At 44.7% G+C, this 108,858-nt stretch overlaps 4 protein-coding genes across 12 annotated transcripts; 3 read left to right on the top strand and 1 right to left on the bottom strand.

Moving 5' to 3' along the window:
* The first annotated feature begins 47,655 nt into the window (after positions 1-47,655).
* MSANTD2 (Myb/SANT DNA binding domain containing 2) lies at positions 47,656-81,058 on the top strand. 9 transcript variants are annotated; one of them, XR_007513599.1, is made up of 5 exons: positions 47,656-48,437; positions 70,148-70,403; positions 72,104-72,164; positions 75,602-76,682; positions 80,970-81,058. XR_007513599.1 is itself a non-coding variant. In XM_049856641.1 (4 exons), exons 1-4 carry the CDS (start codon positions 47,661-47,663, stop codon positions 76,452-76,454), a joined length of 1,791 nt encoding a protein of 596 aa, XP_049712598.1. In that variant the 5' UTR covers positions 47,656-47,660; the 3' UTR covers positions 76,455-77,314. The 9 variants fall into 9 exon arrangements, 7 of the variants coding, with proteins under 7 accessions (XP_049712598.1, XP_049712597.1, XP_049712603.1 ...); XM_049856641.1 differs by lacking the exon at positions 80,970-81,058 and having other exon boundaries at positions 70,304-70,403; positions 75,602-77,314; XM_049856640.1 differs by lacking the exon at positions 80,970-81,058 and having other exon boundaries at positions 75,602-77,312.
* A 130-nt stretch (positions 81,059-81,188) lies between these two features.
* On the top strand, positions 81,189-89,413 carry ESAM (endothelial cell adhesion molecule). The gene is made up of 7 exons (XM_049856647.1): positions 81,189-81,388; positions 84,938-85,125; positions 86,059-86,260; positions 86,463-86,618; positions 88,334-88,456; positions 88,732-88,858; positions 89,098-89,413. Exons 1-7 carry the CDS (start codon positions 81,319-81,321, stop codon positions 89,411-89,413), a joined length of 1,182 nt encoding a protein of 393 aa, XP_049712604.1. The 5' UTR covers positions 81,189-81,318.
* A 1,263-nt stretch (positions 89,414-90,676) lies between these two features.
* Positions 90,677-95,596, top strand: VSIG2 (V-set and immunoglobulin domain containing 2). Its single transcript, XM_049856648.1, has 7 exons — positions 90,677-90,761; positions 91,245-91,408; positions 91,897-92,104; positions 93,121-93,279; positions 94,238-94,357; positions 94,474-94,618; positions 95,383-95,596. Exons 1-7 carry the CDS (start codon positions 90,701-90,703, stop codon positions 95,513-95,515), a joined length of 990 nt encoding a protein of 329 aa, XP_049712605.1. The 5' UTR covers positions 90,677-90,700; the 3' UTR covers positions 95,516-95,596.
* A 246-nt stretch (positions 95,597-95,842) lies between these two features.
* NRGN (neurogranin) lies at positions 95,843-104,848 on the bottom strand. The gene is made up of 4 exons (XM_049856649.1): positions 104,649-104,848; positions 97,417-97,643; positions 97,128-97,145; positions 95,843-96,712 (listed from the first exon to the last, which is right to left on the bottom strand). Exons 1-2 carry the CDS (start codon positions 104,661-104,663, stop codon positions 97,422-97,424), a joined length of 237 nt encoding a protein of 78 aa, XP_049712606.1. The 5' UTR covers positions 104,664-104,848; the 3' UTR covers positions 95,843-96,712; positions 97,128-97,145; positions 97,417-97,421.
* Between the last annotated feature and the right edge of the window lie 4,010 nt (positions 104,849-108,858).

Raw genomic sequence — 108,858 nt, 5'->3', positions numbered from 1 at the left:
TTCATATCAGCACATGTAGCTTCATTGCACAGATTTACAATACATTTTTAGCCAGCCCCCCATTTCCTGAGATGTAGCTTGTTTCTAGATTTGTTTGTTTGCTGTTTACAAATAATGCTACAAATAAACATCTTGTACATATATCTCTGCACACACTTTTATCTGTAGGATAAATTCTTAGGAGTGAAATTTGGGGGCCAAATAACAGCTAATGTTTATTGAGTGGTTCTGTTCATTCATCCATTCAAGAGATGTTTACTGGGCACCTACTCTGTGACAGGCATGGCTGTGGTGTGAGGGCACCAGTAATGAAAGAGATAGACAAGGAGCCTGACGTAGCACTCTGCTGGCATCATCGCATATGTAATTCTCTTAGGAAATCTGTGAGGTAGGTACTATTAGCTCCATTTTGCAGGTAAGGAAGTTGGGACTAAGAAAGGTTAAGTAAACTACCCACAGTCAGATAACAAGAAGAATGAGATATAAATTTTTCACAGATATTGCCAAATTGCCCTCCAAAGTGTTGCCATGATTCACAGTTCCATAGCACTGTATAAGAGCTCCTTTTTTTCCATCATTCTGATTATTATAAAACATATTTCTACCATTCAATGAAACCTGAAGGCAATGCAAGTTCAATGGGTAATATCAGGAACCAATTTTGGGTGTTCTAGGAAACGTGAGCCTGTTAGAAATCCCAGTGGTGTTGTCACATATGCAGTTGGATGTACTAGTTTGAATTTCAGGGCAGTGGTCTCACCTAGAGATATAAATTTAGCAATTGTCATTATATAGATGGCATAGAAAGCCGCAGAACTATCTATCTGTCAGGGGAGATAGCAAAAAAAAAAAAAAAAAAGGACAAATTCAAGGACTGGCCCTTGAGTACTCTAGTTTTTAGAATTTAGGAAGTTGAAGAGGAACCACAAAGAAGACTAAGAGGGGGCCAGAGAGATAAGAGGAAATCTGGATAAGTGTGGTATCCTGGAAACCAAGTGAAGAAAGTGTTTTAAGAAGGAGTGAGTGATCGATGGGGACATGAAGTAAGATCAACTAGGATGAGGACTGAGATTGACCGTTGAATATAGTATTATGGATGTTCCTGTTGCCTTTGACTCGGTAAGAGCAGTTTTGGTGGATTGGTGGAGGCAAAATCTGACTGAAGTGAACTCAAGAGTAAATAGAAGGAGAGGAATGAGAGTTTTGCTGTAAAGGAAAGGAGATTGGTAGGAAGATAGCTGAATAAGAAGTGGGGTCAGGATTTTTTTTTAATGGACGGGAAGAAACAACAGCATGTTTATGTGTTGACTGAAACTATGTCATAGAGAGGGAAGTAGTAGGTAATACGGGGAGAAAGGAGAGAGTTGCCAGAGCAATGCCCTTGGGTAGGAAAGATCAATGGAGTACACAGTGCATAAGTGAAGGAGTTCAATTAGCTGTAGCGCAGATACCTTGTCTTAGTCATCTAGTGCTGCTGTAACAGAAATACAACTTGGTGGCTTTAACAAAGAAGTTTATTCTCTCACAGTCCAGTAAGCTAAAAGTTCTAATTCAGGGCGCTGGCTCCAGAGGAAGGCTTCCTCTCTCTGTCAGCTCTGGAAGAAGGTCGTCATCAATCTTCCCTTGGACTGCGAGCATCTCAGCGCAGGAACCTCAGGTCCAAAGGACACACTCTGCTCCTGGCACTGCTTCTTGGTGGTATGAAGTCCTCCATGTCTCTCTGCTCACTTCTCTCTTTTATATCTCAGAAGAGATTGGCTTAAGACACTACCTAATCTTGTCGACCTCATCAATATAACTGCTGCTAATCCATCTTATTACATCTTAGTGATAGAATTTACAACATATAGGAAAACCACATAAAATAGTGGACAGTCATGTAAAATGGTGGACAATCACACAATACTGAGAATCATGGCCCAGCTAAGTCAACAGATATTTTGGGGGGACACAATTAAATCCATGACATAGCTCACCTGCAGTACCAGAACAGAGGGTAGGATGTATGGACACAGATACAAGTAGGTAGTAAGATGTATGGTGAGAGCCCGTGAAAGCACTCTTTTGATTGCATCTCTATTCTCTGTGAAATAAGAAGCAAAGTTATCATCTAAGAGTGAAGATCAAGGAGTTGGCAGTTTGAGGAGAAAGGGGACCATATGACGTATCATGTAGGAAAGCAAAAGAGTAAATGACTATGGAAATATGGTATCACTTCTAGAGAGTATTAGAGGTCTAATACTCTAGTTAGTGATCATGAATTGAAAGTGAGACCACTGTGCCTGGTTTTGTATTTTTCTCCAGATACATTCAGCTGCTTGGGTGCATGTGCAGAATAAGTGGAGGGTTGGATTTGACTAAGTTTGTGGGTTTAACCAAACAAGCCCAAAGAAGTGAGTCTGGTAAGGAAGTTGAGGATGTATGCAAGGAACTGATTCTGAGGATTGACCAAGGGATTTTAAGGTGAGTAGGGAGGGAAGTGAGGCCACGTATTGGTAAGTTGAAGGAGGGAGAGTGAAAAGACATTGAGATCAATGGATTGTCCTGGTGGGGTCTAAGGTTTGCTGGAATTGTACTGGCAGTGCAAGTGCACTGGAGAAATAGGAAATGGTGATTGGGAATGAGGGTGCTTGAAACTCAGATTATGGAGAATTTCAGTTATTAGTGATGACAAGGTCTGCCAAGGAGTTAATGGCTAAGGTCGAGTACAGAACAAGACTGTGGGAGGAGAGGAGGTCAAGAAACTGAGCAGGAAAGGTATTGGATGGGTCATTTAAATGCGTGTTAAAACCACCAAGAATTAGAGCAGGGGGAGAGTTAAAGAGAGTAACAGTGAGCTGAGGGCTAAATTCAGCAAAAATCACCCCAAGAGTATCTAGTGAGTGGTACTGAAATGATGGATAATAGTGTCTTCTGACATTAGGCTCAAAGCTGGGGAATGTTTTAGGAAGAAGGCTAGGAAAAAGGTCCAGATTGAGCAATGAGGAGCTGGGGGTATGCCTACCCCACCTCTGGGCCAAGGAGTACCAGATGTGGAAGATGAAAGAGCTACGTCATTTTTACGGCCTTTAGTAATTTTAAAGTGTTCACTACGTAAAGTCTGAACATTTCTTGTTATCCTTATTCTGATTCGTATCACTGTGGTGCTGCAACTGTAACCAGGATCTTTCCTTTTAGACTCTGACTTCTCCATAACCCAAACCCGTTGCGGTTGAGTCGATTGTTTCTCAAAGGGTACCTTCTGCCCATCTCTATCGCCACTGCCTTAGTTTAGGTTCTCACCATCCACTGAGAATCTGTCCTGTACACTGCTGCTAGGAGGATCAACCCACATTTGTTCAACATCTATGAAGTGCCCGGTGCTGAGCTATGTCTTTGTCTGTAATATTCAGATCTGATCATGTCAACCGCCTACTTAAAAACCTTAAATGACTTCCTATTTCCTTTCCTATAGGATAGAGCCCAGATCCATTTAGTATGGCACACAGATATCCCATAGCCTGGGCACTGGGTACCTTTTCAAGATCGTCTCCAATTTACCTCTCCTTCCACCTCCCCATTCCCTCTGGCCATCTATATCCCACCACCAAACTTTTTATTCTTTTTTAAATTTCTACTTCTATACCTTTGCTATTGTGGTTCCTGCTTCCTGGAATGCCCTCTTTCTTCCATTCTCCACCTGCTGAATTCCTTTCATCTTGGCAATTCAGCTTCAACTACCTTACCAGTGAAGCCATCCCTGGTTCTCCCAGACTGTAAGATCCTCCCAGATCACTTGGTTTATTCCCCTACTGTAAACCTAACATACAAAGTTTTAATTATTTGCTTAACATGTCTATCTTCCCCATAAACTCCAAGTTCCCTTCAGAAACCAGGGACTATATCATATTCATCTTGGTGTCCCTGGTGTGTGGCATATATTAGGTGCTCCTTTAATGTTAATGAAGACGTGAATTATAATAAGGAGGCTTGGTGGTATGGTGGTTAAAGCAGTCAACTGCTAACAGAAAGGCCAGCAGTTCGAAACCACCAGCGGCTGCTCGGGAGAAAGATGTGGCAGTCTGCTTCCGTAGATAACATTTATTGTGTGCTTATTGTCATCAAAGATGTTCTAAGTATTTTCCAAGTATTCACTGATTCAATTTTCCTACCTATGATTAGGTACCACTATGGGTTGAACTGTGCCCCCTCAAAAGAAGTACTGACTTCCTAAACTCCAGTACCTGTGATGTGACCTTATTTGGAAATAGGGTCTTTGCAGATGTAATTAGTTAACATGAGGTCATATTGGAGTAGGGTAGGACCTAATCCAATACACTGGTGTCTTCATAAGAAGACGAGAAGAGATGGAGACTCAGAGGGAAGACAGCCATGTACAGAGGCAGGGCTTGTAATTACACTGCTAGAAGCCGAGAACTGACTGGGGTACCAGAAGCTGGAGGAGAAAAAGGAAGGATTTTCTCCTAGACGCTTCAGGGAGAGCATGGCCCTGCAACGTCTTGATTTCCAACTTCTGGCCTCCAGAACTGTAAGAGAATACAGTTTTTTTGTCTTAAGCTGCCCATCTTGTAATAATTTGTTAGGCAGTCCTAGAAAACTAATAGAAGTACTATTATTAACCTCCTTTTACAGATGGGGAGACAGGCACAGAGTAACTTGTTCCAAAGCTACTTTCCAGTAAATAAAGGATCCCAGCTTTAGACTGAAGTTGTCTGACCACACCAGTATGCTTAACCAATATACTACATCTAAGAATAAAAGAAGGAAGACTCTTTGCCCTGCCCCTCCCCGTAGTCTATTCTTACGTATAGTAGCAAGGACTTCTGCTATCACGTTGCTGTGAGCCACTAAGGCATCCAGATCTTCTTCCGTCATTCTGTTTTTGGTTCCTAATCCCCTTAGTCCCTTGTACTTACCTTATTAAACCTGCTGCTCTTTGTATTTGCTTATTTCTGTAATTTCTGGCACTTTTCCAGTTTTAGGGAAGTCAGAAATGGACTCTGTTCTTTCTTTCTGTCCAAATTTCTCTCCCTCTCCTGCTCTCTACAGGTGATGATGAAATTAACAAAGGAAGAGACCAATTAAGATCCTCAAATCCTCTGGATCCAACAGAGGATGTCCCATTTTTTCGATTAAAAAGGAACATTCCCTTGCCTCTGAAGATTTACACTCAAAGGGAAATGTTTTTGTGTTAAATACATGTGAGAAGGATTTCCACTGAAATCACTCAGTCTTTATTCTCTGTTTCTTTGGTTGTTTTTGTGTGTGTAGGTATGTGTGTGTTCATAAATTTGTTTGTATTTGTCTTAAATACTGGACCTATCTCCCCTCCCGAGTCTGCAGAGATCCCTCTGTCCTGGAGTTCCTCCCTCCAGCACCCCACATTGATTTTTAGTTTCTTGTGCCCTAATGAGGTTTCACAGAGCCCTGGTAGAGCAGTGGTTAACTGCTCAGCTGTTAAATGAAAGGTCGGTGGTTTGAACCCACCAGCCGCTCCTTGGGAGGAAGATGTGGCAGCCTGTTTCTGCAAAGATTTACAGCCTTGGAAACCCTATGGGGAAGTTCTGCTCTGTCCTACAGGGTCACTATGAGTTGGAATGGACTCCTCGGCTTTAAAGTGAAGTTGTTTTGGGGTTTGGAATGAGGTTCCTTTTCACTGACTTCTCCTGGCCCTCAATTCCTTGGGGTAAAGATGACACCAAGATCTCTCTATGTTCCCACAGAGAAATACAGTCTGACCTGGGAAAGTCTTGCCTCACCGTGATCTCATTCCCCATCTACACAAACAAGTAGCAAGGCAACTAGCTTTTAGGGGCATGCAGCGAAGGAGCCCTGGTGGTGCAATTGCTAAGTGCTTGGCTGGTAACTGAAAGGTTGGCGGTTTAAACCTACCTAGCTGCTCTGTGGGAGAAAGACCTGGAGGTCTGCTTTCAGAAAGACTATAGCCAAGAAAACACTATGGGGTCATTCTACTCTGTCATATGGGGTCACTTTCAGTCAGAATTGACTTGAAAGCACCCAGCAACCACAACCGAGAAGTCATGATTCTGTAGGTCAAGGGAGCCTAGTCTTCCTTTTCTCCCTCCTTTCCTGTATCCCTCTCTTTTCCCCATGGCTTCTTGTCCAGGTCTCTCTCCCTTTCCATCTTCTCTAACCCCATTCTATTGCCTTTTTTTTTTTTAAGCCTTACCTCCTAAGTCCGGATTACATTAAAAAAAAAATTCAGTATCTCCTAGAAGCAACATCTGAATGATAGTTCACCACCCACTGTTGTTCCCCCTTTAATCAGAAATGGGACTAGATTTTTCTAGGACCCATTTGCCTGTAGGTTCTGAGCCCTGCACTTACCAGCATGAAAGCCTTGCTTTTCTCTCCATGGTCTTAACCTGAAAGGACTCCTAGTGTGCTTTGGAAACCCTGGTGGTATAGTGGTTAAGTATGAGGCTGCTAAACAAAAGGTTGGCAGTTCAAATCCTCCAGGTGCTCCTTGGAAACTCTATAGGGCAGCACTACTCTGTCCTATAGGGTCACTATGAGTCGGAATCAACTCGACGGCAGTGGATTTGGTTTGGTTTTGGTTTTACTGTGCTTTTAGGGGAGAGGCCCCTCACAGATTCCAACCATGATAGGCCCAAAGACCTCTATCTCTAAATATGAGAATTCCTAAATATTCCATGATAGGAAGTTTTATTTCATCCATGGGAGCACGAAGGAAACATAGGCATGAACTAAGAGTATGATCCAGGTAGAAAAATGATAAGCCCTGTGCTTATAATGCTGAATGGTTTCCTAAATGCATATGAAAAATAAACAAAAATTAAAGCAATGGTTGAATTAGCTGTGAGGGAATATATACAAATTTTCCAAATATTTATGTTTATATTCATTAATAATCGCCAAATATAAAATTATCATTTATGGAGGCTTACACAGAGGAAGGCAGGCAGGCAGATTATGAGTCTGGGGCTCTCCTCAGAACATAGAGCTCCTGCCTTGATGGATACCCAGGACCAGCTCAAGTCCAAGCTGCAGAAAGTCTCTCCTTTCCTGCATCAGTTTAGTACAAGGGTCACCAAAGCCACATTTCTCTTTATTAGGGGAAGAAAAGGAACAGAGAGGTGGGAACATGGAGTTAGTTCAGGGAATCAGAGAACGATAGGTCCCTATGCCAAATATCCTCTCAAAAACTCTCTTCTATGACATTTCAGAGAGATGGCATCCAGGTTTGGCTTGAATCCTAGAGACAAGGAGCTCAGAACCTGATGGGGAAGGCGAGGCAGCCTCAACAAAGAGAAAGGTTGCCTGCCTCATCTGCAACATCAACCTATTGGGTTTGGTTCTAGCTCAGGTTCTAACTATGCAAAGAGTTGGAGATCTCATACCACCAAGAAAGCAGCACCAGGAGCAGAATCCGTCCTTTGGACCTGGGGTCCCTGGGCCTGAGAAGCTCCTTGATCAGGGGAAGATTGAGGACAAGGACCTTTCTCTAGAGCTGACAGAGAGAGAAAGCCTTCCCCTGGAGCTGCCACCCTGAATTTGGACTTTTAACCTACTAGACTGTAAGGGAATAAACTTCTCTTTGTTAAAGCCATTCACTTGTGGTATTTCTGTTATAGCAGCACCAGATGACTAAGACAGTCACTGTGAGCCCGAATCAACTCCACTGCAATGGGTTTTTAGTTTGTGCCATTTCTGCACAAAACCCACAACAGGACTTAGATTGATAGAGGTTGGGGATGGGGTGGGCAGCAATGACTTGGTCCAGTATACAAGGGACATCTTTAAAGCCCCCATTCAGATCCTGTTTCAGCATATTTTAGGCTTGGGATGGGAGTGGGGATATTCCATGGGGCTGTTTCAAAAGCCCAGGGCTGCTGTCAGAGGAAGAAGCCGTAAAAGTGCTTCTGTGTGTGCGCGGGAGGGGGAGGGTCTGTGTCTGTGCAGGGACAGGGCCCATGTGTTTTGGGCTCTATTAACTAACTCCCTCCCATCCATCACAGTCTCCCCCCGGGGCCGCCGCAGCCCTGGCAGCTGGGTCACCCCGGGGAGGCTGGGCTGGGAGTCCCTAAAGGGAGCCAGGCTTCAGGCAGAGCAGCAGAGACACATGTGTGCCTGGCTGGGTTGGGGCCGGCGCCTCATTGAGAAGGCGGCTCTCCAAGCTGGGCTTCATTAGGACAGAGGCACTAATAGGGGAGGGGGCACAGGGGGCTGGGCTGACAGCCAATTACTTGCTCGTCTGCATTATGGATTAACCCATCTGCGGCTGGGAGACTGGCTCTGAAAGGGGCACAAAAGGGGGGGGGCGTGACCACAATCACACACTGAATTATCCCGTCTGAGAGCAATTGTCCACCAACAAACAGGGACCTCAAGATGGGTGACCCCCTTGGGTTCTCTCCATCCCCTACCCCTTGCCCCACAGGAGGAGCCAGAGGCAGGGTCTGGGGATAAGGGGGACAGAGATGCCATTCCAGGCAGGCACGGAATTTAGGGGAGGGGGCTGAATTTGAGGTTAAGTCAGAGGAGACAGGAACCAAGCAAAGGGTCTCGCAATGTAACTTTTTTTTACTTCAGTCTTCTACCTCAGAGGCAAAGCATGATATAAGTTGGCCCAGGGTACCAGGCCAACTCATACAGCAGAGGGCTTGGCTGAGTCTAGGGGAGAGGAAAGGGAAGGACCCTTGCAGTCCCGTGTCTCACATCTCACCCATCACCCCTTCTGAGGCTAATTGATTCCAGACATGAATAAGGGGTCCTCAGATGGGGTCTTAGAGGACCTCTGCCCTGCTCTGGCATCTCAGATGCACTCCCAGTGGGAGTGCTCTGTACCCCTCTCCCCCATCGCATCTTCTGGAATAAGCCCAGGGTGCAGGGTGATGGAGGGAAGAAAGGGAGGGGGTGGCAGGCAGGGGGCTCTCTCCTCTGGCTAATCCCTTCATTACCATCTCATAATCAGAACCACGCTTTCAATGTAAATGGGGATGTTAAATATTGGTTTCTCTGGACGCAGGCTCCTTTGGAGAAAATTATTGATGCTCCCTTTTGCTGGTGCTTTGCCAGTGAGAGGGTGTGCGGAGCATCAGTGAGGGCTGGGGCTTAAGGGTCAGGGTGATGGGAACTGTGGAGATGTCTGACAAGAACGGGCAGACTGATTTGTTTTTAGGTTGGCCTCAGCAGCTTGGATTTTCCTGATTCAGCAGAACACACCCAGAGGAAATTGGCTCATTTCAAACTTAACAAGACTTTGGTGGAGCTGATTGGCTTCTGATTTCAAATCACTCTTGACCAGAGATCAATATGGAGCTGTAGATCCCAAAGTCAGATTGCTCGGGGGAAGGAAGGTGCCATACATTGTTGAGTTCAGGCTTCTTGTCCTGTTGTCTACTCCTAGTAACTCCTGGCAGGCTCTAGGGAAGTGACCTAGACCTCCCTTCCAATCATTTCCAAGTACAAAGCTAAAGTTACAATGTCCTTTCACATCCAAAACCTCATGTTTATCCTCTTACGGCAGCCCTGTGAACTAGGTTTGGTGGTTATTGTCCCAAACTGGCAGATGATTCTAGAAGTCAAGCAATTCACCTAAGGTTCACATGCATAGTCAATGGTAGATTCACATAGGAACGCAGGTCTTCAGGGTCCAAACTCAGCACCATGACTTTGCACCATACCCCCTCCTGTAAAACCTGAGGCTAGGGCTCCTGTGCCACATGCGGAGAGACCATTTGGAAAGCCTGATCTTAGAGGTGTGTGCACTGGGCCAGGGCCAGAGGAAGGTCAGGTAGAGGTAATTTTCTACTGGGCTCTACCACTACAGTTAAGACACAGCACACAGGCTGTTGGAAAGGCCATCACATTGCCTGTTCTCGCTCTCTCCCTGGGCTCAAAACTGTAAATAAATAACAATAGTGGCTTCTTCTCACATTTGCTTAGCATTTTCCAATTTGCAAACCCTTTACCTATATTGTTTGATCCTCACAGCCACCATGTGGCTAATAGCATAATGCTTAAGGACACAAGGTCTGAAGTCAGATTGTGTGGGTTCACTTTCTAGTTTCATGGCTTATTAGTTGGGTGACCCCAGGCCAGTTACTTTACCTCTCCCTGCCTTAGTGTCTTATCTATGGAATAAAGGTGATAATAACAATAGAGCCTACCTCCTAGAGTTGTTGGAGACAATAAATGAGATTATACACACCAAGCACTTAGACTAGTGCCTGGCACATACTAAATTCTCAATAAATGTCAGTAATTTTTAGGTAGGATAAGGAGTTATCCCATTTTATAACTGCAGAAGCTGAAGTCAAAGGGCTAAGGAACTTGCCTAAGTCTACTAGGCTGGTAACTTGGCAGCTGGTTCTTAATTCAGGTCTGGAATGAGGTCTGCAGGTGGTCTGGGACTCATGCCCAAAGTTCCCTCAAGGAGAAAAAGATGGGGGTGGTCTCCTGAGGGACAGCTGGTTGCCTTGGTTGTGTTCTAGATGGTAAGGGCATGTTCTTTTCCGTTTAGCGGGTGTAGGCACAGGCGGAAGAAGAACTGACTTCTCCCTGCTGCTCCTGTGACGGTGGAGGCGACCCTTCCGCTCCTAGGCCAGAGGCGGTGAGTGGAGGAGTGCCAGGGGCACCATGTGGTTTGCGCTAAGCCTCTCAGAAAAAAGAGAGGGCGGGAGATGCCTTCGGAGGGCCCCCTCCCGGGCCTCTGAGACTGCTTCCTCTGCTCAAGCTCTCTCGGTTTAGCTTTCCCCTCATTAACTCCCCGGCCTCATTAATCAGCCCCGATGAAATGCGCCCCCGGGAACGCTGCCCGCTCGCTCCACCGTTTGGCGCTTTAATTATCCTCCCAGCGGGAGGAGCGGGGTTGGGGATGCGCTCATATCGCCTACACACCCATACACGCACACACACACACACACCCACTCACGCACGCACACACACGCGCAGACACAGCCCCCTCCACGGGCTCTGGTCGTGACCCAGCCAGGGTAGCAGGCATGGCCCGGCTCCCACGTTGCTGCGTCAGCCCCAGGCAGCCCTAGCGTCTGCTTGGCATCTGCCGAGGGCGCCCGCCTACGTGAAGTTGTCCTTTCCATTAAGTCCCCTCTCTGCCCGGGGAAGGGGGAATCCTCCCGACCTCTCCCCAAAAGTCCATGAGCCTTCATGTCTTTGGTCTGATTCCATTTACCAACCACATCTTACCGACCTGCCATCACGGTTCTAGGTGTTGGAGGTACAGACATAGTCCCTGTCAGGCCTGGGGAGCTCCCGCAAGAGAGAGATAAGTGAAAAACAAAACCAAACTTAAAACACCACCACGGTGGTGAGGTGCTATTGTTAAAGAAAGCACAGGATGCCAGAAGTGGACATGGAATCCAAGGAGACACGCGGAGGAAGGTTTTCATAAGAAAAGTAAAGCTTGAAGTGGGCTTAAACTAGAAGTGGGAGTTAGCCAGTGAAGGAGTGGGTGCTTGAAGAAGCAAACACAGGAGACACAGTAGAGACAGACCGTGTGCCCAGAGCCCTAAGGTAGTGCAGCCTGGCTGGAGGACAGGGTCCTGAGGAGGAGGCAGCCTGAGGTAAAGAAGCAGATGCAGAAAGCCCCAGGCCACAGGGGCCTTGAATGCCTGCTGAGATGGTTGACTTCTGACCTAAAGGCAGTAAGGAGTTACTGAGAGATTTCAAAGCCAGATTAGAAGATGTTTTGGAAACCCTCTTTGCTGGTGAGGAGAATAAATTGGAGCGGGACAGGAGTGGAGGCAGGGAGGCTAATAATTAGCGAGCTAGGTGACTGACTGGATGTGGGAGGCGAAATAGAGAAATAGAGGAACTTGGAATATTCTCGTTTCCTCTGAAAAGCTGGTTTTGGAAATTGGGAGGAAGGTTATTTTGAGATGTCCCAAGATCTCTGACTCCGCTCAAATGGAAGCGGTGTCCAGCTGGTTCCTCCTGGTACTTCACTCTCCATTTGGAAGGCAGCCACGAGACTTGTCTAGGTGATTTACTTCACCAGCTCTCTTATGAGTAAGATGAGACTGTTAGACTGGATCCTGTTTACAAAAGCATGCCTGCAGGGACCAGGGAGCTATCAGAAAAGAGCTAAGTGTACCAGGGCAAGAATAAATGCTCACTATTAAGAGATTCTGACTCATAGTGACCCTAAAGGACAGAGTAGAACTGGTTTCCAAGGAGCACCTGGTAGATTTGAACTGCTGACCTTTTGATTAGCAGCCGTAGCCCTTAACCACTACACCACCAGGGTCACTATGAGTGGGAATTGACTCAACAGCAACATGTTTCTTTTTGTAGTTGTGTTTATTTGTTTTTTAATTAAGAGATTGGCTGCTAACCAAAAGGTCAGCATTTCAAATCCACGTGCTGCTCCTTGGAAACCCTATGGGGCAGTTCTACACTGCCCTAAAGGGTCGCTATGAGTTGGAATCAACTTGATGGCAACAGGGTTCGTTTTTTTGGTTTTATAGGTGGTAGTGCCCTCAACCACAGCCTGCTGTAGCCACGCTGGAAGAGGGCTCAAGGTTACATGATATTCTTGTCCAGGAGAAGCCAGATCTCAGTATTTTTAATATAAAAAACAAATTGCTGCCGAGTCCACTCGAACTCCAGCACAGGGTGACCCCACGTGTGTCAGAGGAGATGTTCCACAGGATTTTCAAAAGTTTAGGAAGTGGCTCATCAGGTCTTTCGTCCAAGACACCTCTGAGTGAACTCGAAACTCAACATTTCATTAGCAGTACAGTGTGCTAACCATTTGCACCATCCAGGCCCTCCATTTTTATAAAACGTTCTAACCCTGGTGGTACAGTGGTTAAGAGCTATGGCTGCAACCAAAAGTCGGTAGTACAGATCCACAAGCTGCTCCTTGGAAATCCTGTGGGGCAGCTTTACTCTGTCATAGGGTTGCTCTGAGTCAGAATCAACTCGATGGCAATGGTTTTTTGTTGTTGTTTATTTAATTTTTAAATACTCATGCAATAAAAAAAATTGGTAAAATATGCTTAAATCCATAAGTTTATAATAATATATTAAAAAAAAACCATTGGTCACCTTCACATCTAGTCAGTTGGCATAGCAAAAAATGTATTAAGAAAATGTTCTGCATCCCACTTTGGTGAGAGGCATCTGGGGTCTTAAAAGCTAGCAAGCGGCCATCTGAGATACATCAGTTGGTCTCAACCCACCTGGAGCAAAGGAGAATGAAGAACACTAAAGACACAAGGTAATTATGAGCCCAAGAGACAGAAAGGGCCACATAAACCAGAGACTCCATCAGCCTGAGACCTGAAGAAGTAGACCGTGCCTGGCTACCACCTATGACTGCCCCGACAGAGAAAACAACAGAGAATCCCTGAGGGAATCAGGAGAACAGTGGGATTCAGATCTCAAATTCTCGTAAAAAGACCAGTCTTAATGGTCTGATTGAGACTAGAAGGACCTCAGAGGTCATGATCCCTGGACTCTTTGTTAGCCCAAGACTGGAACATTCCTGAAGCCAACTCTTTAGACAGGGATTGGACTGGACTCTAAGACAGAAAATGATACTGGTGAGGAGTGAGTTTCTTGACTCAAGTAGACACATGAGTTTATGCAGGTAACTCCTGTCCGGAGGCGAAATGAGAAGGCAGAGGGGGACAAAGTCTGGCTGAATGGACACAGTGATTACAGGGTGGAGAGAGGAGTGCTGTCTCATTAGAGGGAGAACAGCCAGGAGTACATAGCAAGGTGTGTATAAGCTTTTGTATAAGAGGCTGACCTGACTTGTAAACTTCCACTTAAGGCACAATTAAAAAAAAAAAATCATTGGTCACCTTCAGAGGATGCTAAGGAATAAACTCATTATTTTGAAAAATAAGGAAAAGAATCAAACATTTATCCTACCTTTCCTATTTGGAATGTACCTCAGGGTAACCAAACTGTTGATGATATGTTCTCTTCAGAGAAGTAATCCAGCTAATAAATGAAGATGGAATCAGAGAATGGTTCCTGCCTCATTTATTAGCTCCACTGCTTCTCTGAGAACGCGCTTGGCTACTAACTGAAATTGTGGGGGCTTGAGTCCACCCAGATATGCCTCGGAAGAAAGGCCTGGCAATCGGCTTCTGAAAAATCAGTCATTGAAAACCCTATGTGTATCAGAATACAACTGGACCACAGTTGTATTCTGATACACATGGGGTCTCCATGAGTCAGAATCACTTGACACCAGCTGTAGTCTTGTTTCTGTTTTTAAACATAACGAGAGAGAGATTATTCCTGACAGAGCTAAACAATATTGCCTATGAAGTATTTTTGCAGAAAAAAAAAATCAAGCATTAATTTATTAAGCCTCTATATCTAACAACCAATTTACGGGAAATATAAGGGTGGAAGAACATATTAAATGATACCATGGGGATGCATTCAGCAAAATCAAGACTGTGGAAAATTCCACAGGACAAATTACCGGGCTTCAACAAATAAATTACAAGGGGAAAAAAAAGAGAGAGCAATTAAGAGGGCACCTCAGAAATAAGAGACATTGCATGGTATAGATTCATTTGGATCCTAATTTAAACAGTGACAAGAATTGACATAGTTGGAGAAGTCTGAACACTGACTAGATATTTGATGTTAAGAAATTATTAATATTTTAGGTGTGATAATGGTATCATGTTATTTAAAAGTCCTTATCTTTTAGGAATACATTTAAATATTTACAGAAGATATGATTTCTGAGATTTGCTTCAAAATCACAGTGAGGGGATGGGAGGAGAGGGTGCAGATGAAAAAAGATTGCCCTTGAGTGGACAAGTGCTGAAGCTGGGTGATGAGTACATGAGGGTTCTTACTATTTCTCTCATTTTAGTTATGTTTATTATTGGAAATACGGTATTGTCACTATACACCATAAACTACTTTGTTGGCCAAAATGTGTCTGTGGCCTGGATTTGGTCCACAGGCTGCTAGATTGTGGCTTCTGGGTCCTATGGTAGTTCAGCTTTCATTGAACTCTAAGTAGTCCATGAATCCTATCCATCAGTGGTGGGACCCAATATTACTAGACCTCACTTGCCCAAACCTTTTTCTGGTTCCTTTTCAGGTCCTTTACCACAGGTGCCCATCTCCCAGGGAACACGATATCGTGGTCGGAGAGAAGCATTCAACAAAGCCATAGAGACCAATGGGAGTTCCTGGGACAGAAGACACCACGGGATTAGGGTGCACGGAGCTGGGAGTTCAGGAGTTGTCACAACCTAGCACCCTGCCTGTGCCCCTTCCCTATTGTTTTTTTTTTTTTTTCACCTCAACGTTAAAGGTACACAATACACCTGGCCAGACCTCCCATCTTTTATCCCAGCATTCCAGAGCCTAGACAAAGGCACTCACTCCCCCGAAAACAATAAAAGACGGAAGCTCCCCTGGAGCAGCTCGGGTTACAGAAGAGGATCCTCAATTTTGGGAGACAGAGCAATTGGGACAGAGGAAAGAAGCAAGTGAAAAAATCCCCTTATCCAAAGGCATCTGTGAGGGGCAGTGTTGGAGACAGAAACAGCTCTTCCTGTGCAGTCTCTTCTCTTAGTTGCAACCTTGTTCCCTGCACGCCCACCTTCTGCCTCCGGAGCCGGCGACCTGGCACGTGCCGGCCCTGCGAGCTGCTCTTTTAGAGCCCAAAGGCGGCTGGGAGCATGAGACACCAGGGCGGCCCGAGCCGCAGAGGCGCCGGCTGGGGGCGCCGCCAGGAGACACACAATGGCACAGGCCGCGGGAGCCGGAGGGTGAGGCGAAGCCGCCCGCAGGGAGCGCGCTCCGAGGACGCGCCCAGTCCCTCCCCAGCCCCGCGCGCCTCCTCGTATTATTCCCTGGATTCTCCTCCGCCCGCTGGCCTTGGGGACCCAGGTAGACGTAGGCGTCGGGGTTCGCCGAGGGTCGGGCCTTTGCCGCAGACCAGATCGGCGCCCTGGGCGCTAGCCTTTACGCCCAGGTCCGTGCGCGGCGCTTAGGCGGCGGCTCCGCCCCGCGCCCACCTCCCCAGTCACCCGCCCCGCGCCCACCTCCCCAGTCACCCGCCCGACGCCAGCTCAGGGTAACGAGCCGCCCTCGCCCCAGCCCCCGCGCCATTGTGTGTGTGTTGGGGTGAACCCGGGTCTCCGCGGTGCGGTGAAGGGTGACCGCGCGCGCGGCTGAGACCCCCGCTTCACACCTGCTCCCCGCCCCCAGCCTAGGCCGGGCGCGGGGTGTGTCCGCTCCCTCCCCGCGGGAGGGGTCTCAGCTGGGGCTGCACTTGGTAAAGAGGCCGTGGAGAGGCCGGCGGCGGCCGAAGGAGGAGCTATAAATTTGGAGCAGATGCGGCCTGACAGTCCCCCAGCCCGTGGAGGTGGGGGAGGGCTCGGCTCCCTGCCCAGCCCCATCCTCCTGTCTGCAGTGAGTTAGACCACTGTAGTCCGCGATAACGGGGACTTTGGACCACGGAGTCCCCCCTCCCACCTACCCCCCCCCACACTTCTGCTCTTTGTGTGCCCAGGTGTGGGGAGGAGGAATGTAGGGCCAGGAAATGGCCTGAATTCGCTTATTACTTTCCTTAAAAGTGATTTCTTCAGAAGAGACCGTGAGCAAGGATGCTGTGATTCAGCCCTGAGCTGGCATTTCTTGGCAGCAGGTAGAGGAAAATGTGAAAGACAGCGAGAGCAGGCTCCAGTTGTCCATTCCACAGTGTTTATTATGTGCCCGGCTTCTGCTAGAAATCCAGGCGAGGGAAGCTCAGGCAGATGGAGTTGGGGAGGAGAGAGGGCTGGAAAGGGTGGCAGGAAAAAAAAAAACACCGACAATGCTGTCCTGTAATACTATACATTTTAAATAGCATTTTCCTTTTGTAAGTAGCACTGACTCCACCCAGCAGCGGAGGGAGCTGGGCGCAGAGTTTCTCCAGGTGGTTGGTGGAGTTAGTACTCAATCCAGGTATCCCAGTCACAAGTATATGAGTGTAGGGTAGGGAGGGTAGGGGAAGGGAGGGGTTCTTCCATTACACCACACTGTTAGGGAGGTAGGCTGGGTGGGCCATGGTCTTCAAAGAGTGGAGAGAATTGAAGCTGAGTTGGGAAAGGAACTAAGCCGGGATGGGTAGGGGTGGGAATACCCTCTGGAGAGTAGCGCGAATTGAACACTGAGCCATGTCTGTCATCTCAAGATTTTGGTTATCATAACCAGTCTGATCAAGGATGATTTAGGGGGTAGTGCCCACCACACTGGTGCCAAGCTGAGTTGGCAAAGTTTCTGCCTTCACAGTTACTCCTCTGCTTCCTCTAACACTGGGGAGGGGAGAAGAGGTAACTAGATTGACTTGTAGGATTCATTGCTCCTTCCTGTGTATTCCCCCCTCTCAGGCCCCCAGTCCATACTTTCCTAAACCAGTGAGTTTCAAAATTTGGTGTGCATCAAAATCACCTGGAGGGCTCGTTAAAACGCTGAAGGCTGGCCCCCACCCCCAGAGTTTCTAATTGGGTAAGTCTGGCCAGATAATGCGCATTTCTAACAAATTTCCCAGGTGATGACCATGCTGATGCTGGGGGCACTTTGAGAGCTCTGGTCTAGATGGAGAGGAAAAGCAAAGGCTGGTGAAAGAGGAAGAAATCGAAGGACTTAGTGCTGGAGAAAGTTACTAGAAGCTTAAGCTCTCCAGAGTACTGGGGTATCTTCACTCTCTGACAGATAGGCTAAATCCTCAAGGAACTGGGGACATATTTCAGAATTAGCCCAACGTGTGTTTTCCTGGAGACTTAGCACTCCCTCTCGTGGACACAGATGATTCTGTGGTCTCCTCAGCCTTTCATGGGGAAGCAAGAATCACCTTAATTAATTTTCCCACCCTGACTTAGCCACCAACTCATCTCTTTGTCACTAAAGGAGCAGGGGCCTTGTCTTACACATTTCTGTTTGCAAATACTAGCATATATCTTGGCACACAAAAGTGACTCAATAAATGTTAGTGCATGAATGAATTTGTGCTTTATTCCCTCGTTAAGAGAACCCTAACACCTATCAGTCTCTTTCCACCTTTGCTTCTCCCAGCCATTCTAAAACACTTCCAAGGGGATTTAAAATGGTTGAGTTCAGATGTTTCCGGAAAAAATTCTCCCCAAGGTCTCAATATTATTATCAACCAGTTAAGAGCCTTTGGCTAGTGACAAGCAAAACCCATTGCCCTGGAGTCCATTCCGACTCAGTGACCCTGTAGGACAGAATAGAACTGCCCCATAGGGTTTCCGAGGAGCAGCTGGTGGATTCGAACTGCCGACCTTTTGGTTAGCAGCTGGGTTCTTAACCACTGGCAGCTACCAGTGCTCCAAACCCATTGCCAATGAGTCGAGTCTGACTCATCGCAATCCTATAAGGTCCAAATCAGAGGATGAGGACGGGTTTGCAAAAATGGGACAGAGAGATTGATTGGATGAGATACATAACGTGGCATCTTATTTCTCACCACCAGGTGGCAGGCCTTCCCTTATTAATGCAAATTATCCCCGGACTTGAAAAAAAAAATTTTTTTTAAACCAAACCCACGGCTGTGGAGTCAATTCGGACTCATAGGGACCTATAGGACAGAGTAGAACTGTCCCCTAGGGTTTCCAAGGCTGCAGTCTTTATGTGAGCAGACTGCCACGTATTTCTCCCAAGGAGTGGCTGGTGGCTTAGAACTGCCGACCTTTTGGCTGGCAGCTGAGTGATTTAAAAAAAAAAAAAAAAACACTGCCTAAACTCTACTTTTTTTTTTTTCCAAATCCCAGCCAGGACAAAGAGCTGTTTCTCTACTTGGAATTGGTTACTTAGATGAGCCAGGAAACGAGACAGGGAGAGCAGGTTCTTGAAAATACCTTTGTAACTGCTGCCAGTGTACTTGAGTTTCCTCATCAGTGAGAAAGCCCACTTAAGTGTTCCAGTTTTTCCTTCTGGAAGAGAGGTACACCCTGTTGTATATATCAGAAAATGGGTTATTTAATGGAGAAAAATGCAAAGAATCTAACTTCAAACCAGAGCTTTGAACATCACAGCCTTAAAAAAACTTTACAAGCACATTGCGTGGCTTCACTTGCTCCCAGCCCCTGGTCTTGCAGGCATCCTCTTCTTTCCTACCATCCAAGAGTTGTTCTGTTTTGTTTCAAAATGCTTCATTCTAACTCTAGAATCCACTCAGTGACCTTCTTACTAAATTCCAGTTTGTAGACTGATGGACGTGTGCGTGGTCTTTACTATCCGCCCAAATAACCTTGCTCCTCGGATGATACTCAATATGTATCAGAATCATACAATATATACATACCTAAATCATACATTAACTATTGCAAGAGTTACATGCATACAGCAAGAATATACCTACCTCTCATTCCAAAACCATTCCCAGCCAGTTGATTTCTATTCATAGGGTTCAATGAATGGTTTGGGAGAAGAACAGTGAAGATTTCTATTTTACACATTTTTCTTACCTCAGGTGTGTATACAACATGTTGAGAATATGATAGCATCCACCACAATGCCATGGTCAGAATGGATCTGTAACTTATATGTTGTTAGGTGCTGTCGAGTCACTTCTGACTCATAGCGACTCTGTGTACAGCAGAACAAAACACTGCCTGGTCCTGAGCCATACTCACAATCGCCATTTTGCTTAAGCCCATTGTTGCAGCCACTGTCAATCCATCTCGTTAAGGGTCTTCCTCTTCTTCGCGGACCCTCTGGTCTACCAAGAATAATGCCCTTCTCTAGGGACTGATTCCTCCTGATAACATGTCCAAAGTGTGTGAGACATAGTCTCGTCATCCTTGCTTCTAAGGAGCATTCTGGCAGTACTTCTTCCAAGACAGATTTGTTCCTTCTTTTGGCAGTCCTTGGTGTATTCAATATTCTTCTTCAATACCACAATTCAAAGGCATCAATTCTTCTTAGGTCTTCCTTACTCATCGTCCAGCTTTCACATGCATATGAGGCAACTGAAAACACTGTGACTTGGGTCAGATATGCCTTAGTCTTCATGGTGACATCGTTGCTTTTCAACACTTAAGGAGGTCTTTTGCAGCAGATTTGCCCAATGCAACGCATCTTTTGATTTCTTGACTGCTGCTTCCATGGGTATTGATACTGGATCCAAGTAAAATGAATCCTTGACAACTTCAATCTTTTCTCTGTTTATCATGATGTTGCTTATTGGTCCAGTTGTGAAGATTTTTGTTTTCTTTATGTTGAGGTGTAATCCATACTGAAGGCTGTGGTCTTTGATCTTCACCAGTAAGTGCCTCAAGTCCTCCTCACTTTCAGCAAGCAAAGTTGTATCATCTGTATAACACAGGTTGTTGGTGAGTCTTCCTCTTATCCTGATGCCCCGTTCTTCTTCATATAGTCCAGCTTCTCTGATTGTTTGTTCAGCATACAGATTGAATAGGTACAGTGAAAGGATACAACCATTACGCACACCTTTCCTAACTTTAAACCATGCAGTATCCACTTGCTCTGTTTGAATGACTGCCTCTTGATCTATGTACAGGTTCCTCATGAGCACAATTAAGTGTTCTGGAATTCCCATTCTTTGCAATGTTATCCATAATTTGTGATGATCCACATAATCAAATGCCTTTGCATAGTCAATAACACACAGGTAAATATCTTTCTGGTATTCTCTGATTTCAGCCAGAATCCATCTGACATCAGCAATGATACCCCTAGTTCCCTGGCCTTTTCTGAATCTGGCTGGAATTTCTGGAATTTCCCTGTCAATATACTGCTGCAGCTGCTTTTGAATGATCTTCAGCAAAATTTTATTTGCATGTGATATTAATGATATTGTTTAATAATTTCCACGTTCAGTTGGATCACCTTTCTTGGAAATGGGCATAAATATGGATCTCTTCCAGTCAGTTGTCCGGGTAGCTGTCTTCCAAATTCTTTGGCATAGACAAGTGAACACTTCCTGCGCTGCATCTGTTTGTTGAAACATCTCAATTGGTATTCCGTCAATTCCTGGAGTCTTGTTTTTCACCAATGCCTTCAGTGCAGCTTGGACTTCTTCCTTTAGGACCATCGGTTCCTGATCTTATGCTACCTCCTGAAATGGTCTTCCCCTACAAGGAAGACCAGATAACAGGATTATTATTCAAGTTTATGCACCAATCACTAAGGCTAAAGATGAAGAAATAGAAGTTGTTTTTTTTTTTTTTTTTTTACCAACTTCTGCAGTCTGAAATTGATCGAACATGCAGTCAGGATGCATTGATAATTATTGGTGATTGAAATTCAAAAGTTGGAAACAAAGAAGAAGGATTGGTAGTTGAAAAATATGGGCTTGGTGGTAGAAACAATGCCGGAGATTGCATGATAGAGTTTTGCAAGACCAACGGCTTCTTCCTTGCAAATACCTTTTTCAACAACATAAATGGTGGCTATACACACGGACCTCACCAGATGGAATACACAGGAATCAAATTGACTACATCTGTGGAAAAGGGTGATGGAAACGCTCAACTTCATCAGTCAGAACAAGGCCAGGGGCCAACTGTGGAACAGACCATCAATTGTTAATATGCAAGTTCAAGTCGAGAAGCTAAAGAAAATTAGAACAAGCCCACGAGAGCCAAAGTATGACCTTGAGTATATCCCACCTGAATTCAAAGACCATCTCAAGAATAGATTTGATGTGTTGAACACTAATGACCGAACACCAGATGAGTTGTGGAATGACATCAAGGACATCATACATGAAGAAAGCAAGAGGTCATTAAAAAGACAGAAAAGAAAGAAAAGACCAAAATGGATGTCAGAAGAGACTCTGAAACTTGCTCTTCAACACTAACTAGCTAAAGCAAAAGGAAGAAATGATTAAGTCAAAGAACTAAACAGAAGATTTCAAAGGGCAGCTCCAGAAGACAAAGTATTAAAATGACATGTGCAAAGACTTGGAGGTAGAAAACCAAAAGGGAAGAACATGCTCGGCATTTCTCAAGCTGAAAGAACTGAAGAAAAAATTCAAGCCTTAGGTTGCAATATTGCAGGATTCTACAATGAAAATATTAAATGATGCAGGAAGCATCAAAAGAAGATGGAAGGAATACACAGAGTCACTATACCACATCTCATATAGAAATCAGGAAATAATTTCTCTATACCAACACAGGGTCTTCCAGCATAGGTTGTGGGACATTACCCTTTTAGCCGGCAGAGGTCTTCATTTCTGTCAGCTGATCAGCTGTAGGTTTCTTGCCCCGTTTTGGGGTGGGCAGATACCAGGTACACACTGAAAATCTTAGACTAAGGAAGCCTCTCTAGTCTAGAGTGCTTTTCTGCCTTGGGCAATTCTCTGCCACTGCAACAGCTCCCTTGTACACCTTAGATGTTTATAGATGCTGTGAAAAAACATGACAGGAATAATACTGTCTTAGTTACCTAGTGCTGCCTTAACACAAATATCACAGTGAGTGGCTTTAAAGAATAAGAATTTATTGTCCCACAGTTTTGGAGGCCAAAATTCCAAATCAGGGCATCAGCTCTAGGGGAGAATTGTCCCTTGTCAGTAGCCCTGGGCATTCCTTGGTATTCCTTGGTGTTCCTTGGCTTGCAGAGGGATTTTCACATGGCATTTGTCTTGTCTTCCTCCTGTGTGTGTCTGTGTCCTACTCTTTTTCCAAGACAGCACTCAGAAGGCATTAAGTTTAAGATCCACCCTACTCTGCTATGTTCCATCAACATAACGAAAGAAAACTCATTTCCAAACAGGGTCACATTCACAACTACAGGGGTTAGGACTTCAACATGTATTTTGGGGGAACACAATTCAATCTATAACAAGTACCTATTTGTTTTTTTCTATGTGGGTTGTTAACAGAGTCAGTCAAAGCATATTTATGGGATGCCTACAGGGCACATAACTTAGTCCTTCACCCTTCATTGAAATCCATTAAAAAATCACCAGGTCATGCTTGGAAACTTTTCTCACAAAGGAATTTGCTTTAGTTGTTGGGTTATCAGGAACTAATTTGAGATGCAAAGCTAAGAGCCCCGTTTGTACTAGGAAGCCCTTATGTAAACCAACAAACACTGAAAATAATATATGGGCATTTATTTTTACCTGTGTCTGAGTATATGGACTTAAAAGCTAAAGACCTAGTGGGACAAATGTTCACATAAGGGAAGAAAAATTTTGAAAGCTAATGAATCATCTTCTACTTGCGCTCCAAAGTTAAATGTTTACCTAGAAGGCTGTACCATTAATGATCAACAACAAAGAAAACTGTTTACATCTATAACAATTACGGAATGTCATACTCTCTGGCCTCTACCAGAAAACTAAAGGCAAAAAGCCTTCACTTTTTCTTGAGATACAATTGAACCAGACTTATTCAAACCAGGGCTTTGAACTGGTTTGTTCCGGTTTGAACCCCTGCTGAGAATTTACATTTCCACCCCGATGTATTGAATCAGAATCTACATTATAACAAGATCCCCCAGGTGATTCTTACATATAATAAATTTTGAAAACCATTGCTCTACTAGTGGTTCTTAGAATTGGTCCCTAACCAGCAGCATTACTATCAGCTGGGAACTTGTTAGAAATGCAAATTCTCAACAGGGGTTCAAACCAAAAGGAACGGGTTCAAAGCCCTAATTCAAACCCACATTTGATCTTTGCAATTAATGTATAAACATAAGGAGATTTCCTAAGTTTGTTTATTATTTTTTCCCCACAGCTAACTTTAACCACTTTTATTGGTATATGCATATATACACAATTGATTATGTCTTCTTCCAATCATTCAAAGATATCTTCATTACCTATTTAAGGCATTGGGATAGAGCTTTTCCCCCATGCCTTGAAAAGCCCATGTTAAAAAATGTGTTTATCTAGTGGAAATATATAGTTTGAGGGAGTTTGAGAGTCTTGTTAATGGTTCCCAGTTGTAGTGGGATCCCCACCTCTCTATCCCTGCCTCATGCTTCTGGGAATTGCTGGGTAGTGAAGATGGCTAAACTATTCACTGTTAAACAAAAGGTTGGAGGTTCAAGTCCACCCAGAGACACACAGGAAGAAAAGCCTGGTGATCTAATTCTGAAAAGTCAGCCAGTGAAAACCCTGTGGAGCACAGTTCTACTCTGACACACATGGGGTCGCCATGAATTAGAATCAACTCAACAGCAACTGGCGGTCGTGGGCCATGCTTCTAGTGTGAGATCTCTATAAAATCCTCTACTGTATTCCCTACCTCCTTGGGGCAGAAGGAGAGAGAAAGAGTAGAGTCAGGCAGAGGGCCTTACATTGCCTTAAAAATAAAAGAATATGTACCATATTTTCACACAAATAACATGCGTGTTCTATGTTTATTTTGCCAACCGTGCCCCTGGTATTTTTGTAAGCATGCCATGCCAATTTCTTTTACATGTTGCTGTAAAAAATACTAGCATAGTGCTTACGAAAATCCCTTGTGGGGGAGGGCACAGTGGGCAAACAAATGTAGAACATGCACATTATCTGTGTAAAAATATGGTACTTCCTACCAAAAAAAGCAAGTAGTAAAGGCAGTCTTAGCGCATGAGCTGAGGTCTGACAGTCCTGGGGTCAAAGCTCAGATTCATCACTTACCAGTGATGTGATTTGGGGCAAGTAACTTAACTGCTCTGAGCTAAGGCTAACCTCACTTTTAAAGTAAGGCTTAAGATTGCTGTTGTTTGACAGAAACATTGACAAATGGAACAGAACTGACAGCCCAGATATAAATCACCTGATCTTCGACAAGAGCCCAAAGTCCATCGAATGCGGAAAAGACAGTCTTTTTGATGAGTGGTGCTGGCAAAACTGGAAGTCCATTTGCAAAAAAATGAAACGATACTCATAGCTCATGCTATGTATGAAAACTAATTCAAAATGGATCAAAGACCTAAACATAAAAACAAAAACTATAAAGATCATAGAGGAAGAAATAGGATCAATGCTAGAGGTCCTAATACACAACATTAACAGGATACAACTATAACTAACAACACACAAACTCCATTAGATAAACTAGATAACTCGGATCTTCCAAAAATTAAACACTTATGCTCATCAAAAGACTTCACCAAAAGAGTAAAAAGAGAACCTACAGACTGGGAAAAAGTTTTTGGCTACAACAAATCTGACAAAGGTCTAATTTCTAAAATCTACAGGGAAACCCAACCTCTACAACAAAAAGACAAATAATCCAATTAAAAAATGGGCAAAAGTAATGAACAGACATTTCACAAAAGAAGGCATTCAAGCAGCCAACGGACACATGAGGAAAGGCTCATGATCACTAGCTATTAGAGAAATGCAAATCAAAACCTCAATGAGGTACCCATCTCACCCGAGCATTAATGGCACGAATCAAAAAACAAACAAACAAACAAAAAAAACAGACAATAACAAATGTTGGAGAGGCTGCAGGGAAACTGGAACACTGCTGCACTGCTAGTGGGAATGCAAAATGATACAATCATTTTGGAAAATGATATGGTGCTTCCTTAGAGAGCTAGAAATAGAAATACTATATGATCCAGCAATTTCACTCCCAGGATTATATCCTAGAGAAATAAGAGCTGTCACACAAATAGACATATGCACAAACACCATGTTCATTGCAGCATTGTTCACAGTAACAAAAAGATGGAAACAACCTAGATACCCAGGAACAGATGAATGCATAAACAAACTACGGTATGTATACAAAATGGAGCACTCTGCATTGATAAAGAACAATGATGAAGCTGCCAAGCATCTCACAACATGGATGAATCTGGATGGCATTATGCTGAGTGAAATAAGCCAATCACAAAAGGACAAATACTGTATGAAACCATTACTGTAAAAACTCATGAAAAGGTTTACACACAAAAAGAAGCAATCTTTGATGATTACAAGGGAGGGGAAGGGTGGGGATGGAAAAACACTAACTAGGAAGTAGATGGGAAACTCTGATGACCTAATGGTTAAGAGTTTGGCTGCTAACCAAAAGGTCGGCAGTTCAAATCCACCAGGTGCTCCTTGGAAACTGTGTGGAGCAGTTCTACCTTGTCCTATAGGGTCGGTATGAGTCAGAATCAACTCGATGGCAACGGTTTTTTTTTTTTTGGGTTTTCAGACAATAGGTGTGAAGCGTAAGACAGTACGCAATATTGGAGAAGCCAACACAGCTTGTACAAGGAAGCTCCATAGACACATCCAAACTCCCTGAGAGACTGAATTATTGGCCTGGGGCCTGTGTGCACCATGGTCCCGGGGAACATCTAGCTCAATTGGCATAACAGTTTATAAAGAAAACACTCTACGTTCTACTTTGACGAGTAGCGTCTGGGGTCTTAAAAGCTTGTGAGCAGCCATCTCAGATACTCCACTGGTCTCACCCCTTCGGGAGCAAGGGAGAATGAAGAAAACTAAAGACACAAGGGAAAGATTAGTCCAAAGGACTAATGGACCACAACTACCACAGCCTCCACCAGACTGAGTCCAGCACAACTAGATTGTGCCTGGCTACCACCACTGACTGCTCTGACAGGGATCACAATAGAAGGTCCCGGACAGAGCTGGAGAAAAATGTAGAAAAAACTTCTAACTCACAAAAAAAACACCAGACTTGCAGGCCTGATAGAAACTGGAGAAACCCTGAGAGTGTGGCCCCCGGACACCCTTTTAGCTCAGTAATGAAGTTCTGAGGCTCACCCTTCAGCCAAAGATTAGACAGGCCCATAAAACAAAATAAGACTAAAGGGGCAAGGACTAGAAGGCAGAAAGGGACAGGAAAGCTGGTAACAGGGAACACAAGGTTGAGAAGGAGAGACTGTTGACATGTTGTGGGGCTGGTAACCAATGTCACAAAACAATATGTGTACTAACTGTTTAATGAGAAGCTAGTTAACCTTCATCTAAAGTGCAATTAAAAAAAAAAAAGATTGCTGTCATTGGTAGCTGTCATCAAGCTGGCTCCTGACTCATGGTGACCCCGTGCACAAAGGAATGAAATACTGCTCAGTCCTGCCCCATCCCCACGAGCTGTTGAGCATTAAACCATTGTGACCCATAGGGTTTTTATTGGCTGATATTTGGAAATAGATCACCGGGCCTTTCTTCCCAATCTGTCTTATAGTCTGGAAACTCCACTGAAACCGGTTCAGCATCACGGCAACACACAAGCCTCCGCTGACAGATAGGTGGTGGCTGTGCATGAGAACTTAGGTCTCATGCATGGAAGGTGAGAATTCTGCCACTGAACTACCAATGCACCCCTTTAAATAAGATTGTTGTTTTTGTTAGGTGCTGTTGATTAGCAACTCATAGCAACCTCATATAACAGAGTAGAACTGCCCCATAGGGTTTTCTAGGCTGTAATCTTTATGGGAATAGAGCGCTAGGTCTTTCTTCTGCAGAGCTGCTGGGTAGATTCTAGCTAACGCATGTAAAATGCTTAGCATAGTGCCTCGTACAAAGGATCAGTGAATGAAAGTTCTCAGTATCCTTCAGGCCCAAAGCTCTGTGAGAATAGAAACTGACTTCACCTCTGCTGCTTCTGGCCGCTTTGGCAGACCTTTGCCTGTGATTGACAGAGTGAGTATGCATGCATGTGCAAACACAACAGAAAGCTCATTGAACTGTAGCAGTAAACCAGGATTCTGCATCATAGGAACTTTGTTCTGCACCAAAGCTCTGTTTTGAGGAGTCAGAGATGAACAAGACCCTTTCCTTTTCTTCTAAATATTGGTGGGTTGGGTTAGGTTCCTCCAGAGGAAGACACTGAGACAAGGATTTGAGTGCTAGGAGTTTTTTTAGACTAGAAAAACAGGGAAGTGAGAGAGAAGAAAAGGAAGTTGTGGGCAACTGTGACTTAATCCCACTGGGGAACTATGGAAGACAGTGTAGGACACACCTAAGGTATAAGGAACTTGGAATATTTGTGTACCAACTCCGCATATGCCATTGGCTAAGATCTACTTCTGGGAGCATTAACTGTTGAAGGCATGACCTTGCAATAGAGCCCTAGAGGTCTTTACTGTGACTTTCCTAATAGCTCTTGTAATAGACTCTCTGTGGCAGACATATGTACATATCATACATCTAGTGTCACGAGATCTACTGGACATATGGCCCAAACAGCACAGCTACTTAAACTGCAGCCAGAACCTGCTGCAGTATCTATTCTTGCCCTCCCCCACAAATTTAGTAGCCTTCAGAGTCACCCAATATATGGACTGGAGCAGCACTCCCAAATGTAGTATATGATAACTCCAAAATCCAAAGAGACCTACCAGTACTATCCCTTTAGCTGAGTGGTAGGAGATGCAAGATACAACAATTTGTCCTAAAACTTGGAGTGGATGTCTTGGCATTCCCCAGACAACTAACCTTCAAAAACTTAACTGATATGGCAGGCCTCTGACTCTTTTTAGGGTATATTTCCTACTCTTTGATATTCGTGTTTCTTATCAGTGCATACAGGACACTTTCCACTTCCTGCTCCCTAAATTCAATTAACATAACGCCATTAAAATGAGGGAACTTCATGGTGTTTTGTGCTGTATACATCAAGACAAATCAAAGTCTCTTTGGGCGATATTGTGACAGAAAAGTTAACATAGCTCTGGGGCAATAGCATGAATGTGTACTGCTGATCATCACAAGTGAATGCAGTTCTTTTAACCCTCCTTCTTGAGGGGTATTGAAAAGAATGCATTCTGCCAAATCAATAGGTGCATTCAAGCACCAAAGGCTATGTTAATCTGCCCCATTAAAGCACCACAACTATGATTGGGGTTAACACTTGATTAAGTTTAAGACCATTATCCACCATAATCTATCTGGTTTTTGCAGGAGCCATATCCATGAATTAAATTGGGATAAAATGAGAACTACCATCCATGGCTCCCTCTAAGTTTGTTTTGTTCTTGTTGTGAATATACACAACAAAACATACACTGATTCAACAGTTTCTACATGTGCAGTGCAGTGACGTTGATTACATTCTTCAAGTTGTGCAACCATTCTCACTCTCCTTTTCTGATTTGTTCCTCTTCCACTAATGTAAACTCACTTCCTCCTAAGGTTCCTATCTAAACTTTTGAGTTGCTGTTGTCAATTTGATCCCATATAGATAGTTCTTAAAAGAGCATTGTCATGGATTGGACTGTGTACCCCCAAAACATGTGTATCAATTTGGCTAGGCCAGGTTCACAGTATTATGTGATTGTCCACCATTTTGTCACCTGATGTGACTTTCCTTGTGTGTTGTAAATCCTGCCTCTATGACGTTGATGAGATGAGATTAGTGGCAGTTATGTAGACTCAATCTATAAGATTAATTTACAATTTAAGTCAATCTCTTTTGAGGTATAAAAGGGAGAATCAAGCAGAGACAGGGAACCTCATACTACCAAGAAAGCAGCACTGGGAGCACAGCAGGTCCTTTGGACCCAGGGTCCCTGTGACTGAGAAGCTCCTCAACCAGGGGAAAACTGATGACAAAGACCTTCCTCCAGAGCTGACAGAGAAAGAAAGCCTTCCCCTGGAGCTGACTTTGGTCTTGTAGCCTACTAGACTAGTCGCTGAGCTCAGACTTGTAGTCTACTAGACTGTGAGAGAAAAAATCTCCCTTTGTTAAAGCCATCCATTTGTGGTATCTCTGTTACAGCAGTACTAGATAACTAAGGCAAGCATAATGCTCAAGGCAGACATTCTTTACTAGTTAAGCTAAACTATTGGGGAATATTTTTGGTTTAAGTTTTAAAGATTATCACGGGCAATATTTTTGGGGGTCATCCAGCTTCGATGGCTCCAGACAACCCGAATTCCTTGAGAATTTGAAATTCTGTTCAGCATTTCCCCTCTTTTGGTCAGGATTCTGCTGTAGAACCTTTGATCAAATGTTCAGTAATGGTGGCAGGGCATCATTCAGTTCTTCTGGTCTCATGGCAAAGGAGGCAGTTGTCCATGGAGACAATTAACCACACATTCCATTTCCTTCTCCTACTCCTGTCTCTCCTTCCTCTGTTGCTCCAGGTGAATAGGGACCCACTGTTGTGCCTTGGATGGCCACTGGCAAGCTTTTAAGACCCCAAGCACTACACGACAAACTAGGTGGTAGAACAGAAGCATTAAACCTGTTATTGGGCCACCTAACTGCGATGTTCCTTGAAACAATGACCCTAAACCGCCCAATCTAGAAACCAAATTCCGTGAGGTATTTGGTTGTGCATAAGAGCTTCAACAGCTACTCTTTTTTTTTTTTATTTTTGTTGTTGTTGTAGATATGTCTATCACACAACTTTTGCCAATTCAATTTTTACTGGTATATAATTTATTCACAACACTTAATAATTGGCTGTGCAACCCTATCCTTAATGTGATTTTCCATCACTGTAAACTGAAACTTAGTACTCCGTAAGCAATAACCCTCTTTTCCCCTCCCTCCCTCTCCTCTCAACCACTAATGAACTTTGGTTGGTATAAATTTGCCTTTTCTTTTTATGTAAGTGAGGTCATACAAGATTTGTCCTTTTGTGATTGACTTATTTTACTCGGCATAATTTCTTCAAGTTCCACCCATATTGTAGATGTATCAAGACGTCATTTCCCCTACTAGATGAATAGTATTCCACTTTATGTACGTACCACATTTTGTCTATTCATTGAGCTACTGGTAAACATTTAGGTTGTTTACATCTTTTGTCTACTCCGAATAGTGCTGCAATGAACATTGGTGTACAAGTCTTTGTTTGAGTCTCTGCGTTCCAGGCTTTTGGGTCTATACCTAGGGGTGGAATTGCTGGCCATTTGGTAGTTCTATTTTTAGTTTTTTGAGGAACCGCCACATTGTTTTCCACAACAGCTGTGCCGTTTTGCATTCCCATCAGCAATCAATAAGGTTTCCAGTTTCCTCATATCCTCACTGACATTTGTTATTTTCTTTTTTTTTTCAATCCTAGCCAGCCTAGTGGGAGTGAAATAATATCTCATTGTGGTTTTGATTGGCATCTCTTTCATGGCTAATGGGAGCCTTGGTGGTACAGTGGTTAAGAGCTATGGCTGCTAATCAAAAGGTTGACAGTTGGAATATACCAGCTCCTCCTTGGAAACCCTTTGGGCAATTCTACTCTGTCCTATCAGGTCGCTATGAGTCTGGATTTCCTTGATGGCAATGGGCTTGGATTTTGGAAAGCTGATGCTGTTTTGGTTTTTGGTTTGGCTGGCTAATGAGGCTGAGCATCTTTTCATGTGTTTGGTGGACATATGTATTGTTCTCTTTGATGAAATGTCTATTCAAGCTCTTTGCCCATTTTATGATTGGGTTATTTGTCTTTTTGTTGTTAAATTGTGGAAGTTTTATATATATTTTGGATATTAGACTCTTGTCGGATATATGGCTTCCAAAGATATTCTCCCAGTCGGTAGCTTGTCTGTTCACTTTTTTAGTAAAATCTTTTGATGAACAAATTTTTTAATTTTTATAAGCTCCCATTTATCTATTTTGTCTTTTATTGTTTGCACTTTTGTTATTATTTGTTAAAAGCTAGGCCAGACCTTGTAGCCAAAAAGTGGAGACAACCCAAATGTTCATCGACTGATGAACTACAACTCTTGTTTGTGGTGGTGGTTGCCTTTGAGTCAATTCCAACTCATGCCAGCCCTATGTGCACCATGTGTGCAGAGTAGAACTGCTCCATAGGGTTTTGAAGATTGTGACCTTTCCGTAGCAGATTGCCAGGCCTTCCTTCTGAGGTACCTCTGGGTGGGTTCAAACCACTATCCTTTTGGCTAGTAGTGGAGCACTTAACCATTTGCGCCTCCCAGAGAAAATGTGTTATATCAATGCAATGGAACATTGTTTTCAATAAAAAGGAATGAAGTTCTGATACATGATACAACACAGACGAACCTTGCAAACATTATGCTAAGTGAAAGAAACTAGTCACAAAAGGCCACATATTGTATGATTCCATTTTTATGAAATATTCAGGATTGGCAAATCAATAGCGAGAGAAAATAGGCTAATGGTTGCTTAGGGCTAGAGCAGTTGGGAGGGAACGAGGAGTGACTTGTACTGGGTATGTGGCTTCTTTTTGGAGTAATGAAAATGTTCTAAAATTGATCGTGGTGATGGTCACACGAATCAGTGACTATACTACAAAATGGTATGGTTATGTTGCGGCATGACTCAAAATGGGAAAAAACAGCTGCAAACATCCATTAATAATCGGAACCTGGAGTGTACAAAGTATGAATCTTTTGGAAAATCGGAAATTGTCAAAAAAGGAATGGAATACATAAACACCGATAACCTAGGCATTAGTGAGCTAAAATGGACTGGTATTGGCCATTTTGAATCAGACAATCATATGGTTTACTATGTCGGGAATGACGAAGAGGAATGGTGTCGCATTTGTTGTCAAAAAGAACATTTCAAGATCTATCCTGAAGTACCATGTTGTCAGTGATAGGATAGTATTTATACGCCTACACGGAACACCAGTTAATACGACTATTATTCAAATTTACACACCAACCACTAAGGACAAAGATGAAGAAATTGAAGATTTTTATCAGCTTCTGCAGTCTGAAATTTATAGAACATGCAATCCAGATGCATTGATAATTACTGGAGACTGGAATGAGAAAGTTGGAAACAAAGAAGAAGGATCAGTTTTTGGAAAATATGACCTTGGTGATAGAAACAACACTGGAGATAGAATGATAGAATTTTGCAAGACCAACGACTTCTTCATTGCAAATACCTTCTTTTACCAACATAAACGGCGACTATACACATGGACCTCACCAGATGGAACACACAGAAATCAAATTGACTACATCTGTGGAAGGAGACGATGGAAAAGCTCAACATCATCAGTCAGAACAAGGCCAGGGGCTGACTGTCGAACAGACCATCAATTGCTCATACGCAAGTTCAAGCCGAAACTGAAGAAAATCAGAGCAAGTCCACGAGAGCCAAAATATGACCTTGAGTATATCCCACTTGAATTTAGAGACCGTCTCAAGAACAGATTTGACGCATTGGACACTAGTGACCAAAGACCAGATGAGTTGTGGAATGACATCAAGGACATCATCCATGAAGAAAGCAAGAGGTCATTGAAAAGAGAGGAAAGAAAGAAAAGACCAAGATGGATGTCAGAGAAGACTCTGAAACTTGCTCTCGAAGGCTGAGCTGCTAAAGCAAAAGGAAGAAATGATGAAGTGAAAGAACTGAACAGAAGATTTCAAAGGGCAGCTCGAGAAGACAAAGTATTATAATGACATGTGCAAAGAGCTGTAGATAGAAAACCAAAAGGCAAGAACATGCACAGTGTTTCTCAGGCTAAAAGAACTAAATAAAAAAACCTAAGCCTTGAGTTGCAAAAGTAAAGGATTCTACTGGGAAAATATTCAATGACTCAAGAAACATCAAAAGAAGATGGAAGGAAATCACAGAGTCATTATACCAAAAAGAATTGGTTGACGTGTCAACCATTTCAAGAGGTAGCACATGAACAGGAACCAATGGTGCTGAGGAAGTCCAAGCTGCATTTAAGGCATTGGCAAAGAACAAGGCTCCAGGAACTGGCGGAATATCAATTGAAATGTTTCAACAAATGGATGCAGCGCTGGAAGTGCTCACTCGTCTATGTCAAGAAATTTGGAAGACAGCTACCTCACCAACTGACTGGAATATGCCTACTCCCAAGAAAGGTGATCCAACTGAATGCAGAAATCATCGTACAATGTCATTGATATCACACTCAAGTAAAATTTTGTTCAAGGTCATTCAAAAGCGTGTTCAGCAGTATATCGACAGGGAACTGCCAGAAATTCAGGCCAGTTCAGAAATCAACATGGAACCAGGGATATCACTGCTGATGTCAGATGGGTCCTGGCTGAAAGCAGAGAATATCAGAAGGATGTTTACCTGTGTTTTATTTACTATGCAAAGGCATTCAGCTGTATGGATCATAACAAATAATTTATAACATTGTGAAGAATGGGAATTCCAGAACACTTAATTGTGCTCATGAGGAATCTTTACATAGATCAAGAGGCAGTTGTTCAGACAGAACAAGGGGACACTGAGTGGTTTAAAGTCAGGAGAGGTGTGCGTCAGGGTTCTATCTTTTCACCATACCTATTTAATCTGTATGCAGAGCAAATAATTCAAGGAGCTGGACTGTATGAAGTAGAACAGGACATCAGGATTGGAGGAAGACTCATTAACAACCTCCATATTGCAGATGACACACCTTGCTTGCTGAAAGTGAAGAGGACTTGAAGCACTTACTGATGATCAAAGATCACAGCCTTCAGTACGGATTACACCTCAACATAAAAAAAAATAAAAATTCTCACAGCTGGACCAATAAGCAACATCATGATAAATGGAGAAAAGATTGAAGTCGTCAAGGATTTCAGTTTACTTGGATCCATAATCAACACCCATGGAAGCATCAGCCAAGAAATCAAAAGACACATTGCATTGGGCAAATCTGCTACAAAGGACCTCTTTAATGTGTTGATAAGCAAAGGTGTCACCTTGAAGACTAAGGTGCACCTGACCCAAGCCATAGTATTTTCAATCACATCATATACATATGAAAGCTGGACAATGAATAAGGAAGACCAAAGAAGAATTGATGCCTTTGAACTGTGGTGTTGGAGAAGAATATTGAATATACCATGGATTGCCAAGAGAATGAACAAATCTGTCTTGGAAGAAGTACGACCAGAATGCTCCTTAGAAGCAAGGATGGTGAGACTGCATCTTACATACTTTGGTCATGTTGTCAGGAGGGATCAGTCCCTGGAGAAGGACAACATGCTTGGTAAAGTACAGGATCAGCAGAAAAGAGGAAGACCCTCAACTAAGTGGATTGACACAGTGACTGCAACAATGGGCTCAAGCATAACAGTGATTGTAAGGATGGTACAGGACCAGGCAGAGTTTTCTTCTGTGGTACATAGGATCGCTATGAGTTGGAACTGACTTGATGGCACCTAACAACAACATATCATCTTATGAGGTAGGCATGATGTTCCCATTCAGGACCAAAATTGAGACAATTCTCAAGTCTGAACACTACCTTCAATGTTACTGTGGCCCACAGACATTGCAGCAATGGAGACAGGAAAGATTATTGCATTATTTCTTCCAACACCGCCTTTTTTAAAAATAATTTTTATTGTGCTTTAAGTAAAAGTTTACAAATCAAGTCAGTCTCTCACATATAAACTTATATACACCTTACTACATACTCCCATTTACTCTCCCCCTAGTGAATCAGCCCGCTCCCTCCTTCCAGTCTCTCCTTTTGCGACCCTTTTGCCAGTTTCTAACCCCCCTCACCCTCTCATCTCCCCACAAGGCAGGAGATGCCAACATAGTCTCAAGCATCCACCTGATCCAAGAAGCTCACTCCTCACCAGCATCCCTCTCCAACCCATTGTCCAGTCCAATCCATGTCTGAAGAGTTGGCTTCAGGAATGGTTCCTGTTCTGGGCCAACAGAAGGTCTGGGGGCCATGACCACTGGGGTCCATCTAGTCTCAGTCAGGCCATTAAGTCTGGTCTTTTTATGAGAATTTGGGATCTGCATCCCACTGTTCTCCTGCTCCCTCAGGGGTTCTCTGTTGTGTTCCCTGTCAGGGCAGTCATCGGTTGTAGCCAGGCACCATCTAGTTCTTCTGGTCTCAGGATGATGTAAGTCTCTAGTTCATGTGGCCCTTTCTGTCTCTTGGGCTCATAATTATCTTGTGTCCTTGGTGTTCTTCATTCTCCTTTGATCCAGGTGGGTTGAGACCAATTGATGCATCTTAGATGGCTGCTTGTTAGCATATAAGGCCCTAGACGCCACACTTCAAAGTGGGATGCAGAGCGTTTTCTTAATAGAATTTATTTTGCCAATTGACTTAGATGTCCCCTGAAGCCATAGTCCCCAAACCCCCACCCGTGCTCCGCCGACCTTCGAAGCATTTAGTTTATCCAGGAAAATTTTTTGCTTTTGGTCCAGTCCAGTTGAGCTGACCTTCCCTGTATTGAGTATTGTCCTTCCCTTCACCTAAAGTAGTTCTTATCTACTACCTAATCGGTAAATAGCCCTCTCCTACCCTCCCTCCCTCCCCCCTCTCGTAACCACAAAAGAATGTGTTCTTCTCACCAACACCCCTTTTAAAAATAACTTTGTTTTTTGATTTCTTAAAATCACAAACTATCATTTCTTTCTTTGTAAGAAATAAAGATAAGCACCCAATTAAAAAATGGGCAAAGGATATGAACAGGCACTTCACCAAGGAAGACATTCGGGGGCTAACATATATGAGGAAATGCTCACAATCATTAGCCATTAGAGAATGCAAATCAAAACTACAATGAGATACCATCTCACCCCAACAAGGCTAGCATTAATCCAAAAAACACAAAAGAATAAATGTTGGAGAGATTGTGGAGAGACTGGAACACTTATATACCGCTGGTGGGAATGTAAAGTGGTACAACCACTTTGGACATCGATTTAGAGGTTCCTTAAAAAGATAGAAATAGAAGTACCATACAATCCAGCAATCCCGCTCCTTGGAATTTACCCTAGAAAAATAAGAGCGGTACACAAACAGATATATGTGCACCCGTGTTCATTGCAGCACTGTTCACAATAGCAAAAAGATGGAAACAACCTAGGTGCCCATCAACAGACTAATGGATAAACAAATTATGGTATATTCACACAATGGAATACTATCCAATGATAAAGAACGATGAATCTGCGAAACATCTCATAACATGGATGAATCTGGAAGGCATTATGCTCAGTGAAAGTAGTCAGTTACAGAAGGATAAATATTGTATGAGACCACTATTATAAGAACTCAAGAAAAGGTTTAAACACAGAAGAAAACATTCTTTGATGGTTACAAGGATGGACAGGAAGGGAAAAGGGTAATCACTAACTAGATAGTAGAGAAGAATTATCTCAGGTGAAGGGAAGGACAACACACAATACAGGGGAAGTCAGCACAACTAGAGTAAACCAAAAGCTAAGAAGTTTCCTGAATACAATCAAACACTTCGAGGAACAGAGTAGCAGGGGCAGAGGTCTGGGGACCATGGTTTCAGGGGACATCTGGGTTAATTGGCATAACAACGTTTATTAAGGAAATGTTCTGCATCCCATTTTGGTGAGAGGCATCTGGGGTCTTAAAAGCTGGCAAGTGGCCACCTAAGATGCATCAATCGGTCCCAACCCACCTGGATCAAAGGAGAATGAAGAACACCAATGACACAAGGAAAATATGAGCCCAAGAGACAGAAAGGGCCACATAAACCAGAGACTATATCAGCCAGAGACCAGAAGAACTAGATGGTGCCCGGCTACCACCAGTGTCTATGCTGACAGGGAACACAACAGAGAGTCCCTGACGGAGCAGGAAAAAAGTGGAGTGTACAACTCAAATTCTAGTAAAAAGATCAAATTTAATGGTCTCGCTGAGACTGGAGGAACCCTGGAAGACATGACCCCCCAACTCTCTGTTAGCCCAGAACTAAAACCCTTCCTGAAGCCAGCTCTTCAAAGATTAGACTGGACTATAAGACAGAAAATGATACTTGTGAAGAGTGTGCTTCTTACCTCAAGTAGATACATGAGACTAAATGAGCAGCTCCTGTCCAGAAGCGAGATGAGAAGGCAAAAAGGGACAGAAGCTGGTTGAACGGACACGGGAAATCTGGAGTGGGAAGGAGGAACGTGCTCTCACAATATAGAGAGAGCACTAGGGCCACAAAACAATGTGTGTATCAATTTTTGTATGAGAAACTAACTTAAACCTTTCACTTAAAGCACAATAAAGATAAATAAAGAAAAACAGCAACAAAAAAAGAAAGTCAGCATCAGCTATCCAAAACCCAAGCCCATTGCCATCGAGTTGATTCTGACTCATAGTGGCCCTCTAGGACAGAGTAGAACTGCCCCATAGAGCTCCCAAGGCTGGAATCTTTACAGAAGCAGAGTGCCACATCTTTCTGTCGCAGAGCAGCTGGTAGGTTCAAGCCACCAAGTTCTCAGTTAGCAGTTGAATGCTTTCATCACTAAGTCACCAAGGCTCCTTAGCATCAGCTAGAACGAGTATTAAAGCCTGTTGTATATTATTTTAACCCGCTTTAGAATAAATGTATGGAAGCCAAGAAGCCCTGGTGGCTCAGTGGTTAAAGCGCTCGGCTGCTAACCAGATGGTCAGCGGTTGGAACTCACAGCCGCTACATAGGAGAAAAGATATCGGAATCTCCTTCTGTAAAGAGCTACAGGCTTGGAAACCCTACGGGGTAGTTCTACTCTGTTTTATAGGGTCGCTATGAGTTGAATTCGAGTTGTCAGCAGTGGGTGGGTATGTAATCCTGTTATTCTTGTTTATCAAAAATATTGCGAACTTCTCTCCAGATCAATTCATTTACAACACCATTTTTCATGTCAGAATAATATTTAATGGAATGAGTTCATTGTTCATTTAACCAGTCTTTTACTGCTGGGTTTAGAGGTCAATTCTAAATTTTGGTATTGTAAACAATGTAGCAGTGAAAAATCTTGTAACTAAATTTTGTACACAATCTTATTTTCTTAGTGTCTTAGTCATCTAGTGCTGCTGTAACAGAAGTACCACAAGTGGAAGGCTTCAACAAAGACAAATTTATTCTCTCACTCTCTAGTAGGCTACATGTCCATATTCAGGGCGTCAGCTCCAGGGGAAGGCTTTCTCTCTCTGTTGGCTCTGGAGAAAGGTCCTTGTCATCGGTCTTCCCTTGATCTGGGAGCATCTCAGCGTAGGAACTTCAGGACCAAAGGACACGCTCTGCTTCAGGCACTGCTTGCTTGGTGGTATGAGTTTCCCACTCTCTGCTAGCTTCCCTTTCATCTTTTGAGAGATAAAAGGTGGCGCAGACCACACCCCAGGGAAACTCCCTTTATATTGGATCATGGAGGTAACCTGAGCAAGAGTATTACATCCCACCCTAACCCTTTTAACCACAGGCGGAGATTATAACACATAGGAAAATCACAAAATGGAGGAGAACCATACATGGCCTAACCAAGTTAATACACACATTTTTGGGGGGACAAAATTCAATTAATGACACTTAGTATAAATTTCTAGAAGGGGAATAGCTGGACTGAAAAGTTCTTATGTGTTTGAGGTTTTTGGTATTTATTACCCAAGTTCTCTACAGAAAACTTCTCCCAGTTTATACTCCTACTACCAGTGTAGGAAAGAGTTCTTATCTCTCCAAACCCTTGTCAAATACATATTTTAAAATGCTCTAGAAATGAAAACAGCTTTCTTTTTCCTTCTGTAAAAAAAGAACTCATGCTATCATTTAAAACTTACAAAAATAGCATTTCATTATTTTTATTTGTATTTTTTATTGCTTTTGAAGTTAAACTTTTTTTTTTTAAGGAGAAAAATATATTTAGTTCCACTTAAATGTCATTAATCCAACTGATATGTAATAAATGTTGAAAATAGTCACCAAATAGCATTTATTGAGCACTTATTCCAACATGTACTTGTATAGAAGAATCAATTTCTAACCATTAAGAAATCACAGTTCAAGAAAGTCAATGGTCAGTCAACAAATATTTATTGAGTGGTTACTGTTTTTCTGGAACTTTTTTTTTTAATAACAGCTTTATTGAGGTATAATTGACATAAACGGCACATATTTAAGGCATACAATTTGATATACTCTGACATGCACACGCACCTGTGAAACCACCACCATAATCAAGATAATGAACATATCCGTCACTCCTCGCCTCCCAAATTTTCCTCATGCCTTTTTGTGATCTCTGCCTCCCTCTTCTTACCCCGCCCTCCTTCTACCTCCCCCACCCCCCTGTCCGGCCAGGCAGCCACCTTTCTGACACCATAGATTAGTTGGCATCTTCTACAATTCTACATAAATGGAATCATGCAGTATGTATTTTTTTTTTTTTATGTCCTGGCTTGTTCTGCTCAAGGTAATTGTTTTAAGATTCTTCTTTCTTGAATGAATAGCTAGTTTCTTTCTTTTTATGGCTGCGTATATCCACTGCATGGATATATTACAATTTGTTTATCCATTTACCTGTTGATGGACATTTGGATTGTTTCCAGTTTTTTGACTATTACAATAAAGCTGCTATGAATATTTATGGACATATCTTTTCATTTCTCTTGAGAGAATACTTAGGAGTTGTATGGATAAGTGATACGGCAAGTGTATGTTTAACCTGTTAAGAAGCTACCAAACTCTCTTCCAAAGTGATTATACAATTTTAAATTACCACTGGTAGTCTATGAGTTTTCCAATTGGTCCACATCTTCACCGCTTGGTATAGCTAGTCCTTCTAATATTAGATATTCTAATAGGTTTGTAGTGGTATCTCATTTTAGTTTTCATTCGTATTTTCCTAATGACCGATAATGTGTTTACTTGCTATCCATATATTTTCTTTGGCCAAATATCTGTTAAAATCTTTTCCCCTAGTCTTAAAAGCCTCTGAGCAGCCATCTAGGATACTCCACTGGTCTCACCTCTTCGGGAGAAAGGAAGAATGAAGGAACTAAAGATAAGAGGGAAAGATAAGTCCACAGGACTAATGGACTATATCTACCATGGCCTCCACCAGACTGAGTCCAGTACAACGAGACTGACTGCTCTGACAGGGATCACAGTAGAGGGTCCCAGACAGAGCTAAAGAAAAATGCAGAAAAAAATTCTAACTCAAAAAGAAAGACCAGACTTGCTGGCCTGACAGAGACTGGAGAAACCCTGAGCGTATGACCCCTGGACACCCTTTCAGCTCGGTAATGAGGTCACGCCTGAGGTTTACCCTTCAGCCAAAGATTGGACAGGCCCATGGAAGAAAACAAGACTAAGGGGCACACCAGCCCTGGGGCAAGGACTAGAAGGCAGGAGAGGACAGGAAAGCTGGTAATAGGGAACCCAGGGTTGAGAAGGCAGAGAGTTAACATGTCATGGGGTTGCTAACCAATGTCATAGAAGAACGTGTGTACTATTTGATGAGAAACTAGTTTGTTCTGTAAACCCTCATCTAAGGTACAATGAAAAAGAAAAAATAAATAAAGTACAATAAAAAAAAAAACTAGGTGAAAAAAAATCTTTTCCCCTATATTTAAGTTGGGATGTTTATTTCCCTATTATTGAATTTTGAGACTTCTGTACATATTTTGGATATGTCTTTATCAGATATATAATTTGTAGATACTTTATTCCAGTCTGTGGCAGGTCTTTTTCTTTTTCTTAGCAATGTTTTTTTCAAAAGCAGAAGTCCTTGATTTTGATGGGTCAATTTATCCACGTTTTCTTTAGTGGACCATGCTTTGGTGTCAGATCTAAAAATTCTTTGTTTAACTTAAGGCACAAAGATTTTCCCTATTTTTTTCTTTAGAAGTTTAATAGTTTTAGGTTTTCCATTGAGGCCTAAGATCTATTGCTTTTTAAACACTATTTTATTGTATTTTTGGTGAAAGTTTACACTGCAAATTAGGTTCTCATTTGACAATTTCTATATAAATTGTTCAGTGACATTAGTTACATTTTTTATGTCAATATTCTCTTTAATTGCATTTTGGTTGTTCCATTTCTAGTTATCTTTTCATCTTTGCTTTAGAGTAATTGAGACCTTTTGGTCTCATATAATTTTTTTTTTTTTAACTGGAGCACTGTACTCATGGATAATATCCTTTATTTTGTGTTCCAATCTGTTATTTTTGCTAAAAGGTGACCTCAGAAGATAGTTGCAGTTCAAGGTTTAAAGAGTATTTCAGGGAGATAGTCTCAAGGAGTCTCAACTGGTCCAGTAAGTCTGGTATTTTTAAGAATTTGAGTCTGTTCTGCATTTTTCTCACAATTTATCAGAGTTCAGTTTATAAGGCTATTATTTAAATGTATGCACCAACCATTAATGCCAAAGACGAAGACACTGAAGATTTTTCCAACTTCTGCATTTTGAAATTGATCAAACAGGAATCAAGATGGATTGATAATTACCAGGGATTGGGATGCAAAAATTCGAAACAATAAAGAAGGATCAGTAGTTGGAAAATATAGCCTCAGTAAGAGAAACGATGCCAGAGATCGCATGACAGAATTTTGCAAGACCAATGACTCCTTCATTGCAAATACCTTTTCTCAACAACATAAATGGCAACTTTTTTTTTTTTTTTTTTATAAACATAGACATTCCCAGATGGAATACACAGGAAACAAATTGACTACAGCTGTGGAAAGAGATGATGGAAAAGCTCAATATCATCAGTCAGAACAAGCCCAGACTGCGGAAAAGACCATGAGTTCCTCATATGCAAGTTCAAGTTGAAGCTAAAGAAAAGGAAAACAAGTCCATGAGAGCCAAAACACGACCTTGAGTACACCCCACTTGAATTTGGAGGCCATCTCAAGAATAGATTTGATGTATTGAACACTAATGACCAAGGACCAGACGAGTTATAGGATGACATCAAGGACGTCATACATGAAGGAAGCAAGAGGTCAATAAAGGCAGGAAAGAAAAGACCAAAATGGATGTCAGAAGGGACTCTGAAACTTGCTCTTGAACATCAAGTAGCTAAAGTGAAAGGAAGAAATGATGGCGTAAAAGAGCTGAACAGAATATTTCAAAGAGCGGCTCCAGAAGACAAAGTCAAATATTATAATGAAATATGCAAAGATGTGGAGTTAGAAAACCAAAAGGGAAGAACATGCTTGGCATTTCTCAAGCTGAAAGAACTGAAGAAAAAATTCAGGCCTTGAGTTGCAATACTGAAGGATTCTACGGACAAAATACTGAAGATGCAAGAAGCATTAAAAGCACATGGAAGGAATACACAGAGTCGCTGTACCAAAAAGAATTGGTCAACATTCAACCATTTTAAGAGGTAGCAAATCTGCCTTGGAAGAAATACAGAATAGTACTGACGGAAGAAGTTCTAGTGCACTGAAGGGATTGGTGAAAAACAAGGCTTTCGGTAATTGACGGAATACCGACTGAGATGTTTCAACAAACGAATGTAACGCTTGAAGTGCTCACTTGTCTATGCCAAGAAATATGGAAGATAGCCTGGCCAACTGACTGAAAGAGACCCATATTTGTGCCCCTTCCAAAGAAAGGTGACCCAACAGAATGCAGAAATTATCAAATAATATCATCAATATTACGCACAAGTAAAATTTTGTGGAAGATCATTCAAAAGCGGCTGCAGCAGTACATCAACAGGGAACTGCCAGAAATTCAAGCCAGATTCAGAAGAGGACATAGAACTAGGGATATCATTGCTGATGTCAGATAGAGCTTCGCTGAAAGCTGAGAATACCAGAAAGATGTTTACTTGTGTTTTACTGACTATGCAAAGCCATTCAACTGTGTGGATTATAACAAATTGTGGATAACATTTTGAAGAATGGCAATTTCAGAACACTTAACTGTGCTCATGGGGAACCTGTACACAGACAAGAAACAGTTGTTCTAACAGAACAAGGGGATACTGCATGATTTAAAATCAAGAAAGGTGTGCATCAGGGTTGTCTCCTTTCACCATACTTACTTAATCTGTATGCTGAGCAAATAATCTGAGAAAGTGGACTATATGAAGAATGTGGCATGAGGATTGGTGGAAGACTCATTAATGCCTTTGATATGCAGATGACGCAACCTTGCTTGCTGAAAGCAAAGAGGACTTGAAGCACTAACTGATAAAGATAAAAAACTATAGCCTTCAGTATGGATTATACCTCAACATGAAGAAAACAAAAATCTTCACAACCAGACCAATAAGCAACATCTTGATAAAGGGAGAAACAACTAAATTTGTCAAGAATCTCATTTTACTTGGATCCACAAACAACGCCCATAGAAGCAGCAGTCAGGAAATCAAATGACATATTGCATTGGGCAAATTTGCTGCAAAAGACCTCTTTAAAGTGTTCAGAAGCAAAGATGTCACTTTGAGGATTAAGGCATGCCAGACCCAAGCAATGATATTTTCAATCGCCTCATATACATGAGAAAGCTGGATAATGAATAAGGAAGACCAAAGAAGAATTGTGTTGGTGAAGAATATTAAATAGACCATGGACTGCCAGAAGAACAAACAAATCTGCCTTGGAAGAAATACAGCCAGAGTGCTCTTTAGAAGCGAGGATGGTGAGACTTTGTCTCTTATACTTTGGATGTGCTATTAGGAGGGACCGGTCCTTGGAGAAGCACATCAAGCTTGGTAAAGTAGAGGGTCAACGAAAAAGTGGAAGACCGTCAATGAGACAGACTGACACGGTGGCTGCAACAATGCGCTCAAATGCAGCGATTGTGAGGATGGTGCAGGACATGGCAGTGTCTGTCCTGTTGTACATAGGGTTGCTATGGGTCAGAACCAACTCGTTGACACCTAATAACAACAACCCTGACCTACATGCTATATAGCTTATCACATTACAAAATTTACTGTCGGGGTGAATGAAAGTGAATTTTGCTTTGATCACTATTTGAGATTCCACTAGAATCCTTATGAGAACTGAAAAGAAAAATTGAAAACCAGTGCTGGAGAGAAAATGACAAAGTGAAGATTCTATTAACCAGAGTATAAAACCAAAAAGAAAAACTAAACCTGTTGTCATCGAGTCGATTCTGACTCATAGCGACCCTATGAGTACAGGCAAGGTGAAATAGTAGCTAATGGTCATACAACATCTACCGTGAACCAGGCACCATTCTAGTAACTCATTTAATTCTAACAATGCGAGCTCACCGCCATTTTACAGATGAGGAAACTAAGGCACTGAGAGGTTGGTTAAATAACTGGTCTGAGCTCGCACAGCCAGTAGGTGGCAGAACTGAAATCTGAGTGAGACATTCTGACTCTAGAATCCACTCTTTTATGGTGGTGGTGGACTATACCTTTTTCTTTGGGGAAAAAAAGAGGAGGAGGAGAGCATAAATTCTTCCTTAACGCTTCTTCATACTGTTATAAACTACGACGGCATTTTAATATGCCATATGAAGAAAAATAATTAATTTCCTCCTGTATGTCATCCTATTTCTTATTCCTTTGGCTTTTCAGCGGCAACCCTAAGTATTACCCATTTGCTTAGGGGATTCTTAGAGCTAAAAACGTAGTTGAATTCAGCTTATTTTTTTTAAACCTAACATATATTTGCTATTTAAAAAAAATATCGTGTAAAAACAATAAAAGTTGGAGAGGTTGTGGAGAGACTGGAACACTTATACACTGCTGGTGGGAATGTAAAATGGTACAACCACTTTGGAAATCGACTTGGTGCGTCCTTAAAAAACTAGAAATGGAAGTACCACACGATCCATCAATCCTACTCCTTGGAATATACTCTAGAGAAATAAGAGCCTTTACATGAACAGATATTTGCACACCCCAGGTTCACTGCAACATTGTTTACAATAGCAAAATGATGGAACCAACCAAGGTGCCCATCAACAGATGAACGGACAAATAAAATTCACACAATGGAATACTACGTTACGCAGCCACACAGAACAACGATGAATCCGTGAAACATTTCATAGCATGGAGGAATCTCGAAGGCATTATGCTGAGTGAAACTAGTCCGTTGCAAAAGGACAAATATTGTCTGAGACCACTATTATAAGAACTTGAAAAACAGTTTAAACAGAGAAGAAAATATTCTCTGATGGTTATGAGAGCAGGGAGTGAGAGAGGGAGCTTTCACTAATTAGACAGTAGATAAGAACTATTTTAGGTGAGGGGAAAGACAACACACAATACAGGAGAGGTCAGCACAACTGGACTAAACCAAAAGCAAAGAAGTTTCCTAAATAAACTGAACACTTCTAAGGCGAGTGTAGCAGGGGCAGGGGTTTTGGGACCATGGTTTCAGGGGCCATCTAGGTCAATTGGCATAATAAAATCTATTAAGAAAACAGTCTGCATCCCACTTTGGAGAGTGGCGTCTGGGGTTTTAAAAGCTTGAGAGCTGCCATCTAAGATGCATCGATTGGTCCCAACCCACCTGGAATAAAGGAGAATGAAGAACACCAAAGACACAAAGTAATTATGAGCCCAGGAGAAAGAAAGGGCCACATAAACCAGAGACTACATTAGCCTGAGACCAGAAGAACTAGATGGTGCCCAGCTACAACAGACAACTGCCCTGACAGGTAACCCCTGAGGGAGCAGGAGAGCAGTGGGATGCAGACCTCAAATTCTCATAAGAAGACCAGACTTAATGGTCTGACTGAGACTAGAAGGACTCCAGAGGTCATGGTCCCCAGACCTTCTGTTAGCCCCAGATAGGAGCCCTTCCCAAAGCCAACTCTTCAGACAGGGATTGGACTGGATTATGGTATAGAAAATGATACTGGTGAAGAGTGCGCTTCTTGGATCAAGCAGACACATGAGGCTACACGGGCAGCTCCTGTCTGGAGGGGAGATGAGAGGGCGGGGGGGCGGGGGTCAGAAGCTGGCCCAATGGACACCAAAATAGAGGCGGGAAGGAGTGTGCTGTCTCATTAGGGGGAGAACAACTAGGAGTATACAGCAAGGTGTATGTAAATTTTTGTATGAGAGACTGACTTAATTTGTAAACTTTCACTTAAAGCACAATAAAAATTAAAGAAAATTATTTGCATTTTACACTATCAAAGGCAAAAAAAAAAAAAAACCAAAAAAAAAAAAACCCACAGTGGTCAGCCTCTGCAGTTACAAGTCTGTTTTGAAGAAAAAAAACAAAACACATATTGAGATTTTTAAGCTAAAGATCCAAGATCAACAATTTTATTTTCAGCTTTGAACAGTTTGTATGCAACTGGTAACCTACAGGTTGGTGGTTCCAATCCACCCCACGGCACCAGCACCTTGGCAGAAAGGCCTGGCGATCTGCTTCCATAAAGATTACAGCCAAGAAAACCCTATGGAGTTCTACTAGGTAACACACAATTGACTGGAAGGCAACCAACAACATGTACTAGATTTGAGGCCCTAATGCTCATTAACCTCTAGCCCTTTAAGGTACGTTCAGGGGTGACTAATACACTTACTGCCAGAGGTCACAAGAGCTGTCATAAGCGATGGTCTTTTTAACGTCCTTACACCCTAGGGTATGAAAAACAGTGGGAAAACATTCAAAACCAGAAATGGATTTTGAAGTTATTGTAAAGTCACTTTTCTGCTGGGCTCACGCGTTCTTACAGGTTCATATACACAAACCATACAAACGCAATAAAGACATCTAATTCTTACTGGAAAACAAAAGATCATAAGTGGAATCAAAGAGTTACTCAAATAATGGTTCCGGATTTCTTGAAAAGCTACAGCATACAAACTCGAACCCTGGTCTATATATACATATGTTTTTAAACCTCCTCCGTAAGGGCTCTCCCTCCAGCCTTAGCGCCTTCCTGGATATACCCTAACTCGGTAGGTTTCCCCAGCCTCACCCAGGATGTCAACACCTAAAGGCTACTTTGGAGGGAAGAGACACCAAGAGTCAGAGAACGAAATGGTCAATTCCTCCTTAACTCCGGGCCCCCTCGCAGGCTTCACCCCTCCTCCCGGGGGCTGAGATTGGAGAGGAAGTGGGAAGGCTAGAATCTGTTCCTCACACCAGCGCCCTCATGCCCCCACCCTTCTCCTCAGCTCTGGGGTTCGGCGCGCCTCACTCCCGCCCCTCGCCCCGAGGAAGGAGCGGGCGGCGCGGGAGGGCTCGCGGAGAAAGGCTTGGGGGATCGGACGGACCCAGCTCAACAGCCGCATCCTCTGCAGCAGAAGCCGGCAGCCGCCCACCCACCCGCAAACCAGGCCTGAGAGCAGACCCTGAGACCGTGGTGGCCGGATGTGCGGGCGCGTCACTTCCGGGCGGTGCAGCATCGGCCCCTTGGAAGATGGCTGCGCCCTGTGGCTCGGAGCTGCCCGCCAACTCGCCGCTAAAAATCCCGAAGATGGAGGTGCTCTCCCCGGCCTCTCCTGGTGGCCTGAGTGACGGAAATCCCTCGCTGTCCGACCCGTCCACGCCTCGGGGTGCCTCCCCGCTCGGGCCGGGCAGTGCGGCGGGCTCAGGGGCAGCGGCGTCCGGGGGTCTCGGGCTGGGGCTGGGGGGCCGCAGCGCCGCCTCGTCCTCGGTCTCCTTCTCCCCTGGTGGTGGCGGTGGCGGGGCTGCGGCAGCCGCCGCCGCCGCCTGTCGGGGCATGTCGTGGACACCCGCCGAGACGAACGCGCTCATCGCAGTGTGGGGCAACGAGCGGCTGGTGGAGGCGCGGTACCAGCAGCTGGAGGGAGCCGGCACGGTGTTCGGCAGCAAGGCCCCCGGGCCAGCCATGTACGAGCGCGTGTCCCGGGCCCTGGCCGAGCTGGGCTACGAGCGGACCCCGTCCCAGTGCCGGGAGCGCATCAAGGTAACCGGCCGCCCGGCCTGGGGCAGCGAACCAGAGGCAGAGAGAAGGCGGGGAAGCGGGCCCCGGGGGCGGGGGCCGGTCTGAACGCAGGGCTCCCCTCCGGGGCCCGGGGGGCGATTCGCATCTCCGCCTTTTTTTTCTCTCCCTGGGAAGGGGGCTTTTTTCCAGATGGCCGCCAGCCCGTAGGTTTCCTGAGTTTGAAGTTGGGCGTGCCTGCCGCCGCCCCTTTTTCTTGCCAATTGACTGTTCCTGCGCTCTGAAGTTGGTAGTTTCTGGTACTACGCTATGCTGCAGCCCAGGTGCCACGGGCGCCTTTCGCCCCCCATCGCCGGGGCCTCTCGCTTTGTTCCAGGCGGAGGGGTTCCCAGGCAGAGGCTTACTGGCCTGGGGCGGGATTGAGGAAGGGCAGAATGGGGGGGGGGGCGGGCGGTGAGCCCCCAGTTTAGGAGTTTTCAATGAGTGACAGTGGCGGAGCCATACAGAAATCGCTTTGCTTTTGTATCATTCGCTCTGCTTCCAACTTGAGCTACGAAGGACGAGTAAGACTTGAGATGCTTTGGAGAATTGGAAAAGCTTGATTGTAGCCAGCTTGTGTTTTGTCATCGTAGGGTTACTGGATACAATGAAAGTTACCCTCGTTGATAGAGTTAGTGTGTAATTTGTAGTGTCGATTCCTCCAGAGTTAGATTGGCTTGAGGCCGTGCTCTGTTTCTGACGAAGCTCCTTCTGAAAGCCAGTTTTTCCCTGCTTTAGTTATTGTGCCGGATGTGGTGACAAGTAAAGCTCTCAGTGTGCATCTGGCTGTCTTTGTGTATCTGAATGTTTAAATGCGGAGCCCTAATTTGGACTAGAAATTTTATCAGCAGTCTGGCTATCATTTCGCCGTTTCTACTCATTTGTAATATAGGTGTTCAAATATGTATTATTGGCAGGTACAGAGTTGTATTTGTTAAGCTAGTTCACTCATTACAGAGTGTCTGATAGAGTTAAGATTTTGGTAGGATTCTTCTAGCTTTCACTAAAATACTTCCTGTTTGTAGTCATAGTATCTTTGTACTTCCTTTTTGGTAGGGATGGCAGTTTACTCCTTGGGGGTAAAAACTCCATGAGAACAGTCATAATCACACTAAAGGAGTTTTTCTTGTGTGTATTATTTGCAGAGAGAGAGTGCTCCAAAGTTTGCAAGGTCTTGGCTCCAGTAGTGTTCATATGGCGACGTTATTGCTTAGAAAATTTGGTCCAGAAACTGGGATATTTCAAAACTACTAACTGTTGTTCGAGGAGCTCTGGTGGCGCCATGGTTAAAGCGCGCAGTTGCTAACTGAAAGGTCGCGGATTGGAACCCACCAGCCCCTTCTAGGGAGAAAGATGTGGCATTCTGCTTCCATAAAGATTATGGAAACTTGGAAACTCCATTGGGAGTTCTACTCTGTCCTATAAGGTCGCTATGATTCAGAATGGACTGGCAGGCAGAGGGAACTGTTGTTCAAGAAATTTGGCACCCACTTCTCAATTATAAAATTACTTATAACATGTACCTCTGGGGCTTCTTAAGCTCCCTTCCCCCCCCCTTTTTTTTAACAAGGATGTAAGTTAAGTAGTAGCTCATAAAAAAAAAGCCCCTGTTCTCTGAACCTCATTCCTTTATCTATTCAAGGTTATTAAATTTGGGGGAGAGTTTTTGCACTGTGCTGGTTAGCATTTATTCATGAACTTTTCTTGAGTTTAGAGGTGTACTTTGGGCACTTGTTTTAGTTTGACTGGTTTTTGTCCATAAAAACTTTTCTACCAAAGGGGAAAAGGATGCTCACAGAACCGTAAACCAACCCACTGCCATCGAGTCGATTGCGACTCATAGTGACCCTGTAGCAACCCTATAGGACAGAGTAGAACTGCCCCATAGAGCTTCCAAGGAGCGCCTGGCAGATTCTAACTGCTGACCCTTTGGTTAGCAGCCTAGCACTTAACCACTACGCCACCAGGTTTTCCACAAAACATTGCTGAACAAAATCACTCCATAAAATTGCTTCTCAAACGACCACGGAGTATCTCTTTGGATTGCCTCATTGTCCAGTTATAAGAATAACCTAAAACAAGGAAAGGAGATTGAACGTCTCTGAAGAATTTTTAAGAGGAGGATCAGTTTACCTGTCCCCAGACAGATAAGGCCAAGCTGACTGCAAGCTGTTGGAATATTTTGAGAATGTGCAATAATATCTGACCCATAAACAATTATGGGCAGTAGCAGTTAGCAAGCAGGGCAGATAACTTTAATTTTAAAAAAGATGCTCTGCTCCTTGAAGTGACTTCAATCAGGGAATCCAGATTCTCCGTTAATGTTCATCTTTCCTGCCAGAATTATAAGCTTCATAAGGACAGGTTTAGATCTTTCGTATTCACTACGGTGTGTCCAGTGTCTGCATGTACATGGTTATTCAATTCACCAAATAAAGCTAGAAAGAGAATTTTAGAAAGTATTAAACTCTAGAACAGTTTGAAAAATACTGCATTAAGGACTAAACTTTGTTCCTTTAGAAGGCTTAGTATGACTGTAATCTTAAGCATAGAAGCAAATGTGGCCCCTGAAGTCATAGCCTTACACAGTTATTAGGTGGATGTTTACGTAATCCAGATTATGTTTACGAAAATAGAAAACACTACTCTAAAAAAATTCTCAGAGAATCTCAAACCCCTGAAAACAAATTCTTAGATCTCAGTTTTTAAATTACCTGTTTAAAACAGGTTGTTCAGAAATCTCTTTCACTTTATTGTGTTGATGAGAACTGCAAAAAAAAAAAAAAAAAAAATTAGTAATTCTTTTTGCTTTAAATTTTACAAAATAGAAACCAAGTAGCGCCATAAAATGTGGAAAATGAGGCGTTCTCGGGACAGACAAATGTAGCTCACTGAAAAGTGAACTGAATGTCAGAGGCTAGCAGAGAAGGAACATCACGTGAGTTCATTACATTTCTGGTCCAATATATTTGAAATACTTAATGCAAAATGTAATTTGAAAATTCAGGAATTTCTTCTCCATCTGAAAGGGGAAGAAATGGTTGTTAATGTCAGTATTTCCAGAAAGCCTTCCCTGAAGGGATAGTCTCAACATGTTGATGGAGCAGGCTTTGTCTCATCATTAACCTGTAGCATAGGCTAAGTCATCAGACAGCTGAGCCCTACCTACCCCAGCCTCTTCCCTGACCACCTTCCAGAATAACTACCTTCTCTAGACTGCACCTCAGTCCCCCTTTTAAAGCTGTAACTATTGTCATTGAATTAGTAACTCTTGGATTTTGCTACCCAAGTCCTATTTTCTAACACTATCCAAATGAATATGTATGTTTCTAAGCACACAAGATTTTAATTTACAAGCAGTCAGTTAAACATTTATTGCTGCCGAGTTTCACTGTGAGGTCTGACGTGTGGAGTTACTAGTATTTGTTCAATTGACTTGGGTAAAATGGAAGTGTTTGAGACTGCCTCGCTACACAGATTGTTGTTTGTTTCTGACATTTTTTTGCTTTTTTGTTTGCCTCCCAGAAGAAAATTTGAATGCCAACAATTGCAGCATAATTTTGAAGTCAGAGGAACAAATCTAGTTGGTTTTCTGTCTAGGAATTACATTATTTTCCACCTTTTCTTTGGGGCTTTTCCTCACATGTCTATTTGCCAAATATTTGAGTGCTTACTGTGTGCAGGGCTGCCTGCTAGGGGTTAGGATAAATGAAAGAATAGTTCCTGTAGTCTGAGAGTTTACAGTTCAGTTGAAGAGTTTGTATACACACATTAGAGTTAAAAAGCTGTACAAGACAACGCAGGGGATGATGCACAAAAGCAGCACTTAATTGTCATATGAATCAAACAGACAGTTAGGTGTGATGACTTCAAAGGGGGGAGAGATCTCATCACAGTCTATACTGTAGTAGCCTGTTTAGCTTTGAAAGTTCTAACTAGACTTGGAATTCATGAAAGCTTTCACTCTGAGCCAGATGCTGTATTCACACTCAGTCAGTTAATCTGATTCACTGCAAAAACTCATTCTCAAGTCTTGTATTTTGGGGCGTGCTCCAGAAATTTGCCTCTTGAGAGTTGTTGGCTTTATGGCTTTGAAACAGATGTGCACTTCTAACTGCCACAAGATGAAATGCAAGGTGATTGTACGACCTGAAAAACTTGCCTCTTCTGCATCAGTGCTTGTTGACTAATACAAAGGTGGCAGGAAGTCTTCTGGCTAGCAAACAAAATGATTCCTTTTCTAGGGATATTGCTTTGATTTATTCATCAGTAGCCATCATAAGCTTTGGAATAAATTTTGGACTTCAGCAGACAAATCACACCACAGTATACTTAGCCTTTCATTTTAGCTATCAAGCCTTTCCATTATTGGTTTGTGATAGCCAGTATGGCAAAGATAACTTGGAACCAAAAGATAACCTTGTCCCTGTATAAGCATTTTAATAGACTCTGCCTATCTCTAAGGATTTTCCTCTGGTGTTTGCACACAAGGCTTCTCTGCGTTGTCATTGAAAGATTTCCAAGAAATGTGGTCTGCCACTCAAATAGTTGTAAGAATGATTTAGCCAGATTTGTTTCCTTCCATATTCCACATATTCCGCTTCTTTCATTCAAGTTTTGCTTGTCTGCCTATATCACAAAGGCCTATGTTAAAAGAGTAGACTCTCTTAGAACACTGAACGTACACTTATTTTTAGGCTTTCTGTTTTGGAAGAAAGGAATTTAAGAAGTACATGTAAAATGGAATTAATAGGTCTCTGAGTTAATTTTCTGGTATTTCAGGAAATCTAGAAAAGAGTGGAGTTAGATATTCTGTGTCCTACCTTAAGAGAATATATAAAAGGAAAACAAAAATTTAGAAAGCATATATAGGTAGTCCCCAGCTTACGACAGGGTTCTATTCTGATGAATATGTCATAAGTCAGTTCTGACATGTTGAATACCTCATTTTTTTTTTTTTTTTTAGTTTTCATCGTTACTGCTTTTTATCATCAGTATCTTTATAAATCATAACATTGAACATCTGCAAATGAACATCTGGTTATGATAACATCAGCAAATTATGGCTGTAGCATTGTAAATAGTACATATTACTAAGGATAAGATGTACCCCCCCACCAAAAAAACACCTGGTTGTAAGTGAGGTTTGTCATAACTCAGGTATGTCGTATGTTAGGACTACCTGTAGTACAAGGCAGTGGTATTCAGTAAAACATGGCCATAATGAAAATGTTCCGTATAGCCACCAGGCACATGTAGCTGTTGAGCCCTTGAAGTGTGGTTAGTGTGCCTGAGGACCTGAATGTTTAATTTTGTTTAATTTTTATTAATTTAATTTTAAATTATAAATAGCTACATGTGTCTAGGGTATTGGACAGTATCAGTAAGAAGAGCTGTTCAGTGTATTAAAACCAGTGACCCCATGTGTGCCAGGGTAGAACTGTGCTCCATAGGGCTTTCGGAGGCTGGTTTTTCAGAAGTAGATCATCTGGCCTTTCTTCTGAGGCTCCTCAGGGAGGCCTTGAATTTCCAACCTTTCAGTTAACAGCTGAGCACATTAACCATTTGTACCACCCAAGGACAAAGTAGTGTTTATTATATAAAAGGATTCTTTTGGTCACAGGCTCAAACCTTAGGGGGATCTCAAAGTTTCTTCTTATCCTGCCTGTCACTTTGCCTCTGAGAAGGAGGATCTCTGATAGAAGTCAACAAAAATGATCCCCCATTCTGGGAGGAAGAGGTTTTAGTGCAAGGAATAGAAGTATCGTAACGTGAACTGGTTGGTGTAAACAGTGTCGTATATCTTGGTTCTCTGGAACAGCACCGGGCAGTAGAACTTTGCGGTAATGGAAGTGTTCTAGAATATTTGCACTGTTCAACATGGTAGCCACTAGCCATTAAGTCTACCACGTGTCTGTCAGTTGATTGTACTTTGGTGGTTTGTGTGTTGCTGTGATGCCGGAAGCTGTGCCACCGGTATTTCATATACCACCAGGGTCACCCTGAGTGGGCAGGTTTCAGCAGAGATACCAGACTAAGATAGATTGGAAAAAGGACCTGGCGGTCTACTTCTGAAAAAATTGGCCGGTGAAAAACCTTATGAATAATAGTGGAACAATGTCTGATATAGTGCCAGAAGGATGAGCCCCTGAGGTTGGAGGCGCTCAAAATGTGACTGGGGAAGAGCTGGCTTCCCAAGTAGAGTCAACCGTAATGACATGCATGAAGTCAAGCTTTTGGAACCTTCATTTTCTGATGTGTCACGACTCAATGAGAAGAAGCAGCTGCAAACATCCATTAACAATCAGAACATGGAATGTATGCATGTTCTTTTGTACATAGGGTTGCTGTGAGTCCGTACCGACTTGATGGCAACTAACAACATTAAGTGGCTACTGAGCAGCTGGCTATTGAGCACTTGAAATGTGGCTGTGAAACTGAATTTTTAATTTTACTTAATCAGGAGAAAGACCTTGTGATCTCCCCCCTAAAGATTATAGTCTAGAAAATCCTATGGAGCAGTTGTACTCTGTCACGTGGGGTTGCCATGAGTTAAAATCTACTCGGTGGCACCCAACAACAACACATAGTCACTTGTGTCTAGTGGCTATTGTATTGACCAGAGCAGCTTTGGAATAGCAGTGTTCAATTTTTTTTTGCCTGTGTTATCTTCAAAAGAGTTCTGAGATCCATATGCCCTTTCAAACATTTTAAAGCTGACATTAAAATTTTTTCGTCATATGTTTGAAAGTTTATAGGAATTTAATAGGATGTAGAAAATATTTAGCCTAATATCAGATGAATGAGATGGGAATTGGCTGTAAAATTTATTGACTAATCTACTCTGAATCAGTAGTATCAACACAAAATTCTTATCTGTAGGTTTTATCAAATGTATGTTGAAAAATCTGGTGGTCAGGAAATACTCTAGTTACATTTAAAAGAAACAATATCAGTAATTATCCTATAGTACTTTGGGAAGAAGCCCTAGTGGTGCAGTGGTTAAAGCGCTAGGCTGCTAACCGAAAGGTCAGTAGTTTGAACCCACCAGCTGCTCAGGGGGAAAAAGATATGACAGTCTGCTTCCATAAAGATTTACAGCCTTGGAAACCATGTAGGGCAGTCTCCTCTGCCCTGCTGGGTGTCACTATGAGCTGGAATCGCCTTGATGGCAGTGGGTTTGGTTTTTTGGTTTTGTAGTACTTTGATTATTCTAAATTTAGGTGCCAGGCTTTACCCCTTAAAAAATGCACATAAGATTGGGAGTGACAAAAATCTGTAAGGTTTTTAAGTGCCTTGATCAGTCATTAAAGGAGGTGCTCCCAAAACCAGTACTATATCCAACTATTTTGTTTGGCTCCCTGGAGCTTTTTACGTACACTCTAGAACAGTGTGTGGTAGTAGGTTTGTGATGGGTGAAAGACCTGCCTTATTTTGGTAAGGGGTGGGATAGAGCTGTTGTGAACAGTGGAAATTTTAAAAAGACTAAATAGAAATTGAAGATGCGGAAGTTGATTTCTTTAAACCTATTCATGCGTGCAGCTCTTGAAAAGACTCCTCTAAGTCTTCATATGCCCGTAGGTGTATGGATATACCTCAGTTGAAGGTCACTGCTTTAGAACTCTGAGTATCTTTTTGGTATCCTTCCTGGCTGATGTAGTGGGACTGGGTGGTTGAACCCTACTGCCCTTAGAAAGCTAGGAGGGAAACGGGGAAGGATTATAGGGGAAAGGCTAGGTCCAGATGTCTGGGGAGGGACGTGGAGATCTTGTCGATTTCCTTCCATCAGACTCAACTGACAGATTTATCATAGGGTTCCTTTAAATATGAAGGTCTGAAGTAAGAACTCTATTTTTTTCATTTATTTGCCAGCAAATATTTGGGTGCCCTCAGTGCCAGGTACTGTGGTAGGCCCTGAAAGTATTTTTATCCAAGAATCCAAAACTGGAAGCATCCAGAAAATGAAATTGTTCCAGAAAATAGGTAAATGATCAAACATCTAAAAAGTCATGCCTTTCAGTTGAAGAACAGTTGTCCATAGTGCATGAAATGTTGTGAAGGTGTGACTTAGGGGCTGGTTGGTGGTGTTATGGAGACCTGCGTAACAGGGTGGAGCTGATAGTTTTGGGATAACATCATAGTGGCTACACCAATTCTTGGTCATTTACATGCTTTGATTGGTAACAACTTCTTTATAGCATTGAATTACAATTATGGAAATACTCATTAAATATCTCATTCCTTAATTTATATACTGGAAAGAAAAACTAAAGCAATGAAACTTTTTTCTTTTTAATCACAACCCACAGTAAAAAAATATATTTTACCCTGGGACCTGGTATTCACATAACATAGAATATATGTATAACTGAGTCCCTGGATGGTACGAACAGTTCACCCATTCAAACTGCTAACCAAAAGGTTGAAAGTTTGAGTCCACCCAGAGGTACCTCAGGAGAAAGGCCTGGTGATCTACTTCTGAAAAATCAGCCATTGAAAACCCTATGGAGCACAATTCCATGAGTTGGAATTGACTCAACAGCAACTGGTTTGGTTTTTATAATAACGAAAGCTAACATTTACCAAAAAAACCAAACCCATTGCCATCGAGTCGATTCCGACTCATAGCGACCCTATACGTAGCATTTACTATGTGCCATGCATTACAAATATTAACTTATTTAATCTACATAACACTAAACTGTGTGATACACTCTGGTATGTTGTTTAATTTTTTTCTAAATGCTAGTCACAATCCGCTAAAATTGGTTTCCCAACACACTAATGGGCCATAACGCTCAGATAAAAGAGGATCCAAAGACACTGAGGTGAAATCAAGTCTTTTTCAATCATTATGCTCTTTAAGAGTTAAAATATGGAAACTCCAGAAATGTCATTAATTCGGAACAGGTCAGACCCCAGATATTCTGGTGAAATGTTTTATGCTATGTAGCCCCAGATAGCTGGAGCCTTGGGTTTGTGGGTGCAGGGTGGCCGAGGTAGGGAGTGGTAAGAAATGAGACTGGAGACAATAAAAAGAGGTCAGTTGATGTGCTAAGGATTTTGGGCTTTAACCTAATTATCAAAGGATTTTAAGCAGAGGAGTGACATTGTTAGTCGTGTTTTTACACCAGTCACTGGCTGCAATGTAGACAATGGATTGCAAGGGGCCATACCGGAAGCAACAAGCGTTTAGAGGTTTTTTGCAGTAATCTAGACAAGAGGCGAAATAAAGTAGTGGCAACAAAGATGGAGAGAAGTGAAGAGATTTCAGATGTATCCAGATCACAGTGAAGTGGTTTGAAGAATCTGAAAATTTTAACTTACAGGATTTCTTAGATGGTAACTTGTGACAAAGCTCACTGTCCACTTCCCTACCAGATTACACAGAGGACTCTTCGCTGTAGTCATGCCAGATCACAGAATTTCATGAGATCCAACTAAAACACCATATTAGGATAGGCTTGTCTGTGTTGCCTCTAGGATACACTCTACACAGACTCTTAGATTCTGATCTGCTCCCCAATCTTCAAAAGTGATTATCCTGCCTTCTTTTTTCTCTGTTTCTCTGAACATTTTTACCTTTTTCCCCAAAGGATAAGAACTGAAATTCCAGTCCAAGATTTCAAATGTCGATTGGCATACAGCCACTCTAATGTGTGCTCATGTTACAAGGTCGAGGTAGAAGCAGCCCTCTCACCCCCCATGGAATGTAATATTTGGGTAAGGTGTAAAAAATAGAATAAAATGGGGGGAGGGGACCTTCCTGAGTTTCAGAAGCAACAGACCTATACCGTAGAGCTTTAGATTTAGAAAAAAAATGACTGTTAGGATGACAGTGATGATGATTTATTGTTGTTGTTAGATGCCATCAAGTCAGCTCTGACTCATGACGACCTTAATGTGTAACAGAATGAAACATTGGTCAGCCCTGTGCTATCTTCATGATTGTTGGTATGTTTGAGTCCATCGTGTGGCTGTTATTGAGGGTTTCCCTCGTTTTCACCGAACCTCTGCTTTAACAAACAGGATATCCTTTTCTAGCCATTGGTCTTTCCTGATGATGTGGCCAAAGTAAGCGAGCCAAAGTAGGTACGCTTTAATTTCATTTCCGCTATGTGGATATGCAGTATGTTCTTCTGCCTGCTGTTTACCATTCCAAAAACTTCATTTAGTGTTTAAAATGCATGTTTAATGAATCTGTGCCTCGTATGCATATATCACATTTTTGGGAGTTTGTAATCCATGCTGAGTCTCCTCTCCCCCCCAAAATTGTCCTGAATAACTGAAAGATGTCTGCATATTGGAAAAAGACATGTATTAAAATCTGTATAATTTTTGTAGTTGAGAGTCCTTGAGAACCGATGGGAATTTTTTTTTTTGTTGGCACTAATCAAGCAAATATTATCTTGTCACATAGTATATTGTTACTACTTAGTGAAATACAAATTTGTGTTTATTCTTAGGCATTTTAGGAATAACAGCCATCATTTTATTTTTATATATGTGTTCTTAACTGTGTTCATAAATTACATATTCAGAGCTACCAAATAATACTTCATTCAATATAAGTTGATACAATAGAGTGGAAACTGTTTCCTCAGAAATGTTTTTTAGTTGCATTTTCTCAGCCTTTGTAAGCCTATTTTGTTGTAATAGCCTGAAGTTTTGAAACTCGAAATATTGTTTTCTCAACTATCTGTCTTCAGATAACTTCATTCATCCAAAGACGCCAATTATGTTTGTAATTGATACTAATAAAACCAGAATAAAATTCATGCCTACCAAAAACTGCTTTTATTATTTTTTTTAAAACACCTGAAAATGATTTTCTCTAAATGTGAGGAGCTGGTTTATGATTCAGAAAGAAGACTATGATAGGCCAAAAAGTACTTTGACCATATATTTGATCTCCCAACTACCTGTATACACTCTTAAGGAATTCCTATTAGTTCATTCAACAAAAATTTGTTGAGCACCTTCTACATGCCAGGCATTGGTTTCTGGGCTGGGAATACATCTGTGAACAAAACCAACAAAAATCCCTGCCTTCAAAGAACTGTATTTTGGTATAAAATGTAGTATTTAAGATATATAATTCAAAACAGAATCGATACAATTAGAAAAGACCCCTTAAGTAAGATATCCCTTGATGTCAGTGTTCCTGACCTTAGAAAGTTTAAGCTCTGTGTTTCATTATCCATAATGGAAATCCATTTATTGTTGGTCATGAAACTGTTCACCTTTGCTTTGTTAAGAATGATTTACACGACTTTCTATTATTCCTTTTCGTATACATCCGGTTGCCACCTGAGGTTGCCCCACCTCGCAGCAGAGTACCTCGTTGTTAGCGTTCATTAAGTCCTTGGGCAGTGAGCACCCACTGTTGAACTAGGCATTGTACTGGGCTGCACAGTGAAAGTCTTGAGCAAAACGAGGTAATGCCCTTCCCCTTGTAAAGCTTTCCACCTTGTGTGAATCAGGAAACATGCTTAACAGGTGAGCTTTGGGAGATCAGAGTTGTCCCAGTTTTAGAACAAAATAAAATAATTTTTTTTTCTTCATATAAGTTATATAACCATATGACAAAATCAAGAGAAAAAAGGGAAAATTTTTTTAACTTTTTCACCTTGGCATGACCACATAATCCATAAAACATTTTGTCATTTTTCAAGAAGTGGTGGGAAATCTGATTTTAATTCCAGTAAACTTCCATCCAGTAAATTGGAATGAAAAGTGTACATGCTTGTTGTTCCATCCAAGATTAAGAAAATAATAGGGATCATTCATACTCCTTGTTTCTGGCTTCCCAAAGGGGGCATGGAATTCCCATTACCTTATGCCTGCCATTGTTTGTTTACCTTATGCCTGAAGGAGGATGGCTTGGGTACTCATCTCCTTGGAGATGAGGAGGATGAGAGGGACTGTTTTGTAATGTATAATATACAAAAAAAGGATGTTTGCATATTGAGAAAGCAAAATATAGAATCAATACAGGGAGCATAGCAGTTCTCAAGTAAGTATGAGTAAAGCTCATTTTAATTTTGAGCTAATGAGCTGTGAGCTTCCTGGCAACTATGGCAAAAAGGTAAATACAGTGACTATATCATTTTCGATGTCTGCTGAAGAGAAGCATACCAGTTCCTAGTTTTGAAACCCAAAAGGAATTTACGTTAAAGACAGTCTGATAGTGACCTTGGGTAAGCTTTCACCTTTCTCTGCCTTTGTCTTCTTGTCTGTAAAATGGGGATGCACAATATGTCGCTCAGTATATATGTGATGGGCTGCCCAGATCCCTCCTCCGGAATGAGGCACTACTCCTCCCCGGCTGCCCATACCGCTGGCTGCTGATGGCTGTGGTCGAATTCCTTCTTGGAATTTCTTTTTGCCAAAGGGAGCTGTCTCATCCAAGGTTAGACCTTCTCTCCAGAGGAGCTTAAATCCAATGATTGGTCAGTGCTGACATACAAAAGTCCAGCCTCCTTGCCTCGATTCAGAACAACTCTGAAGGATCACCCAACTTCCATACCTCAGTTTAGAATCAGCTGAACTATGTCTTCATTCAACTTCTTTCTCTGCCCAGTCCTGCTTCCCTCAGTCTTCACAGGTGTTGTTCCCAGGAGCCCTCCCTGGTACACCTGCACGCAGTCTCCTCAGAGTCTGTCTCCAGGGACACTATCTTTAGCATTATTGTAATAATTAGGAATAACAAACGTAAACTCGGTGTAGACCTCAGTACACAGTGGGCACTCAGGCAATGGTAGTTAGGGTTTTACCTTCATTCCATAGGACGCTGAGCCACGTAATGGATGATGTTTAATTTCTGTAGAAGGTACAGGGACTTTTCATATGACCATTTTTCTTAACAATCCTCATAAAGCTAAGAATCAGATATAAAGAAATCTACGAAATTAGCCATAAAAAGTGTTACAATTGTCTGGATTTCCAAAAATTTCCTAGCTAAGTACAGGTCACCCAAGGGCAGATGCTTAAAATAAGCTTAAAATGCTTACTTTCAGGTTTTTCATGAAAAGGGTATTTGTAGGAGGGGATGTCCTTTTCATGCATCTGTGACCTGTAGTGTACCTACAGAGTGTACGTGCAAAAACACTTTTTAGAGTAATTCAGTCTTCACATTTTTCACAATTGACTGAATCCTAATGTTTGTGCCCAGATATGTTGATGGAGGAGGCCTAATAACCTTAGTTTTTAAATGATTTTTGTCCGGAGATGAGGATTATTCCTTTTCATTTACAATCACATCAAATTTATGTATGGAAAAAATCTACATTACAGGTTATCTTTGCATTATAGAAGGTGGTTTTCAGTGAGACAATAACTGAGAAAATCACATGGTCAACACGTGCAAGGAATTAAGTGGTCTACTCTTTCAGGGAAAAATCCTGATCTGGGTAGTTTCCCCCTTAAACATTGATCTTATGAATAGAAGGTTCGGTTGCCTTTGGGAAAGCAATACAATGTTGTAATGATAAAGCTGTCTGAGGTTTTTTGGTAATTTTGTGCGTGTGTTTTAATATTTAGATTTGGTTGATTGTGGAACAGTCAGTTCGTAATGGGGAGTGTAGGGCAGGCCTTTAAAGATGAATGGGTCTCCCCTGTTATGCTAGAAGTATTTTGGATAATTGTCTTGAATGTTTTTTTTTTGATACCACATTTTTAATGTCATTCGAGTATCACTTTGAGGTGTTATCCAGCGTGTGCGGTACAGAGAAAAAGATTGAACAGAGATGCTGACATAGCAACTTGAGTGATGTAGGAGGTAGGATGAATATAACCTCTAATCCAAGTCAGTTGTTTACCAGCAATTGATTTTTTTTTTTTCTTCCAGGTGGGGAGGAAATTCTAGACAAATAGTGTTATCTGCTATCTTTGATGACTTTAGCTGTCTATTGCTGCTTATGTCTGAAACAGTTAAGCAGTTCAGTGTACCCTACTTTTTTTTTTTTTTTTTTTACCTATTTTGTTCTAAGTAGAGAAGTACTTGAGGATTCCACGTATTCCAAAGAAGCCCTTAAACATGAACACGCATGCTAGCCATGGCTTACAGAGTGTTGCTGCTCATATGAGATTATCCCGTGAGTCCATATGGAGTACATACAGTGTAGTGCTGAAGCTTTATGGTCATATGAATTTAGTCCTTGAGTAATAGGAAATGCTGATTTTTGACAATATTGTCCTCCTTGAGGGTTTTTTTCTTCTTAATCTGAATGGTCAAGACTGTCAGCCTCTAGTGTGAAGGAACCTAGAACACTTAGGCATTGATACTCATTGAGAATCAGAACTTCCTGAATTATATATTCTGTGCAAGCACCTCCCCCTCATGAAGACACTGACCAGTGTAAGCAAAGTCACTGATAGCCAGATTCAAAATGAACTGCAAGCTGCTAGGAGTCAACCCGGGACAGTTCCCCCACAGAAACTGAGGCTCCTGCGAGGTAAGATCTCTTTGTTTGTGGTGGTCATTCTTCTGTTTGACCCTGTTCAAATCCAGGAAGCAATTGAGTCTTTTTTCTTTCTATCTTTGACAGAGGTGCCTTACATTCTTGAATATTTTATTTAGTGTGTAAGCTATAAGAAATAACAGATTTTGGACAGGGCTGCAGGTGACCCATCCCCTCCCAGAGGAAAATACAACAAGCATGATGAAGGTTTTAAAAACAACCTTCCCACTGCGTTCAGTCCTCACTTGTTATAAAGGAATTAATTTGCTCATTATAGCTGTATGTTTTGTACCCTTTTCTGCTTCTGCTTTTTTTTGAAAGGTTTTAGTAGCCCCTACATACTTTAGTGATGTTATAAATATAATCCACTCCTGTGGTTAATAGGAGCCCGGGTGTCAAAATGGTTAAGTGTTCGGCTGCTAGCCTAAAGTTCGGTAGTTTGAACCCACCAGCTGCTCCGCAGGAGAAAGATGTGGCAGTCTGCTTCAGTAAAGATAACTGCCTTGGAAACCCTATGTAATAGTTCTACTCTGTCCTGTATGGTTGCTATGAGTTGGAATTGACTTAATGGCAATGGGTTTTTTTTTCATAGATTATGGTTAAACAATTTCACAATTTTGTTCACTAAGAAAAAGTTTCTTCCCTTTGCTAGTGATTTACTACATTAAAATTATTTTAATTCATTTATTAAGTAAATACATATTAAATCTTTATGTGGTAGGCACTGTTCTAGGTTCAGGGGAACAGGCAGTTAAGGCAGACAAAACCCCTACTTCATTGAGCTTACAATCTAGTCAAGTAGCTCTTTTAGGAAACATTAAAATTTTGTGAGTGGCGTTTGGTACTTCTCATGTGCCAAATCTCTTTTGAAGGAATACTTGTTTGTCTTGGGGCCTCAGTTCCTCATTTATTAACTGAGGAAGTTGGACTAGACGATTTCTAAGGTTCTTTTCCATTCAAAGCTTCCGTAATGTTTTAGAAGTTGTAGGCTTGGGTTTGCACTTAGAGTCTTGGACACCCCTTGTGGATCAACATACTATAGAAAGAGTTTTAGAGATTTGGCCAGGGTAGTCACATGGATAGATGATGAATAGTATCAAGTGCTACAGGAAAGTCAAATAAGTGAAAGACAAAGTTTGAGGATCACTCTTAGTAGCTAAGAAGGCATTGATGACCATAACCTGAACAGTTTCGGTGGAATAATAGATCAGACTTTGATCCCACTGGGTTAAGGATTGAAACAGTGTAGGCCACAAGCATTACCTATTCCTTTGAGCCCTGTTAGTCATTAGGATTAATACTCACATTTGCAGTGTTCAAAAGGAAAGACACTAAAGCTTATCATTGTGACTACAAAGGAAGGTAGTCAAGACTTAATTTCCTGTCTTATTTCTGGAGGCATGAATTTCCCTGTTTTAAGATGTTACTTAGGTAATTTATCCAGCATCTATTTTGATAAGTCAATCAGATAATCAGTGATCACGAATTATATGATACAACTGGAACAAAATAATCAGCCTAGCTAATGAATCTTTTAATATTGCTTAATTACCACTTCAGAAAAAGATTTCTTGTTGGCAGGTGGGGAAAAATACAATATTTTTTGTGAAGAGTAAATTGATATCCTCATATGCCTTTACTGATAGAAATTGTTTCCTTCAAGAAACAGGAATTTAGCTCTATAACTCTTAAAGGAAATGTTAATGCTGTTTTATCTAAATAAGCAGGATACTGAGCAAACCGGATAAATTATACTTAAACTGGTTGTCCCAATCTTTAGGCTCCTGTAAACCTTAAGGTACTAATTAAGTCTCATCTTGTTTTAGGGTTTCTGATTAATATATCAGACAGCTTACCAACATGGTATATTCTTTTATGGAAGAAAATACTAATTACATAGGGCCAGCAGAGTTTTTTAACCTGAGGTGGTTGTATGGGCTTTCTGCTAAGTCCATGCGCCCCTTGAAATAATATGGAAAAGTTTGTGTATGTGCGCATTTTTCTGGGGAGGGAATCTATAGTTTCCATCAGACTGTCAAAAGGGTCCATGGCCTAAAAAGGTTAAGAACCTCTGCTCTACAGAGAAAAAGCAAAAAAAAAAAAAAAAAAAGATTTAAGGAAAAAAAAAAAAAAACTTGCTCTGAGCACTAAGAACTGGGGAGAGTGTGAAGTTAGCTTGCTAGAGTTTTTTGTTTTGTTTTGTTGGGTTGTTTTTTCAAGGATTAAGGTGATTGCAAAGTCACTTTGCCAGATACTAATGTACAGAAAACCTGAGCAAATAGGGAGTAAAAGTTCTCCTGGTCCCAGGGAATTGGGCTGTAGGTGACTTCCTAATCATTAGTTACAGCTCTGTGTCAGAAGATATGTATGGTGATTTATACCATATTCTTATGACCCCTCCTGCTGTGTGCAGAAATGTTTACTCACTTATGTCTACTATTTAAGGTTTTCTTCCTCTCCTACCCCTGTGCTCACTGTAAGAAAATATAGCTAAATAAAGAAGTTTTGAGTCTTCCTTAAAATACAAAAATAAACCAGGTGTTGTGTTGTTGCTTGAGTTAACCTAAGAGCAACTGGTTCTAATAGTTAACAATAAAGCCATAACTGTAGCTACTTCTTTAAAGGGAGAAGAAAGGTCTCTTTTGCCAAGACTTGCTGCTGTAACACCTTCATAAGAGAACCAGTCACTGGAGATTTACCCCCAGTGTAATTTCCCCTAGCTCCTGTGGAGTACAAAGATGTTATTTTTAAGATTTTCTTTGTAAATAAGTATATTCTTTATTTAATAATTTGGGTAAAAAGAATCTCAAAGATGTGTTTAGTTGGCAGAGGGCTAAGATAAACTATGTAATCCATTTCTAGTGTGCCCAGTTTGACAACTGCTGTTGAAAATCTGTTCCACTGCTTTTTTTTTTTTCTTGTAACATTGTTTCCTGCTGTTACAACTAAGCTGTCCTCCCCGCAGTTTGACTTTTTTTCTCATGTGACATCTTAGACTGATCATGCCAGTGATTTCTGAACAACACATTTATATAGCTGGTATGCTTTATTTCTGTTCCTCCTTGTTACATACTCTGGTCCACTTAGCGTTAGTCCTGTTAGAACAGTGGTTTTGTCACGGTGATTAGTTTTGATTGTATGAAATGGGGCAAATTTTGTGAAAATTACTGAGCCATTAGCAGAATTGGTGGCCTATGCCCTTATTATTGATTTTGTCTGGATCTTACCTTGTCGTACCCGGGAAGAATTCAGGTCTCACTTCCTGAAAGTCATAGGAGGGGTTGGAGGACGCTGACGCGAAAAAAACCCATTTTCACCCCCAAAGCAGCTTATGTAATGTCAGGAAGGGCTTTGATGAAACCACTGGCCCTGCTTAGAGATCTTATTTTCCAAGCCTTTCATTATTTAATTTGCCCTTTTCTGAACTCTACAATTTCCCTCTCTTGTAGCTGGTTCGATGCCCAGAACTGAATGCTGTGCTCCAGCTGTGGCCTCACCGGTGCTGAATAGAGAGGAAGAGCCACCTTCATAGCTTACATGTGATTCCTCTGCTTATTCAACCCAATACTGGATTTACTTACTTTGGCAAGATAGCTGCATTGTGCACTGTATTTAATGTTACGTGTACTGTAACCCTGGGTCTTTCTCTGCATTGCTGCCGTTAAACCCCAAATCCTGCCAATCTAAAACTCCTGCCTTTGTTTACCTGCCCCTCCCTCCCATAGACTCCCCATACATTCATCCACAATGAATGTCATTCTTTTAGTCTCTCATTTCCTTTCACCCTAATCTTAAACTTTGGCAAAACTTTCACTTTGTCCTATAAGTTGTCAGTTGTCAGCCATCTTATTTTTCTCCCTGCTTTGGTGACGGGACACCTTTCAAGTCCTTTTTCTGGTTCTTTTCCTACTGTAGTCATTAAGTACTTGGCATGGTGAATTTAGTAAGCATTCACCTGGTATTTCTTTCATATGAAATACCCGTGAGCTCCACTGATCTGACCACCTGATCAGGTTGTTACCTCTACTTTAGTTGTTCTATCTAGGCTTTCTGGACTCCCCCTGACCTCTCCCTATGGCCTCATTCAAGACATAGTGTACTTCACAGCTCTTCCCCTAGGAAGGAGAAAATAAGATACTATTGGTTTGCCATGGAGATATCTAACAATGAGGAAAGTGTTGTTACTCCTAATTCTAGATAGAATAGTCTTCAATAATTTTTAAGCATATTCTTTCTCATTCTGAGTTAATTCTTTTTTAAAAAACTAGAGCTTATGTTACTACAAATTTCTAAGATGAGTGAAGAGAAGGAAGATTTTTTGTGTTGAATAGGACAGAGTTCTCTAAGAAAGTCAAATTGAGGTTCTTGCTAAGTTTGGTATGGCTGTCTGCAAATGGGAGGTAGGACTTTGTTTTCCTAGAGTATGGAGCATTATTTTAATCTCAGATTTAGAATAGGTTTTTAAGTTATTTTATTTAGATCTTTTGACTTAATGTTTTAATTATATGTTTTGGTTAATCATTCGGAGTGTGAAAAGTATAACCTTTTCTGATTTATTATAGATGATAAGAACTGAAAGGTCTTCATACGTCCTTTTTATCCATTCCTGAATTCTCTCAAGTTCAACTAAATCCCAGTGTTTATTATAGTAGCAGTCAAGCTGATATTTGAGTTCTAATTCTTTTTTTCCCCCTGTCTTAGTTGATGTGTCCTATTCAAACAGTTTCTCCTTGGGTCTATGGTCTTTACTGAATCCAGAAGGTACCACTTGTGTGTATTTGTATCTTGAGATAGTTAAAATCAATTTGGAAAGCTTTTTACATGGTTTCAATGCATCAAACTCCTATCATGTGGATTTAGAAGTTACCAAACATCTTTCCTTCTGACACCTAATCGATATTTTACATATCAGCATATTACAATCTGAAAGTGTATTACAAAAGTACACCTCGAAGTAAGAGATGGCAAGATCTATCAGCTTTTTTTAGTGAAATATAAAGTATGTCACCTGACTATTCTTCCACATATTTGTAACCATTAGATATTGCTAGTTTCCTTATTCACAACAACATAAGCCAAGCGAAATTTGAAGCTCAATTTTGTGGTTTCAGAGAAAGAAAGAGTCTTTTCTGTGGTTTCCCACCATCTATATTGTCAAAGATTAGTGGCTTTGCGTGTGCCTGTGTCACTTCCTGATAAGTATGGTGTTTCCTAAATCACCTTTCTTCAAAGGAACATTAGTTTGACTCCTTGATATCTGAAATTACTCAGTGACAGATCCAACTGGGCTTTTGTGTGTGGAGTGCTTTTCTCTAGGCAGCCAGTGAATGGTGAGCAGTGGCATGGCTTCCATCACCATTTATGGCCTTGGAAGGGTGAAAGGAGCATGGTTGGGGCTGTTTACAGTCCTTGGAGGAGTTGGAAAGAGTGGTTGGGGTGCTTTTGCAGGCAGAAACTAGACATTGTGAGATAAAAATAAATTGGCAGGAAATGTTTGCAATTCAGATTCCAATCACTCCAAGACAGGCAGAGGGCACTGGGAAAAGGGAGTATGTAGAAAGCCAGATGAGATCTGCTGCAGTGTCTCTTCCCATTGGAAAGTTTGCCCATGACACACTTTCCCGAAGTTCATATTTCAGTTGGTGTCTAGAAAGTTTTGTGTTATGTAGTTGTGACTGTCCTTTACAAGGAGAAAGAAGGAACAGTTTTTAAAAAGTATGTTATTAGAAACCTCAGTTCTTTAAAGCCTTGCTTGAGGCACCAGATGAGACCTGAAGAAGGGGAGAGCGAAGCAGGTGTTTATGCTGGTGGTGCTAGGGTGGGCGGGCAACTCTAATCACTGCTCTGTTTATGTCTGAGGAAGATCATCATTTGTGGCATTCTTTTATTATTTCTTTTGTCTACGTGGATTTCTGGCCTCAAAGGAGAGATTTGCAAAGTATTTGACAGAGTTTCTTGTTGTAGTTTGTATTGAACATTATTGAGAGTTGTTTTATTTTGGCTAGAATAGGGGATGTATTGGATTATGGAAGGTAACCTCTTATTTAGGAGACATTTGTAGTCTGGCTAATGCCTATAAGTTAAGTGTGAAGTGAACTGACTTTACACAGTTGGGTAAGAAAGTATTTGAGAGCTACTAGGGGTCTTGTCTCTCAAGAAAATTCTCAGAGTGAAACCTAGTTAAGGTAGAAAGGAGATTAGAAAACAAAGGGAGGCTGAGATGGGACAGAGACTACAAGTGTAGCTAAACTAAATTTGGAAGCTGGGACTAAGTCCTTGGTTTATCTTTTGGAATGTCATATAAGATACCACTGAACTCAGGGAACTGGACTAAGAATTAGAAACATGTGTTAGAAATAAAGACCATGATGAAAACTGAAGCGTGGTACAAGATAATAAAATTATCTAGGTTTTATGTGTGGACTTGCATAATGATAATTGCTGTGTACCATGTGGCAGTAAAAGAAGTGAAATAACATCCCCTCCCCCGCTGCCTTCCTCACCAAAGAAGAAATTAGTGGCCTTGTTTGTTGGTTTGTTTAGCTGACTGTTCGAGTTGGTAGATTGTTGGTTAATTTGGAGACATGGGTATTAGTGTACTGTTTCTTGACAATTGATATTTGAAAGACTAGGAATCTGTAGCATTATTGATTTGACTTCTAGCTTAAATTTTAGTATTTCCCCAAAGAGTTAGTAAGGAGTATGGACTGTGTGAGTAATATGTTTGACTAGCTAGTTTAGGCAGTGTTTTTGTCCTGTATTCCTTCTTAATCAAGAGTAAGGAAGGTTATGTTCTTGCTTTGGGGAATCCTTCTTTCTGTCCTCCCTTCCCTCACTTTTTCCAAATTCTGGGCACAATAGCCGCTCTCTCTCTTCTGTGGCAGGTGTGCATCCTATTGGCTGGCTGGTATTTCTTTTTTTTTCTTATTCTTTTTAAATGGGGGTGGGGGTATAAAAATATGTGTATGGGTTACATGCAATAATGTTGTAATGTTTCTTGTTTAATGGATAATTAACTGCAAAATAATTGTTTGAATTATAACATGTTTGAGTAAATGCTAAATTAGTATATATTTTTTTCTAATATAATAATGAATTTGAAATCTAGCATTCCTGTAACAATGTGTCTATGTTTGTCTGTCTGTGTCTGTCTAATAGTAATTAATATCTGTGGTCCATACCTGGAAGAGGAAGTACAGCTTTAAAGGAATAACAAAAGACTTTGTGTCTTAGACCCTTCGCAGGTGTTACAGTCGGGTGAAAGAACATGGTGTTGGGAAAAGAAAGAGCAGTTACACATTTGAACAGTTGGAACAGGTGTTTGGTCAGGGAGGATGGGATGCTCAGCCCTGCCAGCCTGTACTTATTAACAGTAGTGGCTTGTACCAGGAGCTGGAGTCAGATGGCAGCACTATGGAGGAGTATTCACAGGAGGACTGGGGAAACCACAGTCAGGATCTCCATGGCTATCCAACAGATCAGGAATTGGGTAAGAAAGCCAATATGTATAATACTTATGTATATATATATCTATCTCTATGTACACCAGTGCTTATCTTCTGTTCCACTGTCAGCACAAGGCGATAGATAACTAGTGTGTTTGGAGACATGGGCATCCTTCGTTTGGCCTTAAAGAGCCAGCTGGTGCTTGGTGTTGATCACTTGGTGATCTGGGTACCAGCAAGATTCCTAACCTGAGCTGTGCAGGGAAGCTGGTGGCAGGTAGAATCCTATGAGTTCTAAACAGCCTGCATCTTCTCGTCCTAAGATGACTGATGACAGTATTGACTGTTTACCCAGCTGCTTACAGATGTAACTGTGTCTTTTCCTTCCTTTATCCCAAATACATTTTCCTTTGTGATTTGGAAAAGGTCCCCTGCCAGACTTCAGTCTGAACAAGAAATGAGGGGAAGCCTTGGTTTATCTTGAAACGAGCTGATATTTGAACTATGTTAGTGATCAGGCTTCTTCAGACTTCTCCAGTGATCCCGTCCCAGCAGTAGCTGGAGTGATTTATACACAGTCAAAGGCATTAAAAATGAAAAAATAAAGCTCCTGGCCATCAAATCAAAACTTTTTTGGCCTAACTAAGAGGGTATGTGTAGGTTTTTTTGTTTGTTTGTTTTTGCAGTAAATGCTCCAGTTTTGGTTTTCATAATTTGAAAGTGCTAATCAAGTGTCTGGAGCCCTGGTGGCACTGGTTAAGAGTTATGTCTGCTAACCAAAGGGTCAGCAGTTCGAATCCACCAGCCGTTCCTTGGAAACCCTACAGGGCAGTTCTACTCTGTCCTATAGGGTCACTATTGACTAAACAGCAACGGGTTTTTTTTTTTTTTGTAATCAAGTGCCTGCTGCAGCCATTGCACATTAACAGCAAGTTGTGTGAAGAGTGCTCACTTATTTAAGTGAATGCTCTTACTCCCATTGGAGCTCAGGTAGCCTCCTCGGAAGTATAAGTAGAATTGGCAATGAAACTGTGCCTCCCGAGCTTAAGACAAAAGTCCGTGGGTACTTCGTACAGAATTTCTGATGATAGAGAAGCTAATTCAAGAGAAAAAAGGATTAAATGCCAATATATTTCTTAAGAATACTGTTGTAAAATATATCTCAAATATTGGAAGAGAGCGAAATAGACTATATAACTTGAAGACTGACTTAAGATTTTAGAATAAAAAGGGCACATGCTAGCTGATCACTACCTTTTAATTTCAGAGCAGTAATAAGGTCTAAATTACTTTGACCTCCTATAACTCTGGTTTTGCCCTAGAGATTTAGGTCACCCAAACCTATGGAAAAAAAAAAAAAATGTAATATATGGCTGCCGAGTGTGTTGATCCTGATGTTGGAAAAATAATTGCTCTGTGAAACCATAGAAAATCTAAGTTGAACAGAATTATTCTTGTTCTTTTAAAATCATGTTTGCAGTGAAATTAAGCTTTAAGCTTCTTGCTAGAAATCCACTGGTGACCTTGAAGAATTTTATACATGTAGAGCTGGTTTCTGATCTTGCATGTATGTATCTCATTATATAAGAGCTGTGTTTATAAATCTGGTGTTAGACAGTCACACTTAGAATTAAGGTCAGGCATTGGAAAATATGGAATGAATAGTCAACATAGCTCCTTAACTATATAAATGTATGCCACTGGGTAGGAAAATATAATTTGTTTCCAAAACTTTGCTTTTCAGATGAAATACCTGTTACAAAGAGAACATTAAAAATAAAACAGGAGTCTTCTGAGGAAGCACAGTAAGTAGATGTTTCTTTCCCCTTTCCACAAAGTCTATCTGCCTAAGTTTAATGACTGCTGAGAGCGTTCAAAGTCACTGCGGTAGTTGGATGAGCTCTGGAAGTCATAGCCACATCACTGAGGCAGCACGTCTACTCATTCCTCCTCAGCGTGTTAGCTTAAGTTTTCCAGTGGTTAACCTAAAGTGTTGAGAGTTTTATATACAACAAGAAACCAAATGTGCTATATGAAAGTGTGTGTGTGTGTGTGTGTGTGTGTGTGTGTGTACACCTAGATATTTAAATGGGGCCTGAATTTATCTGGGGTTAACTGAGATGATGGGGCCAAAGGGACACTTAAATTCCTATGATACTACATTTTGGGAATCAAAAAGCAAACTCTTGGATGACCTGTTTATAAAGCAGCTCCTGGAGGAAAGACTAAGAAATAAGAAAGTCCAAGGACAAGTGCTTCCATTGGCCTGAATCCCTAATCCTCCCCCAAGAGTTTAGTTAGCATCACCTCTTTTGTAAGGACATCACAGTTCTGAGTTTCCTGTGATGTTATATTTGTAGTTCTTTTTAATAGCTTTAAGTAAGTCCCTGATGAAATCTAATTGTTGAAGAGAATGTGATAAAAGAGAAGTTTAGGGGGAAAACGCGGAACACCGTTTAGTTTTACCTGGTAACCTGGGAGCATGAATACCTACCACTTGTTCTTATGTATGTCATTCCACACGTGATCTTGATGTTTGCGAGACTATGAAGAAAAAGTAAAGGGGAAGAGGCAAGACGAAAAAGACTGTGATAGCAAATAATACAACCAAGAAACATGAGTTGTTTTCATTCAGCAAACCACCACCATTACCACTCCCTTGTAGATACTCATTTCTTTTTCAGAGTATCTCTTTGGAATCAGAATTCCCGATGTCAGCTGATTCCATGCCTGGGGAGGGGGTGTGAGTTCAGGGATCAGGAGTTGTTCCCCTGAATTGGAACCACTATCCCACGACTCAAAAAAATAGTTGTGTGACGCAGAGCAGTAAGTTTGAGGCTGTGTCTTGTTGAGAGGTAGTTCTCTTTTAAGATTGTGACATCCAAGTGTCCCAAAGAAGGGGAAGCTTTATGATTACTATTTTTAAAAAACGAGTTATCATAAGTCCATATCTCCAGACCTCTATTCCCCAAAAAAGCCACTGGCTGTTTGACAAAATGTCCTACATCTCCCTTTAGCCCTTCAGGACCTACAGGGGAAGCCCAGCAGCTGATGTAACCAGGGGTGAACTCAAACTTCACAGAACTGGGCCACTACCCCCAAACTGCCTGAACTTGTCCCATGGTTGGAACTTCAGAAATAATGAATTACAACCGACAGATCTCAGGAACTGTTTAAATAACTGGGTCTGGTTCTCATTGTGCTCTCTGGCTTTGAAAAGCTTATATGAATCTTAAACCCAGGGAGTTTCAGGCAAGATCAGATCAACAGCACAGGAAATTGATGGGCTCTCCTGAAATCTCCAGCCTGTACAGCTCACATGGTTCCTGTTAGGCTATTTCTTTTCTGGGGCAAGAGTTTCTTCAGAACTCTTCCCAGTAGTGTCTAAGTATAGCATTAATGTGATTTAGGGCATGACAGTGCTCAATAAAACTACTTCATTTGGGCAGCTGGATTATTTTTCTTTGTAGGTGTAAGTGGGATTAATCTGAACTAGCTGACATATCCAGTAGTAAAATACACCCATCCTTCATCCATAAAGAAGAGTCACCCATTTATTCAACAAACATTTATCAGTGCATACTATATATCAAGCATTGGGATACATCAGTGAGCAAAGCAGACGAAAATCTCTGCCCTCCATCCCAACTCCTTAGCCTCGTCCTCCTTGAGATCAATAAAACACACTTCAAAAGTGGACAGGGAAGGTTGGTGGTAATGGAAAATAGTTTTTCCTTAAAATATTTACCCATGCAGAAACGTGGTCCTTTATTTTTAGCCTCACAAGTCCCACAGTCCAGACATTGTAAAAGTGGTCATCATCAAGTGCCCTTGTGTCCCCTGAGAAGATGAATAATTCCCTGGTTATGTGGTGATTTCATCTAGATGGCTGCTCTGATACTGGAGAAGCTCTTAAGACAAACTGAAGCGTAGAGGGGAAATCAGGGCAGTCTTTGGTTCCAGGAAGCAGCTGATAACAAAATATTAGCTCCTTGTCATCCCACAAATGGAAAGTGAACTAGAATAAGAGGACGGATTAAGAATGGCTATGTGGAAGACTCCTCAGAATGTCCCAAAAGCTCTTTTCCTAGGAGGTATGAGAATTTTAAAGGAGAATCTGAAGGATCTGTCTCCTTCCAAGGCCTCCTTCCGAGAAGCTGTTAGCAAACGAGCATGCACACCCTCTTTTCTTGCCTGTGTTTGATTGTATGTGAGTGTGATAGCTGAATATTGTTGTAGGACAAACCTGGAATTGATGTAGAGTGTAATAGTGTGTTGCTACAGTGATATTTAGCCACCTGTAATCTTCCAATATAAAAGTTTTGCCATAACTGAGAAAAAAACTTGTAATTATGTATCTTCCTTGGCCAATCCTCATGAAATGTCCATTCCAAATTATGAGTTAAACAGCATGTGAAACAAGAATTTCCCCACATTTTCTTACTCTCTTAACTATACAAGTCAATATTGAAGCAATTTCTATACTTTTTTTTTTCCTCCCTTTATGAGGGCTTTTCTGCAAGAGCCCAGCTCATTATCTTGACTCTTTCTCTTGTAAATCCTAAGCCTAATATGGACTTTTCCCATCTGATTGCTTAGATCTTAAGTCTGTACTAAACTGACAGTCCTTTTAAATTTGGAAGTAGTAATGAATTTCAGACAAATTTAAGAAAATATTATTTTGTTTGCGCATTAAGTCATTAGCCATAATCAGTTGTATATTTTCCTACAGCAAGCAAGTATGGGCCAAACTATATCGAGCCGTCAGAATTTCCAGTTTAGAAATACAGCTGTTAATTACTTTTAAGTGACACTGGATGCTTTTCTAAATACAGTGTCCTTTGCCGCCTTTTGGTACTTAGGTCATTAATATGCATTATAATAGCCAATTTCAGAAATCCTAGGGCCTTGTGTATATCATCAGTCACCAAATTTGATACAGCCAGACTATAGAAGTAATGGAAAGCAGTTTATCATTGATTCCAAGAAACTTCCTAGGGGTGAGTGTTTCTCAGATTTTAGTACTGTGTTTACCTAGACTTTAGCCACTAGTCACATGTGGCTATTTAAATTTAATTTTAAATTAAGTAAAATGTAAAATTTAATACCTCACTTGTCACATTTGCGGCTCTAGGAGCTACCGTATTAGACAGCGCAGATAGAGGACATTTGTATTATTGCAGAAAGTTCTGTTGGACAGTACTGATCTAGACACCTGAGGAATTTTTCTTTTTTTTTTTAGGAAGAGAGATATCATGCAGAATATTGTACAGATTTTGGAATCGGTTCAGTTGAAATGGGAACTGTTTCAGAGCTGGACAGACTTTTCAAGGCTTCATCTTTCTAACAAACTGGCCATTTTTGGAATTGGTTATAACACCCGTTGGAAAGAGGATATCCGTTACCATTACGCTGAGATCAGCTCCCAGGTGCCCCTTGGCAAGCGACTGCGGGAGTACTTCAATTCAGAAAAGCCTGAGGGACGGATCATTATGACCCGAGTACAGAAAATGAACTGGAAAAATGTTTACTACAAATTTCTAGAGATCACTATTAGTGAAGCCAGGTGCCTGGAGCTGCACATGGAAATTGACTGGATACCCATTGCCCACTCCAAACCAACTGGTGGGAACGTTGTTCAGTATTTATTGCCAGGAGGCATTCCCAAAAGCCCAGGCCTTTATGCCATCGGCTATGAAGAATGTATTGAGAGGCCCCTGTCACCCCACATGGAGCAGCGTTCCCTGGACCCAGGAAAGGAGGGCCGGGTTGACCTGGAAACCCTGTCGTCACAAGCCTCATTACAGGTGGAAATGGAACCCACTCGAATTATCTATTGCTACCTCGGGATTGCTGAAGTCAGGACTCTGCAACAGTGCTTATTTTTACACTTCCAAGCAAATACCAAAACCTTCAGCAAAGATTGGGTTGGTATTAATGGGTTTTTGTCTCAGAACTGTATTGTGGATCCCGGAGTTTCCCCCAAATCCATCTATATCAAATTCGTTGAAGTAGAGAGGGATTTTCTTTCTGCAGGCTCTTTAGTTGAATGCCTGGAAAAAGCCATTGGATACCCCTTAAAATTTAACAACTGAATGTCATCCTTCATAAGGATCTGGGCTCTTACCTCCCTCTTCTCTGCTCATTTCCCATTACCCAGACTGTCCCTCGTCCAAATGCTGCCATCAGACTCTTCACGGAAACTGGCTTCCCATGATTGGGCCAGTACAGCTAAGAAATCATAGTAAACTTTGGAAGAAAACACAGACCTCACCTGAAAATGCTCATTTTGAGCAAGCAAGACATAACAGCGAACTTGCATGGTGGGTCAGCCGTTTCTTTTTTAAAAAACAAACAATTTTTAAATGGATTTTAGAGCCCTAATATGAGCAAATGTAGGTACATTCCATATTGGACAAAACTTATACTTTGAGTTTCATATGAAATTGAAAAGTTGTATTTTTTTCACAATGTTTCATTTTTACACATCTATGTCTCTATATAAGTGTTATTTACAACCCTGAATAAATAAGCAATAGATAATGGCAAGGTAAATCTTGAATCACATTAAATAAGACTGTTTTTCAGTATCACCCTTAGCTACTACTGTATATAATTTAGAATTACATTTTTTTCACCAACCAAGTGTTTTGCTATTTCCAATCAGTGTTGCCTGCAAAGACTTTTGTTTCTGTGATGTACCAACTTTATGGTTGTGTTGCCATTTAAACTTTTTAAAAAAAAAAAAAAAAAAAAAGATTAAAGTAATTCCTGGCCTCTTGACGTACTAATTGAGCTTTTTGTAGCAGAGTGTGGTCTCACTAGCTGTGGGGACTATGCTCTGACGTCACCTCTAAGGATGAACAGGACAGACAGAGCACGTGTTTTCACCTCCTTTCACACTCTGTACCCCACTGACCAGTGTCATTGTTTCTTGTCAGAGTATCAAAGTCATTGGACATCTCATTTTGTATATATTGTTTTCAAAATGACTAAGATATTTCCTCTGACCCTAAGTACCTGAATTTGTAAGTCTGTCATTCTGCATCTTTACACTTAGTGACCAGTGCAACTCCCTCAAAGAGTACAAGTGGACAGATGAGAGAGGAACCAGTGGAAACATGACTCATTTTTAAAGTGATCTGTAGGATAGGAAATTGGATGGTACTAGTCCTTTAGGAAGATAAATATGTTTAGATCTTTTCAGAGATTTCTCATGGTCAACTAGCACTCCACTAAGAGGTTAATACTCTTGACCAAGAACAGCTTACTAGTAGGATAATCAAGGATCAATTTGGCCTCATGGTGGGAATTTGTTAGATTGGTTATTTATCTTTGATAATTCCCCAACATCTCTCAGGTGCTGTATTTAACTGGGCTGCAAATCCAGGTAAGAGCTACCATTCTCCCTGTTTTTCTGCACTATTGAAGACGAAGTTGCATGTGATAGAAAATGTTCTCTTCTTTCCCACAACCTGAATCGTCTCAAATCAGTGATTTTTTCATTCTGATGACTCATGGTTGATGCTTATTTATTTTTCTAATGGTTAGAGAGCTTATAATCAGTGGGGTTACTTTTCTTTATGTCATTTGAGCCTGGGTTTATGGAGTTGGCTGAAATGAGCTGCTAAAAATGGGTGCTGGTTCAGGGAGTATATATCACTGTTATGAGGATGTCCAAGTGTAGCTCCTCCCCTCCCCGGCAGTCCGTAGGCGTGGACATGAGGAAAGTCTCCAGACTTTGCCCTTCATTGGAACTTGGAATTATGATCCTGAAGGCTGAGGTTTCATTGACCTTCTCATAGCATTAATCTCATAGTGTTCAGTGCTGTAGGAAAAAGCATCGTCACGAGGAGCACTGGATGGCATCCCCAAAGCTTCGCCACTGACCAACCCTAAAACCAGCATTATGCTTCGTGCATTTTTTTTTTCTCCATCTCGTTTCCCATTGCTGTTAGTTGCTTAAGTGGGGCAGAGCATTTTAGGAACGTGTCATAAAATACCTACCTAACATTGCTGACCATGGGGCATTGCTGCACCACCCTGAGCAGTTGGAGAAGATGGCAAACACTGGATCCAGTATGTGCTTTTCCATTTGACTTGGAGTGTGCTGCTAAGGGTGGGGCCAAGAGGACAAAGCTGAGTGTTGGGACATGGAGACCTGGAAAGAAAGTAGCTTGCTAATACTGAATTTATCCAGTCTCTGACCAGAACAGTCTAAGTCTAAAAAAGAAGGCAGCAGGTTGTTAGGTAACTATATGATCATTGGTTAAAAACAAAGAATGGGACTATTTACTGATTCAAAGGTAATGGAAGCACCATATTCAAGTAAAGGAATCGGTATTAAAAAGAGATGTAAGATGAGGTGTAATTTGGGGGCGGGGGGGAAACGCTATGACCTCTAAGTCTCTAACATGAAACTGTGAACTTAGCTCTTGTATACAACACGTTTGTGTAAGCAGCACCCTGGCCACTCAGAGATCAGCTGTGCCAACATTCTCATTTTACAGAAGGGTAGAGAGCAATGCCTACCCTAAAATGCATGTTGGCAAAAACTTAGAAAGTAACGGAGCTGCTTTGCTAATTTCTGCCACTTGACTGCCTCAGGGTCAGAAGAAAAAAGTGGTTGGAATAGGAGACAGTGAAGAAAATTCTTGGATGGGGTGGGGGCAATGAAAGTGTCATAAAGAGACTGCTCCAGTGTCACATGAAGACACTCACTGCCTACACAACTTTGGTTACAGCTGTATTTCTGATGTTGCAAATTATTTGAATTCTAAAGGAAAAGTCAGCCACGGAAGCCCTTGATAGGGATGAGCACAATTGGTACAATTAGATGCTTTGGCGTTCCTTAGTTACAACCAAAAGAGTGTGCCGCCGTTCTCGGAAGGTGACTTTACCAGTCTGGAAACAGAGGAGGGGTGTTTACAAGGGGTGGTTTGCGTATAGACTAAGAAAAACTTGAATGTAATAGAATAGGAAAAACAACCACCCTCCCCTGCCCATCTCCCAGTCCACTTGAAAATTCCGAGTTTGTAGGCCTGGCAGGCATCTGCTCTTGTTGCCTTTCTGCTCCTGAGCGACCAAGTATTAGACTCCAGGGGTTGCAACGAACAGTCTAGTGTTTGCATAGGGATTGCTCAGAGCCACTGCATGGCAGCTATTTGAAGAGGCTCCAGGCAAGTCACACTAGAAGAGGCAGCTGAGAGGGGCTGTGGGGCAGTGCAGGCACAATGTTAACACTGAGCGCAGAGCTGTGCAGGCTAAATGGAATCCAGGAGCCCTGGCTGCTTTTCTTCCTAGTCGACGCTGCCAGCCACAGCGGGCAGCGCCAGGAATTCGTTGTTATAAGCTTTCTACCCTCGGTGACCTTTGCTCAGTGGTTGAGCTATGCCCGGAGGTTTGCAGCATCTTTTATTTTTGACTGTTGGACAGAGACACAGGAACAGGTGCGTGCACGTCTGTAAGGGAGTAGCGGCCGCCAGAGGGCGCAAAAGTGCCTTTTGATAGAATGGCAGGGGAGAGGGGGGCGGTTAAATTAAATTCTCGGCGAACAAAATCTAATCCCGGGAATTAAAGGATCAGAGCAGACCTGAGCCGTTCACTGCAGGGATGGGAGGCACCGAAGATACTGGGGATAAGGAAGAAATTGAGGAACTGTGTCCTGTCTGCCCTTCCCCGCAGCCGTCCCCTCTCCCCAGTCTGCAAAAGGCCTAAAAGCCATTTTTTTCCGAGGGACAAAGCTGGGCACAGGCCTTGTTTCCTCAGTTTTCTGCTCAGCTCCTTGGGCCGTTCTTTTCCCTGCTTGTGGTATGAGGTACAAAGACCGGGGTAATTCTCCTACAGAGAATTCTGAGACCCCGTCCTGGCGCAGTGGTTAAGCCCTGGGCTGCTAACCAAGAGGTGGGCAGTTCGAACCCACCAGGGCCGCTCCGCGGGAGAAAGATGTGGCAGTCTGCCTCCGTAAAGATCACAGCCTTGGAAACCCTGTGGGGCAGATCTACGCTGCCCCATGGGGTCGCTGTGTGTCAGAATGGCCCGAGGGCACGGGTACAGGCAACTCGCAGAGAGCGCGTCTTCGCCGCCGGCAGGTGGAGAAGCCCTCGTCGACCCCAGGGCGCCGAGTAGGAGCGCAGCCTCCGGGCGGCGGCGGCGGATGTGGCCGCAACTTGACCGCCCGGGATTTCTGGTTTGAGGCCGCGGGCAGGGGGTTCCTCCTGCCAGCCCCCCATTGCCTCGCCTGCCCCTGGCCCTGGGAAAGCAGTTGAGGGGGCAGGGAATGGGTCGCGGACGCTGGCACTCGGGCCCCTTCCCACCGCCCGGTCCCCACGCATTGGCGGACCTCGGGCCCTAGGGAGAACGCGGCCTCCCGGCTTTCCCCGCAGGGAGGGCGCCCTGGTTAGGCTGAAGACGCTGCACCCCTAGTTCCGAGCCGGTTAGTCGGGCCAACGCCCCCGGCCATTGACGATGTCATGGGCGCGGGCTCCTCCCGGACAAGGGTAATCCCCAGCTCCCCTCGGTTGTAGCCCTGTTCTTACCCCACCGGCGAAGGAGGAAGGGTTTGGCGTAGAATGGTTGTTCAAGAGCCTTCTTACCCCACCGTCCCGCAGGCCGGCTCCGGAAGGCACCACCACTTACCCGCCCGCACCCTCCAGCCTAACCCGTAGGGACAGCGGGATCGGCCAGTCGGAGCGCCGGGAGCGCCCCCCTGCGGCAGGTGGCCCGCGCGCCTCGCCTGGAAGGACAGCGACCTCTCCGCCCCTCGGATGCCCCGCCTCCCTGTCCCCGTCGGTCCCCACCCCAGCCCCGGCACACAGACGCACAGATTCGGGCTAGAGCCGCCCTTGGTGTCAGTGGCCTGGATCTCGGGCCCGCCCCAGCTGCCGTGCTGCCTTGGCACCTGTCGGTCGGTGTGTCCTGGAGCCGGTACCCGTCACTCCGTCGGGGCCGGGGAGGGCCATGGTTTCCCTGCCCGGGCCCCCGGCGGCCAGCTTGCTGCGGGTTTTGTTCCTGGGGCTGAGTGCCCTCGGTGAGTGAAACCGGGACCAGAAGAGGCCTTGGCTTGGAGGTGGGGTGAATCTGACCCTGAGGGAGGGTTCCGGCCTCTGACCTCTCCCCTCTCCCAGCCCCTCAGGGCATCACGGACTGGTACTGACTTCTCTCCCTGACATAGCTCCCAGTTTGGGCATGGTGTGTTTTAAGGGAAAGTCGGGGTGAGGGCATAACTGGGATAGACCCTGGTAAGTCTAGGGTGAGTTATTGAACCGTTCCTTACTCACCCCCACTCCTACCCCACCTCCACCCCAGCATAGTCGGATGAGCTGAGCTGCTGGATGAGACACTGGCAAAAGAGCTTAAAGACTTAACTCCAACCAACCCTACCCCTGCCCCCCCCCAACACACACAAGCTGATGCGCAAGAACCCCCTGGGAATTCCCTGGTCCCCGGATTTGACACAGGCACTGCATTTCGTGTCACTTCCCTAGTCCAGATCCTCCCTCTTACCCCCTCCCTCTGCTTCCTGCCCTGGGAATCAGGGAGGTGTCCCAAAAGCACGACCGTGAGGTCATTTGGGACACAGGAAATGGGGAGGGGTTCAAATACCAAAGGAGAAGTGTGACCCCCACAAGAGGTCCACTACTCTTATTGGTTCCCAGAGCCAAAAGGACAAGGGAAATAAGGACTAGAGCTGCAAAGAATTAGAGGGGAAGGGAGCCTTCTAGGATCAAGTATTTGGGGAGGACGCTCAGCCTGTTTCCCAATGTGTCCCCTTTGTACACTCTTTCACTTGCTCTTCAGAGGCTGTCTCGCCATCCCCTTCAAGGATCTAGAATGGGGGTGAAGGGTAATTTTAGCAGGTAAGACTTAGGTTAGAGGCAGCCAAGGCCTAAGAGGAAGTAAGACCTGGAAGACCATGGACTGAAATTCAGCTGCAATGATGGGGGCTGAGATGTGGAGTACCTAACTCCCACCCTGCCCTCTTTAGCCTGGTCCCAAAGGTTTTGGGGCATGAGTATTAGGGTCCACAGGCAAAGCGAAGCTCAAGGGTAGCTCTGGCTGCTGCAAAGTTAGGACAGCTTCCTGCCCCTGTAGGCTCAGTGGGCCTGCTCCAGGGTTCGTCAACTCCAAAAACCTGGCTCCTCTTTCCCCTCTGTCTTGATCATTGTACCTGGCACTTCCTGGCCGCTTCCTGCCGGGGCAGGAGGTCTCTGAAGCAAGGAAGGAAAATCTAGGTTTGCTGCCTGAGCATCCTGGATACCTTCTGCAGCTTGTCTGCGCCTGCCTTTCTTCTGTCTCAGTTATGAATTTGTCGTACTGAAGGCCTTATTCAACGTCCCTACCCGGTCACCTCGGGTGTGGGGGTTGCCAAGCACCCGCCGGTCAGGCAAGGGTTAAGTGGCGCTCCGGGCCCCTCCCTGGGTGCTGTGATGGGCTCTCCGAAAGGCCCTTCTGCTCCGCGCGCTCCTCCACGGCTGGGCTCCGCTGCCCCTGGGGCGTGAGAAGCTAGCGGGGGGAGTTTCTCAGAGAAAGAGGGAGACTAAAAATAGGAGCCCTGGGGAGCGGGCCCATTTTTGCTCTCCTTCGGCCGTTGCCTGCTCCTGCACTCTGGTCTGAACCGGCCGGAAGGCACACTTTCTTGGGCTGCTCCTGTCTCCTTCACTTAGACCCAACCACCCTCTTTTTCTCTATCAGCGGCTACCGTGGACCCTGGGAGCGAAAAGGGCTGACAAATTGGGGGGCTTCTCCAGCAAACATCCAGGACAGCGGGCGGGAAAGCCTCGGGGCCCTCCGCAGCTCCTAGTTTCTGACCGCAGGCGTGGGTCAGTAAGCGGCGATTAACCAGTATGCAGGGGAGGCACTGGCTAGGTAGGCATGGACTGACTTATGCTGATTTACTAATCTGCAGCGCACGATTTCACCTGTTTTTCACCACTACAGATTAGTCAGTAAGCAAAAGTAAGCTGTGCCCACCTTGCTTATTGGGGGCCGCAGGAAGCATTTGCCTAGATCCCCCCTGTGTGCCCATTACTGTCAATTTTAGCCCCTCTGTAGCTTTTGCAAGGTGCAACGGACAAATACGGGACTTCGCTGGGGGACCCCTCCCGGGCCCAGACAGGATTCTCTGCGGAGAGTTTCTGGCTGCTGGGGTGGGATGCTGGAAGAGCCGGCACCACCGCAGGGGCGCGCCGAGCTTCCCAGGCCTGGGCCTTGCTATGGCTAGTGGGCCCACTTCCTAGGGGGGCATCGAACTTCTTGAGGCGGGAGTTGTTTCGCCTGGAGAGCCTCCGGTCTAGCGGCCCCCCCTTCATTGTCTTCGGGCTTATCACTGGGCGCAAGTTTCCTGCCCGGCCCACGGGGACCTGCCAGGAAATGGGAAGGGGGATGCAGCAAAGGCCAAGGAATAGGGGTGGGGGCTCTGTGAAGACGCGCAGCAGGAAAGCGGTGGGGGTGACGCGCATCCTGGCAGGATCAGCTTCCCGGCCCAAAGAGGCCTTCAGCTGCGGCCCAGGAGAGCTGAGCCTGTCTGCGGCCTCTGCCTGCCGGCTGGCCGCCTATTCCCCACGGGGAGGTGGCGTCTCACACCCTAGTGCTAATGGCGGGGGAAAGCGGAGAGTTAGCACCCTCCAGCCTGGCCCGGTACAACCCCAAGGTTATCCCCCCAAAGGACTTAAAACTCCGTTGCCTCTCGGAGGAGCAGAAAGTGAGTGCTCATGGACGCCAAGGCGGAAGTGTTGATTCCATAACCCTCCTGGAAACCAACACTCTAGTCCACCCCTGAACGCTGGACGCTGGACACACGCAGGGAAAGCTTTGTAATCATCAGGAGACCTTCGTTCGCGTCCCAGCTCTGCCCACGCCTCACTGCGACCCAGAGAGGCTCCACCCACATCTCCTGGACCCCACAATGGCCCTTGGGGGTTTTCTGGGTCTCAACCCCCTGCCTTCCTGGAGAAGCCTACCCTTCGGCCCTGCGCGGGAGCGGGGAAGCACCACACTCACTGGGCAAGGCCTTGACTGTGAGCCGCCGCGCTCTCTTCCCCCGGGGCAGTTCAGAAGGAGCCGCAGGGTTCATCGGTAACCCGGAGGCCTCCCAACTCTCTCTGCCCGCCCGCGTGAGAACGCCGGAGCGGGGAACCCCGGCGGTTCCGACCAGCGTCGCTATTTCCCCTTGACTCTGGGGAAATTCGGGGCCCAAGCGGGCTACGTGTGGTGGAGGTCAGAAGTGTTAAATCTTTCCTTCCAGCTGAACATCTTTCCCTTCTCGCTAGAAACCTACCCTCTCTCCTTGGTGCCCAGAAATCTCTGGATAAAAATAAGTGCATAGAAAGGCGTCCTTATCCCCGCTACAAACCCACGGAAGAATAAACTCTGGTGAAACGGCAAGGAGGACCCTGGGTGGGCGGTCCCTGGGCAATCGTCGAGGCCTCCCATGGTGGGGCCTGGCGAGGTTCGTTCCTCCCGTTCGCGCGACTGGCACGACCCAGTCCTCTAGCCCGGGGGGTGGGTGGGGTCCGCCGGTGGAGCGGGGGGAGGGGGGCAGCCTTTGGCGCTCACGCCTCCTTGCTCTGGTCCCCAGCGTCTCCCTCGCAGGCCCAGCTGGAGCTGCACGTGCCCGCGGGCCTCTCCAGGATGCTGGCGGTGGAGGGAGAGGCAGTGGTGCTCCCGGCCTGGTATGCCCTGAAAGGGGAGGCGTCTTCGGCCCAGCCGTGGGAGGCGCCGTTGGTGCTCTGGTTCTTGGAACGGAAAGGGAAACATCCGCAGCAGGTGAGAGAGAAAAGCGTCTCGGCCTGTGGCAAGCTGTACCCAGTGACTGGGGGTGGGGGGACGTGGGAAAAAGCTGGCAACAAAGGGGGGAGTTCGGGAGGGAAGAGTTCCAGGGAAAAGCCAGTGTCTTCACCGGTTCAGTTTTTGTTCGGATCTTGGAGGTCTCTCAGACGCTTTCACTTTGCCCCAGCTTTCGTTAGAAATCCTGCACACAAAACACCGTGGAAGTGGAGAGACATATTTTTATTGGGGGGTGGGAGTTGTGGGGTCAAGGAAAGGGGAGGAGTTAGACCAAGTTAAACAGCTTTGAAAAGCTGAGCATCTTTCTGTTTGCACCTTCTCTGTGTTTTGCATACCGTCAGTCGCAGCCCACTTCTCAGGTGACTGTAGTCTGCTTCCCTGCCCTTTTTACCTCCTGGGGCGCAAGGGGCAGTCTCCTCCCACAACCTCCCACCTGCCCTCTGTCAGCACAGCAGACATACTCAGAGGCGGATTTACCCAGAGCCCCTCACTGGCACCGGCTCCTTGCAAGGTCCTGGAAAATGTGTTCCCAAAATGTTCTTGGAAAAAATTTTTTTTCATCTTTTTTTAAGGATGCACCCTCTCGCCCTCCCCCTCCCCCCCCAACATTGTGTAAGTTTCAGTCCCTATAAAACCTAGGTCTACCGGTGCAATCTCCACAGCCTCCTATTTACAGCATCTCTCCGTTTCCATCATACCGTTTCTAAAGGCTCCAAGTGGGAGGTGAAGAGACAACCTATAGGGGAACAGAACTGTTCTGGGGAAGGGAACCAGGGGTGGTGAGAAGGTGGCTGGAGTGGGAACTGGTACAGGTTAGAAGGGACGGATGCAGGACAGGGGTGTCGGCAGAATACCAGCCTGTGGGCACAGTGAGTACTTGTACTAATGGGGAGGTGTTATGTCCCACTCCAGGTGTTCTCATACAACAATGGAATTGTGACAAGCAAAACTGGAGTATCCCTGGTCTACTCCATGCCCACCAGGAATGTGTCACTTCAGCTGCAGGGCCTCCGGGAGGAAGACTCAGGGTCTTACCTTTGTTCTGTGAATCTATATGACAGTCAAAAAGCACATAGGGGCTTCAGCAGCAAAAGATTAGAACTCGATGTGCTGGGTGAGTGAGAAGCACACACTTTCCAATACCTCCCCATACCCAGGGAAGGTCTTTCTTCCAAACGACCAAGTGTAAGGGTTGGAGGAGGGGCAAATGGAGCCACAAAAGGGAAAATGCAGGTGTGTGTGTGGGGGAGGTGGTGGCGGGTGAGGGTCTATGGGTCCCTTGGGTGTGAGTTTTTATTCTGTCTCCCCTCCCCCAGTTCCTCCAGTTCCTCCATCCTGCCATCTCCAGGGCAGCCCCCGTGTGGGGACCAACGTGACTCTGAGCTGCCAGTCCCCAAGGAGTAAGCCCACTGCCCAGTACCAGTGGGAACGGCTGCCCCCGTCCCCCCAGGTTTTCTTTGAACCAGTTTCAGGTGAGGGAACTTCTGGAAACTGAGACTCTGGCTGGGAAAGGGAAAGATGAGAGGTGCCAGATGGATGGGGTGAAAGAAGAGGTGATACTGAAAAATATTGGGAAGAGGAAGGTGAGGATGATGTGGGGTGAGGGGTGGAGAAACAGGGCCTATCAGTGCAAGCATCCCGTTTCACTCTCACAGACTATACCTGTGTTACCATAGAGGCCTGATGGCCCAGTGGCTCCAGGGTACTGCATTCAGATTCCAGCTCTGCCACTGACTAGCTGTGTGACTTTGTCTCTGTTCCTTGTTTGTAAATTGGGGATATCAATAGCCCTGATATGAACACACCAGCTATAAAAAACATTTTCAGGACAGTTGTAACATTTTTAATATGGACTGAGAATTAGATGCTTTCAGAGAGTTATGAATTTGTTAAGCGTCGCAGTGGGTATTGTGGTTATATGAGACAACACTCTTACATCTTGAAGATTCATGATGAGGTATTTAATAAGTCTAAGCGACAGAAGGGGTGCAGTGGTTAAGAGCTCAGCTGCTAGCCAAAATATCAGCAGTTCAAATCCCCCAGTGGCTTCTTGGAAGCCCTGTGGGGCAGTTCTACTCTGTCCTATAGGGCTGCTATGAGTCTGAATTGACTTGATGGCCACGAGTTTGGTTTTGGTTTTAAGAGATAAATAGGTAAAGTATGGCAAAATGTTAACAATTATTGAATCTACTGGTACATATATGATTTTCATTTTTGTATTCTTTCCACTTTTCATTTGACCATTTTTATAACAGAAAAATCTTTTTGGAATAGTACTTAACCTTATAAATTTGTTGTGAAATTTTAAGGAGTCAGTATGTGTAAAAAAGTTAGAACAGTCTTTGCATAGAGTAAGCAGCCAATAAATATTAACTATTATAATAACTGGAGCCCTGGTTGGCGCCATGGTTAAGAGCTCAGCTGCTAACCAAAGATGGGCAGTTCAAATCCACCAGGTGCTCCTTGGAAACCCTATGTGGCAGTTCTACTCTGTCCTATAGGGTCACCATGAGTTAGAACCCACTCAACAGCAATGGGGTTTTATTATCATAACTATTTCAGGTAACTCTTCCAATAACATTAAAAAACAAAACCAGTTGCCGTTGAGTCAATTCCAACTCATAGCGACCCTATAGAACAGAGTAGAACTGGCCCGTAGAGTTTCCAAGGAGCACCTGGTGGATTTGAACTGCTGACTTTTTGGTTAGCAGCCATAGCACTTAATCACCGTCCCTAGGTAGGTCATATTATCCCCATTTTACAGATAAAGAAATGGAGATCCAGAGATACCAAGTAACTTGCTTAAAGTCACATGGTCTATTCTGGAACCCAGGGTTTCTAGTTCCTAGCCCAATGTTTTTTTTGTCTCACCACACTGCCTTCCAGAAATAAACGTAAAAATGGGGTTTTGATTTTTCTGTGCATCATTTCCTTTTAGCCTCCTTTCAGATATCAGCTGGGGGGACTGAAAGGTGGACATGGGGGTGGGTATTGAGCTAGCAATCTTCCAACTGGGAGTAGAATTCAGTATGTTGGCCATCACACCCATTCCCTCCACCAAGGAACAGACAAACTGAGTCTCTAGAGAGGCCAAGGAAGACATCCCAGAGGAGGAGCAGGACTTTTTTTTTTTTTGGTGTGTGTGGGAAAGGTGTTCTCTGGCCTGAGAGCTAAATTGTGTCCACAGATGCCATCCATGGGTCCTTAAGCCTTACAAACCTCTCTGCTTCCATGTCTGGAGTCTATGTCTGCAAGGCCCACAACAAGGCAGGCAGTGCCCAGTGCAATGTGACACTGGAAGTGAGCACAGGTCAGTGGGGGGTAAGTGTGGAGAAGAGCGGTCAGTGGGGGTTGGGGGGGAAGGGGTGCTATACGAGAAGGGGGCGACCTGTTTTCTGAGGCCTCTGGTTGTAACAGGATAGGGAGCTTGTATAAATATTTGGTACAAATGGTGACTGGCCACTTTTTGATTGACAGGTGCCCCTTCACAGGGAAGAAGAGAGAGTGTTTCTGGTGGCAACAGGAGTACTGGGGTTGGAGAGGGGTAGCAAACAACTGGGTGTTCTGACACCAAGGCTTTTCCAGGGCCTGGGCCTGCAGTAGTTGCTGGAGCTGTTGTGGGCACCCTGGTTGGATTGGGGCTGCTGGCTGGGCTGTTCCTCTTGTACCATCGCTGGAACAAGGCCCTCGAGGAGCTAGCCAATGATATCAAGTAAGTGTTCCTGGTCTTTACTGTGATGGGGGCTCTCCTAGCTCCCCTTATGGAACCTGGGAATTCAGGCAGCTCCCATCTAATGGAAAGGTTTCAACTTAATTCCTCTGAGCAGATTTTAAGGGAGAGGGAGAGGAGGGTTGAAGTGGGGCAGGAGAGTAGGCGGGTGGGTAAGACAAAGTGTGTAGAAACCGCCCCCCCCCCACCTTCTGACCTCTTATTACTTCTTTGACAATTAGGGAGGATGCCATCGCTCCCCGGACCCTGCCCTGGCCCAAGGGCTCAGACACAATCTCCAAGAATGGGACTCTTTCCTCTGTCACCTCAGCACGAGCCCTTCATCCACTCCAAGGCCCTCCCAGGCCTGGCGCATTGACCCCTACACCCAGCCTCTCTGTTCAAGCCCTACCCTCGCCAAGGCTGCCCAGGACAGATGAGGCCCACCCTCGGCCAATATCACCCATCCCTGGTGGACTTCCTTCCTCTGTCCTGAGCTGCAGGGAGGCTGTGCCCGTGAAGGTACCTGCCCAGAGTCAGGCTGAGTCTCTGGTGTGATGGCCCAGGCACTCATTGGCTAGGCTACCTGGTTTCTCTCCTTCCTATAGGGGTCGTCCTAGCACCAAGGCCTGAATCTTGGGAGGGTAACACATACCAGACCAACAATCCTTTGCCCCCACCTCTCTTTATGGGAAAACTGAGACTTACTTACTAAGACTCTAATTTGTAGGAGGTAGAAGGAGAAGAGGCAGTGGGCCTGGGGTTAGTAGGTGCCTCAGCTCTCTCTTCCGCCCTACCCAATGACTGCAGCTGAATGCTGATGAGATTGACTATTCCCCAGGGCCCTGCTGGGGATTGCCAGTCAAAAAGTCCTCCAGGCTACCCTGCTCTGTCCCCCACCCCTATCTAACATCTTCGTCTGCCCAGCACTCCAGCTCCCTGCATTAATATAAATTGTCTTGCTGGCTTGGTTGGATTTTTGTTGGGGAAGGGGATAGGGAAGATATTTTTTAAAAACTAACTTGAAACGTGCTTTTGTTTTTGTATACATCAATAAAAAAACTGTGTTCGTATGCAACATGAGAGTAAAATTGCCTTTACGAGCTTGGGATTCCCAGCAGAAGGTGAGATTAAGGACGATTCAAAATGGGTCCCTACCGAGTTGGTGTACACAGGACAGCTTCTGCACCCAGCAGCAGAATTCACTAGCTCAGGATGGAGCCTTTAAAGTGGCCACTCGCTGTTAGGTGGAGAGGTGGAGGGACAAAGGCTGTGGAGACTCTTCTTGTTGTTAGTTGCCATCCAGCCAATTCCAACTCATGGCTACCCTGTCCATGTGTTCAGAGCAGTACTTCTCCATAGTGTTTTCAAGGCTGTGTGTAACCCTTCAGAAGCAGATTGCCAGGCCTGTCTTCCTAGCCCACTCTGAACAGCAAGGGTATGAACTTGGTGTCCTTTCTGCTGGCGTTTGGGTATGCCTCCCTTTTCCTCAGAGTCCTTTCCCTTCAGATCTCCAGCTCTGATCCTTTCCCTTCAGGGTGCCCACCACCCCAAGCCCAGCCTCTTTTCCAGGGCCTGACAGCTTTGAAAATTGAGCAGATAAGGAAGGAAGCAGGAAGCACTGGTTAGAGTGAGACCAGAATTGAGCCTCAAGGAGGGAGGAGCATTTCCTTACCTGTCGGTGCAGGCCTCTCACCTTGTTTGCTCTGAGATAGCCAGTCTGGCTTCCCACCAGCTCTTGACCAGCACAAGGCAGCTGCTGCCCCTTGGGCGTTCCCTTCCTACCTCTAGACCCAGGCAGGCTGACTGACCAACAGACGGCAGGACAGCAGGTCTCTCTCGGCCATGGCCCGGCTCCCTGGGCCTTTCCTCTGCTGGGCTCTGCTGGGCTTCGTCTCCATAAGTGGTGAGGAGAAGGGCGAGGGTGAAGCCGGGGTGTGAGCCGAGGCCGAGCTTCCCTGAGCTCCTTCGGGCCTGCTCAATCACCCAGTCAGGGTGATGGGGCCGGGGCGGCGGGGGAGAGGGGGAGAGTCGGGGAGGGAGAGGCAGGCAAGTTTGGCCTCTCAGAGCCCAGGGTTAACTACTGGAGGACTATTGTTCTCCTTGCCCTCACAAACACACCTTCATACCTGGCTCAGTTTCCGTTCTTTCACCCACAAAAACCCAGACGGGCCCCTCCCTCCCGGAACCTCAGGTTTGGAGAAGGGAGGGATTCAGAGCAGGGGGTTTCACTCTGGGGACGGGATCCCCAGCCTCTGCTGTGGAAGCCACGGAATAGGTTGGATCCCCAAGATTACCGGGATCTGGGTCCGGCCTCCGCTTCCACCGCAGCCCCTTTCCGGGAGTAATCTGAGCGCTCCCTTCCGCGGGTCTCCATCTGCGTCACCAGCCCCGGGGCTGGCCGTGGAGGTGAAGGTGCCCGCCGAGCCGCTGAGCGCGTCCGTGGGCAACACCGCCGAGCTGACCTGCAGCTACACCACTTCGGTGGGAGACAACTTCGCCCTGGAGTGGAGCTTTGTGCAACCCGGGAAACCCATCTCTGCCTCTGATCCCGTGAGCTGGGAGTAACCGCGCCTGGGTGGGGACCCTCCTCCCACCTGTTAGAAGGGTTGGCCCAGAGGGGCAGGAACCCGCCCATGGTCGGGAGGGTGCGTTTGGGGATCAGCATGCTTGCATGAAAGGTAAGTGGACTCTTCCAGGATCTTCCTCAGAGCTGCAGTCTGCTCCATCCTATATCACCTGTTCCTCTTCCTTAGCTCCTATATTCAACTCCCCTGTGTTAGCGCAGTCCCAATTTCAGGTAATGTGACAATATGCTGTCCCTTCCAGGAATATTATTATTATTTCCGCACACAGAATGCCATGCTCAGCTGAAAGCAGTGACTCTAGTTCATTCAGCATCTGAAAGAGGATGGCATTTCATGGTTCTCGTTATAGGGTATCAGCTTCCCAGGGCATCCTATACCCACATTTATGAGCAAGGATTATAGAGTTGGTGCCAGGCAAAAAAAGGCACACGTGTATCATTTGCTTCTTCCCAGATTCTGTACTTCACCAATGGTCATCTGTATCCAGTTGGTTCCATGGCAAAGCGGGCCAGCCTGCTTCAGAACCCCCCCACAGGAGGGGTGGCCACCCTGAAACTGAGTGATGTCCACCCCTCGGACACTGGAACCTACCTTTGCCAAGTTAACAACCCACCAGATTTCTACACCAATGGGTTGGGGCTAATCAACTTTACTGTGCTGGGTAAGGCCGGATGGGGACCCACTAGCCACCCACGTACTCTGAAAGACTGCTCTGGCCCTGTTAAATCTCCCAACATCCTAATTCCAAGCCCAAGCATACAACTCCATCAGGGACTCCAAAGGAAATTGCTCCTTCCCAAACTCTTCTAAACTAGATGGTCATACTGTAGTTCCAACCTGCACAGAGTACCTCCTCCCTCAGGCTGTGGTAACAAAGGGTCTGAGAGAGAAAGACCCTCCCCCAAACACAGGGATCTGAGTCATGCCCCCAACAGTTCTATTCCTGTCCACAGGGAACCTCCCATTCATAGCTCAGATTCTGTCCCTCCCAAGGTAAATGCCAGAGAAGGGGAGTCACCGTTAATGGAACACGGATTCTATACCTATTTGTTGGCATCTCCTTAACTGAACATTGGCTTTGGGTTCAGGGCTTTCATCTCACCCTGAACTAGAGCCTGCATGGGGGGAGCAAGGAGGTAGTGTATGACAGTTGTATTCAAATATCTGAAGGGCTGTCAGGTGGTAGAGATTTTAATTTCTCTTTGGGGGCACAAAGGGCAGGAACTGGGACTGACGGGCAGATAATATATTAACACAGATTTGGCTCAATATGAGAAAAAATTTTCCAACAATCAGAATTTCCAATAGTGGAAATCACTTCCTGGAGATACAGTGATGTCTGAATAGGAAAAAGAAAAAAAAAAAAAATCCCAAAATAAAAAACCAGCTGCCATCCTCCTGGAGACCCCATGTGTGTCAGCGTAGAACTGTGCTCCATAGGGTTTTCAATGGAAGTAGATTGCCAGGTCCTCCTTCCAAGGCACCTCTGGGTGGACTTGGACTTGAATTTTCAACCTTTCTGTTAGAACCAAATGCTTAGCTGTTTGTGCCAGCCAGGGATGCCTGTCTGAATAGAAGTGGAGCACTATTTGGTAGGGGTGTTGAAGCAGGATTACAGCACTTAATGGGGCCCGGGTTGGAAGACTGCTAAGGTACTTTCTGTGATTGCCATTGCAGTGCCCCCCAGTACCCCCGTGTGCAGTCAGAGTGGTCAGATCTCTGTGGGAGGCTCTGCTGCACTCAGATGTCAGTCTTCTGTGGGAGAGCCCAGGCCAGTGTACAACTGGGTGCATCTTGGATCTTCTCCTACACCTTCTCCTGGGAGCATAGTACAAGGTAAGGGCCCAGGACATCAAGCAATAGGGGACTCAACATCTAGGCAAACCTGGCCTTAAACCCCACACCTCCATGTTACCATTTCCATGGCTGGGAGTATGAGACAAAGCATTACACTCTTTTGTTGCCTTTTCCGTGGCTTCTTTATTGTTCCCTCCTGTCTGTCTTCCCGCACACTCAGTGGTTGGGTGATCCCAGGAGCATTTTCCAACCTAAATGTACTCCCGACATCCAGGGAGAAGGCAGAGGGCTGGGGGCATTTGGATGATCCCCACTAGTCTGCTTTTCGGGGGGTTTCTTTTAGATTTCTTAGGGTCATGAATCCTTTCCAGACTTCTTACAAGGGAAGTGAGGCAGTAGCATGGACTGGTTTGGATCATTTAGCCAGTTTCTTTAAGGAACCATATAACTAGCTAAGAGCTGTGGCGTCTCAGCTTTCTCATGCTGGTTCCAGTTGTCCTGTCTCTCCCCTCAGTCTCAGCCCTAGCAAACTCCTTTATCAACCCAGGACACTCCAGTTCCCCTCAACCCAGCATTATGCTCTGCCTATTGGGTAAGGATTGTAGAAAATATTTGGGTCAGTTTAGAATTGCTCCAGGTGATGAAGTTTCTAGCAATCAAGACTTTTACTCCCAACCAGGAACCTGACATCAACCAGTAAGTTCTCACCCCAACTCCATTGCACGTTTCTCAACCCTTCATATGTGCGCAGCACCCACCCCCAATGCAGCCGTGCAGGGTGGAACGAGAACAGAGGTTGCAGTGGCTTTGGCACCTCCTGTCTCCGCCACCTTGGACCAATTGCTTCCCTCCTCTGAGCCAATCTCCCCATTAATAAAATGAGGGTAATCGCTTCCCGGCAGGATTGTTGTAAGAATGAAATGAAATATGCTTTACTCATAGTAGGCTTTCAGCGCTCGTTGAATCAGTGATGAAACACTTCCTCTTCACCCTCTAGATGAGGTGTCTGGCCAGCTCATTCTCACCAATCTTTCCCTGACCTCCTCGGGAACTTATCGTTGTGTGGCCACCAACCAGCTGGGCAGTGCATCCTGTGAACTGACCCTCTCTGTGACTGGTAGGGGACTGTAGGCAGAAGCTGGGCCAGCAGGATTGGGTTGGGGAGGCTGTACGAAGCTGTCTAAGGAAGGGCCAAGGAAGCCCTGCTGCGCTGAGAGTCCTGTCTTTCCTTAGATCCCTCCAAAGGCCGAGTGGCTGGGACTGTGATTGGGGTGCTCCTGGGCGTGCTATTCCTGTCAGTTGGTGCGTTTTGCCTGATTAGGCTCCAGAAGGAGAGGAGGAAGAGACCCAAGGAGACATATGGGGGTAGTGACCTTCGGTGAGCAAGAGGGCTGGGGGGTGCAGAGAAGAAGGAAAGGGCCTGGATTAAGCAGGTGCCTTCAGCCCTTAAGTGCAGTCTTTAGGGATGTTTAGGGGTAGGAAATGCTGCTCAGCCCTGGGGTTTGGTGGGGGCAGGGGAGAGGTGGGCAGCAGCATGGCCTATGTATTGAGTGAGTGAGCAAGGAGTGCAGGGTGGAAGGGCTGCTTCACAGGCTGACGCAGGGATGACTCATTTTGCAGGACTGTCCTGCCCTCCTCATACTTAAAAACATTTGCTTTGCAGTTTCACCTACATTGCTAGCTTGGGTGGTGGGAGGTGGATGCCAGGAGCTGAATTTGCCCTGTTTATAAACGGTCTAGTTCTTTTGTTTTTAGTTCTTTTGTGTGTGTGGGGGGGGGGCAGTAAGAAAAGGAGAGGTGAAAGTTGCCTCCATCATCCTCTTTGGCCACTAATCCTGAGGTTCCGAATGGGAATCAGAACAGTGTTTCTCCAAATTTGGTCCTCAGGTGGCCTGGATGGAAATCACTAGCAGCTTGTTAAGCATTTAGGTTACTAGGCCACAGCCTATCCCTCCTAAAGCAGAATCTGGGTGTATGTGTGTGGTTCGGGGTGGGGGGGCGATGGGGCCCTAGAATGTTCATCTTTAACCAAGTCCCAGAGAGAATTCTTATGTACAGTGAAATGTGAAAGCCCCTGGGTTGGAGGATGGAGCCCTCTGAGGGATGCTTGGCCTTCACTAAGAATTTGCCTCTATTCATCAGGGAGGATGCCATTGCTCCTGGGGTTTCTGAGCAGACTTCTATGAGGGCCAATTCTAGCAGTGGGCTCCTGGAGAGACCCCCGTCTGCCAGCACTGTGACGACCACCAAGTCCAAGCTCTCTATGGTTGTCTGACGTCCCTCCCTCCTCTCTGAGGGATGAAGGGGAATATCAGTAATTAAAGCCGTTGGGTACCATATTGTCTCCCTCTTCTTTCTGCAGGTGGATCGAATTCCTTTAGGGGCCGCCGAAAGGATTTACCAGTAAGGGAAGGAAAGGGCTTGAAGTCCCAGAGGTGATGCAGTAGGCAGGAAGTCTGACTGGGTCAAAGTGGTCAAAGGGTTTATACCTGGGTGCCCCACTTCCCCACCGCCCTCCACCTTTTTGGTCTAGTGAGACGAGACTCCTTCAAGTTCTAAGCACTGGCCTTACGCACCCAAACTCCCTCCCACTGGCACCCTCTGAACACTTGGACATTCCTCTTTATTGTTTACATTCCAACCCAGCACAGTCACATGCACACACAGAGATTAAAAACCTTCCAGCCACACCCCCAGGAGCCCGGTGGGGGCGGGACCAGTAGGGGCAGGGGCGGGGCTGCAGCAGACTCCTCCTACCGAGCCTCCCAAGCTCTGCGTTTGCTTAAACAAGAGAGCTGAAGAGGCGGCTCTCTGGGTGCGCTGAGGAGAGGGGTGGGCAGGTTACAGGCTGCTAGTCCTGGGGTTCAGAACAGGAATCAGAATAGTTACAGGCAGGTGGAGGATTGGGGTGTGAAATAGGGACTTCCTTTCCAATCATGGCAGGGGGTGAATTAGACACCATGAAAACTCTTTTCCCCTCTGTCCTTGCCCCAGATCCAAATCTCTGGGGCTAGGCTGGAGCAGAAACAGGACAGAGCAAGGCGCCCCCTTAATCTGCGCACTGAACCAAATGATTTTTGTTGTTTTTGGAAGTAAGCCTACTCGGGCGACGCTTAGGGCGCCCTCCGCAGTGCTCGCGGGGAAGCACACAGAGGCTGCGGAGGCAGAGTTGCATGCTGAGCGCCTGGAGAGGTGGGCGGGAAGCAAAAGGAAGATTTGGGAGCGCGGGATTGGGGCCTAGGGTGGGGAGGAAGGGGGAATGGGGACCATTCGACTGGAGTCCATTAATCTGGAGAACTAACTAAAAGAGTACGAACTTGGCCACTCCGCGACGGAGCCTGCCTGGGAGGAGTCTCTGGGGACGCAGCGGGGCTCCTGAAGCTGGCGGGTTGGTGGGAAGGAGGGGATCACGAACACGGCAGGGAAGTCCCGTCACTGCGAAGGGAACGCGCCATCCATCTCTCCTGGGGAACTGAGGAGACAGAAGGTCTGAGAACTTGCCCTCTCCTCCGTACCTCCTCTTCTCCCCCACCCCAACCAGTACACCAGGGGGGGCAGCGCCTGAGGGCCCCAGTCACCCAGAACTCCCCATCCCGCGTCACTGAGCTAAAATGAGCCCTGCGGCAGGTATGTGTGCACGCCGCGGTGTTTGTGGCCATTGGCCACGTTTGTGCAGCCACACCGGGTTGCTTGCGCATCCATGTCAGTCCAGGTATGTGTCCCGGTCGCCGCAGCCTCAGGCGTCTCGGTTTGGGACAAAACCCGCAGGCTCAAGGTTCATTTTCCCTGGCTGGGAGGCGGTGAGGGCGAGGGAAGGGGCTGGGGGATGTGGTCCTTTTCTCCCACTCAGGGCTCCCACCCTGCCACTTCGGGGTTGTATTCTTTACCTTCGAAAATGCTCAGTTCTTCGGTCCAGGTGGGGCAGAAGGGGGAAGGTTGGAGAGAGAGAAACAGATGAAATCTGGGAACCTGCAGTACCCCCAGCCTCCTCCACTCACCCACCCCGCAATGCGGATTTCTCGCCCCCAACCCTTAGCTGCCCCCACACTCCTCCTGCACCCGGCCAGGCCGCCCTTAGTCGTCCCTTGTTCCTTCGGAGGAGGAGGAGGGGCCGCTCTCCGCGGGCCTCAAGTGCTGGGACGAGAGAGCCTCCCGGCCGCTCGCGCCCCGCCTCACCTGGTCTAGTCTCCGCTGGGGCCGCCGCCCGCGCCTCCCCGGGCGCCCCCAGCTCCGCCCGGCCCCCCGGGGCCCGGGGCCTTGCGGCCGCGCTCTCCACTCTTTATCTTCTTCCGCGCCATGTGGCCCCGGAAACTCGCCTGGATTTTGGCCGCGGCCGCGTTGGCACCGGGGTCGTCCAACGGGATGTCTAGAATGTCGTCGTCCGGTTTGGAGCAGGCGCTTTCCTGGGGGCGGGGCAGGAGGGTTCTTCTGGGGTGAATGGGCCGATACCCGAGGAGACCCCGCGGAATCGGGTAGGAAAAGAGCCCTGGAGGATTGAAATGAGGGCGACGCAAGAGTGGGAGCGTGGGGAGGTGAGAGCGCCAGTCCTGGAGAAGGGCTAAGGCAGGAACGCGCGGTGTGTGTGTGTGTGCGTGTCCTAGGCAGAGGCAAGGCAAAGAAGTGGGTTCGGGGCTAGGTGGACACAGTTGTGCCCCCACATCGAAACCCAGGAAAGAAAAGTGCATGGTGGGATGGGATCGGATTTCGGGGAGCTGCTGAGCTGACTGGAGGGTGGGTTTGAAGAAGCAAAGAAAATGGCATCTGGGATTCCCTGGGAAGTGGTGAAGAAGAGTCGGCAGGACAGTCCCTTGTCTGAGTGAAATCACCCCAGAGCTCAAAGCTTGAATCAGGGTGGGGATGGGGCCAACCCTCAGTGAGTCGCCTCCCCTCATCTAGGACTAGAGGCCCAGAGACTGATTTCCCATTGACTCCATTTTGCACTGCTCTCCAGGATGAATTCAAACAGAGAAGAGATGGTCTGGAAGAAGTGACAGAGAAAAGGTTTCACTCTCAAAAAGGACAAAGGAAAGATAAGGAGAAGAGGGGGGCTCTTTCTATAATATGCTCACGAAGAGGAAAGGAATTACAATAATAGCTACCATTTAATAGCTTGCCTTGTTTCAGGCACCTAAGAGTTCTACAGGCATTATTTTATTTAGTCCTCACAACAAAGCTATGGTGTACTTTTTGTTAATCTTGTTTACCCATAATAAAATGAAGATTAGTGTTTAGAAACCTACCTGGGGACACACATAGTTAGCAATGGATCTAAGATTCAAACCCTTGTATATCAGAGTCCAAAGTATATTCTGAACCTCTCTTGTATAGGATGAGGGGCATTGGTAGTTCACTGGTAGAATTCCTGCCTTCCACGTGGGAGACCCGGGTTTGATTCCCAGCCTCAATTCCTGGCTAATGCACCACAGTGAGCTGTCACTTGGTTTGTCAGTGGAGGTTTCTGTGTTGCTATGATGCTGAACAGGTTTCAGCGAAGCTTCCATGCTAAGAGACTAGGAAGAAAGGCCTGCTGATCTACTTCTGAAAAAAATCAGCCAATGAAAATCCTATGGATCACCAGTCTGATCCAGTTATCCATAGAGTCACCATGTGTTGGGGGTCAGCTGGTCAGCAGCAGCTAACAACAACTCTATAGGATAAGAAAGTGCAGTCATGAAAATGAACTGAGGCTCTACTACTTGCTGTCTGGTCTTGGGCAAGTTATCTAATCTTTGCTTGGCTCAGTTCCTTCATCTGAAAAACCAGGGTAATAATATCTACCTCTACGGGTTGTGCAGAAGAGTAACAACACAATATGCCTAAAGTTTCTGGCACATTGTAGTTGCTCAATAAATGGTAGCTATTATTATGATTCTTATAAATACTCAGTTGAAAACAAAATAGATGTTTTTGTAGGTCAAAAGTAGTCATAGAATAACAATTTCACACAGATCGACCTAGGAGCAATCAGACTCATCCCCTTGCTCCAAAATAGGTTTCTATTTCTCCCACAGCTTGACCTAGCTGAGAGTAGAAGGGGTTAGGAAATTGATGGTATGGATTTCAGAAGCAAGGCTCTGGAATGGAGAGGGACTCAGCCCCCGGGGCCCTCTGTTGCTTCACGTCACTCACAGCATTAGTGTGGGTTGGGATGAGGATAGGCACTATGGAGTTAAAAGGGCATTTCTCCTGTGATCTGCCCGTAGGGCTTCTGGCAATTTGCTCACATTTTTTGCTTGAGGACTTCCACTGTTTTGACTGTCTTTTTCTTCTAGGGCCCGAGATGACCCAAGGTCTCAAAAAGTTAGTAATTCATTTTCACTATCCCCTGCCCTGCCATCACCCATCCAGTTCATTAAGGCAGAATGGGTATGGTTCTGCTGTCTTCAGCAGGGCTACCTGATCACTACCCCAGCTAAGGTCTGCTCCAGGAGCACAGGCTGCTTAAATTTCACACGCCCAAGACCAGGTGGGAAACCCTGGTTGCTTAGTGGTTAAATGCTACGGCTGCTAACCAAAGGGTCGGCAGTTCGAATCCACCAGGCACTCTTTGGACACTCTATGGGGTAGTTCTACTCTGTCCTGTAGGATTGCTATGAGTCGGAATTGACTTGACGGCAATGGGTTTTTTGGTTTAAGCCCAGGTGTGCAGATGTCTTCCCCTCCCTTGATCTGTCCTTGCCATGCTTCCCAAGGCTACCTCATTTCCTGGGCTCCAAAGTTCATTTTGCACTCAAGATGCTGACAAAGGATTTAAATACATTTATAAGGAGTTACCAAGAGGCCGATGTGGTACGGAAGCATTTGACATACTCCTTTTGTCTTTCCCAGGTCTAGAGCTCTCTCCCTGACATCTTAATCCCCACCTAAGATCAGAAACAACTCCTTTGGGTTCCTTGATTCTCGGAGCTCATGCCTTTCTTGGGATATTGGCAAGCTTCTCTTCAAAAGAGGACAACAACCAAAAAACCATTCCTGACCCACCTCCCTCCTCAGCCTTGGCAGCTGTGGAGGAGTAAGAAAGGTGAGTGATGGAAGGGGTATCTTCCCCAACCACACGAAGACCCACCCACCCCAGCTGGATCCAGAATGGAAACCTGGGACAACAGGCAAAGTCACCCCCGACTCGCTGCTGTTCCCCGATACCAGCTCCCTCTCCTTCTAGCTGAATTCTCAAGGCAGAGGTGCTGGGTGGCCTGTCTACAGGCAGAACTGAAGGGAGAGTAAAAGCAAGCCTGGAAGGGGCTTGTTGATCACAGGGCCAGGGCTGATGCCTTCCCAAGCCAGGGTTTGATGATGCATGCCTGAGGGCTTCTTATGAACTGGGAGGCATCTGGGAGGTGGGATGGAGGCGGAAAACACGCTGGTTGGCAAAGCAAGGGCCATGGCTTCTGGTTCCAGCTGGGCACATCACTTCACCTCTGAGGGCCTCAATTTCTTCAGCCACTGCAACAACTTGGCCTAGATGAACAAATTCTCCTTCAGTTCTCAAATCCTAATAGCTTTAAGAATTACCACTTGTGTGCCAGGCCCTGTGCTAAGCACTCTGCACACATTACCTCATTTAATCCCTACTTTAGAAATCAGGAAACCAAACCTCAGAGACTGTTGTATAGAAGCCTGTGCTGTTAACCACTGCCTCAGGGCAGATCATCAGTTCTATGAATTCATTTGGACCAACGAAGCTGCTCAAAAGAAAAGTGGAGGATCCAAAAACATGTGTCTTTGCCTTTTCATATTAACTGAATGCAGCAAAGTCATATATATGCGGCTTTGTAAATCAGAAGGGGCCCTGACAGTGCAGTAGTTAAGCGCTTAGGTGCTAACCGACAGTCGAACCCACCAGCCAACAGTCGAGCCCACCAGCCGTTCTGCTGGGGAAAGATGTGGCAGTCTGCTTCCATAAAGATCACAGCCTTGGGAATCCTATGGGGCAGTTCTATTCTGTCCTGTAGGGTCACTATGAGTTGGAATCGACTCAATGGCAATGGGTTTAAGTTTTTTTTTTAAGGTTTTTCCCAAGCCAGGTCAGGTGGTCAGGGAAGAGAGTCCCAAAGTGAAAAATGAAGAGGGACCTGCCTCTAGCCGCCAAGATGCATGCTTTTCTCTCTGCAGTCCCAGCTCCCTTCCAGCTCTGAGCTGGATCCCTGATGCTCAGCCTGTCACAGAATGGGGTAGGAAGATACCCCAGTCCTGATGCTCTACCCCCACCCACTGCACCCCTCACAGTGGATGTCTCTCCCGCTCAGCCCTTAGCCCCTCCAGACTTAGGAGCAAGGATGAAAGAGGAAGGCTCATGTCCAGGGTGCACTATAGGAGGTGGCCCAAGATATTGGGCCACTGGGATAATTATGTATTAGCTTCCTGTGTACTGTAGGCATGGGCAGCCTCTCCTTTTTTCAGGAAACCCTCATTCCAACGAAACCTACCAATCCCTCAATATGGCTTCCTGGACACTCACAAGGTCTATGCAGACCGACCTACAGCCAGGGACTCAACAGCCTATCTTTATTGCTCCTGCAGGCACTAGAGAACACATGTTACGTTCCTTCTTGGATTTCTTGGATTCTTTGTTCACTCACATCTTTCCAGACACTATGTCTCGTGGCATTCCTTCTCCATCATTCTTCTCTTCTCAGCAGTACCCCCCACTATGCACACCCCTCCTTCCTCCTCTTATATCCCAGAACCTGTGACCCACTAATTTTCTCTACATTACGAAACATTGCTGGGGCTGAGGGCCTCTTCCCTGGGGAAGCCCAGGAGCAAGAGTCCATTCCTCCTTTCACAACCGATCCCTTCCAGGTGAAGAGCAAGCGGAGAGAAAAGACTGGAAGGAGACATGTTATCATGGCTTTTCTCCAGATGGCGGCATAGTCCATGACGGACATTTTTCTTTTTTATACTTCTCTCTAGTTTAAAATTTTTCTTTTATGAGCCTATTACTTTTTTAAATAATATTTTATTGTGTTTTGGGTGAAAGTTTACACAACAAATGAGGTTCCCATTTAACAATTTCTACACAAATTGTTCAGTGACATTGGTTACATTTTTCACAATATGTCAACATTCTCATTATTTCCGTTCTGGTTGTTATGAACATATAATGAGGGAAAAATCTTAAATATTTAGAGTAGAGGTTAAAGTACAACTATTTGAATCAGACAGGGCTATGTTTAAGTTCTGCCTCCTTGGGCAAATCATTTTTTAAATCCCAGTTTGCATGTCTGTAAATGACCTATTGCACCAGACAGATCTGATGCTAAAGATCTCTTTAAGTGTTAAAAAGCAAAGATGTCACTTTGAGGACTAAGGTGCCCCTGACTCAAGCCATGGTATTTTCAATCACTTCATATGCATGTGAAAGCTGGATAATGAATAAGGAAGACCGAAGAATTGAGTTTTTGAAGAATATTGAATATACCGTGGACTGCCAGAAGAATGAACAAATCTGTCTCGGATGAAGTATAGCCAGAATGTTCCTTAGAAGCGAGAATGGTGAGACTGTCTCACAAACTTTGGACATGTTATCAGGGGGTACCAGCCCCAAGAGAAGGACATACTTGGTAAAGCAGAGGGTCAGCAAAAATGCGTAAGACCCTCCAGGAGATGGATTGACACAGTGGCTGCAACAACTGGCTGAAACATATCGATTGTGAGGATGGCGCAGGACCAGGCAGTGTTTTGTTCTGTTGTATGTAGACTTGCTTGCTATGAGTTAGAACTGACTTGATGGTGCCGAACAACAACAACATCTGTAAAATGGGGAAATAATACCCATCTCCCAGGATTGCTGTAATGATTATAAAGTACTAGGCAGTGGGTTTAGGCACACAGAGTCCCTGGGTAATACGAATAGTTAATGTGGTTGGCTGCTAACAGAAAGGTGGGTGGTTGGAGTCCACCCAGAGGTGCCTCAGAAAGAAAGACCTGGCAATCTACTTTTGAAAAATCAGTCGCTGAAAACTCTGTGGAACATAGTTTTCTACTCTGACACACATGGGGTCTACATGAGTCAGAATCAACTTGACAAGGGCACTGATTTTTTTTTTTAGTCACATGGTAAGCATTCACTAATTGACAACTATTATTGATACCAACAAGAGTTAAAATCATAATAACCATGACAACTTGCCACTAAGCTCTCTGTCTCTTGGTGAGATGTAGGGACATCTCAGCACTTATAGAACTGGGCTATTCTTTCCTTCCATATCACACTATTTTTTTTCTTTTGTACACCATGGGTGGGAAGCTGGCAAATTCAGTAACTTTTTGTATCATTAGCTAGGTTGACTGAATGCATGGGAATACAGGGCTTCAAGTCATCTTTTTCTATACTTAAGGGTCAAAAATAGATATTTAAATAATACAGTTTATATTTACATTTTAAAATATAATTTATTATTTAAATATCTATTTATTTTTGGAGCCCTGGTGGGGCAGTGGTTAAGAGCTTGCCTGCTAACCGCGGTTAGGATGCACCAGCTGTTTCTTGGAAGCCCTATGGGACAGTTCTACTCTGTCCTATAGGGTCGCTATTGAGTCGGAATCGACTGGACGGCAACACGTTTGGTTGTTTATTTATACACTCACACGTACGTATTTACTGTATTCGTATGAGCCAGGTCCCAGGTCCTGTGTCAGGCGCTTTCATAGCAAGTCACCTTAACAGCAGCCTACCTTCCCGTTAGGCACTTGCTGAATCCAGGTTCCCGTGTGGGCGTGACAAATCACATTCACTTCCTTCCCTCGCCAGCAGGGCTCTTCCGCGGTCACTTCACCCAGCCCCCTCCAGAGCGAGAAGGCGTTGGGGGCAGGACCGACTCCTCCCCAGAACCACATTGACTAGGTTCTTTGCTACTGGACATCACGACTAAACTAACCGATATAAACTGCCTATCCCACCCTAGGCTGTACAGGGCGCTTAAGCAATTGTCAGAGGTGATGAGGATCAATTTGTCCGCCCACTGACAGTGGCGGCAGTGGGATGGGGAATAGGGGTGGAGGCCAAAAGCTAGGGGGAAAGGAATCGCCGTAGCTTCTCTAGGCGACCGTTTCCAGCATCTGCCTGGGGGAAGTTCCTCCTCTTGTCTAACCTGCAGCTTCCCTGCTGCAGTCTGAACCCTTGGAGTCTACCCTGGACTCTGCAGCACGCTGCCGAGCTCCCAGTCCAACCTAGACGGTCTGGCGAATGGCGCTGAGACGCCCCCGCAGGGTGGGCAGCATTTTTCCTAGGGCTTCCGAATCAGGCGAGCGCCTTCCGACACCCCCACCCACGTCTCAGCAGAGACCCCTTATTGCTCCTCGTCTTCTGCACCCACTTCCATCCCTCACTCGCCCTCCAGGGGGTCCTCAGGCGCCCTTTGCCCCACACCAAGCTGATTGCCCGCCCCCCAGGCCCTTTAACTTACGGTGCAGCAGTCCATGCCGATGTTGGGGTCCTTGGCTGAGGCGGAGGTTTGCGCGGGGCGGAGGTTTGAGCAGGGCGGGGGTGGGGTCTGTTTGAAGCTGGGTGGAGACTCTGGGGCTCTGGGACGCCCGCCGACCCTCGGGGAACCAGCTGCTCTCCTCTCCGGTCCTCTCTCCCGCGCTCAGCTCTGCTCGCGAATGTAACCTGAACCCCACGGTTCGGGAGCCAATCAGGAGAAGCCTTTGCCCGGGTGGGCGGGGAAACTAGGTGGAGGACCACGCCCTTCTTCGGCTCCCTCCGCCTCGCTCCTCCTTCTGCCCCAACCCCTCCGCCTACACGCTTCTATCCATTCCTCCTACACACCACATCGTCTCCAACTCTATCCCCTTGCTTGCCTAACGGCCCGCTGCCAGGCAGACGTATGCGGAGCAGGCAGAAGGAGGGCCCCGACGTCCTGGGCACAAATACACTCACATCTGGGCACAGTATCCCCGTCCCACCCATGTCTAGAAAACAACGCACCCCTCACCCACCTCCCCACACTTCCACACCCTGGAGGCCCTAATATGGCTCCCTCCAACATCCCTCCGCCTTAGTCCACAAAGACGTGCTTCCGCAGACGTGCAATAAAAAAGTCCCCTCACCATTCCTGCGGTAGAACAGGGGAACTTACCGGTTAGTTGGATACACAGCTCACAGGCCCTGCATGTCCATATAGGATTCTCCCAGACTCACTGAAAAGTGCATTTTTTCAACATGCAGGCACATTTATTCTGCAGATACAACTTGTGAAAATAACTACGCAGACCTTACACACACACCCTGTGCAGATAAATGCAACCGCCTTATGGGACACACACACAGAGGCAATCACCCTGACTATAACGAAGATGTCTGCATTACACAGCTGCCTGCCTGCCTGCCTATCTTTCCATTCATCATGCACCAAACAGACAAAACTTACGCGCAACACCAATTTTGTATGCGTTCGTCTACAGACTTAGAAGAAACCTACCCTCTGGACTCCCCATACCAGATGCTCCCTAACTTTTTGATCCACTGCTTCAGGATAAGACAAAAACTGGCTCATGTCACCCTTGTCCCTGAGAAGAAACACACCTTAAATGCAAACAAGAAAATTTCAGAAGTAACTGGCTCTTTGGGTCCACGATGGAGGAAGGATGTGGGCTTTGTGAGCAGCTGGGAAGGGGAGATGTGGTGGATCATCTAGGAGCGACAGTCTGTCACTTTTGTGGTCCCCAATCAGCCCTAACTTGTAGGGCACCGGAGCTGGCTGCATATTATTATGTGGCGAGGGTGGGGCATCTATAAGATAACTAGAAAGAAAGGCTTTCTCAGCTAAGGTCCAGAGGAAGGAAGGAAGGAAGGATGGCTGCTGCTTTAGGCCATGTTGACTGAAGTAGATCAACCCGTTGCCATCGAATCCATTCCGACCCATAGTGACCCTACGGGACAAAGTAGAACTGCCCCACAGGGTTTCCAAGGAGAGGCTAGTGGATTCAAACTGCCAACCTTTTTAGTTAGCAGCTATAACTCTTAACTACTGTGCAACCAGGGCTCCTAAAATAGACCAAAAGGGAGGGGAAAATGACTAGTGAATCTGGGTGGGACAGGGGATCCTGAAACACCAGTAGAGTAAATCCCCAGCCCACTGGCCAATCATAGCATGACTGTTACATGCTTCCTTCCAACCAGACAGTTTAGCCAGAGGTTGTGCTTACCAAAGGGAAAGTGAATGGGACAGAGATCTGGCATCCAGTCAGGATGGAAGCATGTTTAGTCAGTTTGGGGCCCCAAGCTGAGTAGGATGCTGGCTGGGATTCCAGGGCTTGGGGTGTCGGGGTGTCTCTCCCAGCATGTTTGGGACCCACCCACCCTTGTAACTGAAAATCTGTTCTCCAATCTGTCTCTGGCACATCCTCTATCCTCCACCTCCACCAAATGACAGGGTGTCCTGGGTACTCGGACCCTTGCACATCTGGGGCTGTAGTTTGTGCCAGCTCCCACTGGACATCAATGCTAGAATCCATAGGGCTGGGGGAAGGAGGAAAATGGGCACAGAGAGGATATGAGGCCTGGACTCTGTGCTTTTCTCTTCCCAAATTAGAGCTGAGGAATTTGGGATTTGGTGAGTTTGCAGTAAAGTCTCCCAAGTTGCTAGGCAACATCCCTCTGCAAGCTGCGCTGCCTCTGGGCCCTTCTTCCTGCTGGTCAGAGCTGAAAGGGGGAAAGCTTTACAGCCTCCCCCCACCCCCGGACTCCCACACAGGCAGCACAGCCCTTCCCTCTTCCTGAAAAACACCTTTGCGTGGCAGTCCCATGGGAGACCAGATATGGCAGCTGGCAGTTCCATCCACCAAACAATCATTTCGCAACAGCTCACTCAAGGCACCTATGCAAAACTGTGAAGGGCCACAGTGCTGGCCCTGAGGGATGGGCAGGCTCTGAGGTGAGGAAAAGTTGGACAGAGAGGAAGGCAGAGACCTGAATGAGAAGACACATACTTGTAAACTCAGATACCCAGAGGCAGAAGCAACAACACATGACGCCTCATATAAATGATATATACATGTACACCCAAAGGCACAGGCACACACACACATACATCCCCAGAGACACATACTTTTACTGACAGCCACAAAGACATGCATAGAAGTGGACCCTTCACCACTGAGTATCAAGGTCACACATTTCCCCTGGTGGTGCTCCAGGATGGTCAGCAAGATGGCTGAGTGGGACTCTGAGCCACAGACTCTTGAATAGCTGAGCTAGAAAATGGACAGTTATAGGGTAGAATGCCTAGGTATGGGTGCTTTGAGGAGCAGGCAGCCTCACTCTGGAAGGCTCTGGTCCTTGGCAGAGCAATGCCAGGTGGCACTCTCCATGTTAGACTGCTTGTCTAGGGCCTAGGTGCTGAAGGCCAATTTTTGGAGTGTAACCTATTAACCAGCTGGGCTTGGACCCCATAGCTGTCTTTCAGGACTCTGAATTTCAACAACTCTCCTCTATATTCACCAGCCCCCATCACTGTTGGAAGAGAAGAGCGTCAGAACTGGAAATGAGAGGACCTCCTGGAGGGCAGGATTGAACAGGACTCTATGGGGTAGGGAGCATAGAAGAGAAGTCAAGGCAGCCAGAGAAGGAGAAAGTTAGACAAAAGAGAGGATACAAGGTGGATTACTAGGAAGCTTCTGAGATCCGATACAGATCCTTCTTAGGACAGACGGAGGGAGATTTGGATAGAGCTGGTCCTAATAAGAGAGAACTGTCAAGGTACATGGCAATCTATTTGCCAATACTTGTGGCTTCCCCTCCCAGGAGTGAGTACTTTCTGAACATAGCATCCCAGCTCAAGCCCACAGAGGTACCCTACACTAAGGAAGGGGCTGGAAAGTAGGAGGCCTATGCCATTGGTGGAGCTGATCTGGGGGCTTCTTAGGTCAGGATTTTATCGATTTGAGTGGAGAGAGTGGGGGTAGCAGGAAATACAGTTTTCTCTGCAAATATTTCAGCTTTTGCTGTAGTAGTATTTTTAGCAACTTGGTTGGCAGAGGCGGAGCCTGGGTACATTTTTAAAGGGGCCTCTGCCAGACTGAAGGCCTCCTCCCACCCTCACCCCACATGTCATAAAGGAGAGGTATAGACGGTTCAGAGGGTATATTCAGATTTAAAAATCAGGTTTGCTGGGCATTAGGCAGCACCTGGCAGCCCAGCTCTCTCTGTGAGGCTTCATCTCTGTTAAGTCCTCTTTATCAATAGGCATTATCAGTCACCATCAGCAACCTTATCATTAGTAGCATTGTCAAGAAGAGTAAATATTTCTTGAACTTCTGCCATTTGCAGAAGGCTGCTAGGAACTCCTTGGTAAGACAGGGGACAGAACCAACACCTACTGAGTGAGTAGTAGGTTTTGTGTGTTGTGCTAGACACTATATATGTGAATTCACTTAATTCTCTCAACAATGCTATGAGTTAAGCATTTTGTTTCCTGTTTTATAGATGAAGAAGGGAAGGCTTCTAGAGGTTGAATAACTTAACCAAGTTCACACAGTCATCACATAGAAAAGTCTAGGTTAAAACTCAGAGTGGAATAATAACATTATCTTAGATCTGAACAGCACTTTACAAAGTTCTTTCACATCCATTATTTAATTCGGTGCTCTTGAGGACAGTGTGAGAAGGTATTACTA

This window comes from Elephas maximus, chromosome 17, assembly GCF_024166365.1.
Source record: "Elephas maximus indicus isolate mEleMax1 chromosome 17, mEleMax1 primary haplotype, whole genome shotgun sequence".
Classification (NCBI taxonomy): Eukaryota; Metazoa; Chordata; class Mammalia; order Proboscidea; family Elephantidae; genus Elephas; species Elephas maximus.
This window is presented reverse-complemented; position numbering and strand designations above follow the sequence as displayed.

What these genes read in the sequence shown, in the direction of transcription:
- MSANTD2 (XM_049856640.1), top strand. Translation starts at nt 47,661, where the DNA reads ATGCCCCCACCCTTCTCCTCAGCTCTGGGGTTCGGCGCGCCTCACTCC. An exon ending in AGTGCCGGGAGCGCATCAAG is followed by an intron (nt 48,438 to 70,147) that starts GTAACCGGCCGC and finishes TTTGTGTCTTAG; the next exon opens with ACCCTTCGCAGGTGTTACAG. An exon ending in GAGTCTTCTGAGGAAGCACA is followed by an intron (nt 72,165 to 75,601) that starts GTAAGTAGATGT and finishes TTTTTTTTTTAG; the next exon opens with GAAGAGAGATATCATGCAGA.
- ESAM (XM_049856647.1), top strand. Translation starts at nt 81,319, where the DNA reads ATGGTTTCCCTGCCCGGGCCCCCGGCGGCCAGCTTGCTGCGGGTTTTG. An exon ending in AAGGGAAACATCCGCAGCAG is followed by an intron (nt 85,126 to 86,058) that starts GTGAGAGAGAAA and finishes GTCCCACTCCAG; the next exon opens with GTGTTCTCATACAACAATGG. An exon ending in GACACTGGAAGTGAGCACAG is followed by an intron (nt 88,457 to 88,731) that starts GTCAGTGGGGGG and finishes AGGCTTTTCCAG; the next exon opens with GGCCTGGGCCTGCAGTAGTT.
- VSIG2 (XM_049856648.1), top strand. Translation starts at nt 90,701, where the DNA reads ATGGCCCGGCTCCCTGGGCCTTTCCTCTGCTGGGCTCTGCTGGGCTTC. An exon ending in CCATCTCTGCCTCTGATCCC is followed by an intron (nt 91,409 to 91,896) that starts GTGAGCTGGGAG and finishes GCTTCTTCCCAG; the next exon opens with ATTCTGTACTTCACCAATGG. An exon ending in TCCTGGGAGCATAGTACAAG is followed by an intron (nt 93,280 to 94,237) that starts GTAAGGGCCCAG and finishes TTCACCCTCTAG; the next exon opens with ATGAGGTGTCTGGCCAGCTC.